We start from the raw sequence: 108,892 nt of genomic DNA on the forward strand, positions 1-108,892 counted from the left end.
ATATAGGACATTCCAAGGGATCCAGATCAGTTTTACCGTTGAATAAATGTTAATATCATCACGCAGTGTGTTGTTGCCCTGGACTGCAGAATTTCAAGCAGCTCCTCTGTGTGTCGAGATGGCGCGGTAATAACTAATTTCACAAAAAGAAAGGGTAGAAAAATAAGAAAACAGACGTCTAGCTATTTGATAAACAATCAGGCAGACATGAGACATTTTAGCTCACATTATTGTTTTTTTGTTTATTTATTTTTAGGAAATGACATCTCAAGAGAGGCCTACTGGTTCACTTTCTCATGAGCTTTTGCATTTGCTGTGTGTATGAATATTAGCTCTGGTCCATAGCCTTCTACTGCTTCGAGCAGGGCAGAATCGAAGCAGTAGAAGGCTATGGACCAGAGCTATATGAATATTAGGTTATACTTCTGTCCATAGTGACAGACAGAATTCACAAAACAATATTGTGCTTTGACTCTTTTTTTAAACTGTTTTTTTCTCACCCAATTTCACTAGAGTGCATCATCAATCCATCCAGAGTACGGATAAGAGTTGAGAAAATCAAGAAACACTCCCACATCCAATACACTTTCTCTCTCTGTAATTCTCTTACACACACACACACATTCGCTTAGAAACAGTCAAGCATGCGCGCGCGCACACACACACACACACACACACACACACACACACACACACACACACACACACACACACACACACACACACACACACACACAGTTTTGAATTTGAATTATTTTATTTGGATCTGCCCAAGAGGCACAATACAATAGATCCAAACACGGACCAGGAGAAGGTTACATTATACAACTGTCTGCTGCACATGCTTAACACACAGAGGAACAAAGATAGCACATTGATGACATAGGCCTACTACTACTCAACACACAGAGGAACACAGATAGCACATTGATGACATACTACTACTTGACACTACTAGACATATGTTTTTTTTAAAGCCACCAAAGGATAGATTAAACATCGCCTTCTCCAGATAGACAGACTGCCCATAATAGCTGAGACAGAACAGTATTTGGCCAACACACACACACGCACGCACACGCACACGCACACGCACACGCACACGCACACGCACACACACACACACACACACACACACACACACACACTCACACCAAAGCCCCTCCCTCAGTGTGTGTTTGCCATCATAGGCTTGGTTTGTTTTCCCATAGCCTATAGGTCCGGCTCAGAGCGGAAGCCGGTCTTTCCACACAGCAGCGTGCCATCAGGCCACCCACCCATGCCACCGGGGGCAGCGCAGGGCCCCAGCATTGTCTCCTAGACACCTGCACCTCTTGGAGGAGGGCCAAGAACCTTTTCAGCGCTTCTTTGCTTTCGCTCTCCTTTCCTCTGTCCTTTCTTCTCCCATGTTCGAAACCAATTGACACTCCATTATCTGTAGGGTTAACAACCCCCCCCGATCTTTCACTGAAAAGGGGTTCGTTTCCCTTGCACGCTGATACAGATCTAGGGTTGGGTCATTACAAGGAGAGTTTCTTGTACAGGTCTCAGGTTTCGACCTTTCCGCAATTCAAACTCTTGTCTTGTTTGGTTGACGTGACGACATGTGGCTTTCTACAGTTTGTTTTGTAAGCATTTGTGTTTGAGCGGGCGCTGTCCCCTCTCCAATGTCTGGTTTTCGGAAATTAGTCTATGGACTTTAAATGACGTAAAAAAAAAAACAGCACCCCACATGACGTCATGTGACAGCCAAGTCTATGGATATTTAATGTTTGTTTAGAGCACTTTAGAAAAACATGGATTCAATGTTGTTGACGTGCGACGCAGCGAGCCACCATTTGATGAGATTTAGCCTCTTGGACCCAATACTTAGAAATGTTGTTATCGTTAGATTAAGATTTTGTCCATAATGCTGTATAGATGTGTTACCATTGGAGAGATAGGCAAACGTATAGAGATCTACAATGGCGGAAGTGGCTCAGGGGTAGAGTGGCCGGTGGAGCAGCTGGAACTCTGGAAGGGAACCGTGAGGTTACCGGTTCGATTCCGGACTCCCTCGGAGTTAGTGTCGAAGTGTCCTTGAGCAAGACACTGAACCCATAATTGCTCCTGATGTGCAGGTTGGTGCCTTGCATGGGTTCCAACGCCATGTGTATGGCGTGTGAGTGTGTTAATGGGTGAATGTAATGCACATCTCCTTGGATAAAGGCACTATATAAATGCACCATTTACTCCCACGAGGACCACTGCTCGAAAACCAAGAAGGTTTATTTAAGTGGTTAATCCATTGTTTGTTTTCACCTACTCCCATTGGGAGCTGAATCTGTAGTATGAAGCACGACACACCTCTGTGTTGATAATCTTCACTGGAAATCTCAGAAGAAAAGGATCTTTCAGTTCAACTGCGATTATCCTACTTAAATAGCTCATTAGACCCTCTTGGCTGTTACTTGGTCAGTCTTAGTATAAAGCCTCTTTCGCTGTAATCGTGAGCTGACGCTGACGACCTCTCGGGTCAGCATGAGGGAGATCGCTTTCAGTGTTGTAAAGTATAACTAAGTACCTTTACTTAAGTACTGTACTTAACTTGAGTATTTTCAATTCCCAATATACTTTTACTTCTACTCCACTACGTCTCGGATCCAAATGATTGTACTTTTTTACATGTATTTTGAAAATGACATACCGGTAGATTACTTACCACTGGGGCGGCAGGGGATCAGGGGTAGTGGCCGGTAGAGTGGTTGGATTGGAACCGGCGTGAGGTTCCCGGTTCGATCCCGGGCTCGACCAGAGTTAGTGTGGAAGTGTCTTTGAGCAAGATGCTGAACCCCTAATTGCTGCAACTTGTTACGTCACGAAGCGTTGTGAGCTTGTAGATCAAAAGAGGTTAATGTATGCCTAGTAATATATAATGTAAGTAACTATAGTAACCTAAGTTATTGTAGTTAATTGTAGGCATAGCGGAGTAAAATGTACAATATTTGGTGATTATGGCAATATTGCCATCCCCTGTATAGACCACCCTCTGAGGCCTGTCCCCTGTATAAACCACCCTTGGGGGCCTGTCCCCTGTATAGACCACCCTCTGAGGCCTGTCCCCCTATAGACCACCCTCTGAGGCCTGTCCCCTGTATAAACCACCCTCTGAGGCCTGTCCCCTGTATAGACCACCCTCTGAGGCCTGTCCCCTGTATAAACCAGTAAAACCACCCTCTGAGGCCTGTCCCCTGTATAAACCACCCTCTGAGGCCTGTCCCCTGTATAAACCAGTAAAACCACCCTCTGAGGCCTGTCCCCTGTATAAACCACCCTCTGAGGCAAGTCCCCCTGTATAAACCACCCTCTGAGGCCTGTCCCCTGTATAGACCACCCTCTGAGGCCTGTCCCCTGTATAGACCACCCTCTGAGGCCTGTCCCCTGTATAAACCACCCTCTGAGGCCTGTCCCCTGTATAGACCACCCTCTGAGGCCTGTCCCCTGTATAAACCACCCTCTGAGGCCTGTCCCCTGTATACACCACCCTCTGAGGCCTGTCCCCTGTATAAACCACCCTCTGAGGCAAGTCCCCCTGTATAAACCATCCTCCGAGGCCTGTCCCCTGTATAGACCACCCTCTGAGGCCTGTCCCCCTGTATAAACCACCCTCTGAGGCCTGTCCCCTGTATAAACCACCCTCTGAGGCCTGTCCCCTGTATAGACCACCCTCTGAGGCCTGTCCCCCTGTATAAACCACCCTCTGAGGCCTGTCCCCTGTATAGACCACCCTCTGAGGCCTGTCCCCTGTATAGACCACCCTCTGAGGCCTGTCCCCTGTATAAACCACCCTCTGAGGCCTGTCCCCTGTATAGACCACCCTCTGAGGCCTGTCCCCCTGTATAAACCACCCTCTGAGGCTGTCCCCTGTATAGACCACCCTCTGAGGCCTGTCCCCTGTATAGACCACCCTCTGAGGCCTGTCCCCTGTATAAACCACCCTCTGAGGCCTGTCCCCTGTATAGACCACCCTCTGAGGCCTGTCCCCCTGTATAAACCACCCTCTGAGGCTGTCCCCTGTATAGACCACCCTCTGAGGCCTGTCCCCTGTATAGACCACCCTCTGAGGCTGTCCCCTGTATAAACCACCCTCCGAGGCCTGTACCCTGTATAAACCACCCTCTGAGGCCTGTACCCTGTATAGACCACCCTCTGAGGCCTGTCCCCTGTATAGACCACCCTCTGAGGCCTGTCCCCTGTATAGACCACCCTCTGAGGCTGTCCCCTGTATAGACCACCCTCTGAGGCCTGTCCCCTGTATAAACCACCCTCCGAGGCCTGTCCCCTGTATAAACCACCCTCCGAGGCCTGTCCCCTGTATAAACCACCCTCCGAGGCCTGTCCCCTGTATAGACCACCCTCTGAGGCCTGTCCCCTGTATAAACCACCCTCCGAGGCCTGTCCCCTGTATAGACCACCCTCTGAGGCCTGTCCCCCTGTATAAACCACCCTCTGAGGCCTGTCCCCTGTATAGACCACCCTCTGAGGCCTGTCCCCTGTATAAACCACCCTCCGAGGCCTGTCCCCCTGTATAAACCACCCTCTGAGGCCTGTCCCCTGTATAGACCACCCTCTGAGGCCTGTCCCCTGTATAGACCACCCTCTGAGGCTGTCCCCTGTATAAACCACCCTCCGAGGCCTGTACCCTGTATAAACCACCCTCTGAGGCCTGTACCCTGTATAAACCACCCTCTGAGGCCTGTACCCTGTATAAACCACCCTCCGAGGCCTGTCCCCTGTATAAACCACCCTCCGAGGCCTGTCCCCTGTATAAACCACCCTCCGAGGCCTGTCCCCTGTATAAACCACCCTCGGAGGTCGGCCTATTCCATGTGGGACCTGAGACGAGGGCATGGCTGCGCGCTACTGAGCTCTGATGATGACACACGAATGAAAATACTCCAGTACAGTAAAAGTATTTCAAATTGTACTACATGCAGCACTTGACTTGAACTTGTACTTAGTTACTTTCCACCACTGAGCATGGGTTGGGTGAGGGTCAACATTTGACCTGGCATCCTTGCTCAAGAAGATGAGCTGAGAAAGATCAAGCAAAGTAGACACCGCCATCTAGTGTCCAAAGTCTGGCTGGAGCAGATCTGCCATCTAAATAGAGTTTTAGTAGGCCTGGGGCCTGGGCATATGCAATAAATGTTGCCAAACTTGCAATACATACTATACAATACAATACAACAATACTATACACACACTCTGTGAGCATTTAACAGTGCCATGTTTTGTTCGATGACACTAACGTTCATCTCTGCAAGTTAAGAACTGAACGTCTCTCTTCTCTTGTTGGTCTATTTGTCACAAGGACACACAGAGCTAGCATTGCCTTTCTACAATCACTGATGTCCTTAGTCAATGGGCGACTATCTGACTAGAGAATGAGTGTCAGAGTCAAATCGATGTTTGCTTTATAGTTATATTTTAGAGTGGGATACCAACGTGGTTGTGATGTTCCTGTGTGGTGTTCTTCGTTGGGATTGGTTCTACAAACATAGTTAATTAATGTTAGATCCTCCCTCGTGCAGAATGCTCAATAGTCAGCTCAAGTTTAGCTGATGAACTTAATGGATATGCTATGTACAATGTTAACAAATACAAATGCATTACTTTATTTATTTATAATCATAATGTTTGTGTTTGATACATATCCATAAACAAGGATATGGTTATGGTACATAACAATTTATATTTCATTTTATCTTTTGCCTAGACATCCTGCAACAGTGGGGGAGGAACTCCATTATGGTTCAGGGAGAACCAGAGCTTCCACATATTAAAGAGGAGCATGAAGAGCTAATTATCACACAAGAGGGTTTAATACTACTAGCAGTGAAATCTGAAGATGATGTTGAAACTGTAGCCACTAGCCAGCACCTCAACTGAACACATGGAAGCACAAGGTGATTCAGAGGACTGCGGAAAATCACGACCAACTAGTGATGACCAGCTCCTCTCTTCACATGAAGACAGTGACGAGTGGGAGTTGAGCAGGGATGATCAGTCAGCTTTAAACAAACGGACATCACCCAAGACACAAAACAAAGGGTGTCACACTGGGCCTTACAGCCGAAAGGCCCTATATCTGTACCGCTTGTGGTACGGTGAAAGGTGAAAAGCCCTTTAGTTGTTCAGTGTGTGGTAAAGGCTTTCGTAAATACATGGAATCTAAAAACACACAAGGACTCACACACGGGAAAAACCCTTTGTGTGTACAGTTTGTGGAAAAGGCTGTAGACAATAATTTCATCTAATGTCAGTCACACACAAGAACTCAAAATTTGTGGCAAGGCTGTAGTCGCATGGAAAGTCTAAAAATGCACATGAGGGGAAAACCCTGGACCTCCTTTTAAAGATGACCCCTGGCCTATATGAAATAATGCAGCACCAATGTGAACTTCCTTTTGTTTTATTAGGGGGGAGGGGAAAAAAGGGTACAACATTTCAAAAACAATTAAAACATTTAATGAAATGGGGGGAGACTGATATATGTGACTATTTTACTTCGTATCGTGCAGCATTAGTTGGCTGTCCAATTAGTTAGTCTTATGTTTTTGCTACAAGAGAGACTTTTAGAGAGGCTTAAGTCAAGCATTTGATGTCTGTTTAAACCCACAGTAGTTGGCTCCATGTGACACATTTTGAATGTAGTAATATACAAAACTACACACAATATAATCATGTGAGAATCGTGATCTCAATTCTTGTGGAGGAAAATGGAAAATCACATTTGAGCAAGAATCGTGCAGCATGTACACTCAAGAGTCCATTTGGAAACCCCTATAGCAGTGGGTTTCAACACTTTATGTCAAGGTCCATTATTTATTCAGCATTTGAGGCTGCCTGCCTTTATGACGTTCTCCAGCTCCTTTGAGGTAACGCACCAGCTGGTTCTGGAACTCAGCCTCGGTCACCCCCTTGCAGCTCTCAACACATCTCAATGCCTCTGGGATGACAAAGAACAATAAGGTCAGAAATGTAACAAATGAACTGTACATTTACTGCATTTTAGTCCACATCATCAGTACTTACTATGCACAAGATCCTTAATTTTCAGCTCTTTGAAACCAGTTTTCTTGAAACCAGTCCAATTTAAGTCTTGCGCCACCGCATCGGTCATTAGCAAGGGCATCATGCGGTACACTGCATCTTTAACATCTTTCCCACCCGTGGTTGCTAGATGCAAGACCTACAATGAAAGATCTTTAAGACAAACATCCAACACCAAGCAGATTTAGCATTACGTTGTTTGCAAACAACTTACGATGCCTTCACCAACAGTGCCGTCGTCTTCAGCTAGCTGGCCCTCTAGCTGGGTCAGTGCACCCAGGCTGTTCAAGGGGAGCCCAATGTTTTCTGGTGGGGCCAAATGTGTGGCTGTAGAGACATTATGTGCCCGCAAGTGATGGACATCCTCTCTCAGATGACGGACATCCTCCACAATCTCATTCAGGTTTCCAACTACAGGGAAAGGGTTTAATGATGGGATGTTTTACCGTGTGTACTATGAAGCAGGACTTTAGGTTGAGGCAACTTCGGATTTAATGTTGAGTTTAACCCCTTTTGACCTGAGATCAGATTTAAAAAATGTCTTCTACATCCTGACAGTTTTCTGAAAAAGCTATGTTTCTATGTCAGTCGATCTTCGATGTTAGCTAAAGCATGACATGATGCTAACACCAACAGGGGTTCTTTCAGTTTATGGGGATTCACTTACTAGTGCTCTCCAATTGGCTGTGTACACAATCCTTCAGGCCCTTCATCTCCTGGCTTATAGTGGCTACGGTCCTCGTTAGTCTTTTTACATCCCGACTCAGGTGTTCATTCTGCTTCATTAACTGCTCATTCTGCAGCAGCACCTGCCTCAGGAAGGCACCTACACATATGGGCGAGGAAATGAGATAAATGCAGAGTTGCAGTGATTGTTTCAATACAATATACGCAGTGATTTGTACACTTCTGCCCACGGTATAGGCCTACAAATCTGGTCAGAAAAGAAAAAAAAACGAACCGATGTCAGAACTGTCCTCTCTGAAAGACGCAACTGGACGGAATGGTGAGCGACGGGATTGAGGCCGCCAGAAACCCTGTGAGGAGTCACATTCGCCGTCCCTTTGTTCTTCTGGGTCCGATTCCGCACAGCTTGCTTGCTCTTCAATGCTTGCTTGCTCCCTCAAATCAGTTGTGGCGTGGTTTATACGCTGGAATTCCTCACTTCCCGAGAGGACATCCTGGGGAACCCTCAGATCAGGTCGGAATTGAATTACACGCTGCAACTGCGGGCCATTGATGTCGTCGCGGTGTTCTGTCAGTCTGGCTCTGACCTGACGCATTTCACTGTACATCTCTGCTGTGGCTTTACGGATTCTTCTCCTTCTACTAGAATAGCTGACACCGGCAGCCATCTCTATTTAATGGCGTTTGTCGTGTTCTGGAAAAGAAAAACAGCAGAGTGTAAGTATATCGTATACACACACGAGAAGGAGGGGGGAAAAAGACAATCCTAATTGGAACTGATATTCTCACTCTGAGAACCACTGCCCAGGATGAATGAATTTACCTCTAGAAAACAGCTGTTTTTTCTGGAACTGGCTCGTCCTACTGGCTCCTGTAGCAGAAAGAATTGTGATTACATGTCTGGAAATACACATTAACACAAATCCATCCAATAAAACAAAAGAATTTGAAGATTGGGCACTAAGGAAGCGTAAATAACATAAATGTAACATTTGTCAAAGATATTAGTGTACGTGTACCGTATACACACCGGGATTGAAAGATTGGCAAGCTCACAATGCATCGTGAGCTTGCAGATCTGACATTTTGGTGAATAGTTCCATATAATAGGGATGCTGGGTTCAAGTGGTTAAAGGTCACAGTTATTTTCATGCAAATATGGCCCACGTTTGACCTTGTAGATTGGCTATTTTGTCTGTCACTTTTTGTGACATAGAATGATGAAGTAGAGTCAGTATAATTGTGAAATGTTCAATCATGTTCTAATCATGAATAGGCCTACTTGACACTTCAAAATATTATGTTTTAACATTTTTGGCCAAAAAGCCAATTTTAGGCAAAAGCCCACTCTTCGTAGTGCCCACTCTTCCTGTTCAATGTGATGACGTCAAACGCAAAAGATTAATTCGGGACTCGGGAGTGATGGCTGGCAGTTTACAACGAAAATGCTGTAGGCCTACTGACCAAAATACTGTAGCGTCTGAGTGGGACACGTTAAAGTAACAATTATTTATTTCACCCCCAAAACCTGTCTAAAACTAGCCTGGTGAAACCACTCCCCCTGCTGGACAACATTTGCATTCTGCCAGAAGGGTGACTTCAACCTAGCCCCTCTCGGAACCCTACATAAAGCTTTTCTGAAATTTTTATGAGTTTTATGTTGGGTCCCTGGTCATGACTATATTTTCGTATGGGAATTCCGGAACGTGGAAGTAAACATGCTCTCTAAGATTGAATCTGCGGCGTGTGACGGCATTTTTTAGCTTGAGTTATTCTGAATTCGGGAACTTTAAGTACCTATACATCCCGCTGCGAATATCTCCTGTGGCGCGGAAGCCGTTAAGTATTTTTATCTATCTTTGTTTGACCGATTTGGTCGCTTTATTTCTTCTTGTTTGTTTACCGTTTATTGTACCGCCTCCCGGTGTGCAGTTGGCTTGTGCGGCTACGTCCCTGCCTCTGATCTGCTCTGTCATAGCTATAGCGCCACTAGCTAGCCAGATAGGCGGTACAATGAGGTGTCAATAAACAAGGATGGAAGAGAAGAATCAAAGCGACCAAATCGGTCGTATTAAAAATACTTAACGGCTTCCGCGCCACAGGAGATATTCGCAGCGGCATGTATGGGTACTTATACTTCACATATTCAGAAACGCTCACACGAAAAAAAATCGTCAAAGAGCGCAGACAGGCGCTAAACATGTTGTTTATGTTTTATGAATGGCCGCGTACCAGGTGGCATGGTAGTGATGCAACAGGACCCAATGCACTGGGTCGAACAAATGTCAGAAACTTCAGTAGCATTGGGTTCTGCTTGGAGGGCTAACTTCAACCTTAACCTGACAGAGTCAGGTTAGTCTAAAACTCCATCTTTACAAATATAAAACATGTGAATGGTATTCCAGTACCCATGTCTGAAGTCGGCGCTATATGGACGAGGAGTCAACAAACTAGTAGCGATTTATTCCCAGCTAAGCGGGTGATACCAGAGCAAATTCATACAATTACAAAACAGCATACAAAAACTACAATGTCAAAACGTACCTTTTAGCCTCGGAAGCGTGGAACAGAATATTTCGAAACGAAGCTAGATGAGAAAGTTGGTTGTTGATCCTGCAGCATAGACTGTGAGGGAAAAGCAGACAAGTGTATACAAAAAAACAAGTTGAAACAACAATACCTGTGCTTGTAGTGATACAGGAAGTATAGGAACCTCATTGGTCAACTAACTCGGGTCATATCACAAGTCACGCCCACGTTACACACACGCACGCGCGCACGCACACACACACACACACACACACACACACACACACACACACACACACACACACACACACACTTCATTTGTGCTAATTTGAAGTCTCCTGTGAGGGCCAATGCAGACAGTAAGTATATCCCTGTTGTAATTCAGTTATCTAGCACTGCTACAGAGCAATCCATTGACATACGTGTGTGTGATACCTGCTCCTGTAAAGACTAACTTTGGTGAGCATGCCATACTCATGTGTTCTTCCAAACAATTAAGACTCCATCACTGTGCCACATGTGACTTATTGTGTGGTGGAAGTGTTAACAGTACAGTTATAGCTTCATGCTGTCAGGGGGATGTTAATTGGCCTGTGTGATGTAGGTTAACATGAAAGTGGTTTGGACTGTTGGGATAGTTTTAACATTAATATTTTGAACTGAATCAAGTCAACCAAGCTCATCCCTGGAACATTCTGGGAGCACAACAACTATTTGTGTAGTAGGTTCAAAGGCCAATGCAGACAGTAATTATACATGCATAGACAAAAATTAACTTGGAAATCCATTTTAAATGTTGCATTAATGAATGAATACCTTATTCTCAGTTTTCAGTCACAACTTCACAAGATACCTTTATAAACACACCTTGTTCTATTCTCCATGTTAAGTCAGTGCTTCTCTGTAGGCTACATCCAAGGAAGCTCTTAGAAGGAAGTGAAGTGGTCACGTGACTGGGCTGCGCCATGACACTTTCATGGACACTTTCATGGGAGCCAAACTCACACCGGTAGTGCAATGAATACATGGCAGTGAATGGAGCCGGCTGGACCAGCTCATAACAAACATTATACATGAACAATTGCGAGCTTTGTCATATAATTGGTTCAGGAATATGAAAGAAGACATAAGTGATATCACACGTTTTTTCCGAGTGGTTGTTTTTCGACTTAATAACTATTTATTTTTATTGAGGTATTTATAGAAGAGCACATAGTAAGTTTTCTGCCTGGGCTGCTCTCTAGTATGCACATCAAAAAATAAGACAGCCTAAAATAACGTGTTATATATATTATTTTATTTTCCAGAAGCGATCACTTTACAAAAGGTCTGTCATTCATAAATAATGTTTCTTCATGAGCTGGTCACTGAGCTCTCATTGACTCCAATGCATTCTGCCGAACTTCCGGGTGTAGTTTGGCTCCCGTGAAAGTGTCCATGAAAGTGTCATGGCGCAGCCCAGTCACGTGACCACTTCACTTCCTTCTAAGAGCTTCCTTGGCTACATCAAGGAAACTCAAGCTGTATGTATTTGGCCATTGCCACACATGAAAATACCTTGTGCCAGGTAGGCACAAGGTATCTTTCCCCATTAGATTAGATTTGTCCACCCATTGTCATTGTTTTTCTGTGGAAAAGAGTAGATCTACACACTCACACACTCACAATTGAACATGGTGTGAGCTCGTATATCAGCTGTTTTTGAATAGCGAATAAAAATATGGCTCAAGTCTATACACTGTTTCTCATTTCCCCTGGAACCCTGGACAGCTCACTTTGAGAACCAGTGGCCTATTTAACATTAAGGCTTGGTAATATTGTACAATTTAATATTTTTGATCTGCAGTTATACCAAACATAAATACATGCATCTTTATTTTTAAATAGAGCTGAAAAGTAAAGTAGTCAATTATCTAGTAGTTGCTTTGAGAATTATTTTGTTGCCTACTTGGTATGAGAAGGAGTGGATTTCTGTTAAGACTAGAGCTGGTACTTGAATGGTTAAGTGGGGGCACTTAAGCAAGTAAAGCAACCATTGTTCAGATTCTGTCTATTATTGGTCTGTACCCCCCCCCCCCCCACACACACACACACACACACATGCATACACCAACTCTTCTCTGATTGGACCATCATACACCCTCTGTGAGTATTTAACAGTGCTATGTTTTGTTCGATGTCACACATTGATCTCTGCAAGTTGTTAAGAACTGAACCTCTCTCTTCTCTTGTTGGTCTATTTGTCACAAGGACACACACAGAGCTAGCTTTGAGAAATGGCCTTTCTACAATCGCTGATGTCCTTGGTCAATGGGCGACTATCTGCAGCAGCTGAAGAGATATGTGTGACTGTTGGAAGAATTATATCAGAGTATGAGGACGAAGCTTTCTACCTGAGACAAGAAATCTACCGCAAAAGCAGACTACTGGATATGGCTTTGAAGGAGAACATCAACTCACACAGAGCAGGTTGGTAGTGAATGAGTGTCAGAGTCAAGTTTACATTGACTGTATTTTAGAGTAACCCTATCCCATTGTGGTTGTAATGTTCCATTCATGTGGTGTTTTTTGTTTATAGTTAATTAATAAATGTACCCTCCCTCGTGCAGAATGCTCAATAACCTTTTATAGTTTCTCCAAAGTATAGAAAGGACAAAATATTCACGGCTGACCGTTGTATTGTGATGTAAACAGCACAAAGTAGCTGATATGAACTACACTATAATACTTTATTTATCAAAATGTTTGTGTTTGATACATCCACAAACAAGTATGTTGTGTATATATATGGTAGGCCTACATAACAATATTTCAAGTATATTAATATTTTTCGTCCCATTTTATCTTTTGCCTAGACATCCTGCAAAAATGGGGGAGGAACTCCATTGTGGTTAAAGGAGAACCAGAGCCTCCACGTATTAAAGAGGAGCGAGGGGAGCAACTTCTCACACAAGAGGAGGGCTTGATAATACTAGCGGTGATAATTGGGGATGATGTTGAAAACAGAGAGACGGTAGCCAGCACGTCAACTGAACACATGACAGATTCAGAGGACTGCGGAAAATCACAACCAACTAGTGACGACCAGATTATCTCTTCGCATTGTTCTGAATCTGATACTGAAGACAGTTATGAGTGGGAGTTGAGCAGGGATGACCAGTCAGCTTTAAACAAACTGGCATCACCCAAACCCAAACAAAATGTGGAAGGACAGAGGGTGTCACACACGATTACTCATACATCAGAAAAGTCCTTTACTTGTTCATTGTGTGACAAAGGCTTTGTTAGAACATGTGATCTAAAAATACATATGAGGACTCACACAGGAGAAAAACCCTTTGAGTGTAAAGTTTGTGGAAAAGGCTGTAGTCAACGAGGTCATCTAATGTCACATATGAGGACTCATACAGGGGAAAGGCACTTTAGTTGTACAGTTTGTGGCAAAGGCTGTAGTCGCATGGCGGGTCTAAAAGTGCACATGAGAACCCATACAGGGGAAAAGCCATTTACTTGTACAGTTTGCAGCAAAGGCTTTGGTAAAATGGATTATCTAAAATCACACATGAGGACTCACACAGGGGAAAAGCCCTTTGTATGTACAGTTTGTGGAAAAGGCTGTAGTCAAAGAGGTCATCTAATGTCACACATGATGACTCACACAGGGGGACAAAACATTTAGTTGCAGTTATTGGCAAATGTTTTGATGTTCATAGATGTTCTGTAAACAGGCTAAATGTTTTCTTTCAATAAAGTTTTCAAATCTGTGATTCCCTTGTGTGTGCTATATAATTATTTTGTGTGTGTGTTAGACCAGTCGTAGTAGCCTATGTGAGAGGCAAAGAGAGATTAAAACAATGCAAAAACGCAGTGCTTGTTATATTATAATGTGTATTTTAAATGTTGCCACTGCTGCTGAGCAATCCATTGAATTGATATTGAATTGAATTGTTGATATCTCCAAGTTTTTGTGAGGGTACCTACCCTAGGGGACACGGGGAGAACATGCAAACTCCACACAGAAAGGCCTGTTCACTTGTGGTTGAAAAAAATATGTTACAGAATGACATGGCAATAACAAATCCAACAAATAAAATAATCATACGGCTGTAGCATATCAACATTAAAGGCTTGGATGTATGAGACTCCCAAAACCTTTTCACGGGTGAAACCACATTCCATCTGGTCACTCAGTCCAGGTAGAGTTCAATGCTATTCAAAATGGCTCAAAATGCAGTGCTAACTGAGGCATTAACATGTCAATATTGCCACCATGGAGGAGGAGCACAAGCAACTATTTGGATAGTAATGGAAAGCTTCAAATGCTAATTTGAAGTCTCATGTGAGGGCCAATGCAGAGTGCAGACAGTAAGAACTAGGCCTGTAACATTTACAATATGTTTTCAGCTTCTAGATCGGCTATTTTCATCATCTACAATACATTAAAATAGGGCTTGAGAGGATAAAGGATGAATTTATCCTATACAAAATAATACATCCCACCCATACGCTCAAAGCATGTCACAATTGCAACCTTTTAAATATGTGTATTAAAATTGTGCATTTTTTTAAGTATATTTCCATGCAAGATATGTATCTTTTGATGTCAAGCTGAAAAGGTTTGGGAAATCAGAAGTGGACAAACATGATCGGCCATTGAGTCAGTTAATGGACTCAGAAGTTTAACAGTCACAATATCACCATCAAATTCATATTAAATGTGTTATGTATGTCAAGTTAATTCAGAACGCTGAATGTCTTCAGAAATATAAAGAAAGTTCTTAAATCTTAACACTGGGTCGCTTGTGTGTCAAATAATGCAGTTTTAAATACTACTGTTGGTCTATAAAGCATGGTTTGGGGCATCTGATTGTGTGTTATATCATCAACTATTCATACCTCTATGGCCATGTGGGAAAGGTTTACTTTATGATCCTAGAAAAAAACATTGAGTGTTGGAGTTTGGAAGCGCTCGTTGGAATTCACTTAACCGTCCTGCGTACCACCTGTTTCTCAAGGCTCATACATAGTCTGGATTTCCGGTGGTTAGGTGACCACCGAACTACAACATGACGTCACGAGCCGTGGTGAAGAGCAAACCACAGCCACCGCTCCAGCCCTTCTCTGTTTTTACTCGCCACTGCGAAATGGTCAGCTCACCACCGAAAAACCAGACTATGAATAGGCCTTAAATGTCACATAATGCAGGAGGCAGCAAAATGTTGTGTTATTGAAAACAAGCAATTCCAAACTCTGACACTTATAAAAAATAAGCCAGAAAGTAGTTTTTTGCCACACAGTGGGCGTTCCCGCATAACTTCCAGGTACGATGATGTCATGTGCATACCCTCTATATCTGGAACAAACTCCCTGAAAACTGCAGCTCTGCATCAACTCTGTTATATAAAATAAAACAATAAAAAACATGCATGTTTGCTCCTGCCTTTCATTGAGAATTATTATTTTACACTGACAATGTATTTAATTTATTTAAATTATTTCATTCCGTTCAAATCCAGGGTGGAATAGGAAAGATACACAACGCAGCTGTAACATTATATTTTACTGAATCTGATTGCACTTTTATAATGTTTCATTTTCTTAATGTTTTATATAAAACACATTGCATTGCCTTGTTGTTGTGAGCAGTGATTGGCCCGTTTAGTTCTTGGTGTGTCCCGCCCCACTCACTCTGATTGGCCCACTGTTAGTATGTAACAAGAGCTTGGTCTGCTTTGTGTCACTTTAATCTCTGCTAGTTGTTAAGAGCTGAACTTCTCCTCTCTGCACTAGCTGAAGCATTTAGTCTTTGTTTTGGTTCTACTTTACTACATACTTTTATAATATTTTCGCTCTATTTAAACTTGGGCAAGTTTTGAGTTATGGCTTTACTACAAACATTGAAGTCCATGGTCAACCAGAGACTATCTGCTGCTGCTGAAGAGATATTTGGGGTCGTTGGAAGAATTCTAACAGAGTATGAGGATGAAGCTTTCCACATCAAGCAAGAAACTGACCGCCAACGCAGACTACTGGATATGGTTTTACAACCAATCGTCAAACTACACAGAGCCGGTTGGTAAAACCTTTGCTATGTTTAATCTAACCGTTAATGTTTGAACACAGTTGGAAGAGGAAATAGTTGAAACTTTGCATCGATCCATTCATGTTAGGGTTAAACACATTTTGTGACACTTCACACTGGAATCAAAACAACATTAGGACATACGGAACTAACAGCAGAAGTTTCATGTAATAATGTGTTTCTATTCTGTATCTTCTATCTAGACTCCATACACCCCCTGGTGTGTAAAGAGAAGGTATTTACTGAGCAGCAGCAGGAGAGAACCTCCAGTCCGGTCAAAGAGGAACCAGAGTCTCCACAGATTAAAGAGGAACATGAGGAGATAACCTCCAGTCTGGTCCAGGAGGAACCAGAGTCTCTACAGATTAAAGAGGAACATGATGAATTACTTCAAAGATCAGAGGAGCATGGTGGATCAACAGAGACATTACTGTCAGTGAAACATGAAGATGATGAAAACATACCAGGAGAACCTGTAGCCAGCACCTCATCTAAACACATGGAAACACAAGCTGGTGTAGAGGACTGTGGAACATCACAACCAACTAGTGATGATCAGCTCCTCTCTTCACACTATTCTGAATCTGACATCACTGCAGACAGTGATGAGTGGGATGAGACCAGGGATGACCAGTCAGGTTTAAACACACTGAAATCACACAATACACAACACATGGGAGGAAATAGTTTGTCTTTGAGCAACAAGCTGCTCCATGACCTCAAACCACCAAAACAAAGTCACTCCACGAGGAGTCACACAGGTAAGGAATATTTTAGTTGTGCAGATTGTGGCAAAATGTTTAATCGTAAGGGAAATCTGAAGATGCACAAAATGATTCATTCGGGGGGAAAGCCATTTGCTTGTACTGTGTGTGACAAAGGCTTTAGTCAAAGGGGTAGTCTAAAATTACACTTGTTGACTCACACAGGGGAAAAACCCTTTACGTGTACGGTTTGTGGCAAGGTCCTTCGTCACAGGGGTAGTATAAAATTACACATGATGACCCATACAGGGGAAAAACCTTTTATGTGTACCGTTTGTGGCAAGCGCTGTAGGCAAACGAGCGATCTAATGTCACATATGAGGACTCACACAGGGGAAAAACCCTTTACGTGTACAGTTTGTGGCAAGGTCCTTCGTCACAGGGGTAGTATAAAATTACACATGATGACCCATACAGGGGAAAAACCTTTTATGTGTACCGTTTGTGGCAAGCGCTGTAGGCAAACGAGTGATCTAATGTCACATATGAGGACTCATACAGGGGAAAGGCACTTTAGTTGTACAGTTTGTGGCAAAGGCTGTAGTCGCATGGCAGGTCTAAAAGTGCACATGAGAACCCATACAGGGGAAAAGCCATTTACTTGTACAGTTTGCAGCAAAGGCTTTGGTAAAATGGATTATCTAAAATCACACATGAGGACTCACACAGGGGAAAAGCCCTTTGTATGTACAGTTTGTGGAAAAGGCTGTAGTCAAAGAGTTCATCTAATGTCACACATGATGACTCACACAGGGGGACAAAACATTTAGTTGTAGTTATTGGCAAATGTTTTGATGTTCATAGATGTTCTGTAAATAGGCTAAATGTTTTTCTTTCAATAAAGTTTTCAAATATGTGATTCCCTTGTGTGTGCTATATAATTATTTTGTGTGTGTGTTAGACCAGTAGTAGTAGCCTATGTGAGAGGCAAAGAGAGATTAAAACAATGCAAAAATGCAGTGCTTGTTATATTATAATGTGTATTTTAAATGTTGCCACTGCTGCTGAGCAATCCATTGAATTGAATTGAATTGAATTGACCGACTGCAGCTGAACATGCTGTCAAGTGAGATATCAGGATTACGCCATGTTTTTGTGAGGGTACCTACCCTAGGGGACACGGGGAGAACATGCGAGGGTACCTACCCTAGGGGGACACGGGGAGAACATGCAAACTCCACATAGAAAGGCCTGTTCACCTGTGGTTGAAAAAAATATGTTACAGAATGACATGGCAATAACAAATCCAACAAATAAAATAATCATACGGCTGTAGCATATCAACATTAAAGGCTTGGATGTATACTCCCAAAACATTTTCACAGGTGAAACCACATTCCATGGTAATGAAGGTCACACCTGTACACAGTAGGCTACTTCACACACTCAGTCCAGGTAGAGTTCAATGCTATTCAAAATGCAGTGCTAACTGAGGCATTAACATGTCAACATTGCCACCATGGAGGAGGAGCACAAACATATTGGATAGTAAGGCTCATACATAGTCTGGATTTTCGGTGGTTGGGTGACCACCGAACTACAACATGACGTCACGAGCCGCTGTGAAGAGCAAACCACCACCACTCCAGCCCTTCTCTCTGTTTTTACTCACCACCGCTCAACGTTATTTCAGCTCTGGTGGTCAGCTCACCACCGGAGCGGTGGTCACCTCACCACCGAAAATCGAGACTATGAATAGGCCTTAATGGCAAGCTTCAAATGCTAATTTGAAGTCTCATGTGAGGGCCAATGAAGAGTACAAGAACTAGGCCTATATCTTTACTTTGTGTGTGTGTGTGTGTGTGTGTGTGTGTGTGTGTGTGTGTGTGTGAAAAACATGCGCACAGGGAACATTGGTACCGGTACTCGAGGTTAAATCAGGCTTAAATAAAAATGTAGATTTGTACATGGTTGTTTGATTCCTCAGTGAAAATGTTAGGTGCCTTTAGTTTATCAACTGTATCTTGGTTCTGATACTTTTTGAAATAAATACTGCAAAGGGGGTATAATCTACTACTTGTCGACCCAGCTAGACTCCATTTCCATTTCTACCAGCGCAGGGATAGCTTTTTTCGGAACCTCATCTCGGAGCTAAAGCGTAGCAGTGTAGATATAGAGGTTCCAAACGGATTCAACAATTAATAATCATATTGGCCGTTAAGGCATGGATGAAGACTCCCAAAACATTTTCTCTGGTTTAAACCACATTCCGTCTATGGTAATGAAGATCACACCTATAGTAGGCTACACACTGCTTCACACGTACACACTCAGTCGAGGTATAGAGTTCAATGCTATTCAAATGGTATCTTTAGGCTTAATTGCTGCTCATGAACCCTTTCAGTGCTAACTGAAACATTACCATGTCAATACTGCCACCATTGGTATTATTTTATTTTAAAAGTCTACAGGCCTGTAGTACACAGAAGCAGACATTTGCTACCACAGTAAAGAGATGTATGTTGCTGCATGATAGGAAAAATGTAAAGTTGCTGCATGATAGGAAAAATCACACTTGTGTGTGTGAACTTAAGTGAGTGCAGGCGCCCTGTAACGTTTTTTTTTTAAAGTGTACTAAACAAACATTACAAGTCCATAGACTTGGCTGCTCCATGAAGTCGCATTTAGTGCTCTAAACAAACATTTAAAAAGTCCAGACTTAATTGGCTGCCCTATGATGTAATTTCAAAAGCCAGATGTTGGAGTACTCTAAATACTATAAGCAGTCACTCAAGAGTGTTCAACATTCAAAAATAATAATCAAATAAGCAATAGACAAGCTGCAGCTTGTGTTGATTTAGTATTCAGGACTCCATGCACTAAAGATGGCGATCAGAAACACGACGATTGTTGTCACGTAGACAATGAAGAAGGCTTTGTTGATTCTGGTGGCCATTCGGGTCCAGTAACCAGGCCTGCTCCCATCTTCTTTACTCATAAAGAACACACGCAGGTTCTTCTCCAGATCTCTCAACTCATCCAGGATCACCTGGAAACCATGAGATTCCCCTTTGAGATTGTTGTCCTAGAAACACACATTAGATTGTTTATTAAGTGGATGGTGACTTGTCCAAGCGTGGTATATTTGACATTCAATTTTTGGACCAACAATTATGCTAATAAGGACACTTATATGTTTAGTTTTTTTTCAGATAAATATTGGGAAAATAGCCGATCTACCAGCTCGCTGCACCAGTTTTCAAAACTGTTGCCACTTTCTTATAGGCCTATCATTATTATTATACAACTTGGCCAATGTTTACAGTATAGATTGGTTACTTTTGATGCAGTAGGCTTTTTTATATATACAAAGGCCTTAACCCATTTTGGGTGTCATGCTTTAGCTATTGAAAAATCGAAGAACGACTGACATAGAAAGAGCTTTTTCAGCAAACCGTCAGGATGTAGAAGACATTTTTAGAATCTGATCTCAGGTCAGAATGGGTTAAATGACCATAAATTGTCACTTGTCAGACTGTTGAGAACCAGTGCACTAGAGACACATGTATAATGGTGACACGACTCTAACCTCTTCCATACTCTGTAGCTTGTGCGTTGTCTCTCTCTCATCACCACCATCAGGGACATCATTGTAAAACCATCTCTTCTCTGAAATGAGCAAATTACACATAATAATAATAATAATAATCTTAATTCATAGAGGACCTTTCAGAAGTGCTTAACATTCAGAAGTGCGAGTGTCCAATGCTATTTATTTTTATTTATTCATTTTTTACCAAAAATATACTTTCTTTGTGTATAATTATTCATATAAGACGATATCTGGAAACATATGTGATGTTTATCTATTGTCTTTGTGTGTTTTATTGAAAGAAAAAACACAAGTAAAGTAGTAGTGAAAATACAGCTCACAGTGTGGCACAAAGCGACGCGTTCTCTTCAATAGCTCACTTTTGGGTCGTGAGCTATTGAAGAGAAGACTTCCGCACACTATTTACTAATAACAGCAGGTGCGTCGGCGAAAAAGCAGCAGACTGCAGACACACATAGGAGAAAGAGGGAGACCCGCACACTGCTACCTGCTGGTTCAAGAGCTTTTTATATAACCCATTTTGGGCGGCCCGGGAACCCCTTTTGGTGTTAGTATTATGTTATGCTTTAGCTATTGAAAAATAGCAGATCTACAAGCTTGTGGAGTCGTGGCGCGCTACGAGCTTGTAGGTCTGCTATTTTTTTAAAATCGAAGAACGACTGACATAGAAACATAGCTTTTTCAGGAAACTGTCAAGATTTAAAAGACATTTTTAGAATCTGATCTCAGGTCAGAATGGGTTAATGTCCAAATAAATGCAACGTTTCGGTCCTTCGACCTTCCTCAGTCGTGAGCTAAAAAGTTTGGGAACCAGTTGAACCACTGTTGTAAACAATGTCTCACCTCTGCCTTTGGTCTTGTCCTCCTTCAGGTTGGGGTCTTTGTCCGTCTCCATCTTCTGGGAGTCTTTTTCCAGCAGATACGTCACTATCAGTGTCTCCAACAGACTCAGCAGCATCAGAGAAAAACTCCCAAAGCAGTACATCGCTGTGGGCAGGACACAAGTTGATTCATGTAACTATAACCGTGACATCTAAATAGATTATTATATTGTGTATACGACGAATGATCCAAAGATTAAAACATCTCATCCTGGGCTGGCTGACCCCAAAGGTTATGTTCCCTGCTGAACAAATGCTACAGTGGTACGATGATCGCTATAAGGATTGATTGAATGATTGATTGATTGACAGTTTGCAAAAAAGAGCACAGGAAAGTACAGTTCTGCTAAAAGGATGTATAACCCAAGAAAAATAACTATGGCTTGTTTCCATTGGGGTCCAATTCATGCTCAATTCATCTATAAGCACAAGAAGTCCATTGTGTATTATTTTCTTTTTTGAGTGGTGCAACCACTCCTACAACCAGCAATGACCGTGTACACCTATGTATGTATGTGGCATGTGGCATGTCCATGTTCACCTATGTGGCCATGAGCACGAGTATATGACTATAGGGTACCAGTAGGGGGCGCCAGAAACAGAGAGAGATAGTGCTGCAATGTTGCCTGCTAATGAGAGAGAGAGAGAGAGAGAGAGAGAGAGAGAGCTAGAGGTGTGTGTGGGGGGGGGGGGGGGGGGGGGGAACTGCACCACTCAGTTCACACGGGTGTGATTGTTTTACTACAGATGAGAGGCTGCTCTACCGGGAGGTGCACGCAACGGCTCAAAAGTAACATAACGCTATAACGCTATATGGAGCGGAGCTAAATGTTACCTATGATGGGCATTCTGTTGGACGTGGCGGGTAGGATGTCGTTGAGAACGAGTTGTAAAACGGTGACCGCCAGAAGCACGGTGACCTTGAAGCTCAGCTTCTCTCCACCGCTGTCCGAGATCAGGAAAGATGCCATGTCTAGACACAGGAAGCACAAGACGGGCAACAGGAAGTTGACAATGTAGAGGACGGCCTTCCTGTTCATGGTGACCTGCATGGAGGCGATATTAGAGGGTCAGCCTAGAGACGGTTCAGAAATTCAACTGTAGCAGCTTGCATTCAAATGTAGAAAACACCCTAGCCCGGGGGTCTTCAACAGGGGGCCCGGGACCCCTATGGAGTCCTCAGAGTTACTACAGGAGGTCTGCCAAATCTCTATGTGATAGGATATTCATATCTGTCTTTTACATTAACCACTTGAACCCTATTCCGAGGAGAACTTTAGCCAAAAAAAGCAAACAATGCCTTGCGCTGCAGGGCTTTGTGAACTTGTAGATCTGCTATTTTCGGCAAAGGCTTGCTGTAAAAAGAGTAAGGTCAGGTTTATTGCAAAAGTATTGAGGGTTAAAGTGGTTAAATGTCTGAAAATACACATTAGCATGAATCCAACATAGTGCTGTCAAACAGGTCTATGAAATGTGTGAAAAACTTAAATCTGCAACTTGCAACACAATAATTGTATACAATATGGGTGGGGGTCCCTGCTTCATCTATCTCTCAGCTAAGGGGTGTACTGGCCTGATGAGAAACGTTGAAGACCCCTGGCCTGGCCTGTACGAACAATACCTACAGTGTAGACAATGCGATTTGGCCTGAAGTTCGACGCGTTGATTTCGACGTAGGAAAAGTTCTGAAACATCCAATCATACTCGTTCCTAATCATCATCACGGAAAAATAACGGGTGAGAGCGAGGTCAAAGGCTGCTTTGAGCTGCAATTCATCAGCTGGTAAAGGAACGGGAGAGAAAGCACTGAGGTTATTCAGACGCCAAAACAATTAGGAGTCCACAAGAGGAGAGGACAAGACAGCTCCTGAGTGACAACAACACTGCAGCCACTTAATTTATCCCAGCTCACCTCCCTTTACAAATATTTGGAAGTCGTCTTGTGTCTCTTCAAAACTCCCGGTGTTTCCTTGGCTTCATGGCCAAATTAAACTCTGAATGAATGAGGACATACTGCTGTAGTGCCGAAACGATTTTGGCTCTCCCCGAACCTCGAATGACGTCACATTGTAGTCTCTACAGAACCAAACCGACTTATATTCGGCTCTAAAATAGCAGTATGAAATTCTCCCTAAAATGTTGGATTTCCACACAGGAGACCCGGGTTCGAATCCAGGGCGTTACATTGGTGCCGTGACCCTGTACGGGTATTTTGTTGACGAAATCGACAATATATGTAGTCTTAGTTTTAGTCATTGTAACTGTCACACAGATACACATACAGTACATTCAAACACAAACGGTGGGCTCCCTCACGATCATATATCCCGGAAACAAACGTGAGGTCGCAGGACTGAGTGTCGAAGGGGAACTTGTAGACGTTCATCATACAGGTGCTGACGACCACTTCTTTATTCAGAGCGAAGACTGTCCCGTTGCAGTGGACGCTCACGTAGGGGCTAGGAACAACCTTATCCATCTCTAACCTGGACATGCATACACACACACACACACACACACACACACACACACACACACACACACACACACACACACACACACACACACACACACACACACACACACACACACACACACACACACACACACACACACACACAATATATAGTTCTTATACGGTCTGCATTGGCCCTCACATGATACTTCAAATTAGCATTTGAAGCTTGCCATTACTATCCAAATAGTTGTTTGTGCTCCTCCATGGTGGCAATATTGACTCATGTTAATGCCTCAGTCAGCACTGCTGTGCTGGTATCCAAATACACATTATATTATGCATTCATAGCATGAAAACAACTGGTGCTGCATCATATCTCTCTATGTGTGTGTGTGTGTGTGTGTGTGTGTGTGTGTGTGTGTGTGTGTGTGTGTGTGTGTGTGTGTGTCCACACCTCTCTTCGATGATGAGGTCAGGCTTCCACAGCCATTCAGTGGGTATAGTAATTAATTCAATTCCACAGAACTCAGAGGGATCCCAGGATATGTGCTCATTCTCCCATGTCTACAGTGGAAGGAAAATTACAAACAACTCAAGTCTAATTATTTTACAGTCATATTATGGTCCTGATTCACTAATAAGCCGTTTGTAAATAGCGTGTAAATGACTGCTCTTTACTGTGGAACGCCCTTCCTTTGGCGATACAAATGCTGAGTCAGTTGACAGCTTAGTGAATCAGGATAGAATCACCAGGGTGTAGCTTTTTCCAATTAAAGTGTTTATATATATCTACTCATTTACTGGTATTTTCTAACAATAACCATTCCACCAACCTACCTCAAACCCTAACCTATAACAATAACCGCAAGCACAGAGCAGCGCATGTTCACCAACCTTAATCCGGTCGCCAACCTTAACACATGGTCGCCAACCTTAACGCATGGTCGCCAACCTTAACACATGGTCGCCAACCTTGACACATGGTCGCTAACCTTAACGCATGGTCGCCAACCTTAATCCGGTCGTTTTACGCATGTCGGAACGAATGGTCAGAAAAGTGTACGCATCCCCTGCTCCACACCAAAATGATGTTGTAAATGTAACATAAATGTATGTATTCATGTTGTATTCATGTATTCATTCATTGTACTTTCCACCCTACTAATCAGAACTCACCATTGAAATCCACATGTTTGAGATGAATTTCAGGTCTTTCTCAATCTATGAGTAAGCATACACAGACGACAATTACAACTCCTATCTGAAAATAGCAACAATTATGTTTGTAAAAAAAAAAAAAAAAGTGTCCCATTTTGGGGCATGTCATGATGTACATTTTTTATACCATACATTTAGTTATTTCTACGATATGGTATTGATACGTTTACTGAAGTAAAAAGAAAATGGTGGGTACTTTTTTATTGAAAAGACGACTTTTCGACTTACCACGTCTAAAATAGCATTGAGCGACACATCCATGGTAACCTCGGTGCTTTTGGTGTGGTCCAAAACGGGCCGTGTTGCAGTGTACAGCCTGTTGTCTGCCCTCAGGTCCAGGTGCACCACTACGTCATGGAAACTACACACATGTTTACCTGAAACTGAGTAGAACAAAAGATTCTTCATTTAGGAAGATAGTCCATTTTGATTGGAGCCACTAGATGGTATACCTGACTCCACCAGCTGGTGGCAGCAGTGAGTTCCCCCTCCTGCTCCCATCTGGTCCCTCTCGGGCAGAGACGATGCACTCGGAACCATTTCTGACCAGAGAGAAGGCCGCTAGAGGCGAGATCAACGCGATACTGATGACGTATTTGCTGCCACAGTGCAAATGTAAACACAAGCTAAAAGACTACAACTCAAAATTATTATGGACATAGCATCATTCTTTATAATGTTTTCAGTGGGTAGATCTTGTTGAGCGGGTCATTTTGAAAGTAGCTCCCAAGTCAAAAAGTGTGGGCACCCCCTGCATTACAGCAACATCTGGAGAGAACATCTGAACTCTCTACAGTAGTTTAATATTGCAACTGTTCCGCTTGCAAAACCGGGCCTGAATAGTGTTGTGGTAAATAAGTGTCATACATATTCTGAAGAAAATCTGGAGACTTGAAATTCTGTAATTGGGTCTTATGGTCAAAAAAACAACATTATAATGGTGTGTAAAAAAAGAAAACCAACGGTCAAGACCAAGTCTTTGACATGGACACATTTATGGACATATCAATGACCCCTGAATGAGTTTGGAATGCACAAGCCATTGTAGGACTACACATTCCTGTTGACTGTCATTTGAACACAATTCTACATACCTTTTCTTGCAGCTGAATCCTGGTCATCGGGTGGCTTCTGGGTTGGCATCAGGTCATCGGATGGCTTCTGGGTTGGCATCAGGTCATCGGATGGCTTCTGGTTTGGCATCAGGTCATCGGATGGGTTCTGGGTTGGCATCAGGTCATCGGATGGCTTCTGGGTTGGCATCAGGTCATCGGGTGGCTTCTGGGTTGGCATCACGTCATCGGATGGCTTCTGGGTTGGCATCACGTCATCGGATGGCTTCTGGGTTGGCATCAGGTCATCGGGTGGCTTCTGGGTTGGCATCAGGTCATCGGGTGGCTTCTGGGTTGGCATCACGTCATCGGATGGCTTCTGGGTTGGCATCACGTCATCGGATGGCTTCTGGGTTGGCATCACGTCATCGGATGGCTTCTGGGTTGGCATCACGTCATCGGATGGCTTCTGGGTTGGCATCACGTCATCGGATGGCTTCTGGGTTGGCATTACGGTTGGCATGGATGCTGCCGTTCCTGAATCTGCTGAGCCTGGCACCAGGAACATTTGGTTTAGTAGGTGGATAACTGGCTACAATGTAGCCTGCATACGTTGCATGCATCTTGACCAAAAGAGCCAAACATGAATGCTCAGAGTATGCGCACATATCTTGTATTGATTGAGTATTATGTATAGCTGCTTAATTTTGTTCCTGTGACCCCCAGAAGTAAAAAATGTTCGGTATATAAGATTTGCACAAATCATTATGAGCTTGTAGATCTGCTATTTTTGAACAGCCAAAGTATAACACAATGGTTAAAGTGCTTAAAATCTAAAGTGACACATGCTTTCCAGGTTTTAATGCATTTAAGGTCTAAGACTATAACCCACATTTTACTTAAGTTAGAGTTCCCCATGGATCTATATATTACCTGTCCTTTTCCCCTGTTTACACTGTGTTCCAGAGTCATGGGCCGGCCACTGGACTTGCATTGATTGATTGATTGATTGAAATATTTATTAACAGTTTGCATGCAGAATTACAGTACATTTCAAGCACAACTCAATACAAAGACTGTTAACTGTGAGTGGACGACCCAATGAAGCATTACACTTGTTTACAAGAGGGTCCACCTTGTTCAATTCATCAAAATGCAAATGAGCTTGAGGCACAATCCGGAGCAGCTGGTCACAAGAGCTGTTTTTGTGGAAACGTGTCCCGACTTGACCACAGTTCTCATTTGATATTAATTTGACTTCCGTATATAATGACGTCAAGATATGAGACTAGGCAGTCTTTCTGTTTGCCAAGAATTTGTGTATGACCAAAAACCCATGATGTATTCTCACTATCAATAGCCTTTGTGTATTATTTGCCTGAACTTGTAACCTATGAATGCTGCCATAAACTCTGACATTAGCCGCAGAATAGATTGATAGGCTTGAACTCTGCTGCTCTGGACTAGCGTTACCTGTCTTACATGATCACAAATAATATAACAAAGTAGCAGATCTACAAGCTCACTGTGCCTTGCGTTGGGAGTTGTTGTGAGCTTGTAGTTCTGCTATTTTCAGCAGGTCCCCACGCTTTGTAGATCTGCTATTTTCAGCAGGTCCCCAAGCTTTGTAGATCTGCTATTTTCAGCAGGTCCCCAAGCTTTGTAGATCTGCTATTTTCAGCAGGTCCCCAAGCTTTGTAGATCTGCTATTTTCAGCAGGTCCCCAAGCTTTGTAGATCTGCTATTTTCAGCAGGTCCCCAAGATTTGTAGATCGGCTATTTTCAGCAAAGAGATTTGGTGTATAGGGGGGGAAAAAATAACAATACCAGAAGGACAGAATATATGACCAGAAACACATACAGATGACCACAACAGGTCTGTAACTCTGAGAGTGTACAAATGGAATTGGTTCCATTTATACACTCTAAGAGTTAATATAAGGAGGTCCTTGCAAATGAAATATTTGAGAACCAGCTAGTACTAGTTGGACTCATATTGTGCCATAGTGTCGTAGTAAATCAGTGTCATACATATTATTCTGGACTCTTGACATTCAGTAATTGGGTATGATGATCAAATTAAGAACATTCTAAAGGTGTGTAAAACCAAAAATCTAAAAAGGTGCCTGACTACAAGACCAAGTCTTTGCCACGTCGGACACATTTGTTCGAGTATACGGTCATATTGATGACCCCTCAGTTAACCCATTGAGACCCGAGGACGGTTCTCCAAATTGTCTTCTAAATCATGACAGTTTTCTGAAAAACCCATGTTTTCTATACAAGTGGTTCTCAAACTATTTCATGTCAAGGAGCCCCAGAATTATCTGTAAATATGTTGTTCCAGGGAACCCCCCAGAGGCAAAGATTTGAGTTAAGAGAATGTATATTCAAAGATTTGCGCCACATTTTCACGATATTTCAAAAATAGCAGACCTACAAGCTCGTAGTGCGGCAGGGGCGGCACAATTGGTGCCGCGCTATGAGCTTGTACATCTATTTTTTCAATAGCTAAAGCTGCATTAGACATCGTCACATCACTACGTTTTGGAAATCATTTTAACGTGCATTAAAGCTAAATAGAAATAGAAAATGTAACAGGGCATGCATATATTATGTTCTAGTTTCTACATCAAATATATACAGGCTACTATTTGTCTTACCTGTGAAGATGAGCAGGAAAATGAAACGAACAAGCATTGTAGCTTGTGACAGTACGAGTGTGTGTGTGTGGAGTGATGAGTGTGTGTGCGTTTCTTTCTCCTCTAAGCCACATAACAACGATAAAACAAAGATACAGTCATGCAACTGTAACTGTGTGTGTTCATAAATCAACAGCATTAAGTCCCAGCCCTGGTGTCCTCAACAGAGGAGGGCCAGTGGTGTAATGTAACTGAGTACACTTACTCAAGTACTGTATTAAAGTACAAAGAGTATTTCCAATTGTCTATACGTTTACATAATACTCAGAGAGATCTCAGAGACAATATATCATACTTTAGTGTCTCTGTACCAGTATTAAAGTGCATTTTGTTACACATGTACGTGCGTTGCACGTCTGCCTGCTACGGGAGACATTTAGGTTCTCCCACTGTTAGTCACAGGCAAGGCATTGAGTGTTGATGTTGGAGATGGCTCAGGTCATGAAGTGGAACTTATACCACTAAAAATAGACCAAAAGATAAACAGTAGCTTAAAGCCCCCAAAATGGGCTGCATCGTGCTACAGAGGGAGATACAACACAGGAAATTACACACAGGGGGAAAAGTGTGTGTGTTTCTCTATAATATGCAGCCTTATAGCGGGTGGTCACTGGTATAGGCAGAAACCCGCCACCATCACAAGACAGACAGTTGTGTGATGCCCTCTCTCTGTTCGATACCCCCCCCCACTCTGTCCAGTCTCTCTCTCTCTCTCTCATGACATGAGTCAGATGGGGGGTGGAGGCAGCATGCTGAGTTAAAACAGAGACACAAGTATTACAACATAACAGGGCTGTGTGTGTGTGTGTGTGTGTGTGTGTGTGTGTGTGTGTGTGTGTGTGTGTGTGTGTGTGCGCGTGCATGTATTTGCATAGCCTAGCCTATAGTATACTCTATTCCTGTTATGTTAAAGATAATTTTCATCATTGTTTATGTTTTTTAACTCTAATTTTGCTGCACTTGCCTCTATTGTGTGCTTTCTCACAGTTAGTGTTTTTTCTTACCTGCACATTGTCTCATGTGAATGAATAGCACTTTTCTGTTATATCCTTTTGAGGGTTTTTTTCTCGAATATCCACTCCACAATTTGAATTTGCACATTACTGTCCGTCACTGGCAGACTCCATGGTTCAATTGCATCTGTTGTCCTTGTTTTTTTTAGCTGAGCTGTAGACACAAGATTTGTTATAACGACATCACACATGGCAGCAATGAGCCACCATAGGTACTGTAACTGATCCTGGTGGAGACAACGGCAACATTTCAGCCAATCTACCAAAGAATTGCATAAAATCCATGAGTATCGCTCGGCCTGACATGGTGACTGGGAGGTTCAAAATGATCAAGCATGAATTGAAATAGCCATGGTTCATGACTCTCGTATTTCATACGAGAGTCTTGGCGCAACTGCAGCCTGTTTTACGCGATCGCTACATTTACAATTCTAACGTATGTATATAAACATTCCGATTTCAAATATAAAGTACTCACAATTTGTCCCACAGGTGTTAGTTAGCATGCAGGTACAGTGAAACATTTAGGCCAAAAGGATAACACAAAAAGTCCTGGGGACTTGTTTCCATTGTGGTCCTATAATATCCAGATTAATAATTTTCATGATCTTTTGTGCCAAGATTATCCTATAGTGAAAATACATACCGAGTTGTTGATAGAAATCTCCCTGGCTGAGTCTGGAGAGTTCATCTGCACCTGCAGTCCAGACTGCACACACAGGTCTGAAATGAAGCAAGTGAATAAGGACTTTATTAAGTGGAGACCTAGTGGAGAATATTAGTAATAATATTTGCAGAAGGTAAAGGCAATACCTAAGTATTGTGTGCTGTATAAGATGATCTGATGAGATCATTATCCTGTAGTGTGTGATGCTATCAGATTTCAAATAGAAAAATAAAATAAAATAATATTCTCAACTTCAATAATAACAGACAAGGAAGAAGTAACTACAGGGCTGTTTATACTCCCTTTTCAGAATTAACATTAATATTATAGTTTTATTTTAATGCAGAATGACATCATATTGGTTAATATCGGTTATCGGCCAGTCTATTGGATATCAATATGGGCTAGAAGTTTCATATCGTCCAACCCTAGTGCATCAAGCAACAACCGTTGTATGTCACAATGAACAATTAACACCTTAAAGCTGGAAAAGAGAGAGACTTACCGAGGTCTGGCTGGTCTATAGGTTCCTCCTGTTTCACTGAAACAGGTCTGGCTGAGTCTGTAAAGAAACCATTAAAATCCCAGAGGACATAAGGAGTAACTTATTTTGTTAAGCACTTGTTAGTGCAAGTTACCTTTTCACAGAGCACTTTGATTTACGAATAATAACCTTTTTCACATCAAGCTGCCCAGTATAAAAATGCACAAATCTTTAAAAAATAAATAAATGGCAGATCTACAAGCTCACAGCGTGGCAAGAAGTCACACGCTATGAGCTTGTATATCCGCTATTTTGGAATAGCTAAGTGGTTAAGATGTAAAATGACACTTTCCTGGTATTAACAGGTTAATGAAAATACATAATTCAAACTGTTCAACTGTTCTGAAGCTTTGCAAATTTGGACACTTTGCTAAAACTATAAAAAGATATATAGTTCTAATGTGAGTTAAGCAATTGTGAGCCCAACATTCCTATTCTGGATATTTCATAGTGGGCAAACATTTATTAAAATGGTGAACAATGAACATCCATTGTTAGCTTGTAGGTCAGCATTTTTTGGTCAAGAGGGCAAATGGGTACAGACCCCGGGAATCATGGTCAACAAATTAGGCCTATATAGAGTTTAACTCCATTATTGCTCATTAGGTGGTAGCATAAGCACACCCCACCCTTCCTCTCTCACTCTACGATCCTCGTTTCATCATCAGTGAGGTGGGAGCTGTTGTTGTGAGGACATTGATCGTTAGCCGTAAGCTGATACCCCAATTAGCTCTTGTCATAAACAGTTACATGTCCGCAGCGATGTGTGACAAAGGCACAAATGATTTACGATCGTCGGGATGTGCGACAGCTCACCATGTGGTTTATACAGGCCACAATATCATCAGAAACGGAACACTGCAAGCAACTTTGGATTGGACTTGGCAGCAGGCTTACTCACAATGTATAACATACTCCCCAATGATAACAGAAGCAACAATGCAGTACAGTACTTTTTTATTATTATACTTCCCTCCAGATGTGCTCACTGATTAGTCTACAGTACGACAATAGTGTGCTATAAGGGCAGGCTATGAGATATTAAATGATTTTTCTGGTTTCTATGTAATTTTCCATGAAATGATAATTAGTTGCTCTCAAATAAACAGTGTCATTCAACTTTTTGGAATGTCAGGACTTGTCTCATAGAGGAAAGCAATATGAATGGAAACTTAATGCTGTCAGACCGATTCATATTCAGGTCATATAGCTATAAATGCCAGCCAAGGAGTTGTACATTAATAGAACACAGAAAAGCCATACCTTAAAGGGACACTTCACCCTTTTAGCAAAAAAATATATATCAATGACCTTTATAAGATTTAGAACACGTTCCTGGCGTTATTTTTTGTGTAATCTCTGGTTTTAGATATTTTAGATTATCCGATCTGCACTGACGTCAGAGCAAACTTTCCGTATTCTTTCCGGACTACATTTGTCCAAAACACTGCAGCTAGACCAGCCCCAATACACACTCGTCACGGACACTGTTCCACCTACCTACGTTGACTCCACCCCCACATGCGCTTTTGTTTGTTATTGTGTTTGTATCATGTCGCCGTCGCCGATCAGAGTAGCACCAGAGAGAATATACAAAGAAAAAACAACCTCAGAGGAGACGCTCGTCTTGCCACAAATCCCCCCCCCCCCCCCCAGGGCTGCCGAATCAATAATGTACCGGGTAACACCACAAGTTACAACGCAGCTGTGGACGCACATGACAGATGTCTGGAAACCTACTAAAAGTAACTGGGTGGTGTGGATGGAATGTCAGGCACGAGTAAGTACATACATTGTAGTATTGTAGCTATGTTGACAACTTCTAGGCTACTGTGTCTTTTGGGTACACGTATGCTAAAGTAACCAATCAGCAGCTAACGCTAATGTTGCCTTTTCTAATATAGATAATATAATACGAAAATAAAACGATACATTTGGACAACAGAAAGTCTGAGAAACTGTTTTAATTATAGTGCACTAAACCATTACGCACCAGGCCTCATACAGCTGTAGTAGCTTCTTATTTTGTTTTTGGTAAAAACCTTTTTTTATACTCTATCTGAGGCGCTTTCCTTTACAACGGTGGAAATGGCCTGGGTTCTATAGTCTATACTATCTACTCAGCTTATATGGTTATATACATGTAGAAAAAGTATCTGAAAGAAATAAACAATTCTAAATCTGACTATTGCAAAGAGTTATGCAAACAACAGTGCAACGTATTATGCAAACAAAGTAAATTAAATGGCACCAATTCACAGTACAGTAGCCTAGTGCATCCATGGGACCCCCTGCAGTTCCACGGATGGGTCCATTATCAATAATCAAAAAGTTAGTCAATCTGTAAATTAGCCTTGCTGAACAAAAAAAAAAAAAGTAAACACTTGAATATATAGGAGTCATACATTTATAGCTGCATAGAAAATATGTAATGAAAAATGTGCAAATGTTGCAGTATACATAGAATATTATTTTATTTGAATACAATCCTAGTTTCATATGAAAGACATTGCTAACAAGTTGTTTTTCTGTTTTTCATTCAGACCAGTGAATGTGGAGGCCGATGACGGGTGATGACAGCTCCTTCCTTGACAGACATACTGTATGGAGGTCATAGCCGGATGTCAGGGGAATGCCTGAAATCCACCTGCAATCAAGCTTTATCACTTCTATCTTCCTTCCTGTATAATACATTTTGTAACTGCAAATCATTTCACCTATTGTTCTCCTCTAAACTTACAAACTGACAATAACTAAACCAGATATTTTATACAAAGAAAGTGGCTATCATCACTGTTATACACTGATTTGGTAGAACATTGTGGCATTGTGGCATACACGCTTTATATTTGCTTACACATTACAATTTGAGGAACCAAAAGCATAGACAGAATGTTACTATTGTTTACGTCTAGGTGTGCCAATTGAAATGGAAATGAATGGAGATTTTTGCATACTCTCATTCTAATGCACTGCTTTTAGAGAACATATTCTTGTGGAAATGTGGAAGTAAAAAGAAAAAAACGTACTGCATTACTGTGTCCTTTTCCATTGTAAGATGCAACCAATGTTATTTGTCAACCCATGAAATTGATATTAGTGATAAATATTGAACTCCAGCTAGAAGCTTTGTAAGCATTCAATACAGCATACAGTATATAGCTGGACAGATTTTTATTCTTCACGTTTTCACTGATAACATGGACTAATATTTTTACACTGGTATCAGACATGGCCAAATGAATCCTGGGCCAAATGAGACTATTATCAGACCATTTCTAATGAAGATAACCCTTCACATTACAGTGTCAGTGCCACAGCTGAATGCTAGCAAATGTCAAACTGAAACAGTTGAATTACTGGTAAAGTAATAAATGTACAGTAGGCCTACTTATTATAGCCTATGCATACCTTCAATGAATTGAAACCAAAATGTGAAGCTCAGTTTTATTTACAGAAACAAAAGAAAAATATATTATTGCAGCTGGGATGTTATAGCTGCAAAGACTTCCTCGAATCCGAAGACGGTTTCCAGCACCAAATCTCCTTGCAGTCAGAAGTTCTCAGAACCCACTCGAGAAAGTGTCTGTAGGCAACCCAACCAAGCGATTTTGACTGAAAGATATAATTGACAATAAAAGTATAAAACAGACGTGATTATAGTTCGGTAAACTATAGCTAATATAGTTATAGTAACATATAGACCGGGATATTTCCGATATTCCACTAATATGACAGCTCGAAAAAGACAGCAGTGGAGTATAATTGACTCTTCAGTTACAGTAATATACACACCGCTACCTAAAGTAGCCTAATATTGACATGTACAACGAACACTTACACTGGGTTGAATATCAATTCGGACGCTATACAATTACAAGATAGCATATCAAGTCTCTAGATCAAACAAGCCTGTTTCATTCTTGCCTCTCTTACTTCAAGAACGGACGATTAAAGCATTACTCAAGCTGCTTACACTTTATTCACATAACATATAACATAGCATGTTTACAGTCTGGTTCATCTGTCACGACGTTCACTGCTGCCCTGGTGTCTAACATGCGTGCGGAAACACGTAGCCAACTAACAATCATAATTGTTACAAAGCCTGAGATTTATTCCGTCGTAGATGTATTTGTCGATTCTGACATGTCATAATCGATATCTACGAGAGTCTAAATCCTACTATCCTAGGCAACAAACCATTTAGCCCCGCTCGCAACCTACGTAAAGTTTCTGACATTGTCATCCAACTGTCAGAAACTTTACGTAGGGTTCCAAGCGGGGCTACAAACCAATGCACTCGGATAAGGACCACGGTTAGCTTGGTTTAGCATACACAAAAGACAACGTAAGAAGTTGACAACAGCTATACAATACTACATTTGTAGCAATATAGGCCTACTTACTCGTGACAGACAATATTCCATCGACACGGTTCTGGACCAAGCGTCCAAAGCAGTTGTTTTCTCTGTATACTCTCTCTTGTGCTGCGACATGAGTCAACGTAGGTAGGTGGAACAGTGTCCGTGACGAGTGTGTATTGGGGCTGGTCTAGCTGCAGTGTTTACAGAGACAAATGTAGTCCGGAAAGAATACGGAAAGTTTGCTCTGACGTCAGTGCAGATCGGATAATCTAAAATATCTAAACCCAGAGATTACACAAAAAATAACGCCAGGAAAGTGTTCTAAATCTTATAAAGGTCATTGATATATATTTTTTTGCTAAAAGGGTGAAGTGTCCCTTTAAAACTGTAAAAGTGCAGAAAAACTGTTCTACCTCATACATTTCATAATGGTTTACCTGGTAATTTATCGCAAAATATAACACCAAAATAATTTGCAAAAGGTCTACATATGACCCCCGCAATGGAATCCTCTAGCCAAAAATAAAGAAATCATCTCAAACCATCTCACTGCCAACATACAGCTGTTAAATGTGATCATCCGAGTGAGTCAACTTATATGTATTTTTCCACCTGTGGTGGGAATGCACTGACGTCTTTTCAGAGCACTTAACTGACTGAAACGTTTGTCACAGTGACAAGAGTTTTCTCCAGTGTGGACACTCTGATGTTTGTTCAGGTGACTTGATCGACTGATAAGTATTAACAGACTTAACATTGTGACAAGAGGTTTTCACCAGTGTGGACAAGCTGGTGTTTCTTCATGTAACGTGACTGACTGAAACTCATGTCACAATGTTTACACTGAAAAGGTTTTTCTCCAGTGTGGAGACGCTGGTGTTTCTTCAGAGTACTTGATTCAGTGAAACTCTTGTCACAATCTTTACACTGGAAAGGTTTTTCTCCAGTGTGGATACGCTGGTGCTTCTTCAGAGTACTTGAATCAGTGAAACTCTTGTCACAATGAGTACAGTGAAAAGGTTTTTCTCCGGTGTGGAGACGCTGGTGTTTCTTCAGATCACTTGACTGAATGAAACTCTTGTCACAGTCTTTACACTGAAAAGGTTTTTCTCCAGTATGGAGACGCTGGTGTGTCTTCAGATTACCTGAATGATTGAAACTCTTGTCACAATGAATACAGTGAAAAGGTTTTTCTCCGGTGTGGACAAGCTGGTGTTTCTTCATGTAACGTGACTGACTGAAACTCTTGTCACAATGTTTACAGTGAAAAGGTTTTTCTCCAGTGTGGATTACCTGGTGTCTCTTCCGACTACTTGAATCAGTGAAACTCTTGTCACAATGAGTACAGTGAAAAGGTTTTTCTCCGGTGTGGAGACGCTGGTGTGTCTTCATAACACTTGAATGAATGAAACTCTTGTCACAATCTTTACACTGGAAAGGTTTTTCTCCAGTGTGGAGACGCTGGTGTTTCTTCAGAGTACTTGATTCAGTGAAACTCTTGTCACAATCTTTACACTGGAAAGGTTTTTCTCCAGTGTGGATACGCTGGTGCTTCTTCAGAGTACTTGAATCAGTGAAACTCTTGTCACAATGAGTACAGTGAAAAGGTTTTTCTCCGGTGTGGAGACGCTGGTGTTTCTTCAGATCACTTGACTGAATGAAACTCTTGTCACAATCTTTACACTGAAAAGGTTTTTCTCCAGTATGGAGACGCTGGTGTGTCTTCAGATTACCTGAATGATTGAAACTCTTGTCACAATGAATACAGTGAAAAGGTTTTTCTCCGGTGTGGACAAGCTGGTGTTTCTTCATGTACCGTGACTGACTGAAACTCTTGTCACAATGTTTACAGTGAAAAGGTTTTTCTCCAGTGTGGATTACCTGGTGTCTCTTCCGACTACTTGAATCAGTGAAACTCTTGTCACAATGAGTACAGTGAAAAGGTTTTTCTCTGGTGTGGAGACGCTGGTGTGTCTTCAGAACACTTGAATGAATGAAACTCTTGTCACAATCTTTACACTGGAAAGGTTTTTCTCCAGTGTGGAGACGCTGGTGTTTCTTCAGAGTACTTGATTCAGTGAAACTCTTGTCACAATCTTTACACTGGAAAGGTTTTTCTCCAGTGTGGATACGCTGGTGCTTCTTCAGAGTACTTGAATCAGTGAAACTCTTGTCACAATGAGTACAGTGAAAAGGTTTTTCTCCGGTGTGGAGACGCTGGTGTTTCTTCAGATCACTTGACTGAATGAAACTCTTGTCACAATCTTTACACTGAAAAGGTTTTTCTCCAGTATGGAGACGCTGGTGTGTCTTCAGATTACCTGAATGATTGAAACTCTTGTCACAATGAATACAGTGAAAAGGTTTTTCTCCGGTGTGGACAAGCTGGTGTTTCTTCATGTAACGTGATACACTGAAACTCTTGTCACAATGTTTACAGTGAAAAGGTTTTTCTCCAGTGTGGATTACCTGGTGTCTCTTCCGACTACTTGAATCAGTGAAACTCTTGTCACAATGAGTACAGTGAAAAGGTTTTTCTCCGGTGTGGAAACGCTGGTGTGTCTTCAGAACACTTGAATGAATGAAACTCTTGTCACAATCTTTACACTGGAAAGGTTTTTCTCCAGTGTGGATACGCTGGTGCTTCTTCAGAGTACTTGAATCAGTGAAACTCTTGTCACAATGAGTACAGTGAAAAGGTTTTTCTCCGGTGTGGAGACGCTGGTGTTTCTTCAGATCACTTGACTGAATGAAACTCTTGTCACAATCTTTACACTGAAAAGGTTTTTCTCCAGTATGGAGACGCTGGTGTGTCTTCAGATTACCTGACTGATTGAAACTCTTGTCACAATGAGTACAGTGAAAAGGTTTTTCTCCGGTGTGGACAAGCTGGTGTTTCTTCATGTAACGTGACAGACTGAAACTCTTGTCACAATGTTTACAGTGGAAAGGTTTTTCTCCAGTGTGGAGACGCTGGTGCGTCTTCAGATTACCCAACAGAGTGAAACCCTTGTCACAATGTTTACAGTGGAAAGGTTTTTCTCCGGTGCTTGTCTCCCCCCAATCATCACTGTCTTCAGTGACTTCAGTGTCAGAATCAAGTTCAAGTTCAACTTCAGAAAAGTGTGAAGAGATGTCTTCATCAACTTCACTTTTCACTGCTAGTAATGTCAACATTGACCCAACAGGTTCATCTGGTCTTTGAAGTTCATCTTTAATGTGTGAAGGCTCCAGTTGGTCCTGTAGCAGACTGGGGCTCCTCTCCTGTTCAGGAGAAACTTCCTCTTTACACACAACCATGTGCAGGATGTCTACGAGAAGAAACAAATAGCATGATAGTCAACACTGGATTCCTAAAATGTAAAACAAAACCAGGTTTCAAAGATTTAGAAAGATTTTAGCAAAACTATTCATTTTAAATGGTAACCCTAATTATATATGTTATATTACCAACTCAATGCTTACAATTCTCAAACAGCGTACACATTAATTTTATTAATTAATTGATTTAAAGTTTCCGATCCTAACACTTTGTGCTGCACACTGCAACAAGGCAGGGACGAATCAAGTAAGGCTGTTTTACTGTTTTTAGGATTCGAGCTTCAGCAGGGATTTTCGAGCGGACGTCCGAACTATATATCTTTTTCTTTTTCATCAGAGTGCTTTTAACCAAGCTGCAATTCATTAAAGATCCTATTGGGGGCTACATTGCATAGTCTATCGGTGAAAAAAAAGGCTCTGCTCTGTCTTGGAAACAGTTGATTTGAAAGCTCACAGCATGTCGTAGTAGATGATGAAAACGAAACTGTACAGCGCAAAAACAGTTAATGAAGCTTATGGCGAATTATAATATATATATCCCATGCCTACAGTTATTTGGGGGATAACGTCTTCAGAGCCCAAAGAAAAGCAAGTATCATGCTGGATCATGTACAGTGTTGGGGAAGTTACTTTTAAAAAGTAAGGAATTATAGTTATCGTTACTTATCTAACAAAGTAATTTGTTACTTAATAACTTAAATTATGAAAGTAACTACTTTACTTTACTTAAAAAACAAATATATATAAAAAACGATTTAAAAGAAGGTTTTTTGTGATGAATTAATCTCAATTAATCGCATATCAATAGGCCTATTTGACCTGATCATCAGTGAGCTTTTTTTCGAATGGATTTGGATAAGAGTGAATCAATGAATAGTGACTACATAAGCATAGGCAATTAAAAAAGTAGTAATAATAATAGTGATATTATTATTTATATAATGCTTCTCTGAGTACTTAAAGACGCTTTTCAAGGGGAACATGAGAAAACAAATAAAAACTACTTTATTAGAGAAAAACTATTAAGACTATGGAATAAAATAAATGAAAGTGGAATGAGATAGCTGGGGAAAGAAATATTCTAGAGGTGTGTTTGAACTTATAGGTGGTGGCTGGCATGTCTTGTGAGTTTTGGGAAGTGCTTAGTTTTGACAGGTCTGCCTGCTGTGGACAGTGAAACCCTGACCATTAAACACGGGCAGACGCAACGATACAGTCTAACTATCATTAATTGTGAAGCCAGCAACATGTTGATGCAAACAGACGTGTACAGTAGCTGCTCGGCCTGCTCCAAATGATATTCCCATTCGTCTGTGTCTGCCCGTGTAAAGGCAGCATGAGTGTGAGGGTTGGGGAACGGATGGAAAGTACCAGTGTTATTAAGGAGGACTCCTTGGCTTCTAACGATATGGACCAGAGTTAAACTAATGTTAGCTCCCATGCTAACTAGTTGCTACTTGCTACCCTCGTCAGAAACAACACCACCATCCAGATCGGGTGGAAGCTGCTATCACTTTGCTTGTGCCCGTGGATGGGAAATGAGATTTAAAAGGCTATAGAAGCAAGGATGAAAGCACAGACACAGTTGTGTCGTGACTCGTATTTGCGTGTGTGTATTCCGTCTGACGACGAGTGGTTTATGCTGCTAGTGCGTTGTCGTTGCTGGCTGCTGAGTGCTGATCCATATTTAAGAGCGTCATAAGCATGCGCCCGTCCTGCGCTGGGAGTAGCAGATCTACAAGTTATCTACCGGTCACAATGCACAGCGCTTTGGGCTTGTACATCTGTGTTTTCCCCGCAGTTAGTTGAGAGGCAGAGCACAAACGAAACTGTCAACACAGAGAGCGGCGCGCTCTCTAGTCTCTGCACTGCAATCAGCAGCATCAGAGACGCCTGTATGATACTCACGGACGGAGCTGCGAGACTTTTCACTGATCACATAAGTTGACATAACGCCATAACGCGGGTAACGCTCGCACAATAACTATAAGGCCGTTATGGAATGGGGAAATGTAAAGCGTTAGGTTACAAGTTACTGCAAATAGTAGTTACGTTATGTAACGTAACGCGATGTAAGGGCGTTAGTCACAACACTGATCATGTAAAGTGGATTTTGAAAGCTTTGAGAGCATGTAGACTATAGCTGCACAAAGTTTTGACATCAACTGCTTAATGTGCGCGCACATTCACGTGCGTTCAATGTGCTGTTTTCAATGGCTTGTAACTCCAAATCAGTGCCAGAAATGTAGTTTCTGGATAGGCATATCACATTCTGATAGCCTATATATTTGAGTAAAAATATATATATTTATTATTAATTAAGATTCGAGTGGATATCATAACAAGCGATTGTTGAAGTGTATGTTACTCCATTGGCTATTTAACACATCTTTTGGAAACATTTAATGTACTGTTTATAACATAATTAATAATGCACCATTCGACCATCCTCTTTGTTCAGGATAAACAGTGTGGCACTGCCCTCTGGTATCTAGCAGACGCTAACGAGTCACAGCTGTGTGAAAGACTAATTGATAAGTGCTTAACATAATGTTAAAATTGGTTTGAATTTCTGTTCCGAGATTGAGAATTTGGTGCAGATTTTATTTTTTATTGCATATTCAATAATTGATTGAATACTCAAACAATGTAAATAGCACACAGGTACGGTGGAATATTTAGGCCAAAAGGATAACACAAAAAAGTCCTGAGGACTTCCATTTTGGTATAATTTTCATTATATATATATATATATATATATATATAGTTTTACCAAGATTATCCTATAGTGAAAATACCTACTGAGTTGTGGGTGGTCTTCAGGTTCCTCCTGTTTGATAGAAATGTCCCTGGCTGAGTCTGGAGAGTTCATCTGCACCTGCAGTCTGGACTCCACACACTGGTCTGAAATGAAGCAAGTGAATAAGGACTTTAATAACTGGATACCTAGTGGAGAATATTAATAACGGTAATATTTGCACACGGTAAAGGCAATACCTAAGCCCAACTTATGAACCAGGGATGCAAAGATAAGGAAATAAGAAATAAGAAATAAGAAAACGCCGGGACAACGCTCCACACGTCCCAAACTCTTCTCCCTTCTGGATCCAAAACTGTGGAATGCACTTCCCATTGCAGTCAGAACTGCAGCATCACTCCCAATCTTCCACCGTAGCCTGAAAACCCACCTTTTCAGACTCCATCATGGCCCATAGCACTTACCCTAACCCCTTAGATAGCATTTATGTTGGCTTAGATAGCATTTGACACAGACTTATAGCATGTTATGTAGACAGCACTATAATTGTATTGTATATAGTCATAGCACGCCATGGTACATATGTATAGCATAGTAGTGAATATGTATAGTTTATTATGTATAGTTTCATCATATAGATATTCCACTGTTACCTTCTTAGCTTACGCATGTTTCATGATAAATGCTTTTATGTGATGTATTCCCATGCTTTTGTTCTTGCTTAAATGTAAGTCGCTCTGGATTAAGAGCGTCTGCTAAATGCCTAAATTGTAAATTGTAAATTGAAATTGATATGTTATGGTACAAATCAGTGAGCCCACCTGGGGAGCCAGCCAGAGCCCCTGGTTGTCCCAGGTACGATTCCAGGCCAGAAATGTGTCGTTGTGTGTCCCTGAGCAAGACTCTAAACCCCTAATTGCTCCCAGAGCACTACACAATGGCTGCTCCCTGCTCCTAGTTGTTATAGACGAACCCAGGAACGGGTCTCATGGTCGCAGCTTATGTATTTCCTGTAGGCGGACTCGACGTAGCTGTGGGGGTTAAAACCCTCACCAGGCGCACCTCTTATACTATAGTGAACGGCAGAGTGCCTCAAACGTTACTCTTTTACCTGCTTTTTACTAACAAAGATGCCCAGAACATCGGGATGAACCTGTGTAGTTTATGGCTGCTCCAACAGTAGTGGCAACATTAAAAATAAATAAAAACGGAATGTCAAAATATCCACCGCGGTGGCTGAGACCAGAGCCATTGAGTAATGGTTGAGACGAAGCAGTGAAAGGTCCTGAAAGATACATAACGTCAGTCTTACCTAATACCCAATCTTTCTGTTTTATGTACACAAGGCTGCTGTATTTTATACCAAAAACTGTTATTGCAAAACTGGAAAAATCGAGGGGGCTACCGGTATGCGCTCATGCAAAACACTGTTTAAATGGCTTAAGCATGACTTGTAGCATTGTTTTTAATTGTGCGATTTTAATAAGCTTGCACACTTGGAAATATGATAATATCCTACCAATTTCATATGACATGCTTTTACAAAAAAAGAAAAAATCACATGTAGGCTATTATTAGTTTTAAACATTTTAGGAGTGAAAACATATGTTTAGATGCCTGTGACAGCCTCTCAGCTGGTCAAACAATGCTGCTCCGCTGTTCTACGACAGAAAAACAGGTGAGGACAAAGCGTACGACAGCTCCCGACCAGACGTGAGTTTTGAACTTTGTCAAGTTCAATTTCAAGCTTTGGCGGAAATGGTAAATGCGGTAATTTCGACGTGGACCCATATTTTGGCGTATGCACGGTTGATAATTGAGGGCCTATGACTGTCTGTCTGTCTGTCTAGGGTACCAACAGGGGGCACTGTTGCACCACTCACTTCAGACAGGTACATTATTTGTTGTTGATGCTATTGAATTGTCAAGTATGTATGTGCACACACACACACACACACACACACACACACACACACACACACACACACACACACACACACACACACACACACACACACACACACACACACACACACACACACACACACACACACACACAATTTTGAATCGCTGGTGAAAACAAGCCCAGGCCCCAAACTGTATTTTGGTCTATAAACAGTGGCAACTCAACTGTCATTGCATCTCTGTATGTAGGCGATTTATCATTTTATTTTACCAACAACACGGGTGGCCCGGCACAGTACTCACCAGAGAGCTATTTGACAATTACGTGCCAATATATTGACGAGCCGAGTGGAACGTTAATTCAGCCGTCTGATTGACATGGAGTCTGAGTCAGTGTCTGTGCCTGACAGACGACCTCCCAGGTAAACTCAATGATGCGGTGGAGGCTTAGGGGACTTACTGGGAAAGTATGTGCATGTCTTCACGATAACGCACGCCAATTCCCCTGCCCGAGTGGACTGGGACTCGGTTCCGTGTTTCACACATACAGTACACCGCAATTGGCAGCGACGGATTTGTAAATAGCCATTCTATTATGGGAAAAATCAGGATTGATAAAAAGGACGGAGATTATTGATATCAAAACCAATCGCATCACTCCACAGGCTGGGAGCGTCTGTTGCGCAACATTCAATGGGAGAGTTTTGGCTACATCAAGCTACTTCAGCTACATCCGGGATAGCAACTGGTCCGTCGCTAAATGTGCTCCGCTGCTATAAATCGATAGGCGCTGTGATTTAAGGGATTAAATAATCCCGGACGATTAAAGTGTTAACAGCTAAAAATTGGTTATTCTATTTAATATATATTTTTAATTGAGATATTATTATTATTATTATTATATTAATATAATCTTGCCTCAAGCAAATTAGCCGTTTCAGTTCATACGACGTATGAGACCGTCATAAGGATCCCGACATATTAGTACCATCGACGTGTGAGGACGTCCTAGCGACGTCCTAGAGATGCGGGGCGAGATAAGAATATTAAGAATTTTTCCTTTTTTTTTTTTGGCTTTTCGCTTTCCGTAGGCTAACACTATGTGCAACTATTAGCTTGTCATTGACTCCCATGTTAGCGCAGCAGAAAGAATGACTCGTATCTCCTAATCCAAGGCGCTCTCCGTGGTGATGAATGGATCGATATGCTGGCGCTTCATTTCTGCTCCTCATCCGTCTCTCCCGCAAAATATGAACGCTTTTTGGAGCGTAAAAAAATTAATTAAGATGATCGGGGATGTGAGGTCTCTTTGTAAAGTCAACTTTTTTTAGGAAAGTGTTTCCGGTTCATGGCTTTCAGAGTAAAAGCGATCAGACAACTCTGGCACCCAGAGCTTCTATTTTGAAGGCACTTCCGGCACTAAATGTGTTTTAAGTAATGCCACGGTTGATTTGTGGAGCTGTCACACTGTTTAGCGCACCAGTGCTGGTCAGTGGTCACCTGCATTGACCAGACAGTGGCCTTGTGGTTAGAGTGTCCGCTCTGAAACTGGGAGGTCGGGGTTCGATCCCCGGCCGGGTCATACCAAAGACTGTAAAAATGGGACCCAATGCCTCCCTGCTTGGCACTCCGCATCAAGGGTTGGATTGGGGGGGTCAAATCTACTAATCAAATGATTCCAGAGCGCGGCACGGCAGCAGCTCACCGCTCCAAGAGATGGGTCAAATGCGGAGAAAGAATGTCACTGCGGTAACGTGTGTGACAAATCGTACGACTTTGTATGTATGCCTGCCTGCCTAGCATCCTTCACTTCCCAGTACAGACAGGCTCCATTTTTTAAACGAGCTCCTCGCCACTCTCCCTGCCTACACACTTCCACTCGGTTTGAGCATAGATATATAAATAATAGACACAAGCACCGGTTGGGAGGGGAATTCCGGTGCCGTCTCTATTATTTATATATCTATCTATGCTCAAACCGAGTGGAAGTGTGTAGGGCGAGTGGCGAGGAGCTTGATCGTTTCAAAAAGGGAGTTTTTCTACAAGCAATAATAAAAATCACACCCGTGTGAACTGAGAGGTGCAGGCTGCTCAACAACGCTGCTGGCTGGCTGCAGACCTGCTTAGCTGGCTGCAGAACCGCTTATTGTGCATATTGCATATAGTCTTACTTATTGCTGCATTCCTTGGCCCCTCTTATTGCTGCTTGCAGTTTTTACAAATTTCTTCACATACAAAATGACAGATGTGTTCCACTTCCACATGAGTCAAGGCACAAGTCCCATGGCTTTTGGCAATGAGAATGCCCTGGGGCCTGTTTCAACAAAACTAGGATTAGGGATTAAACCGGGATTTAACAGATATCCTGGTTTAATATAGCCTGGATCAACAATTAACCGGTTTCATGAAAGCCGGGTTAATCTTGCCAGATTAATTTAGCCAGTTAATCTGGATATGTTGAGGCTTGATTCGGTTTCATGAAAGCAATGCCACACTAGTTACCATGGAAACAAATGCTGTGGATTTAGCCTGCTCCGGACCAGGCTAACAGCCAGGTTTAACCTAATCCTGATGTCTTTACTATTCATTAAGCCGTATATACAAAATCAAAGAACCAAAATATATAGGCTGCACAACCTTATCATGACAGCTTGTGAGCTTGTAGATCAGCTACTTTTGGTGAATGTTCCCCCAGATTGGCTTGCTGTGGTGCAAGTTGTTAAGAAGAATCAGAATTAACATTAAAATTATCCAATATTCTATTGGATATCGATACCGGCTAGAAGTTTCATATCGTCCACCAACCATAGTGCATCAAGCAACAACCGTCACAATGAACAACACCTTGTAGCTGGAAAAGAGAGAGACTTACTGAGGTCTGGCTGGTCTTCAGGTTCCTCCTGTTTCACTGAAACAGGTCTGTCTGTGTCTGTAGAATTCATCTGAGCCTGCTGCCTGGACTCCACTGAGTCTGTAAAGAAACCATTAAGATCCCAGAGGAGTTCAGGATTAATTAAGACCAGAAACTCCTCTTATTCTCAACTTCAATAACAACAGACAAGGAAGAAGTAACTACAGGGCTGTTTATACTCCCTTTTCAGAATTAACATTATTATTATAGTTTTATTTTAATGCAGAATGACATCATATCGGTTTATATCGGTTATCGGCCAGTCTATTGGATATCGATATCGGCTAGAAGTTTCATATCGTCCAACCCTAGTGCATCAAGCAACAACCGTTGTATGTCACAATGAACAACACCTTGAAGCTGGAAAAGAGAGAGACTTACTGAGGTCTGGCTGGTCTTCAGGTTCCTCCTGTTTCACTGAAACAGGTCTGGCTGTGTCTGTAGAATTCATCTGAGCCTGCTGCCTGGACTCCACTGAGTCTGTAAAGAAACCATTAAGATCCCAGAGGAGTTCAGGATTAATTTAGACCAGAAACTCCTCTTATTCTCAGCTTCAATAACAACAGACAAGGAAGAAGTAACTTACTTATCATATTTTCTCTAATAAGGTTATTTTTGCAGTCAGTTTGTATTGGGGGTGGGGAGGGGGGGGGGGGGGGGGGGTGCCGGTTTGCGAGACATGGCCAAAGCATTTCCGGGGGTCCCCAGCCAAAAAGGTTGAGAACCCCTGCTCTAATCAATGCAATATCGCACAGTAGGCTTACCTGTATGAATACTTGACTTTACTGTTGAACTCTCTAATTCTGGACTCTTTAATGTTGAACTCTCCTCCTCGCTCTCTCTCATAACATCCTCAACCCCAGGGTCATAATCTTTATCATCATCATCATCATCCTCAACCATACAGCTCTCTGTGGACAGCGCTTCATTCACATGACTGGCTGGGTCTGGACACGGTTGGCTGTCATCGGTTGGTCCCGGATGAGGTTGGCCATCATTGGCTGGTTCTGGATGAAGTCGGCAGTCATTGGTTGGTTGTGAATGAGGTTGGCCGTCATTGGTTGGTTGTAAATTAGGTTGACAGTCATTGGTTGGTTCTGGATGAGGTTGACAGTCATTGGTTGTTTTTGTGTGGCTGTGATGAGGCTGTAAGTCTAGAGAGAGAGAGAGAGAGAGAGAGAGAGAGAGAGGATTTGAATAAAATATATTTGTCTCTTACTCAAATGTTCAATGTGTAAATAAAATGAGGAAAATGACCGTTTAATGTGTTAATGTTTTTGTTTCTTTTCTTTTTTGAGGGGCGCTCCTTGACAATGAATGAATAATCCCTCCTCACTTCACACAGGTGTGATTTTTCTTTTAATACAAGTAGGAGGACTTGTAGAAAACAGCCCCACCACCAAAAATAGAAACAACTTGATGCATTGCACAACAAGTAGGCCATGTATGGCCTACTTGTTGGCACCACTGCTGGTACGACTGCTGGTCCGAAAAGCTCTGTGCTGGTTGTCTAGGTTTGTACAGTGGTCAGTGGTTTCTCATTGGCTGGTGGAATGTACCGACATACATACCCAGCTGATCGCTGTTCTTGGTCCCCGATTGGCCGAGCGACGCCACCGACATACATAGGCCCAATCCCAATCCACTCCCTTGCTGACTCAATGAGCCCTCACTGACTTAGCTGCGCGTTCACGTGAAGTCTGCGAGGGCTTGAGGGAGGTCCCATTTGAAATCGGTAAGTCAGTGAGGGCTCAGCCCCGCCCCTTTATGTGCCCTTTGCCAAAGTCAGCGTCGATGCTGACTTTGGCAAAGAAATTACCCACAGTTCATAGCGTTACCAGTGGACGCAATTGGTGTGACAAGTGGTTACTGAAATTAAACCCAGATAAATGTAAACAGCTGCACATTGGTAAAAAAACGGACACCTTGGCTAATTATACAGTTGGAGATCTAGTGATTCATCAAGTAGAGGAAGAAAAAGATATAGGGGTGGTGGTTGATAATTCACTAGAATTTGAAATGCACATCTCTGAAAAAGTAAAAAAGGTAAACTCCATGTTGGCGATAATAAGAAGAACCTTTTTAAATTTACGAAAATAACTATTTATTCCGTTATTCAAATCCTTGGTGAGATCACAACTTGAATTTGCAAGCTCAGTCTGGTGCCCCTACAAAATCAAATACATAGAGAAAATAGAGAAGGTTCAGAGAAGAGCTACTAAACTAATACCAGGGTTGAAAGAAAGGTCTTATGAAGAAAGGTTAAGACACTTACAGTTACCAACGTTAGTCTATAGGAGGCACAGAGGGGATATGATCGAGGTATATAAACTTGTTCACCAGATATATGACTTTACAGCCGAGCCTGTTGTCCATTCTTGGGACAGCAGGTATGAGTTGAGAGGGAATTCTCTTAAACTCTTACCACTAAATTGTCAGTCAGAAAAGAGAAAGAATTTCTTTACACTCAGAGCTGTCAGAGCATGGAATAAACTTCCGGAGGAAGTGGTCCAGGCTCCTTCAGTTAATACTTTTAAGAATAGGCTTGACAGATTTTGGTCAACAAAAGGTTTTTTGTATAACTATAGGGCTGGCTTGTAAGGTCATAGACTGGTAAATACGGGACTTTAAAGTGTATTATGTATAAGATATAAGAAAAAACCAAAGAGGGCGGGTCCACATGAACTTGGTTTGTTTTAAAGTGTAAAAAAAAATGTATTTATGTATGTATGTACTTGTGAATTTTAATATGTATTTATGTCTGTTGTGAGTCTGGCGTAGAGGATTTCATCCTGTGCTGGAAATCTTTTCAATAAATTTCAATAAATAAATTTCAATAAATTTCAATAAATTTCAATAAATTTCAATAAATGAGGGGGATCCTCCGAACGTCAATCATTTAGGTATGCAAATTAGTTATGTATCTCGATTAGAATGTCAACAAACACAATAGTGCTTTCTCACTGTTCTCAAGAGGAGACGGAATGGAAGGATATAGGGCTAGGCTATATATTAAATAACAACAATAATAATAATAATAATAATAAGGGAAACATGATGAGAAATGACTAATGAGCAAAGTAAAAGAATATGGAAATGAAATGTATATTGTATAATGAATATTATATATGAATATTACAACTCATATCACACAGGAAAGTGTATTTATTAAACTAATAATAAAACGATCAGCTTAAATACTAAAATAGACATGATAGACATGTATAAATAGGCTGTGAATAAGGACACTTTTTATAAAGTGATGCAAAGTGTCATGAATGGCAGACTCATCTTCAAAGTGCTGTCCCATTTCTTTCGCAACAATTTGGAGCCCTTGCAGCCTCTCACCCTCAAGCACTTACAGCTGACGTCATTAAAGTCAATGAGGGTCCAGGGCTCAGGGCTTGAGGGAGGCAATTGGGATTGGGCCATAGATACATACATCACAGTCATCACTGTTACCTGTATCTCTGTTCAGTTTGACGTGTGGGTTCAGGGTGTCCAACAGCGCCCTCTGGCGGCCCAGAGTATCTTCCAAGTCGTGCACGGTGAGATGGAACAGTTCCAGGACGTCTTCAGCCGCTTCCATCAGAACCTTCAGCACCACACGATCCACTCTTTCTCCTCTTCCTCTCTTATTCTTCATCACGACGTCAACATCTCGAGCGGCACGCTGCATCCTCTTCCTCACATCCACATCCACATGAAGCCAGATCTCACAAGACATTTTTACTATTTGTAAAATTCTCTCTGGCTGAATTTTAAAACATATGTTTTTATGATGCGTTGCCTCTGGTTAATGTCTTACAATGTAAAGCTAATTTAATTACCATGTTGCTGAACTGTATTTTACAAATACTTCTCCTCGTCACTGACTGCTTTCTTCTCTGCGGGCTGCCACGCGAACGAAAACAAAAACAACGTAAGCAACTTCATGTTCCGGGTCAACAACGCCTGGATTCCAGAATAAAGAGTAAAGACGCGTGAAGGAGAAGACAATCACACCGCCCCCTGCTGGAGCTGGAGGGAAAGATAAACTCAAACGTTTGAAATGACCAGGGACTCAGGGAGCCAGTTGCACCACTGTTATAGCTTATGCATTACTGTATGCATAATGCATATGCATAGTCATGTAAGCTATGCCAGGCTCTGAACTAAGCTAAGTTTGAACTTAGTGTGAGGTGGTGGTGCAACTGCCGACAGGAGCCATTGCCAGTTGCACGGTTGCACCACAAGTTGTGGTCCACAAGTTAACCACCTTCTTGGCTCATAGTCACACTAAATTCAACTTAGCCTTAGTTATAGCTTAAAATGCTTTTAACTAAGTCAATCTTGGAAACCATTTGCAAAACAAAGGAAAAACAATCGAGAGACTACTAAAATACATTTTAAGCTGTAGCCTATATATGTTAATAGGTAAGTAATAACTAAATGTGTACACAACACATGTCTTTTGGCAGCACTAAGTCCTAGCAGGGAGTGGCCTAACTATTAACATGGCAGGTCGCATTGATTTGATCGAATTAATTCAATATAACATGACGTTATATATTATATATTTTATTGCGAAGGTTGCGCTTACTATGAAAACGTGCATCTCCCGTCCGCAGGTTAGTTAGTCACCCACGTCTCCATATATGGTATCGTGCCACGTGACATCTCATGACATCATGGAGACACTTAGATCTCCATATATGGATCTGACATTGTGACATCATGGAGACCCTTAGATCTCCATATATGGTTGTCAGTCCATCATATGTCAGTCTGACATCATCAAACCCTCTGCATTCAAGACACGCTATATATGGCCATGGAACCCTGGCCATGGCCATGGAACTACCTGTTTTTCATGTTTTGGTCAAAGTTGATCCCATGCCAAAGCGACAGCACTCGCCCAGCAGTCTGCAGTCACCCAGGGAGATGCGTGCACGCGCCGATCTGCCCCAGCAGCGCCACCTTGACATCATCAGGGATCTCCATATGGGCATATATATGTAGTCATCGCTAGGGGCGCTTCCCCATATATGGGCAGACTCCATGGTTCAATTGCATCTGTTGTCCTTTTTATTTTTAGCTTAGCTGTAGACGCAAGTTCTTTGTTATAACGACATCACACATGGCAGCAATGAGCCACCATAGGTAACTGATCCTGGTGGAGACAACGACGACATTTCAGCCAAGAGAGTCCAGATGACAGCACCTAAAACACAGGTTAGTAGCATGCCGAATTTACAGTATTGAGGGCCCCTGGGCTAGTAATTTTGAGGGTACCCATCCCCCCTGTTTTAAACATAATACAACTAAATATACAATAACTAAAACAGAAATCTCAACTTTTTTTGTTGTTTTTAATTTCAGATGTATTTATCTACTTATGTTAACATTATGAACTTAAATACATTGGACATAAAAAAGACAATACAAATATTAAATATTATAATTAAGCTACTATATAGACTGAAGTAATTAAAGCCGGTCATGTTTGCATTGTAACAACTGAAATCATTCAATAATAAAGTAGTATTCCGATTTAACCTGCGGGCCGTATTAGGTGAAAGTGGGGGCCGCATGTGGCCCTTGGGCCACCAGTTGCCCATGTATGTGTTACAGTACGTTTTAACAGTTAACAGTTTAACAGATAGAAATCTCCTAGTAGGCGTTCCTACTGTCATTACCGTATGTCCTCGCTTTGAAGCGCATGTAAAACTAGAAAGGTCGCAATCGCATACATATGCCCCTCCCACTAATATTGCCAGCCAATTACAATGTAACGTCACCCCTGTGATCATGCGCAAGTAATTTTGGGGATTTAACCCCCAAAAATAGACCCTTATAGATCTTTAACTCTTGAGAGGAAAATTAAACTCAAAATGTTACACTCTGAAGAGTTAGATTAGTGTTAAACATCTGCATGTTACTAACTTTACAAGAAGTCTACACAATTAGAGAATGTAGAAGAATTGTTAATTTGATCGTTTGCCTGTTATCTCTCCATGGTACCACATCAATACAGCATGGAAATTTGGAATATTACATTCTGACAAGCTCAAACAAGAGGACAGGAGAGAGTAATTAAGACATCAAAGAGCACCAATCACAAACATTCAATCAAGAACTGACCAATCTAAACAAGGCAGTTAAAAGAGTACTCTGCTGCACATAATTACCATGAGATCAAACACTGCTGCATAGAATAGGCACAATCAAGCAATTAAGGTCATCATAATTATTCATAACCAAAGTGATGTTAAAAACAAACTATATTTGACCCAAGATACTTTGATACTTTATGTAAACTATACAGATATACCACATGCACATAACAGACATCAACCTGTCCACCACTATTTGGTTTGTATATCATTGCTGTTGGGCAGGGACCGTATCTACATATTTAATCAGCTATTGTTGCTATTGTTGAGTAAATTACAATAGTTTTGAAGTTTTGCCCATATGGGTTGAAAGTAGTTAAGTATGTTTTTATAGATATTTAACCAATGAAAATCAGTTTTCTGAAAAAACTTGTGTTGCTATATCAGTGGTTCTCAATATGTATTTATGTCAAGGACCCCCTAATTATATTTTGTATTTGGTTGCAGACCCCAAACGATTAAAAAAAAAATATATAATCAAAGATTTGCACAAATCTTCACAATCTTAAAAAAAAAAAAGCAAATCTTGTGAGACAAAGGCACAAATGATTTACGATCGTCGGGATGTGCGACAGCTCACCATGTGGTTTATACAGGCCACAATATCATCAGAAACGGAACACTGCAAGCAACTTTGGATTGGACTTGGCAGCAGTCTTACTCACAATGTATAACATACTCCCCAATGATAACAGAAGCAACAATGCAGTACAGTACTTTTTTATTATTATACTTCCCTCCAGATGTGCTCACTGATTAGGCTACAGTACGACAATAGTGTGCTATAAGGGCAGGCTATGAGATATTAAACGATTGTTCTGGTTTCTATGTAATTTTCCATGAAATGATAATTAGTTGCTCTCAAATAAACAGTGTCATTCAACTTTTTGGAATGTCAGGACTTGTCTCATAGAGGAAAGCAATATGAATGGAAACTTAATGCTCTGTCAGACCGATTAATATTCAGGTCATATAGCTATAAATGCCAGGCAAGGAGTTGTACATTAATAGAACACAGAAAAGCCATAACATAAAACTGTAAAAGTGCAGAAAAACAGTTCTACCTCATACATTTCATAATGGTTTACCTGGTAATTTATAGCAAAATATAACACCAAAATAATTTGCAAAAGGTCTACATATGACCCCCGCAATGGAATCCTCTAGCCAAAAATCACCAAAAATGGTTAACACTTAAAACTGATTTTTGCTTTCTTCTTTAGAAAACCTTACTTTCTTACCTTACAACAGAGTTGGAAAGTCTCTGAAGACCAACTCCTAATGGAGGCATCTTATGACAAGACCTGTAGAAATATCCATAATTATTTTTTGCCTGTATATCCATCTCACTGCCAACATACAGCTGTTAAATGCGATCATCAGAGTGAGTCAATTTATATGTATTTTTCCACCTGTGGTGGGAATGCACTGACGTCTTTTAACTGACTGAAACGTTTGTCACAGTGATAACCTTGTGACATGAGTTTTCTCCAGTGTGGACAAGCTGGTGTTTCTTCAGAATACTTGACTGATTGAAACTCTTGTCACAATGTTTGCAGTGAAAAGGTTTTTCTCCAGTGTGGATATGCTGGTGTCTCTTCAGATTACTTGAAACTGTGAAACTCTTGTCACAATGAGTACAGTGAAAAGGTTTTTCTCCGGTGTGGAGACGCTGGTGTGTCTTCAGAACACTTGACTGATTGAAACTCTTGTCACAATCTTTACACTGGAAAGGTTTTTCTCCAGTGTGGAGACGCTGGTGTGTCTTCAGATCACTTGACTGAATGAAACTCTTGTCACAATCTTTACACCGGAAAGGTTTTTCTCCAGTGTGGAGACGCTGGTGTGTCTTGAGACTATATGAACGGTTGAAACTCTTGTTACACAGTTTACACTGGAAAGGCTTTTCTCCTGTATGGATACGCTGGTGTTTCTTCATGTAACGTGACTGACTGAAACTCTTGTCACAATCTTTACACTGAAAAGGTTTTTCTCCAGTGTGGAGACGCTGGTGTTTCTTCAGAGTACTTGACTGATTGAAACTCTTGTCACAATCTTTACACTGAAAAGGTTTTTCTCCAGTGTGGAGACGCTGGTGTGTCTTCAGATTACTTGAATCAGTGAAACTCTTATCACAATCTTTACACTGGAAAGGTTTTTCTCCAGTGTGGAGGCGCTGGTGTGTCTTCAGAGCACTTGAATCAGTGAAACTCTTATCACAATCTTTACACTGAAAAGGTTTTACTCCAGTGTGGAGACGCTGGTGTGTCTTGAGACTATATGAACGATTGAAACTCTTGTTACACAGTTTACACTGGAAAGGCTTTTCTCCTGTATGGATACGCTGGTGTTTGTTCATGTAACGTGACTGACTGAAACTCTTGTCACAATCTTTACACTGAAAAGGTTTTTCTCCAGTGTGGAGACGCTGGTGTGTCTTCAGATTACTTGAATCAGTGAAACTCTTATCACAATCTTTACACTGGAAAGGTTTTTCTCCAGTGTGGAGGCGCTGGTGTGTCTTCAGAGCACTTGAATCAGTGAAACTCTTATCACAATCTTTGCACTGAAAAGGTTTTACTCCAGTGTGGATATGCTGGTGTTTCTTCAGATTACTTGAATCAGTGAAACTCTTGTCACAATGAGTACAGTGAAAAGGTTTTTCTCCGGTGTGGAGACGCTGGTGTTTCTTCAGATCACTTGACTGAATGAAACTCTTGTCACAATCTTTACACTGGAAAGGTTTTTCTCCAGTGTGGAGACGCTGGTGTTTCTTCAGAGTACTTGACTGATTGAAACTCTTGTCACAATCTTTACACTGGAAAGGTTTTTCTCCAGTGTGGAGACGCTGGTGTGTCTTCAGATTACTTGACTGATTGAAACTCTTGTCACAATGAGTACAGTGAAAAGGTTTTTCTCCGGTGTGGAGACGCTGGTGTGTCTTCAGATCACTTGACTGAATGAAACTCTTGCCACAATCTTTACACTGGAAAGGCTTTTCTCCAGTGTGGAGACGCTGGTGTTTCTTGAGAGTACTTGAATCAGTGAAACTCTTATCACGATCTTTACACTGAAAAGGTTTTTCTCCAGTGTGGAGACGCTGGTGCGTCTTCAGATTACCCAACAGAGTGAAACCCTTGTCACAATGTTTACAGTGGAAAGGTTTTTCTCCAGTGTGGAGACGCTGGTGTTTCTTCAGAGTACTTGACTGATTGAAACTCTTGTCACAATCTTTACACTGAAAAGGTTTTTCTCCAGTGTGGAGACGTTGATGTGTCTTCAGATTACTTGAATCAGTGAAACTCTTATCACAATCTTTACACTGGAAAGGTTTTTCTCCAGTGTGGAGACGCTGGTGTGTCTTCAGATCACTTGACTGAATGAAACTCTTGTCACAATCTTTACACTGGAAAGGCTTTTCTCCAGTGTGGAGACGCTGGTGTGTCTTCAGAGTACTTGACTGACTGAAACTCTTGTCACAATGAGTACAGTGAAAAGGTTTTTCTCCAGTGTGGATATGCTGGTGTCTCTTCAGATGATTTGACTGATTGAAACTCTTGTCACAATGTTTAAAGTGAAAAGGTTTTTCTCCGGTGTGGAGACGCTGGTGTTTCTTCATGTAACGTGACTGACTGAAACTCTTGTCACAATGAGTACAGTGAAAAGGTTTTTCTCCTATGTGGAGACGCTGGTGTGTCTTCAGAACACTTGACTGAATGAAACTCTTGTCACAATCTTTACACTGGAAAGGCTTTTCTCCAGTGTGGAGACGCTGGTGTTTCTTGAGAGTACTTGAATCAGTGAAACTCTTATCACAATCTTTACACTGAAAAGGTTTTTCTCCAGTGTGGAGACGCTGGTGCGTCTTCAGATTACCCAACAGAGTGAAACCCTTGTCACAATGTTTACAGTGGAAAGGTTTTTCTCCAGTGTGGAGACGCTGGTGCGTCTTCAGATTACCCAACAGATTGAAACCCTTGTCACAATGTTTACAGTGGAAAGGTTTTTCTCCGGTGCTTGTCTCCCCCCAATCATCACTGTCTTCAGTGACTTCAGTGTCAGAATCAAGTTCAAGTTCAACTTCAGAACAGTGTGAAGAGATGTCTTCATCAACTTCACTTTTCACTGCTAGTAATGTCAACATTGACCCAACAGGTTCATCTGGTCTTTGAAGTTCATCTTTAATGTGTGAAGGCTCCAGTTGGTCCTGTAGCAGACTGGGGCTCCTCTCCTGTTCAGGAGAAACTTCCTCTTTACACACAACCATGTGCAGGATGTCTACGAGAAGAAACAAATAGCATGATAGTCAACACTGGATTCCTAAAATCTAAAACAAAACCAGGTTTCAAAGATTTAGAAAGATTTTAGCAAAACTATTCATTTTAAATGGTAACCCTAATTAGTTATATTACCAACTCAATGCTTACAATTCTCAAACAGCGTACACATGTGATTTAAAGTTTGCAATCCTAACACTTTGTGCTGCACACTGCAACAAGGCAGGGCCAAATCAAGTAAGGCTGTTTGACTGTTTTTAGGATTCGAGCTTCAGCAGGGATTTTTTATAATATATATATCCCATGCCTACAGTTATTTGGGGATAACGTCTTCAGAGCCCAAAGAAAAGCAAGGTAGACAATACAAGTAATTACTTACAGCTGCTGGATCATGTAAAGTGGATTTTGAGAGCTTTGAGAGCATGTAGGCTATAGCTGCGCAAAGTTTTGACATCAACTGCTTAATGTGCGCGCACATTCACGTGCGTTCAATGTGCTGTTTTCAATGGCTTGTAACTCCAAATCGGTGCCAGGAATGTAGTTTCTTGATAGGCATATCACATTCTGATAGCAGATAGCCTATATATTTGAGTAAAAAAAATATATTTATTATTAATTAAGATTCGAGTGGATATCATAACGAGCGATTGTTCAAGTGTATGCTACTGCATTGGCTATTTAACACATCAAATGTTTTTGGAAACATTTAATGTACTATTTATAACATAATTAATAATGCACCATTCGACCATCCTCTTTGTTCAGGATAAACAGTGTGGCACTGCCCTCTGGTATCTAGCAGACGATAACGAGTCACAGCTGTGTGAAAGACTACTTGATAAGTGCTTAACATAATGTTAAAATTGGTTTGGATTTCTGTTCTGAGATTGAGAATTTGGTGCAGATTTTATTTTTTATTGCATATTCAATTGATTGATTGAATACTCAAACAATGTAAATAGCACACAGGTACGGTGGAATATTTAGGCCAAAAGGATAACACAAAAAGTCCTGGGGACTTCCATTTTGGTATATTTTTATATTATATATATATATATATAATGAAAAGCACCTGACGAAGCTCACAGCGAAACGTGTCGTGCTAATAAATAAGTTTGATGCAGTAAGTTGTCCGTCTCTGTTCCCTGGAGTGTGCAGTCCCTTCCTTGGAAGGTTTTTTTCTTTTTTGAGAGATATATATATATATATATATATATATATATATATATATATATAGTTTTACCAAGATTGAGTTGTGGGTGGTCTTCAGGTTCCTCCTGTTTGATAGAAATGTCCATCGCTGAGTCGGGAGAGTTCTTCTGCAGTCTGGACTCCACACACTGGTCTGAAATGAAGCAAGTGAATAAGGACTTTAATAACTGGAGACCTAGTGGAGAATATTAATAATGGTAATATTTGCACAAGGTAAAGGCAATACCTAAGCCCAACATATGAACCAGGGATGCAAAGATAAGGAAATTGATATGTTATGGTACAAATCAGTGAGCCCACCTGGGGAGCCAGCCAGAGCCCCTGGTTGTCCCAGGTACGATTCCAGGCCAGAAATGTGTCGATGTGTGTCCCTGAGCAAGACTCTAAACCCCTAATTGCTCCCAGAGCACTACACAATGGCTGCTCCCTGCTCCTAGTTGTTATAGACGAACCCAGGAACGGGTCTCATGATCGCAGCTTATGTATTTCCTGTAGGCGGACTCGACGTAGCTGTGGGGGTTAAAACCCTCACCAGGCACACCTCTTATACTATAGTGAACGGCAGAGTGCCTCAAACGTTACTCTTTTACCTGCTTTTTACTAACAAAGATGCCCAGAACATCGGGATGAACCTGTGTAGTTTATGGCTGCTCCAACAGTAGTGGCAACATTAAAAATAAATAAAAACGGAATGTCAAAATATCCACCGCGGTGGCTGAGACCAGAGCCATTGAGTAATGGTTGAGACGAAGCAGTGAAAGGTCCTGAAAGATACATAACGTCAGTCTTACCCAATACCCAATCCTTCTGTTTTATGTACACAAGGCTGCTGGATTTTATACCAAAAACTGTTATTGCAAAACTGGAAACATGAAGAAGCACCTTGCCTTCAAGATTGGAAAACACAAATGAAATATTACTTGAGTATTGAGAGAACCAGCTCAGTGACCTTGTGGTTAGAGTGTCCGCCCTGAGACTGGGAGGTTTGGGTTCAATCCCCGGCCGGGTCATACCAAAGACTCTAAAAATGGGACCCAGTGCCTCCCTGCTTGACACTCAGCATCAAGGGTTGGATTGGGGGTAAGTCCCTGCGACATACTAGCGTCATGTCCAGGGGGTGTACTTGTACATCAAGCTGCCTCACGCTACAGAAACAGGAGATAGGCTCCTGCCCTATGGGCCTCATGGCTCGGCAAGGCTACTTACTTACTATTGAGAGAACAATGGCAGAGGTTCCGGTCAGGAAACTTCCTTGTCAGGTGAAAAGAAGCAGCTTGGATAGAAGGAAGCATGAGGTCAGTCGACTGCCCTCCCCAGGTTGGCAGAGGAAGTGTAGCGCCAAGTATTAATTAGATAATTGACACTGGGTGAAAAAATGGGTTGCAAAATAGTGGGATAGAAATTTAGATTTATAAAACAATGGCAGAGGACTGTAATAAAGAAAACCAATTTAACGATCTGAGTGCTGTAGGATGTGGAAGCACATAGTCAACCAGCGCTATAAACCCTAAGGAACCTGGGGTGTGTGTGTGTGTGTGTGTGTGTGTGCTCACTCATGTGTGCGTGAGTTAGAGTCTGAGTAAGTAGGCTATGAGGAAATAAAGTTAAAAACAACACTACTGACATATGTAATGTAATGAGAAACCATTCCCTTGTTCCTCCTTGATTTCATTTTTGAGTGGTGCAACCATAGGGTGCAGCACTCCTATGCCCAGCTTTGTCCGTCCCTCCCTCCCTATGGCCCTCATTTACCAATTGAGTGTAAAATCTGCCACAGATTCGAGTGTAGGTACACCCACGTCGCCACGACATTTATAAAGTGATCGCAAACAGCTGATCCTTCCTTAATTTCGTTCCGACATTAATAAATGTGACGGCAGTCTATCTATCTGGCACGCCCTATGAAATCAAGCCTCGCCCATATACATGAGTCAAGTCAAGCCTTCCTTGCCTTGCTGACCGCCTCACACACACACACAGACGCACGCACATGCAACTTGCAAGCAACTGTCACTGAGTGTTAGTTGTATATGCAATTATTAAAATGTTTAATTTAATATACAACAACATTAGTGAACGAAAACCTGAACCTGTGATTATGTGAAACGTTAATTAAATAACATTGCTCACATCATTAGAATGAGTTTGGACACGCACAGCCCGTGACAAATGCTGTTTTGCAACTCTGCATCTCCTCCTCCGCTCCTGTTCTGTCTGTCTCTGTCACTGTCGTGACCTGCATGCACGTTTATGACATTACTGTATATTAGACTGCATGCCTCGCAGCCTAAACCTTATGTGGTACTGGTGGTAGGCTGTAGTGGTGGAGGTCCGTGAATTAAGTTAGCACCCCGTGATTTTCCATATGACGAAAAAAAAAAGATGCAGTCCCCACTTTGCTGCCTCGGCACTGTCGACATGTGACATGCTTTTACAAAATATATATTTTTCACATGTAGTCTATTATTAGTTTTAAACATTTTAGGGGTGAAAACATATGTTTAGATGCCTGTGACAGCCTCTCAGCTGGTCAAACAATGCTGCTCCGCTGTTCTACGACAGAAAAACAGGTGAGGACAAAGCGCACGACAGCTCCCGACCAGACGTGAGTTTTGTCAAGTTCAATTTCAAGCTTTGGCGGAAATGGCGTGCACCCATATTTTGGCGTACGCACGGTTGATAAATGAGGGCATATGACTGTCTGTCTGTCTGTCTGTTTAGGGTACCAACAGGGGGCACTGTTGCACCACTCACTTCAGACAGGTAATTTTTTGTTGTTGTTGATTATGCTATTGAATTGTCACACACACACACACACACACACACACACACACACACACACACTTCATTTTGAATCGCTGGTGAAAACAAGCCCAGGCCCCAAACTGTATTTTGGTCTATAAACAGTGGCGCACTGTACGGTAGTTGTGAATGTACCTGCCACTATTGGGAACAGAGCAGCAGCAGCTCAGAGCAGTCGGGGGAGCTCACTGTACCCTCGCCTCTTCCAAATTCCTCCACGTTAGCCTACGTGTGTGATAGTAGCAGCCACCACCACTCCGCCAGATTGTGGTCAACTCAACTGTCATTGCATCTCTGTATGTAGGCGATTTATCATTTTATTTTACCAACGGCACGGGTGGCCCGCCACAGTACTCACCAGAGAGCTATTTGACAATTACGTGCCAATATATTGACGAGCCGAGTGGAACGTTAATTCAGCCGTCTGATTGACACGGAGTCTGAGTCAGTGTCTGTGCCTGACAGACACTGCAGACACCCTCCCAGGTAAACTCAATGATGCGGTGGAGGCTTAGGGGACTTACTGGGAAAGTATGTGCATGTCTTCACGATAACGCACGCCAATTCCCCTGCCCGAGTGGACTGGGACTCGGTTCCGTGTTTCACACATACAGTACACGCAATTGGCAGCGACGGATTTGTAAATAGCCATTCTATTATGGGAAAAATCAGGACGGAGATTATTGATATCAAAACCAATCGCATCAGTCCACAGGCTGGGAGCGTCTGTTGAGCAACATTCAATGGGAGTGTTTTGGCTACATCAAGCTACTTCAGCTACATCCGGGATAGCACCTGGTCCGTCGCTAAATGTGCTCTGCTGCTATAAATCGATGGGCGCTCTGATTTAAGGGATTAAATAATCCCGGACGATTAGAGTGTTAACAGCTAAGAATTGGTTATTCTATTTAATATATATTTTTAATTGAGACATTATTATTATATTATATATTTTTTATTACACATTTACATCTTAATATAATCTTGCCTCAAGCAAATTAAGTAATGCCACAGTTGATTTGTGGAGCTGTCACACTGTTTAGCGCAGCAGTGCTGGTCAGTGGTCACCTGCATTGACCAGACAGTGGCCTTGTGGTTAGAGTGTCCGCTCTGAAACTGGGAGGTCGGGGTTCGATCCCCGGCCGGGTCATACCAAAGACTGTAAAAATGAGACCCAATGCCTCCCTGCTTGGCACTCCGCATCAAGGGTTGGATTGGGGGGTCAAATCTACTAATCAAATGATTCCCGAGCGCGGCATGGCAGCAGCTCACCGCTCCAAGAGATGGGTCAAATGCGGAGAAAGAATGTCACTGCGGTAACATGTGTGACAAATCGTACAACGTTGTATGTATGCCTGCCTGCCTAGTACAGAGTACTTCACTTGCACTTCCCAGTACAGAGTACAGACAGGCTCCATTTTTGAAACGAGCTCCTCGCCACTCTCCCTGCCTACACACTTCCACTCGGTTTGAGCATAGATATATAAATAACAGACACAAGCCGGTTGGGAGGGGAATTCCGGTGCCGTCTCTATTATTTATATATCTATCTATGCTCAAACCGAGTGGAAGTGTGTAGGGCGAGTGGCGAGGAGCTCGATCGTTTCAAAAAGGGAGTTTTGCGACAAGCAATAAGAAAAATCACACCTGTGTGAACTGAGAGGTGCAGGCTGCTCAACAACGCTGCTGGCTGGCTGCAGACCCGCTTAGCTGGCTGCAGAACCACTTATTGTGCATATTGCATATAGTCTTACTTATTGCTGCATTCCTTGGCCCCTCTTATTGCCCTTATCCCTTCTGGCTCCAAAACTGTGGAATGCACTTCCCATTGCAGTCAGAACTGCAGCATCACTCCCAATCTTCTGCCGTAGTCTGAAAACCCACCTTTTCAGACTCCATCATGGCCTGTAGCACTTACCCTACCCCCTTAGATAGCATTTCTGTAGACTTAGATAGCATTTGATACAGACTTATAGCATGTTATGTAGACAGCACTATAATTGCATTGTATGTAGTCATAGCACGTCATAGTACATATGTATAGCATAGTAGAATATATGTATAGTTTATATGTATAGTTTCATTATATAGATATTCCACTGTTACTTTCTTAGCTTACACATGTTTCATGATAAATGCTTTTTATGTGATGTATTCCCATGCTTTTTTGTTCTTGCTTAATGTAAATCGCTCTGGATTAAGAGCGTCTGCTAAATGCCTAAATTGTAAATTGCTGCTTGCAGTTTTTACAAATTTCTTCACATACAAAATGACAGATGTGTTCCACTTCCACATGAGTTTAGGCACAAGTTCCATGGCTTTTGGCAATGAGATTGCCCTGGGGCCTGTTTCAACAAAACTAGGATTAGGGATTAAACCGGGATTTAACAGATATCCTGGTTTAACCCATTTAGGCCTGGAAAAAAAGGTCTTCTAAATCCTGACAGTTTTCTGAAATACCTATGTTTCTCTAGGCCTATAATATCACTCAATATTTCATGTCAAGGACCCCAACAATGATGTGATATTGGCCTCCGACCCCCATCTGAAAATATGTTGTTCCAGGGACCCCCCCAGAAGCAAACATTTGAGTTAAAAACGTTCCAAATTTGAGGCACATTTTCACGAGTTTTTTTAAAATAGCAGATCTGATATTTTTCAATAGCTAAATTATAACATAATGTTTAAAACACCAAAAGGGGTTCCCGCCCAAAATGGGTTAATATATCCTGGATCAACGATTAACCGGTTTCATGAAAACCGGGTTAATCTTGCCAGATTAATTTAGCCAGTTAATCTGAATATGTTGAGACTTGATTCGGTTTCATGAAAGCAATGCCACACTAGTTACCATGGAAACAAATGCTGTGGATTTAGCCTGCTCCGGACCAGGCTAACAGCCAGGTTTAACCTAATCCTGATGTCTTTACTATTCATTAAGCAGTCAATCTGATCACAAACCAATGGTTTTTTCCACACTGGGTTTAATTTATGTTGCCTTATTTTTATTAGTCTGCATTAAAACATCATATACTGTAGTGTAGGTACACATTGCCATTAAAGGACTAATCTAAGCCGTATATACAAAATCAAAGAACCAAAATATATAGGCTGCACAACCTTATCATGACAGCTTGTGAGCTTGTAGATCAGCTACTTTTGGTGAATGTTCCCCCAGATTGGCTTGCTGTGGTGCAAGTTGTTAAGAAGATTTAGAATTAACATTAAAATTATCCAATATTCTATTGGATATCGATACCGGCTAGAAGTTTCATATCGTCCACCAACCATAGTGCATCAAGCAACAACCGTCACAATGAACAACACCTTGTAGCTGGAAAAGAGAGAGACTTACTGAGGTCTGGCTGGTCTTCAGGTTCCTCCTGTTTCACTGAAACAGGTCTGTCTGTGTCTGTAGAATTCATCTGAGCCTGCTGCCTGGACTCCACTGAGTCTGTAAAGAAACCATTAAGATCCCAGAGGAGTTCAGGATTAATTAAGACCAGAAACTCCTCTTATTCTCAACTTCAATAATAACAGACAAGGAAGAAGTAACTACAGGGCTGTTTATACTCCCTTTTCAGAATTAACATTAATATTATAGTTTTATTTTAATGCAGAATGACATCATATCGGTTTATATCGGCCAGTCTATTGGATATCGATATGGGCTAGAAGTTTCATATCGTCCAACCCTAGTGCATCAAGCAACAACCGTTGTATGTCACAATGAACAACACCTTGAAGCTGGAAAAGAGAGAGACTTACTGATGTCTGGCTGGTCTTCAGGTTCCTCCTGTTTCAATGAAACAGGTCTGGCTGTGTCTGGAGAATTCATCTGAGCCTGCTGCCTGGACTCCACTGAGTCTGTAAAGAAACCATTAAGATCCCAGAGGAGTTCAGGATTAATTAAGAACAGAGAGGATTTGAATAAAATATATTTGTCTCTTACTCAAATGTTTTGTGTAAATAAAATGAGGAAAATGACCGTTTAATGTGATAATGTTTTTGTTTCTTTTCTTTTTTGAGGGGTGCTCCTTGACAATGAATGAATAATCCCTCCTCACTTCACACAGGTGTGATTTTTCTTTTAATACAAGTAGGAGGACTTGTAAAAAAAAGCCCCACCACCAAAAATAGAAACAACTTGATGCATTGCACAACAAGTAGGCCATGTATGGCTCACCACTGCTGGTACAACTGCTGGTCCGAAAAGCTCTGTGCTGGTTGTCTAGGTTTGTACAGTGGTCAGTGGTTTCTCATTGTCTGGTGGAATGTACCGACATACATACCCAGCTGATCGCTGTTCTTGGTCCCTGATTGGCCGAGCGACGCCACCGACATACATAGGCCCAATCCCAATCCACTCCCTTGCTGACTCAATGAGACCTCACTGACTTAGCTGCGCGTTCACGTTAAGTCTGCGAGGGCTTGAGGGATGTCCCATTTGAAATCGGTAAGTCAGTGAGGGCTCAGCCCCACCCCTTTATGTGCCCTTTGCCAAAGTCAGCGTCGATGCTGACTTTGGCAAAGAAATGACCCACAGTTCATAGCGTTACCAGTGGAATGAGGGGGATCCTCCGAACGTCAATCATTTAGGTATGCAAATGAGTTATGTATCGCGATTAGAATGTCAACAAACACAATAGTGCTTTCTCACTGTTCTCAAGAGGAGACGGAATGGAAGGATATAGGGCTAGGCTATATATTTAATAACAATAATAATAATAATAATAATAATAATAAGGGAAACATGATGAGAAATGACTAATGAGCAAAGTAAAATAATATGGAAATGAAATGTATAATGAATATTATTAATATTACAACTCATATCACACAGGAAAGTGTATTTATTAAACTAATAATAAAATGATCAGCTTAAATACTAAAATAGACATGATAGACATGGAGGCATGTATAAATAGGCCAAGCATGTAGGTAGGCACTGGCTGTGAATAAGGACACTTTTTATAAAGTGATGCAAAGTGTCATGAATGGCAGACTCATCTTCAAAGTGCTGTCCCATTTCTTTCGCAACAATTTGGAGCCCTTGCAGCCTCTCACCCTCAAGCACTTAAAGCTGACGTCATTAAAGTCAATGAGGGTCCAGGGCTCAGGGCTTGAGGGAGGCAATTGGGATTGGGCCATAGATACATACATCACAGTCATCACTGTTACTAGCCCTCCAAGCAGAACCCAAATGCTACTGAAGTTTCTGACATTTGTTCGACCCAGTGCATTGGGTCCTGTTCCACATCGTCCATGCCACCTGATTAAAACATTTACTGGCTCATGTTTACATGTTTACCGCCTCCCCGCGCTCTTTGACGATATTCTTCAGTATGAGGCTTTCTGAATATGTAAAGTATAAGTACCCATACATGCCGCTGCGAATATCTCCTGTGGCGCGGAAGCCGTTAAGTATTTTTAATATATGTTTGCCCGATTTGGAAGCTTGGATTCTTCTTTTCCTTCCTTGTTTATTGACACCTCATTGTACCGCCTATCTGGCTAGCTAGTGGCGCTATAGCTATGACACAGCAGATCAGAGGCAGGGACGTAGCCTCACAAGCCAACCGCACACCGGGAGGCGGTACAATAAACGGTAAACAAACAAGAAGAAATAAAGCGACCAAATCGGTCAAACAAAGATTAAAAATACTTAACGGCTTCCGCGCCACAGGAGATATTCGCAGCTGGATGTATAGCTACTTAAAGTTACCGAATTCAGAATAACTCAAGGAAAATAATGGCGTCACATGCCGCGGGTCCTATTTTAGAGAGAATCTCCACTTCCGCATATAGGAATTTCCATACGAAAATACAGTAGTGAGCAGGGACCCAACGTAAAACTCAACAAAATATCAGAAAAGTTTTACGTAGGGTCCCGAAAGGGGCTACACTGTTACCTGTATCTCTGTTCAGTTTGACGTGTGGGTTCAGGGTGTCCAACAGCGCCCTCTGGCGGTCCAGAGTATCTTCCAAGTCGTGCACGGTGAGATGGAACAGTTCCAGGACGTCTTCAGCCGCTTCCATCAGAACCTTCAGCACCACACGATCCACTCTTTCTCCTCTTCCTCTCTTCTTCTTCATCACGACGTCAACATCTCGAGCGGCACGCTGCATCCTCTTCCTCACATCCACATCCACATGAAGCCAGATCTCACAAGACATTTTTACTATTTGTAAAATTCTCTCTGGCTGAATTTTAAAACATATATGTTTTTATGATGCGTTGCCTCTGGTTAATGTCTTACAATGTAAAGCTAATTTAATTGCCATGTTGCTGAACTGTATTTTACAAATACTTCTCCTCGTCACTGACTGCTTTCTTCTCTGCGGACTGCGACGCGAACGAAAACAAAAACGTGAGCAACTTCATGTTCCGGGTCAACAACGCCTGGATTCCAGAATAAAGAGTAAAGACGCGTGAAGGAGAAGACAATCACACCGCCCCCTGCTGGAGCTGGAGGGAAAGATAAACTCAAACGTTTGAAATGACCAGGGACTCATGGAGCCAGTTGCACCACTGTTATAGCTTATGCATTACTGTATGCATAATGCATATGCATAGTCATGTAAGCTATGCCAGGCTCTGAACTAAGCTAAGTTTGAACTTAGTGTGAGGTGGTGGTGCAACTGCCGACAGGAGCCATTGCCAGTTGCACGGTTGCACCACAAGTTGTGGTCCACAAGTTAACCACCTTCTTGGCTCACAGTCACACTACATTCAACTTAGCCTTAGTTATAGCTTAAAATGCTTTTAACTAAGTCAATCTTGGAAACCATTTGCAAAACAAAGGAAAAACAATCGAGAGACTACTAAAATACATTTTAAGCTGTAGCCTATATATGTTAATAGGTAAGTAATAACTAAATGTGTACACAACACATGTCTTTTGGCAGCACTAAGTCCTAGCAGGGAGTGGCCTAACTATTAACATGGCAGGTCGCATTGATTTGATCGAATTAATTCAATATAACATGACGTTATATATTATATATTTTATTGCGAAGGTTGCGCTTACTATGAAAACGTGCATCTCCCGTCCGCTAGTTTGTTAGTCACCCACGTCTCCATATATGGTATCGCGCCACGTGACATCATGGAGACACTTAGATCTCCATATATGGATCTGACATCATGACATCATGGAGACCCTTAGACCTCCATATATGGTTGTCAGTCCATCATATGTCAGTCTGACATCATCAAACCCTCTGCATTCAAGACACGCTATATATGGCCATGAACCCTGGCCATGGACCCTGGAAGTACCTGTTTTTCATGTTTTGGTCAGAGTTGATCCCATGCCAAAGCGACAGCACTGGCCCAGCAGTCTGCAGTCACACAGGAAGATGCGTGCACGCGCCGATCTGCCCCAGCAGCGCCACCTTGACATCATCATGGATCTCCATATGGGCAATTGGGCATATATTATATATGTAGTCATCGCTAGGGCCGCTTCCCCATATATGGGAATGTCAATATATGGCCATATCACGTCTCCATACATGGTCACACCTCATAACATCATGCCTCCATATATGCACATAATGGAGACACTTAGATCTTGTGCATGTTTTGGTCAAAGACATCTGACCTCAAACCCTTAGATCTCCATATATGGAGCTGACCTGCTCTGACATTCCTGTTGACCTGTTGATCCCTCCCCACCTGTCCTTCCTGTTTTGACTTTCCTAATGTTGATCTGACCTCATCAAACCCTGTACACTCAAGTCACGCTCCATATATGGCCAGTACAGAATGAATCATCACAATGAATCAAGGTTTTAAAGACAACGTACCATGACATGTTTTTGTCATTGTATAAATGTTTTAATTATTTTTTAAATTGATGATCAAGTAGGGAATGCTTCTATAGGGCTTCTACTGGTTCTACCAAATGAAGACCCTCGCTTGTCTTCCACCCAACATTTTGAATTCCAAACTTTTACTTGCAAATGAGTAGTTCTACATTGCATTTGCAGTATTGAGTAATTTTCCCACCACTGCATCTAAAACTGTAAAAACAGCACAGACAGTGAGTGAAACAAACTCAATCAAAACATGTCATTTGATAAATTCAGCAGCTTTACAGGTCAGGTCACTCAGGTGTATGAAGTATACAATTTAGGCATTTAGCAGACGCTCTTAATCCAGAGCGACTTACATTAAGCAAGAACAAAGGTATGTATGTTTTTACTTTTAAAGTTACAGTTGTATGAAGTCCGTATTCAGCGCTTCATGTCGCTGGCTGTTGGTCGACACGGCAGAGTCTTTGGTGACATTCGGAGCCACGTGAACCTTCACGTGGTGGATCACATTTTGACCCGTGTGAACCTTCATGTGCGATTCCATGGATCGCTTCTCCTGGTACTTCTTCCCACAGACAGCGCAGCCGTAGGGCTTCTCTCCGGTGTGTGTCAGCATGTGACGTTTCAGGTCGACCTTCTGAACGAAGCCTTTATCGCACAGCTGACAGCCAAACGGCTTCTCCTTCTTGTGGAACCTCTCGTGTATCTCCAGCGACACCTATAGCAAACAAGACCAATCACAATGAATATTAATTTAGCAGTGGTTCAGAACTTCAGAGCATACCTATCGATGACGTCACTGGCTTCAAAACATAATGATAATTGAACGTGTATTGATGTAGTTTTGTTCGCTCCCAACACGCCGTGACCCTTTGCGAGCTTGTAGATCAGCCATTTCCACAATTTTTCAAATCTTTCGAAAGTGAGAGTAAATTAATCTATTGAATAATAAAATAAATAAATAAACAATGACCTTTTGTCGGAAGCGTTTACCACACAGGCTACAAATGAAGGGCTTCTCTCCAGTGTGAATCCTCATGTGCGAGTCCAGGTTTCCGACCTGTCGGAATGTTTTACCGCACACCGTACAGCTGTAGGGGAAAGATAACGTAACGTTTATTTATAAAACAAAATGTTACAAAGGAACAGGCATATAACAAGTTTATAGGCATATAACAATAAAAACAACAACAATAAAAAGTTATTCGACTTCAAAATCATTTGAACGATAAATTAGATGTTTTCTGAGGACCCAAACTTTCTCCAAAGAAGTGCTCTTTGGTATAACTCGGTGACAGAATTGATTAATTGATGAAGAAGAGACAAAGGCACTCTTGTAGAAAAAAGTAAAAAAGCCTTTAATAAAGTGGCTAATGCATAATATGCAAGGATTAAAATTATGCAGCTACGCATTGTAAATAAACAACTGCCTTCATCAGAGTGACTCAGTTCAAACTTTACCTGTAGGGTTTCTCTCCGGTGTGGATCCTCTTGTGCACGTCCAGGTGTTGACTCATGGCGAACTTCTTCCCGCAGACGTCGCAGGAGTAAATCCTGGCCTTCTCTCCGCTGTGGCTCTTGAGGTGTCGCCGCAGCACACCGTTCTCCAGGAACGTTTTCCCGCAGAACTCGCAGACGTACGGCCGCTCAGCGCCGTGCAGCTTCGCGTGTCGCTCCAGCGACCCTGCCAATGGGAAATGTATGAACGATTCCTTCACATTCTGTCATGATGTCATCTCAATGAAGTTATTATGCAAGAATTACACAACACACCTTTTCGTGGGAAGTCTTTGCCGCATTCTTTGCAGCTGTAGGGTTTGAGGCCGGTGTGAACTCTCATGTGCAGATCCATGTCACGCACGGTGACACCACACACGTCACATATCGTCTGCATCTCCCTACACATAGACAGACAGACATTTATTGATGTTGGGGGATGTTAAGCCACCAGAAACAGTACAGCAGTTAAAGTACACATACACACAAAAAATGGGGAAAGAAAGTGCTCCTCAGAGCACAAGTCTCCGCCAGGTCAGGTAGGTAATGTGAAAAATGTGAGGCAGAGGTTCTGCTCTGTCATCCAGGGATTGTGTGTGCAGTTTCACAATGACCAACAGCGTCAGTATTAGCAGTAGTAACCCTACAGCATCACTCTTACTGATGGCTACAAAGCACAGGTTACCTGTGAGACTGCAGGTGATCTTTCAGGTCGACTGCAGAGTCCAAGTGTTCGCCGCACACCCCGCACATCCCCGCCGGTTCATTTAAATGGCTCTCTGCGTGTCTGATGAAGTTGCCCTTGTTGTGAAAGGCTCCTCCACACACTTTACAGCAGTGAGCGGCAACGGGGTCCTGCTTCCTGCGGTTGGTTTTGACCGCGGCGGCGCCTCTGTGCGTCCGCACGTGTCTCTTGAGCTCGGCGTTCTTAACGAAGCCCTGACCGCAAACCCTGCAGCTGAAAGGCGTCTGACTGGCGTGAGACTTCATGTGCCTCTCCAGGGAGCGGGCGTAGCTGAAGTCTTTACCGCAGACGCCGCATTCGTATTTCTCGCATTTCTCCGCGGTGTGGGTCCTCCTCATGTGTGTCGTCATGTTGCCCTTCTGGTTGAAACCCTTACCGCACACGTGGCAGCTGAAGGGCTTCTCTCCGGTGTGCAGTCGCCGGTGCGTCTCCTGGGCGCGGACGGAAGGGAACTTCTTGCCGCAAACGTCACACGTTCGGCTGACGTCTCTGTGAGCCTGACGCGTGGATTAAAGCGAAATATATAGTATAGAGTTACTTCTCTGAAACAAGAATTACAAGGTTCTATAAATTAATTGTGACTCTTACTTGAGTAACATTTTGACTAAGCAAATTTTTACTTCATTGAGACACTTCGGCTCAGGATTAAGCATTTACCATTTTATTGCAATGCTATTGCATTTAATTTGGCGCTGTGGCTCTGCTCATGTGACATTACTGATTACCTTTGCAACATACACAATCTGAGATCAGACCGACTGATTAGTGCAGGGTTCCCCAATTAATTTTCCTCAAGGGCCATATTTTGACTAGCGTACCAGGCTGGGGGCCGAGTCCGCACGCGCAAGGTCGAGGTCTTGCGCTGAAAATTCATTCAAGACCCCATTTGAAAAGGATGCCCAGTTTGACATACATAGGCTACTGAGTACTGACCCCCATGTAATGCGACTTATATCTGGGACCCCTCCAGCGCCACAAAGGGGCGCTCGGGGGTCTGGGGAGAGATAATTAAATGTAGCCTCCTGACTTCTGTGGCTCCATGAACTCAACGCTGGGCAAGCCCTACGCTGTAAAGTGCATAAAGACTTACGCTGTAGAGTGCATTGACCTACGCTGTAGAGTGCATTGCTGGAATTTGGCGGAAGTAGCGGGATTTTGGCGGAAGTACCGCTCAAGGAAATTACATTGACGCTTTACAAATCTGTTTACATTCTCCGTGTATGAAACAAGTGTTGTGATTGGTCAAAACATATCGTATATGGGGGAAATACATCTGACGGATGTTCCGGGCCGACATTTCCGGCTGTGCAATCTCTGCCTTAAATTGGGACCAGGCTTTTCTCTCCGGAGATAAGGCGGGGCCCGATGGTGGCTACCATGAACTATCGCTTCTGCGCTGGATTTGTAGTGGAGTAAATTTGACCAATCGTGTTTTACTCAAGTAAAGTGGGGTCGAGTACTCTGTCCCTGAAGGTGTACCTGGAGGTGACGTCTCAGCTCGTCTGTGGTGTCCAGTCGGTCGCCACACAGACCGCACACTCGCTCTGTGTCTGTGTCGATGTGCTGGTCGATGTGTTTGATCAGGATACCTTTCCGGCCAAAGCCTTTTCCACACACCCTGCAGCGGTGAGAGCCTCCCTCCTCCTCTGGCTTGCTGCCGGCCTGAGGAATTCAGTGGTGGAACAAATCAATACTGCAATGCAGAAACACTCTGGTACAAGTAAGTAAGTAAGTAAATAAAGTCAGTCAGTCAGGTAATCAAAACGTACTTGAGTAAAAATAGTTTTGTAATAATAATCCAAATCTACAAAGCAACTAGCAACAAGTACAATATCTGTCTTTGATATGTAGTGTAGAGTAGAAATAAAAGTACTAGTAAAAAAATTATTTTAGTAAATATTCTTAGTTTCTTTCTACAACTGATGAATTGAGTACAATGGACCACAATGGCACCGTTATAGCCATCCCATGTTAAGCAAAGGCAAGCATGGGATCAATCAATCAATCAAACCTCATTCTCATCCTCCTCTGCCTTGCTGTCAACCTCATCTTCTGGGTCAGCATCGTTGACGGTGACGGTGACGCTGGCCGGAGGGGGAGCCGTTTCCTCAGCTCTGCTCTGAGCGGTGTCGGTGCTGATGGGTGAGAGATCTGCAGGGAACCAATCACAGGTTGGCATCTTCCAAACCACAATACCACATACATCCTCTCGTGTCAGTAACGATAATGAGATGAAATGAATCAATTTGGCAGTAAACTCAAACGCAGTGCCTTTTCCTTTATTTTTTTGCTGGCTGCCTGGCTTGCCGATTACACTTTGTATTATGTTTTGTAAGAATGCTGATTTTTATCTCATTTTAACAAAGCAAATGGCTTCCCCAACACTGCTTGTAGTGTAGTTAGTTACTAATAATTGGTTTATTGTATCCATCAATGTACACCCACACTAAAAAATAAATAATAATACCTCGCATGGATGCACCTGGGACGTATCCTCAGTGATGTATCCCAAGGTCATCTGTGTTTTGGGTCTCCCAACATCATACCCCTCACTCAGGTGACCCAGCCGGGGTGATCAAGTCCCGACTTACGTCCCAGTAGCTATACCCTCGATCAGTCCCATTAGGGAAAAACCAGGGCCACACAATCCGTTCCTCCTGAACTACTCTGCCGGGACTGGGAGGTACCATTCTGGCGCGTGGAAGGACTAGGCTCTGTGGGTTGACTCCTGTCCGGGCCCCTCCTACGTCTCACCAGGTCCACTCCTGCTCTCACCAGGTCCACTCCTGCTCTCACCAGGTCCACTCCTGCTCTCACCAGGTCCACTCCTGCTCTCACCAGGTCCAGCCCCTGTGCGAAAAATGTAGCTGCACTAAACTTGTCCTGCCCAGGAGGTGTCGCTGGTGTGTTACATGTGGATTCAATCTCAGCGGAGCTGTCCTTTCTGGGTATTTTGATGAAGTTGAACCTGTATGTAATTGTTCTTTCTGTGTATTTAAATGAACTATACCTCGAGTAGTTGTAGTCGTAGGTCTACGAATTGTAGTTGTTCTTTCCAACGTGATGAAGATGTGAGTGACGGCGTCCATCAGTCTGTCCGTCACCAGCACACGGAGGACAGACAGACCTTTGTCTTTATCTGAATCTAAACGTTTGGATTTAAATAGAACTATAATGTCTTCTGCTGCAGAAACCAGCTGCTGCTTGATCACCGAGTCTACCGAGGACGACATGGTTACAACAACGCCTTACTTTATCAATAATAACAACTTCACTTCATACTTTACTTTTTTAGTTATAGGGCTGGGCGATATGGACACACAATCAGATAGCCTTTTGGTATTCTTATATAATACGGTCCATCTCGATATTGTGGGGATGACAAATATTTTCCCAAAGATATGTTTGGTCTCAAGACCATCCGTAATGTTTACATTATAAAAAATAGCAATAACAACTAAAGTGAAAGTGTATAAGGTTACGACCAGAACATAAATTACAGTAAAATACAACAAAAAATACAAATCCTCGATATCCTGTTAAAATCCCAGACCATTTCTGTAGTCGTCTCATATGACAATAATATCGACATATTGCCCTGAAGCCCTAGTTCATATTAGTTTATTTGAGTCATTGTTTGGTTCTGTTAGAAATCAAAACAAAGAGCGGGTGAATGATTGTAAACCTTAGAGATGTAAACGCACACACACACACACGCACACGCAGCACTGCTCTCACTTCCGGGTTACGTCAAGGAGAATTTAGAAGAAGGATAGGACAACAACAAAAAAACGTTACTCTTTGCAAAACGTGACGCGTGTTGACCGCTCCTTTTTTATGGGGATTTCAGTGAGCTTTATTTTCCAACAAAAACATTCTGCAAACTGCTCCAAACAACTGCAGCCTCACTGAAGAAAAATAAGTCAAATTGACAATTTAAAGTGTCAATGCATTTGTTGTAATTTTCCGTAAACATCCCTGCTGAAACCACATGAATTATTTTAATAAGTTAGAAACAAAATAAACCCCAATTTGAGGAGCCATTTATCATACACCCCAAAGCCTTTACTTTGGGATTTTAAGATTGGTCAGCTGACTTCATTATTGATCATTATTATCTTACATTGTCAAAGCAAAAGTGTCACAATACAGTAAACACTGTTGAAAATGGGGATTGATTGATTGATTGAAATAACAGTTTGCAGAATTCCAGTACATTTCAAGCACAAACTCAATACAAAGACTGTTAACTGTGAGGGTCCACATTGTTCAATTCATCAAAACATTTAGATACATACAAATAGACATTTCCTAGAGAACAGAACAGGAATTCATCATATAGGAAGCAAAAAGGGAAAAGATACTATACAGTGAGGGGAAATGGGGGGGGGGATTCAGATTTTACAGAGGCCAGGGGAAAGTATATACTGTACAATTGGAGCATTAAGTAATCAAGTTTTTAATACAAAACAAGAAAAACAAACAACAATACAACATCAGATCCAGGGGGGATTATATTACTAACAGAAAACATTAAAGAGTGAACACACAAAAGCAACAGTAAAGTTCAACTCATTGAACGCGGTGACGGGTTTATCGCCGCGACGATCAGGCCACGCCCCACCTCCTCTCCCTGGCGCGACGACGTTATCGGGGCGCGCCATTCCAGCAGCAGTACAGTAACGTGGTAAACAAACGGTCGGTAGTGCTAGTCTTTCTCTCTCTCTCGTCAACAAAGCGTGGAGAAAAAAAAAACGGATCCGTTGTCATGGAAACGTTAACCAGTTAAATTTGGGTCGTTGTCGCCAAGGTTACCGGAGGGCTCGTGACGTTTTAAGGTAAATAAATTAACGTTTTGAATTTAATCTCGTCATGCCCGGGGGCCGGCGGTCTGGCATGATGATGTCGTCACGGCCATTTTTTCCACGAGGAGGAAAGGACTCTGTTAGTTAGTTTTAACATTACATAAGTGAAATAATAACCTATAATAAACCTACCCACAGTACTTCTAACTACTATTACTACTGCTAATACAATACAACAATATGTAATAATACTACTTATATACCACCAGTACTATTGATAATACTACTACTACTACCCTATGTACCTAACCAGCAACCATCTGATGAATTGAAAATGGAGGACCTTGATGTAAACAAGTCTCAGTGCTTTTTCTGGTTTCATCCTCTTAGCAGTTTACTTGTATGTACCTTTGCTTGAACTGTCTGTACCCATTCTACTAACTGTGAATACAATTATCAATCAAACCACCATCAGATATTACTAGGTAATAGTAAAACAGTAGTCATTGCTAGTAGTGGGGTGTTTGGAGTTGAGGTGTGTGTGTGTGTGGGGGGGGGGGGGGGGTAGGGAACAAAGGACTGAGGGAACAGAGGTCTGGTTCACTTTCTACTCTAGCCGCAAACAATTCAATTCAAAGGAGCTTTATTGACATGAGAAAACATGTTTACATTGCCAAAGCAAGTGTCAAAACACAATAAAAACAGTTGAAAATGGGGAAAGTATTGTATACAGTTGGAGGGGGTACAACATTTTGTAAACAGAACAGATGCTATCTCACATTGCATGATCGTTAATATATACATGTTTACAGGGTATAAAGCTTTTTTTGCAGTCACTTTGGGACAAATAGCAGCATTTTTTGCAGTCACTTTGGGACAAATAGCAGCATTTTTGCAGTCACTTAGGGACAAATAGCAGCATTTTTTGCAGTCACTTAGGGACAAATAGCAGCATTTTTTGCAGTCACTTTGGGACAAATAGCAGCATTTTTTGCAGTTTTGAAAAAAAGATACTTCAGTTGAAACACCCCCCCCCCCTCTCCATTGACTTAACGGGTTATACTAGTAGTTTCACCAGCAGAGCTGCAGTCCTGGCTGCTGTTAATTTGGAACCCTTCTTCAAAGTTCCCATACCACCTACTACTACCACTACTCGGAGTCTTATTAGTACTACCACAATTAGTAATGTAATAATAGCATACTACTAATTAATTCCAGATAATAATAATGCTACTACTGATACTGATGATTTCTCTGTACGTCTTTAAATGTTCTGATGAATTTAAAATGGAGAACCCTGATGTAAACAAACAAGTCTAGTGCTTTTCGGTATCGTCCTCAAAGTAGCAGCTTTTGTATTGACTAGTGCTTTTGTTTGAAATGTACCCATTCTACAAACTGTGAAATACATTTATCAGTCAATCAACGACTTGTTTTTGTGATTTGTTTTGATGTCGGTGTGTTTAGTTTGGTTTATCGGTGTCTTCCAAGGAAAGGAAAGATAATAGAGTCGCACACTGTTGCTGCTTTGCTAATTGTTTGTCTCAATTTTCTTTTCAGGGTTACAAAGAGGGACGTTTTGGAGCCCATGCTGTCCTTCAGACTCTTCAGACAGTGTCTTCAAACAACAAACAAGTAATTAAATTGAATGTGTTTAGTTTGGCGGGACAGTGTGACGCTCTGCAGGAGAGCACACTAAGGCCGTCCCCGAACCTTCGGGGGTTCGAACAATCGCCTGTTAGGGTTGGCACTCCAATCATAATTAATGAGCTCGAACCATTCGTTTTGTTTTGTTTTTTTACTTGAAAATATATCTCGGCGAGAATGCGATAATGCATAATAAGGGTACTGTGTTCATGTTGGGTTTACAATAATTTGAAAGTACTGCATGACAGCAGGAGACGAGGCAAATACACTGGACTGTGGACTGCGCGCCATCACGCACACAATGACACAGCCAATAATGAAGAGATTTGAAGCGATCATGGCGGCAGCAACAACAAGTGGGAAGAAATCACCCGTCTGGAAGTACTACATATTGACGGAGGATAAAACAAAGGCTGTGTGTCAAGTATGCGACAAGCCCATAGCATACTGCGGCGGCACGACAAATCTGGGCGCTCATTTAACAAATGTAAGTATGGCTGGCCTGGCGCTAATTAGAAGTATCGGGGCGGCGGTGGCTCAGGGGTAGAGTGGCCGGATGGTAAACCGCAAGGTTGCCAGTTCGAACCCGGGCTCCCCCAGAGTTAGTGTCGAAGTGTCATTGAGCAAGACTCTGAACCCCTAATTGCTCCTGATGTGCTGGTTGGTGCCTTGCATGGTTTCTGGCTGCCGCCATCAGTGTATGAATGTGAATGTGAATGGGTGAATGTAATGCACATGTAAAGCGCCTTGGATAAAGACGCTATATAAATACACCATTTTATTTACCATGTATCGCCTTGTGTGTAATAAGAGCAAATGATATAGGCTTATTAGGCTAATAATAATATCATATTAATTATTTTAGGTACACAAGCTGGATCTGGACGATGGGTCCAACAACTCAACAACAACGCAGACGCGGCTGGAATTCGACAAGCACACATTAACTGAGAAGAAAAAGAATAAGTTGACGGAGAGCATTGTTGAGTTCATTGCTTTAGACTCGATGCCCATAAATATAGTGGAGGGTGAGGGCTTCAGGAGGATGCTTACATTGATGGTCCCGGGTTACACCGTGCCCAAAAGATCCACTGTTTCCAATCACCTAACCAGGAGGCACACGGCCGTGCACGAGTTGGTCTCGTCACATATCGATGATGCCACCGCCGTAGCATTCACAACAGACACTTGGACGTCAATTGCGATGGAGGCATACATGGCTGTCACCGGTCATTTCATTTCCGACGAGTGGAAACTGCAGGGATACGTCTTGGAAACAAAGGAACTGAGTGTGGAGCACACTGGAGCTGACATAGCACGATGCCTCAGTGAAGTGGCCGACGCGTATTGCATACCAAACTACAAGAGAGCCGCTGTTGTACATGACAACGCCAGTAACATGAAGCTGTGTGACGAAGTGTTGAAACGGGACCCAGAGAATTGGGGCAAAGTCCAGGGGGTCTACTGTTCGGGACACACATTGCAGCTGTGTATAAACTCCTCCCTAAAGGTAAATGCCACACTGCAGCACACTGTCACAGCGGCCAGGAATCTCGTGTCGCATTTCAGAAAAAGTGCAAAAGCTACAGCTGCATTGAAAGCTAAACAAGTCAAGTCGCGGGAGGACATCCGAGACCATGAACTAATCCCTGACATTGCCACTTGTTGGAATTCTACATTGATGATGCTGGATCGCTTGGTGGAACAACGATGGCGCATATCAGCTGTGTTGCGCGACCTCGCCGTCTCCAAAAAGGATGATTGCTCACTGGACCTCACAGGAGAACAGTGGACCTCACTGGACCTCACAGCAGAACAGTGGACCCTGGCAAAAGATGCCGCCGATGTGCTCCACCCTCTACTGACACTCACGGAACTGCTTTCCCAAGAGATCAATGTGTCATTGTCGGCGACCGTACCCATGTTAAGCAACCTGAAGAAGTGCTACTTGTCCCCAAACGAGGGAGACAGCCCTGCTATTAGAGAGCTGAAAAAGACCCTCATCACCGAAGTAGACACCAGATGGGAGCTGAAGGAGCTGGAGCCTAGCAGTATCTATCTGCTTTCTGTGGCCCTAGACCCGCGCTTCAAACATCTGAAATTCCTCGACGCTGAGCTGAAGGAAAACGTTCACACCCAGGTTAGACTAATATATTCAATTATTTAAATATGAAAGACACTATAGCCTGCCGCTAAACCCCTTATCCCTAAACTTCTTTGCCTTTTTCTTGAATAGTTAAAATGGCCAGTCTACAAGCTCACAACGTGTCAATGTAGATTGGCTAGTTGAACTATTCAAACATTCAAAATAGTAAAAAAAAAAGGCAAAGAAGTTTAGGGATAAGGGGTTTGTCTCCATCTGAGACCCATATTTACCCATTTAGACCTGAGGACAATTCTACAAATGCCTTCTAAATTGTGACATGAAAAACCTATGTTTCTATGTAATTCGTTCTCAAACATTTTCATGTCAAGGACCCCCAAAAAATATGTATTTGGCTGCCGACCCCCCATCTGAAAATATGATGTCCCAGGCACTACCCCAGAGGCAAAGATTTGAGTTAAAACGTCAATATATATATTCAAAGATTTGTGCAACATTTTCACCATCTTAAAAATAGCAGATGTTCGAGTGCCGCGCCACAAGCTTGTAGATCTGCTATTTTAAAATAGCTAAAGTATATCATAATGCTTAAAACACCAAAAGGGGTTCACGTCATAAATGGGTTTAATGTCTTCACAAATTCTATTCACAACTATCTTAATATGCCACATTGTAGCCTGCGTTACCCTTTTCCCATTTAAATGATGAATAATTAAAGGCTAATTTGATTTCCAGGTCATTCTCCTCGCTGATCACTTACACCAGCGCGACACAACCGAGGAAGACCAAGCCAGCGATGAAGAGGAGGAGGCGGCGCCCGCGGCGGCGGGACCGCCGGCCAAAAAAAAGAAACGGCGCGAGATCGAAATGTTGCTCCAGTCGTCGGAGGATGAAGACGAGGTGAAGGAGGATGGTAGCGACGGAGATGCCAAAAAGGAGATGGAGCATTACCTCCAGGACAAGTCCAAGGCCAAGTCCGGGCCGCTGGCGTGGTGGAAGGCAAACCAGTCCCGCTACCCGAAACTCGCGAGGGCGGCGAAGCAGTGTCTTTGCGTCCCGGCCACTTCCGTGCCGTCGGAACGAATATTTTCCACCGCGGGATATATTGTTAAAAAGAGAAGGAGCGGCCTTCTCCCCGAGAATGTGAACACGCTGGTCTGCCTGGCACACAATATGAAGAGCGTAGGGCTGTATGGAGTAAGCAATTAGGCAGGCCTGCAGAGGTGGGGGCCGACTCCAGCCAGTTATTTTTCTTATTTTTCTTTTTATATAGAGTCAAGACTCAAGAGTGACGAGACAAGCTATTTCGTTTTTGTTTAATGATACATGTTTCAAGCTGAAGCTGCTATATTTGTTTTAAAAGTTGTTTAATATAGCCAGCCTATACAGTAGGCCCGTGGCCTACAGTACAGTAGCCCCGTGCAGAATACAGGTCTGTATTTTATACTCGTATAGCGTGGCTCTACAGGGCTGCCGGTTATTGGCCAGAGAGAGGGCGCTTTGTCTGCCGATGGTGGTTTATTCACATTGTGGTACAGTGGTTTCATTGGTTTTGTGCCTATTTTTATTTGTATTATTTTACAGTTTGCAACCAAACAAAAATATGCCTATTAGTATTTAGGCCTATTCATTCAACACTGTTCACTGTTTCACGGAGGCTATCTGCATTCATTTCGGCATTGTACTTGTATTTCTTTGTAAGAAACGACTTGTGAAATAAATTCTACTTTTGGAAATACCTCGTGTTATTATTAATACTATTTTGGATTTATATAGTTCTCAACGATGCTTTAGATGTTATTAATAATGGTGCTTAAATCCTTTGTGGGGACCATAGACTGTAAAAAATATGGACAAAGCGTTCCCCGGGTCTAACATGAACGTAAAATGAAGCCTGAAATCCCTTGCATTCTAATGCACTGTAAATCGCCATCTTTCTAGATCCGTTTTGGACCAGCTGGCCATTGGCTGGCTCCGTTTGGGTCCAGCTGGCCATTGGCTGCCCAGACAACGAGGCGGGACTTCCCCCCTTCTTCTCCGTTGGTTTTTATTTTGACTCGAGTGGGAGGAGAAGACTCTTGAGTGGGAGGGGAATCCCGATCATAGACGGTAACGGTAGCCACGCCTCTCGGAACATACGCGACTTTATGGTCATTATTTTAATTAATGGGACCATAATTTTCCAAAAAGAATATTATGACATTAGAAATGAGACTTTAAACTAGTGACTGGAAGAAGAAAGTATTCATGACCATGTTTATTAAGGTAATACAGTCTAGGTGAAGTTGGGCCAAAATACATGGGCCTCTATGGAGCTATGGGGCCATTATATGAACTACCGATTTCAAATGAGGCTTCACGAAATATCTGGCTGACTGCCCCCCTGGTGGGGACGCGTTGTGGAACTTAACCCTTAATTCACTGATAGTCTATGCCAGCGGTCCCCAAAACCTTTTTGACCGTGCACCAACTGTTAACTCCTGGCCTAGCTGACACACCCCCGATGCTCAGTCTCGTTTGCATATGGACGAAAATGTACAATTTTTTAATTTTAATATGATTATGGCAAATAATCATAGATTGTCACTGCACTGCAGACATGCAAGCTGCTGTATACTCACTCACTCCCACAGCTGCTCTATACATCTCCGTGCTTTATGGGATTTTGCCGTTTTGTGTTAAAGGACCACTTCACCACTTTTCAACCTATCTTCATATAATAGGTCCTCACTAATAATCATGAAAAAATGGCTCAATTTGTTTCTACTCAGTCTGTGTCTCATAGGAGGGCTGTGGGCAGTTCAGAAACCGTCTTCCAGTGACATCATCGATGGGGAATCCAAGCTAATAGAAACTGCAGGCTTTCTAGTCCTGAAAAGTTGCAATGCGAAAATGGAAGCCATCGTTCTCACAATAATGAAAATCTAAACATCTTTGTAAAAAAATCTTGTTTAAAAAAATATCTGCCTAATGATGATGTCACTGGAAGACGGTTTCTAAACTGCCCACAGCCCTCCTATGAGACACAGACTGAGTAGGAAAAAAAAGTGCCATTTTATCATGATTATTAGTGACGACCTATTATATGAAGATAGGTTGAAAAGTGGTGAAGTGGTCCTTTAAATATAAATGACACTGTAAAACCACCATTACCCTTTTCATGTCACGCAGCACCCCCTAGAGGGCATTCGCGTGCCACAGTTTGGGAACCCCCAATGTCACCACCCATAGCGACCTTGAGTGCCCTGAAAGGCGCCTTAATATATAATAAAATGTATTATTATTATAGGATATCGCAGGCCAGAGCCGATTTCAAGGTGCTCGTTCTGACATTTAAAGCTCTAAGTCTAAATGGACTTGCTCCACACTATATGTCCAGTTCTGGGCGGGAACCCCTTTTGGTGTTGGCATTACGCTATGCTTTAGCTATTGAAAAATAGCAGATCTACAAGCTCATAGCGCGCCACCGAGTGGCGCGCTATGAGCTTGCAGGTCTGCTATTTTAGAAAAATCGAAGAACGACTGACATAGAAACATAGCTTTTTCAGAGAACTGTCAGGATGTAGAAGAACATTTTTAGAATCTGATCTCAGGTCAGAATGGGTTAATAAAAGCATACGACCACTACGCTCCCACTCCCAAACTCACATAAACCACAATAAAATAACGGTTGGGGGCAAAAATAGCAGACCTACAAGCTCGTAGCGCGCCACTCGGTGACGCGCTATGAGCTTGTAGATCTGCTATTTTTGCCCCCCCTGTCTCTGGAATGCTCTCCCACAAGCTGTTCGGAGATGCCAACTCACTAGACATTTTAAAATCTAGATTAAAAACTCATCTTTTCTCCCTGCACTATGGTTCCCCCTGTGGTTTCAAAACTTTAAAACCCTAGACAGTATGTTGTATTTTCTGAATTGTGTGTGTGTGTGTGTGTGTGTGTGTGACTATAAATAAAAATAAACTGAACTATTTATGAATTGCAGTCTGGGTCAAAGCAGCAGGTTCGGAGCTCAAAGGTTTTCTTTTTTCTTTTTAATTATTTAGAAACGATGGTCGAATACATAACAATTTTGACAGAAACCTCGAAAACTGTCAGGATTTAAAAGACAACTTGTGGAATCATTCTGGGTCTCATGTCTCTTTCAGCGCCACCTGGTGGTCACCAGTTTAGGCTTTGAGTGCCAATTCTCCCATTATGAAGAAAGAAAGAATTTGTAATTCTATTATGCATGTAATGTGCATGTCCTCACCTGTACACCAGATTAGAGGAATTTTTTATTTTTTATTCCCAAGGGAAGACGTCTTGTCGTCCGTGGCATCCGGTACTTAATTGGCAATTAGACGTCTAGACGTTTATGGCTACCAAACAGTTTTAATGGGTTTAATGTTAATGTTCTTTCAGGCGTAGTTTGCTGAGTCGGCGTCTCGGAGCGACGACGGGCGAGAAGGAGATGTTCTCCAAGAACAAGAAGAGCGGCGGCGTCCCAGACCGATGGCTGGACTACCGGGCGGTCGGGGAGAGGATCCCCAGGACGCGCTTCATCGCCTTCAAGGTCCCCCTGAGGGCGGCGCTGACCCGGCTGCTGCCCCGGGACCAGGCCTTCGGACCCTGGGAGCTCCTGGACACTCTGCAGGGGAGCGGCCAGGAGCTGGGGCTGATCGTAGACCTGACCTTCACCACGCGCTACTACAAGGTCCACGACCTGCCCACGTCCCTGCTTTTTATCAAGGTTGTTATTACACATTTGTTAAAATCATTATTCGTTTTAATTTGTATTAATATTTAGTTTTGACTTTTTTCTTCTTTTTTTAAACTTCAGTTTAGTTTTCATTTAGTAGTAGCGATTATCAAACGTATTTGCAATGCCATACGTTGAAAGATCTGTTTGCCCGTGGACAAGGCACCCTGCCTCCGCAAGTTAGAGATTATCGGCATAGATGTTTGTCCGTATGTGATTAAGGATTGGACCAAGTTGCATCGGCAGCCATAGAAAATTCTTACCCCGGGCTAAAACCGGATGTGATGTTTATGGGTGTTCCTGTCTAGCGTGGTGTCAGTCTATGGAGCGTCGCAGTCCCGCCCCCTACCAGGGCCCAGGAAATGATTCCCCGTTCATTTTCCTCATAGACATTTCAAAAAGTATTTATTTAAAGACCTTTTTAAGCCTCGTACAAAGCCTACTCGAGTTGTGACAAATCATGACAACAAACACAATCTTTCGGGCCGAACAAATAATTACAAAGAATAAGAAAACGGCAGGTTACAACGCTTTCTTTTGTTGTTTTTCTTCTTTGTAATTATTTGTTTCTCTTACATGTCACAGATCTTCACAGAGGGCCACCAGGTCCCCAGTGATCAGACCATCCTCAGTTTCAAACGGGCCGTGCGGCACTTCCTACGAGAGAATCCCCACAACGACACGCTGGTCGGCGTCCACTGTACGCACGGACTGAACCGCACCGGATACCTGGTCTGTCGATACCTCATAGGTACCGTGTTTACTTATTTATTGTTTTAATAAAGATACCTGGTCTGTAGATACCTCATAGGTACCGTGTTTACTTATTTATTGTTTTAATAAAGATACCTGGGGCTGTATTTTGCGTGTCTTAAGTACCAGGTCTTATTCCCTAACTTGAGTAAACTAAAGACCTGGAGGCGTGATCAATGCCATTTGGCTATTCTGAGTGGCCAAAGAGCATTGACCACGCCTCCAGGTCTTTAGTTTACTCAAGTTAGGGAATAAGACCTGGTACTTAAGACACGCAAAATACAGCCCCTGGTCTGTAGATACCTCATAGGTACCGTGTTTACTTATTTATTGTTTTAATAAAGATACCTGGTCTGTAGATACCTCATAGGTACCGTGTTTACTTATTTATTGTTTTAATAAAGATACCTGGTCTGTCGATACCTCATAGGTACCGTGTTTACTTATTTATTGTTTTAATAAAGTCCTCACGGGGCGTCATTGATGTAATGATGTAGTGAAGTACTGATGTAGTAAAGTATCAATTCAATACCCCTATTGTAGAAATAGTCTGTTACAAGTCTGGTATTTAAAAAAAAAAAACTAAAGTATAGGCATTGAAATATTAAATTACAAAAGTTTTAAGTACCGTACTCATTATGCAGAAGGTCCCATTCAAAGGTTCCAAATGGGTCCTTATGGGTCCATTTGTACACTCTTCAGAGTTCTGGTGGTCCTCAATGTATTGTAGGATCCGGTTCCTCAATGTATTGTAGGATCCGGTTCCTCAATGTATTGTAGGATCCGGTTCCTCAATGTATTGTAGGATCCGGTTCCTCAATGTATTGTTGGATCCGGTTCCAGGATCTGGTTCCTCAATGTATTGTAGGATCCGGTTCCTCAATGTATTGTTGGATCCGGTTCCAGGATCTGGTTCCTCAATGTATTGTAGGATCCGGTTCCTGCGGTTCAGGATCCCAACCACTATTTACTTCTTGGTAACTGTTCTAACCAAACGTCACTAGCCGTGGTTGACTCAACTACGGTTGTCACCAATATTACATATAATATAATAATTGGAGACACGCTTACAAGGTGTCATTTTGTGATGCCTTCTAAGCATGTAGATCAGCTATTTCCACTATGTTTACCTATTTATACAATTTATCAAAATGCCAATAATTTATCTGTATATTTCAGTTATATGTTATATCCGCCATCTGCACTTAAAAAACAAAAAACTAGCCTAAAAGGCTGTTTGACAGGATCAATTTGCCTCAGCTGCATTAAGTGCATTTGCATCCTTTGTAGTGCGAATATTGCACCCGTTTGCATTGCCATGTTGATGCTGAAGAAAGCATTATAATGTAGTACTGACCTGTACAATCTCATCTGTCTGTCTGTCTGTCTGTCATACAGATGTGGATGGGTTTGACCCAGGGGAGGCGGTGCAGTTGTTCAACGCGTCCAGAGGCCATCCAATAGAGAGAAAGAACTATTTGGACGACCTCCAATCGGGGCCCAGGAGGAGCAACGAGGGGATGGACCAGTCCGAACAGGACCCAATGAGAGGCCTGGCTGTGACCCGCCCACCGCCCCTTCCTATTGGACAGGACGGACAGCAGTGGTCGCACGAGGACGGACAGCAGTGGTCGCACGAGGACGGACAGCAGTGGTCGCACGAGGCCGTCCGTCAAAGAGCGGCGCCCAGTCAGAGCTGGGGGCGAGGGGCGAACCACCAGTCACATCCCAGAGGAGGCGGGACTAACTGGTCTCACCATGGAGAAGAGCACCACCAATCGCGGCGAGGCGAGACGAACCAATCGCATCCGAGAGGGGGATCTAACCAGTCTCATTGGAGAAGAGAAGGATCTGACCAATCGCATCCGAGAGGGGGATGTAACCAGTCTCATCCGAGAAGAGAAGGATCTGACCAATCGCATCCGAGAGGGGGATCTAACCAGTCTCATCCGAGAAGAGAAGGATCTGACCAATCGCATCCGAGAGGGGGATCTAACCAGTCTCATCCGAGAAGAGAAGGATCTGACCAATCGCATTGGAGAGGGGGATCTAACCAGTCTCATCCGAGAAGAGAAGGATCTGACCAATCGCATTGGAGAGGGGGATCTAACCAGTCTCATCCGAGAAGAGAAGGATCTGACCAATCGCATCCGAGAGGGGGATTTAACCAATCACATCCGAGAGGGGAATCTAACCACTCACAAACGAGAGGAGGATCCAAGAACTCACATCCCCGGCCTCCCCGAGACCAGGGCTTCCCCACTGCCCGCCCGCTCGATGGACTCCTCGCCCCTCCCCCGCAGTGGATACACCCGTCCCGCGTCCCGAAGAGGCCCAGGGACCGCCCCCAGCCCGAGTGGAGTTCCCCCCACAGCCACGCCCCCTCCTCGTCCTTCCAACGGGGGAAGAAGAGCAGAGAGCACCGCCCGCCCGGCCCCCCGCACCCATCGCACCTCCCCCGCTACGCTCCCCCCGCCTTCCCCCCGGACCACGAATGAAGACGCATCGCAGCGCCATCTCACCGCCCACCGCCCCCACGTGTCTTTTTTTCCCCAAGTCGACCCCCTCAGTAAAGACGACAGTCGAGGCACTGAGCTCCGTCGCGTGAAGGTCGGACGCATACTCCATTTTTAGGACCTCCGCGTTGGTTGAGATAATTACAACATGACATCATTGAGCCGCGGCGATAAGCGACTCAAATGGATCTTTAACTCTTGAGAGCATAAAATGAAACCAAGACAGAGGTCTACACAATTAGAGAATGTAGAATAATTGTTATTTTTCATTCATCATTATCATCGTTATCTCTCCTAATGGTACCAACATCAATACAGCATGGGAATTGTGGACACAATCTCATCCAACGACAACAAAATATTCTTTTAGTTTTGGGTCTGCAAGGCTAAATGTCATCAATTGGTGGTTCCGTGGCTCAAATGCAGAATAAATAATGGGCCTTGACATGAAAAGGGTTGAAAACCACTGATCTAGAAGCTATCCCCCTCCCCCCGGAATAGGGAATGCTGTGGTTCAAGTTGTTTAAACCCCTTCTGGTGTTAGCATTATGTTATGCTTTAGCTATTGAAAAATAGCAGATCTACAAGCTCATAGCGCACCACCGAGTGGCGCGCTACGAGCTTGTAGGTCTGCTATTTTTTTAAAGTTGAAGAACGACTGACATAGAAACACAGCTTTTTCAGAAAACCGTCAGGATGTAGAAGACATTTTTAGAATCTGATCTCAGGTCAGAATGGGTTAACGAGGCGCTACGCAACGTAGGAAAGCAACGCCGTCACGCTACGGAGCTCGCTGCCATGACTGCCACTTTTTTCTTTTTTTATCGCGGAACTCAAAATGGGCACACCATAGAGTATTAAAAGGATAGAGACTAAACTGGCGCGAAGCTCCGCCCCCTCCGCTATTCATGTCAGTGGAAGTTGCTCAGTGGCGTTTTGAAGCACCCGGAAGGCTGCCGGAAGTACCGTCTATTTCCGCATTTTTTCGCTGATTCAGCATTTGGGCACCAAATTTTGGTGCCCAAATGCGGAAGTGCAGCTGGGCTTTAACATTGAGCGCTCGGTTGCACAGGGTTTCCTCGTCAAGAATCCACGGGTCCGCCTGCAGTCCTTCCGCTTACCACTAGGGCATAGCGCTTCAACATTGGAGTGCCTAGCTGGCCCCTTGGGGCACACGCGCTGGAAATACATGACTCTATATGTGTTCTCATCTTTATAAGTAACACTCCATCCTGACTGAGATACAGCCACACGAGCCAAGTGAGGAAAAAGTCATTCAGAGACGTGTGTTTCAATCAATATATCCACTGGGCTCTGCCTCGATTTGAGCGAGTTTTGGTAATCGTGTCCTCCTCCCACCTCGTTTCTTTTTAGCGGTGGAGCTGCTTTTCATCTGTTCCTGGAAGGCAGCTCTTTGAGATGTTCACACATTTTCTCTTAATGTGTGTTTAAGGAAATTGGACATTCAAATTGCACAGTGGACGACCTGAGCGTCTATCCCACTTTGCTCAGCAGCACACACATGTTTATAGTTCAAAACCGCCATCAAATGGTAGGTAGGGTGAACCCCTTATCTAGTGGTTATTTTCTACTGAAGTGTGTTTGTGTATGTGCGTGTGTGTGTGTGTGTGTGTGTGTGTGTGTGTGTGCTCGCGCCGTACGTTGCTTGAGAAAAGCGGAGAGAGGCCTCTCCTCTCAGCCGTTCTATCCATTAGTTTGTTTATCATTCATTAGATCGTAGTAAATTTCATTGGTTCGGGCTATGTCGCAAAAACACCATGGCTGACGTTACATGTCGGGACCGTTTCGCACAATTTTGTTTGCCAGATCACTTGCTATCTCTGGCTGTCAGGATGGGGTGTGAGACAGGATGGGGTGTGAGACAGGGTCGGGTGTGAGACAGGATGGGGTGTGAGACAGTGTCGGGTGTGAGACAGGATGGGAGTGTAAGACAGGGAGTGTTAGTTTCTGTCGGGCAGAAACCCCCCAAAACATTCCTTTGTTATTGTCATTTAAAAAGATCTTTATATTTTTCTCTGCTTTTTGTGTGACACTCCTGTATGACGACGAAGTAGGCCATTCATCTGTTTGGGAATGGAGATGTGAGGTTTCTGCCCGACAGCGGGGGGGCTGGGGTCCCCCAGGTGCTTACGAGGGGTTCTAGGGGGGCCTGGGGTCCCCCAGGTGCCTACAAGGGGGGGTTTCGGGGGGGTCCTCCAGCTAAAACATCATTGATAGCGAGGAATCAAATGGCACCTTTTCGGTTCTGTAAGTCTCAGAGTTAAACTGACTGGATTTAGACGGTGTAGAATGGGATGAGATGATTATGTTATGATGAGAAGGGGGAGGGTCTGTCACTCTGTCCTGTCGTGCATATGAAACTCGTGGGTCCTGGTGTTTGAAGCTGTGATGTTTTGGTTGTAGGACTCTCTCTCTTATGTGACTACATGTGTTTATTGTGTTAAAATAGTCCCGTGTGAGTTAAAAGACCACTTCACCCATTTTCATTGTATATTCATATACTTGCGCCAATGATACCATTGTCGTTCATTAGGTCTGGCGCCTTGTTGGTAGGTGGACAGTTCAGAAACATGTCTACCAGTGACATCATCGGTAGGCAGTTTGGTCGTTTTAAACAACTTCAACAAACTTCTTATTTGTATTAATGCGAGAACGATGGCTTCTGTTTCAGCATGCTAACTTTCCAGGAAGAGAAACGGTGTAGGTTATTTTAGCTTGGAATCCCAATCGATGATGTCACTGGTAGGCCAAGTTTCGGAACTGTCCCACAACCCTTCTTCCTCTGAGACACAGAGTGAATCAAAATGGTGCCATATTATAATGAGCATTAGTGAGGACCAATTATATGAAGACGAGGTTGAACATGGTTCAAGTTGCGTCTTTAAGACGAAGTCAAAACTAAAGTGATTGTAGCTCAGGTTTCGTTTGTATGCTTAATCCTGTCCTATTTATTGTGAGGACATTAACGCGATTCACATTAGAGATTTGTCAAAGACCCTTTAATGGAGTGAACACTGAAAACACAACACTGCCGTGAAGTTAATCCAACTAACTGTCTTCTAATTTAAATATTCTTTTAAATGATCAAGCTCTCAATTTCTTTGCCATTTCCACGTTACACCGTAGTACAACTTATTATAAAATGAGGCTTGAATGGCTATAATCAGACATTGATGTAGCCGATTATAAAAATCTATAAAAATATAATAATTGAAAATGTAAAAGGTGAAAAAAGCATGTTTCTCCATTATTTGATTTAATTAATCAATAGAATAAACACTTAAGAAGATGAAAGATAAAGTCAGAAGTAGGCTGCAAAGGTTTTTACCATAAGAAACAGTTTGTGTGGAAGTGTGTGGGTTTGTTAACTAGTATCAATCTGAGAGCCCATGGTCAAAACAAAGGGGAAACGGCGCCCTCATTGACGGTCAACAGTCTGTCTTGAGAGAATAGTTGACTATGAACACAGAAACGGACATGTATCGTCATTTATTGGACTTTGATGTTGTATCAATGAACCACAAGCTTGATGTGATTCTACTACTAAACAAGGGATCTGAGACATAGTATGACAATGTTTCTATAGCAAAGTCTCTTATGTACTTAAAACATATCAGGGAAGGAAAGTACTAATTGTCCTGTCTAATAATTCACCAAATAATTACACAGAAACCTACAAAATGGTGTCTGACAACAAGAGGTATTCGTCACAATTATAGATTTTAATTTTGGTTGAACGAGTCACGGGCAGAGAGAATGTCGGTATAGTTCTGTCACAATTTGTTCCCATGTATCGTTTTATCATCCTTTGTTCTGCACTTGATTGAGATTCTTTGAGCAGAAACAATTGTAAAAGTTTAATTCCTGTGGAACACCAAAAACGACCGTGAGGTTTCGACATTGCTAAAGGTCTTTGTTTTCTGTGTGATTTTAAGAGGAGCTCTGCCTGCTAATTCAGCTCAGGGGCTACAACAGTGTTGACGTTTTTTTATTTATCATAAGTGCAGAAAATAAAACAATAAAGAATGGATGCTACAAGTGGAATGACTCGTCGGTTACATTGTTTCGGTTAAAACAAAAATGTTTAAGTAAAAAAGCTCTATATTGCGATAGTATTATTGATTGTTCGGCAATGGCAGCTCAGAAAATACATTTTCAGGTGGGTTGCCAATTTCATCCAATTAGGAGAAAGTTAAGCCATGTATCAGTTTAAAATGTTATAGTGTTCCAGTTTAAATATGTTATAATTTAGCTATTGAAAAATAGCAGATATACAAGCTCATAGCGCGCCGCTACGAGCTTGTAGGTCTGCTTATTTTATTAATTATTTATACCAGTGGTTCTCAAACTTCAAGGAAATGCATTTGGCAGAGGAACTGAACTTACTCTTCATATGACCACCGCGCTCTGACTATAGGTGCCCTACCCGTTCAAAACATATCTAAATAACGGCCTTCATCAGTGTTGACACTGACGAAGGCTGGATAGCCGAAACGTTTGTCCTTATTTGTTCAAATATGAAATAAAGTATTTGTAGATCAAAATAACGGTAAGTGTGTCACACACACCAAGACTTCAGTTCAGAGGACTGAAAACAATGTGTCAGGGACATAGATGTGTTAACTTCAAAAAAAAAAGCCACATTTGACCCCTTTCTTAATAACCAATGTATATAATATAGGGTTAAAGAGATGATTTTGATGCTATGTTAAACATTGTTTTAACTTCACTTTGAAAACCACTGGTTTATACACGATACTCATGAATATGGTTCCACTGGTTTATATACATGTATGTACATACAGAGACAGTCATATTTTTATATCCATTTATTACACAGCTTTGTGGAACACTCACTTCTGGTTGGTCAATGAAAACATGTGGTCTGCTATCTCTGCCCAACAGACCACTGTTCCCATGGATAGATAGATACTAATTGTACAATCTAACAGACTTGTTATTAAAGCCAATAATACAATACAGGTCTTGTTTCTAAGAAGTGGATCGGCAGTGTTTGGCAAACGTTCCCCTAAGAATAGGGAGGCTATAGGGACCCCCAAATTGACATTTTATCAGCCTGCGGACCCCCATCTAGCAGCGATTTTCTTGACATGCATTAAGCTACGGACTCCCATTTAACGGCATTTCTATCTCTGGGACCCCAATTTATATTGTAAAAACTAAAAACCCCTCGGAGAATGTACAAATGGAACCATTTGTACACTTTCAGAGTTACAGTCCCGTAAGGGTCCATTTGGTTCCTAGCTATAATTTCCCCCTCAAGGACCCAACTTTACTGGATACTATACCTTTCTAGCAAGGAAAAAGTACGTTATGAATTAACCACTTAAGACCTATTTCAGAATACAGTGAAAATAGTTCATTTTTTTACATATTGATAACATAATTGATAACAAAAATATACCGTCGCTGTCCGGCAGAAACCACTAGCTAAACTATTTAATAAAGCAATGCTATTAGAACACACTGTGTTGGTCAAAAAAATGTGTTTTACTTGTAACTGATAACTTTTACTTAAGTAAAACAAAATGAGTACTTTGTCCCCACCAATGTGAAGTATACATACTGTACAATCATCACTAGCCGTTAACAGTCCGTTAGTATGTGACAGATATTTTGGTTCTAATGCAACAATCAAACGACATCTAATTTATTGATGACCCACATTTCAGAGACAACAGGGAACTGCCGTTGACCAAAGTGCCGACAGAACATAATGGACAACAAGACATTACAACACGTTAAGGCACAAAGAGACAATCTGTAAAAAACAAAAAATGCAAGCCATTATTTAATACAGTGGAATTCAACCTGTGCATGGGCCGGGCCCCATTGGTGTATGTGGTCTCTAGGCTGTGAGGATGTTGCAAGTGCAGGGTCCCCCAAAAAATAATTGCCTGAAACACTTTATTAATAACATAAAAAAAAAAAAAAAATCATTGTGATACTTCTAAATGAAAAGTTAAACATAGAAACATAGAAAACTGTCTAGAAGATGGATCAGACTGAGAGCCACTGATTTAAAACGACACAAATAAACCATATCACGGGGGAGTGTAGTCCTTGTGATTAAAGACAGTCTTGAGCCTGGACTTATTAAAAGGTCTGCACTTCAAATAATGCTAAGTGACTCAGTGACAAGACAAATGACTCTAAATGTATGTGAAGAATAAGAATAAAGCACACAACACCCCCCTCTAGTGGCGAGAGAAAACGAAAACACCTAAAGTCAGCCAATCCAAAGCACAGAGCAACGTTTTTCACGTCAACAAGGCCTTAGCTGAGAGAGAGAGATGAAGAGGTACACCCCCCCCCCCCACACACACACACACTACATATCTACACATTCTACCCATAAACTTTTTTGACAAAACTATCATGTGTTGTTGGATTCATGTTAATGTTAGTCTCGATTTGCCAGACTGTTGCCTCTCGCAACGTTCAAATGCTTCCATCATACAGTCTGGACTCTGGAGCAACGGAAGGAAGCTCCGATCATGAGTAAAATATAGTGGAAGTGGAGACTCCTCACCTCTTCCGTTTCGTCTTTACAGTCGCACAAATTTAATTTATCCTAATATACAGTAAATCAAAATCATCTTAAGCATATATAGCTTGATGCTTAGCAGAAATGGAAATACAAAAATAAAATGTAAAGATATTTTAAGATATATTTTCGTGAACGGAAATGGCATATGCCTCCTTACTCGGATTTCGGGAGGTGTAGTTCCAGACTCTATAAGCATTCGGAGATTGTGCATAGCGAGTTGTTACATGTTAATGTGTATTGTCAGACATTTAACCACTTAAAACCTCAATACTTGGTAAACTTGATCTACAAGCTAAGAACGCCGATGTGAGCTTGTGAGTAGAGTATCTATTTTCGGCTATTGTTCCCGTCAGAATAGGGATGGTATAGGGTTCAAGTGGTCAAAGTAAAAAGAAAATATGATCGTATCAAACAAATATTTGACCCAAACTAGTGAAAGTAGCAGATCTAAAAGCTCACAACACGTCGCTTCGTGCAGCGTCATGAGCTTGTAGATCGGCTATTTTCACTACGTCTTGTTAAATGTATGGAATTTATTTTATTTGTATTTCTTCATGGAATAACTGGGAAGAAAAATAATCATTGAATTTGTTTGGATTCATGAAAAAAAAGTTTTGAAATAAAACAAAATGTGCAACAACAAATAAAGGGACACATACAAATGTGTCCGTGATCCACAAATGACTCCCGACCCAGCCCCGGCGTTCTCAAACAAACATGAGGAATTGCATCTGAGCCAGTCTTGCATCTTATATTTTGGAGTGCTGCTTTTTTCCCACATAGTTGTTTTATGAGTAAAGTTAATTTCAAAGCTGAGCCTTAATTAACCCAGGGCACTTTCCAGAGGAAACACACCTGTAGGTCAGTGTCTTATGTGACATTCACTGGAAGTGAGTTTACACTGCTGTGGTTCTCAACAAGGGTTGTCGCGTTTTGAACAATTCCTGTTCCCTCTTAACGGTCTCTTAACGGGGTCTCTTGAGGAACCTTACAGGGGCATAGGCGCCGGAGGGGGGAGGGGGAGGGGGTCCCCGCACTATTGGGGGAAGACCGGTCTAATTATTTATTCCCCGCCCGGTGCGGGTGGTCAAACACCGGTCCCATTTTGCTGTGCTGCATAAAGTGCAGTAACTGCAGTTTAGTTTGCTCTCAGTTTCAACTCGATCAAGGTGTCGAGACAAGCTAATACGCAAACCACGTTGAGTCATGCCGAAAATAATCTCCCCGTACTTTATTCATGTCCTGACGGCGCCTCTGTACAGAGGTACTGGTTACGGTCCCGGGGCCAGTGTACATGGGTACTGGTATGGAGCCTCTGTACAGAGGTACTGGTTACACAGCCTCTGTACAGGGGTACTGGTACAGAGCCTCTGTACATGGGTACTGGTTACTGGTACGGAGCCTCTGTACATGGGTACTGGTTACTGGTACGGAGCCTCTGTACATGGGTACTGGTTACTGGTTACTGGTACGGAGCCAGAGCCAGGGGGATCTCACTGGTTGTGGCCCAGCAGCATTCGGGACACGTTCTCGTAGACCAGGAAGGTGATGCAGCAGGAAGGCAGAACCCGGACCAGGTTAGGAACCATGCCTTTATAGAACCCACACACACCCTCATTACTGTGCACGCACGCACGCACACACACACACATACACACACACACACACACACAAACACGTTAGGGATGTCCCGATCACGTTCATTTGATTTTGAGTTTCTGCCAATGCCGACACTTATGACACATCACGATAGTACAATATCCAAAAAACACAGACAATATACAGGGGGGGGGGGGGGGGGGGGGGTACCTCCAGGTGCGTGCGATGACCTCACTCATGCACACGTAGGTGTTGTGGTTGTCCTGGAGGCGGGCTCTCACCACCTGGTACGGGTAGGTGGTCGCCACGGCGAAGATCTTGGACACTGCTGCCATGACCACGTATTCCCACGGCGACTGGGTGATACAAAACATCATGCTGCTGTTAATATGTTGGACACGCCATACACGCGAGTGTGTGTGTGTATTACTATACTTGTGAGGACCAAATGTCCCCACAAGTATAGTAGAATTTGAGTAACAGACAAGAGTCGGTCGTTAAAAAAAAGAAAAAAACATTGTTGAGAGATAAAATTAGAAAAAGTAAAGTGTGTGTGTGTGTGTGTGTGTGTGTGTGCGCGCGCGCGCGCGTGTGCGTACCAGCAGTGCGTCAGCCGGCATGTTGTTGTATTTATTGGTCTCTCTCTTCAGAGCTTCGTACATCATGAACTGAAGAGCAGCCTGAGATGTTCCAATGAGACCGGGAACAAAGCCCTGCGTAACACAGCACAATACACACTGTTAAGGCAAACTGTTACACACCCACAATGAACCACTACACAATACACCAACACAACGTACACAATAATGTTAGGCACAACTTTCTATTTTATTTTGAACACACTGGTTCTGCCCTCCTCTTCACGTCGGCCGGTGGTTAATCACCCTGTCAGTGATGTATAAACTCAGCAACAAAAGTTCGGAAACGTAACTTTGGTTCAATATTTCTCCACTTTATAATACCAATTGGTATCGTATTTTTGTATCATTTGAATCGTTGATTAGTCACCTTTACAAATGAGCAACACAGCTAAGCGTGTGGGTATAGCGCCTCCAAAAGATGTGCCAAAAATGACAAATGGTTGGTATTCATACCCATAACTGAGTTGCTTAGTGAATCGGATGATAGCAACTTGTGTTGCTGAGTTTGTATCAACAATGACCACCTAGCCATGCATTATCCCTTACTTAGTTTATATCAACAATGACCACCTAGCCATGCATTATCCCTTAGTTATAATGCATGGCTACTGTAACTGTAAACTCCTACAGTTTGTAGGAGTTTATGTGAGAGTACATACACCCTTTGTAGCGCTTCAATCTGTTTCTTATTTAATACTTTATTATTGTCAGGCCTCGCCCCGACTGGCACCCCAGCAACCAATTTAAATGGTGCCGTTTCAGACCGCCACAGTGTGCGTGCGTGCGACGTGCGTGCGTGCGCGTACCCTGTAGAGTCCAGGTATTCCTTCATACTTGTAGATCTGGTACAGAGCGTCCATCATTCCTCTGTACTGCTTGCTGTCGGAGTACTGGAGCACCAAGCGAGTCTTGGTCACCCACACCGGGTTAGTGAGACACAGAGTCAAGATACCTGCCGGCCACACACACACAGAGGATGTGCACATGTTAACCCATTCTGAGCTGAGATCAGATTCTAAAAAATGTCTTCTACATCCTGACAGTTTTCTGACTATGCTAAAGCTATGTTTCTATTTTCTATGTCAGTCGTTCTTCGATTTAAAAAAAGAAATAGCAGACCTACAAGCTCGTAGCGCGCCACTCGGTGGCTCGCTATGAGCTTGTAGATCTGCTAAGGTTAAGCCCTTGACAGTCAAACGGGCCAATGAAATAAACAGTAATATAGCACCCTGGCCCAAGGAAATGACGTTGATCTTTACAAATCGGTTTACATTCTCCGTGAATGAAACAAGTGATTGGTCAGGAAAATATCTTATCCGGGGGAAATACATTTGATGGATGTTCCGGAGGATACATCCACCGATAGCCTCTCTGCCTTACGTTGTGACCAGGCTTTTCTTTTTGCAGATAAGTAAGCCTGGGACCGAGGCTAGTAATATAGTGACAGCACACTATGAGCCCCTCCCCCTATATCATAAAACTACAGCTGTGGGTGGCGGCTTCAGTTCAGCTGGATCACCACCCATCAGGCAAACCAGGCATACTTAATGAACTGGTCAGAGCACGGAAATGATGAACTCTGAACAGTGAATATTAACTCAGCCAGAAGAGGGCAGTAATGTTCCACCTCTCTGTTCTGTCTGTCCTGTCTGCCCAACAGACAGACAGACCTAGAAAAAGGTTTAAAAATAAGAGGGATGGAAGCGCTGCAGGGATCAGTTAGTGGCTCTTAGATGGGTGGGTGCTCTTTGGTGATACAGGTAAACCCATATAGACAAAAGGTATCTTTCCTCCTAGTTGTACTGCTTGTCAAAGGTGTAAGTTGCAGGCTTGAAAAGAAAAAAAGGGAATCGAAAAATTCAAATAATCTATTGAAGAGCAGTACAACTTGGAGGAAAGATACCTTTTGTTGACATAGAAAAAGGTATTGCAAGATATCGATGGGTGTGTGCGGATGTGCGTGCGTACATGCGTGCGATGTGTGTATGTGTGTGTGCGTGCGTGCAATGTGTGTGTGTGTGTGTGTGTGTGTGTGTGTGTGTGTGTGTGTGTGTGTGACTGACCAGCCTGTCCTGCAGACTTTAGGTGCTCCAGAGCGCTGAGCTCTGTTAGACGACCCTCCTGTTTGTACGACTTCAATGCATTATAACTGGACAGAAGACAGACAGACAGACAGACAGACAGACAGACAGACAGACAGACAGACAGACAGACAGACAGACAGACAGACAGTATCATTGTCAAATGCAGTGTATAATTCCAACATGAAATTCACACCAGTAGCAGGTATAAAGAGTAAACAAATGTCAAATATCAAATGAGCACAGTGTGTTCCACAGAGTACGCTTCTGCAAATAAAGACATATCAAATAGCAGCAGATATGAAATATGCATACAGATATGAAATATGCATACACAGTGTGTGTGTGCAAGAAATATGACACCGCGTCCTCGCCGTCAGTGACTGACAGTCACTTCAACTCACAGCCCCTTGATTCCTGATTCCTGAGGTGATTCACCTGCAACTGGCCCGTCCTGAACCTAATCTGGTTAATGGGCTCTATGGCTTAGAGTATATATTAATAGAGACGGCACCGGATTTCTCCTCCCATCCACTTGCATTAACCCATTTAGGCCCGACGTCAAAAAAAAGAAAAAAGTATTCTGAAAGAATATATATTTAAAGATTTGTGCCGCATTTTCACGATTTTTCGACAGACAGACAGACAGACAATGCAATCTCTTGGCAGAGATTATAATTATCCTCATTGTGTTAAAAGCAGAACTGAAACAACATGGCTCTAATAATCCACCCGTAAGCTGCTGTGTTGGTTTTGCAGGAGTGTTGAGCAAGTTTAACATTGCACCACGACTAGAAGTAAACGGGTGCTATGACAACGAACGGATATAACGGGTATTGCATACTAGGGTGGGGTATGCATTCCGCATTGTCATCGTTCCCAAGCATGCCGGTGCCCAACAGTGTGTGTGTGTGTGTGTGTGTGTGTGTGTGTGTGTGTGTGTGTGTGTGTGTGTGTGTACGTGCATGTTCCCCATATCCAGAGGAAGTATTATAACTGCGTTTCCTCAGTGCCCGTGCAGTTTGAGGAAGTGGTCACAGTGTGGTTTGTTTGTCTTTGTAGGACAGACAAACAGACAGACAGACAGACAGACAGACAGACAGACAGACAGACAGACACTCTCGTACTATACTCACAACAGGAAGTAGAGCCCCCAGTTGGCCCCGGCCCCCCAGACGTTGGGCGTGACGCCCTGGTAGAGCCCCCTCACCCCCTCCATCCTCCAGATGGTCCTGATGCAGTGCAGCATGTTGTCGTACTGAGGCCGCACGCTCAGACCGTCGCTCACTGGAAGGAACGCAAAACAACAACAACACCAGACATGCTGTATAAGAACTAAACATAACATCTATCTTCCATCTATCTATAAATGCACCAAGTCTCTGTGTGTATACGTATATGTGTACGTCTGTAATCCACGTCACTCGAGAACCGTTCGCCCCGCCGACTTCAAATTCGACACACGCGTTCCACACCATGCACCGCAGGGGGGAGTGCAGTGCCCGGTGTCGAGTCGGCCGGACCCACGCACCCACGGTTGTCCAGAACCGCCCCAAAAGGCCTCTGCCCAGGCTCTGGACAGGGCTCCATATATGGAGCTGGCCTGTTCTGACATCACAAATCTGTTCTCTGACATCTGCATAGACTCCATATTTGGGCATAAAAGGGAGTATTTCCAACTGGGCATCGTTGCAAGTATAGGCCAGTGCCCAACGGGCACCGCTCTAGTTACTGTTAATTCCCTCTACGCTGGAACCAACCAAGCGTCACTTAACCCATTCTGACCTGAGATCAGATTCTCAATATGTCTTCTACATCCTGAGAGTTTCCTGAAAAAGCTATGTTTCTATGTCAGTGATTCTTCGATTTTTCTAAAATAGCAGACCTACAAGCTCGCTATGAGCTTGTAGATCTGCTATTTTTCAATAGCTAAAGCATAACATGATGTTAACACCAAAAGGGGTGCCCGCCCAAAATGGGTTAAACCAGTGGTTCTTTACATATTCAAGCCACGAGCCCCCTTAAAGCAATCATATTTAAACTGGGGGACCACGACATTGACGACAAGCACAGAAATATTGTGAAAATAGAAGATCTACAAGGCTCACGTCGACTCGCTTTGCAGGGCTTTATTTTTGAGCGGTGATTAACCGCTCTAACGTGTGGCTTCCTGTTCAGTTTAGAAGCTTTGTGTCGTGTGCTCCTCAGCGGCACATTTCTGAACATGTACACTGGCAACAGCCCAGCTAGAGCCCTGAGGTCAGCTAATCAGCTGCTCCTGACTGTACAAAGAAAAAATAAACTGAGGTGAGCAAGCCTATACGAGTCTGAGCCAGCTCTCCCCGGTCTCTGGAATAGACTGCCTCCTAATACAGAGTGGTCGTTCTCAAAGTGGGGTCCGCGGACCCACGGACCCCTGAGGGATCCTTGAGGAGGGGGCTTCCCAGCAAAATGTGTTAATACAGGCTAGCATCACATTTTAACCACTTTATCCAAAATACGTTGGCTGTTCAAACATGACAGTGAGCTCACAGCTCACTTCAAGTTTGAAAAAGAAAGGAGAAAGAAAAAGGAAAAGATGAAGAATTCTTCTTTAAAAATAAATAATTATGAATAAATTGCCATGTTGCACACATGCCAACAATTGCTGATATCTGCACCGCCCTCACTGAAAACAATGTTTAAAACTCCACCTTGTCACTCTCCAGACTCCAGTGCTGCATGAACAGCGCTCGAGTGCTGTTTTCTACCCTCTCAATGACACCACTCTCCTAGTCTACAACACTATGGTGTTTACATAGTCATTGAACAAACTATTCTGTGGGTCTTGTGGGTCAAAAAACGCTGGCATTGGCTGCAGACTGTTCTAATCTAGACAGAGTAACCCTGGCAGTAAATATGGGTGAACCCGTCACTATTGGCGGCTGATGGGTAAACAAATCTAAATTCACTGTAAACATAACATACTGTAAACATAGCAGTTGTACTTGCGATCACATGTTGAGTCATGATGATCATTTGATCATCTCTATGCAATCACTTAATACATCAATCCTATATTATGAAACATGGCACAAAAACCTCAGTATGTAAAACATGCTGGTTTAAATCTGTTAATTTAATTTATATATAACTTCACTATTTAACTGATGAACAGTTTTTATTTTGTAACTTTATTGTTTTACTCTCGTGTGTCGATGAGATTTCGATGGTGGTGTGTCAGCAGAAATTGGCCAAACTCATATCCTCCGGGGGCGGGCGGGCAGACGGTCGCAGACAGACACACACACACACACACACACACACACACACACAGTCACACACACACACACAGACAGACAGACACACAGACACACACACACACACACACACACACACACACACACACACACACACACACACACACATACACCCTCCTATACTACGCCTGCCACAGTGTTTGCATGCTTGGCTGTCAGTAGAGGTCTGAACAAGTTATGACGTCCATAAACTTTAACATGTTTACACAAAAACTATGTGTGCGTGTGCAGTGTGCACACTGCACGCTCATGCTGCACACACACACACACACACAGTGTCACACACACACACACCGTGTCACACACACAGTGTCACACACACACACACACACACACACACACAGTGTCACACACACACACACACACACACCGTGTCACACACACAGTGTCTCACACACACACACACACACACACACACACACACACACACACACACAGTCACACACACACACAGTGTCACACACACACACACACACACACACACAAACCGTGTCACACACACACACACACACACACACACACACACACACACACACACACACACACACACACACACACACACACACACACACAGGGGGTGGTTTTAAGATGGCTGCCGTCTCTCACTCTGTAACAGTATATTCAGCTCCAGCAGACCTGAATACTGTTTGTAATGGACTCAGTGTCTTTTTAAAGCATTGAATGCTTTAAATAAAATACTGCTGTTGGTTTATAAAGCATTGCATAGTTTGTTTAGAACAGATGATCTTCTGCGATGCCATGGACCATCCAGTCCTCTCAGGTCTGCTTTCTGTCCCCACAATCTAAACTAAACGTGGAGAAGTACTTTAGTGTTCCGTTGTTTATGCTCCACATATCTGGAACAAACACCTTGAAAACTGCAGCACTGCTGCAACTCTTAAATTTACCTTCCATGTCTTTTGTCGGGTGAAACCTGACTGATGAAAGCTCATGAAATGTAGACGACCTAGTCATAGTCACTGGCACCTAGTCATACTGAATGCCTAGTCCTGATTGGTTGCCACACACGCTGCCTAAGCCACACATGCCTCCTAACCTATGCCACGCGCATCGCGAAAGGGCTGGTTTCCGCACCGCAGCGAGCAAGCTTTACCACCAGCAGCCTCGAAGCGACAACAGCTACTAATGTTATGAGCTGGACAGCAGGAAGGCCACAACAAACCACAGTCATTGAACCACGCACAGAACGTCGGAAACGAAGAAAGCCTGGAAAGGGGAGAACAGTGGGCGAAATACTGTAAATCTGGCAGTCAATCATGAAACAACACTGTGTCTGTCAGATCCATGGTATGTACAGTACATGAATACTGACAGTAATGACACACATTTAGTAGAATCATAACTCATGGGTGAGTGGTTCTGTCAGCACGGTGGTATTCAACCTGTGGGTTCTGTCAGCACAGTGGTATTCAACCAACATGGTTTTGAGGGTGGGGCGGGGCGGGCCGGTCCACAGATGAAGTTCAAATATGATTATTCTGGAGGGCTGAAAACTAGGCCTACTGTATAGACTACGAGCCAGGCATAACAATCAACTGTGACCCCTAAGCCCCGCCCTGCTCTGTAATGTCCTGCATGTTTAAAGTAGGCGAGAATGCAGGATAGAATGTCAATAAGCATGACACAAATACACACATGCACTACATACACAGCCACACACACACACACACACACACACACACACACACACAGTCTAGTCTAAAAGCTAAATCCTAACCTGAATCTTTTCCTCACTGTAAGCCTACATGGCCGTTCACACTGAGCACTATAACTATATTGTCTCCCTCTCAGAATTGTACTACTTATTTTTAGCCCTGAATCGCTATCCTCGCATTCAGGGGTCCGGTGACAATGTCTTGGTTGTCTCTGCTGCACTGAGAAGGCTTTCAGACCGAATAATGGACTGAAACCAAATCAAAATGGAGGCAGACCCATCTGAGCCATTTTCAGATTTTGAAGTTGATTATATTTGCCCATAAATGAAGAAGGTTCCCCTTCATGACTTTCTCTAAATATTCGATTCAAATCATCTCTTTTTTTTCCTCCATCTGAAACATTTTCTAAATATGATTTTAGTCATACTATCTCTGCCTATTCACACCTCCAGACAGCCCATTGTTCAAGTTAACCCATTTTGGGCAGGAACCCCTTTTGGTAACATTGGTAACATAAGCATAACATAATGTTATGCTTTAGCTATTGAAAAATAGCAGATCTACAAGCTCATAGCGCTACGAGCTTGTAGGTCTGCTATTTTTGAAAAATCGAAGAACGACTGAAACAAATCTTTATCAGAAAACTGTCATTTTCAAACAGACATTCTTTTAATCGTTCTCGGGCCGAAATGGGTTAAGACAATGGCTCTACCCCGCAAGATCAGCTTGTGTGGTGGTAGGTGGATTTACTTCAGTCATGAGAGTGCTAGGGACATTTGGCCCTCAGAAGTATAGAAATATTAGTACACACACACATGCGCACGCACGCACACGCACACACACACACACACACACACACACACACACACACACACACACACACACACACACACACACACACACACACACACACACACACACACACACACACACACACACACACACACACACACACACACACACACACACACACACACCTGCAAAGCGGATCTTGACCAGGTCCAGAGGGTGGAGCACCAGGGTGGAGATCACTCCGCCCGTCAGGCCGGCCGCCAGGTTCTCATAGCGGACGTGGGTCAGCACGCTCCTGAGGGACGCGCTGGCACTCCAGCCTGCCGGGGCCACCGCCGAGGCCCCTCCTGGCCCCCTGGGGCCCGCCGGGGCCACCGCCGAGGCCCCTCCTGGCCCCGACAGCGTCCCCCCGGGGCCCGCCACTGGCCCCCCAGGGCCCTCGCCACGTGGCAGTAGTGGCCCCTGGGCTTCCCCGCCGCGGAGCATTGGGTCAGGCTCTTCTGGCTCCTGCCTAGTGGACATGTCCTCGTGGTTCCTCTTCCTCCAGTCTGTCACGACAATAAATAATAAAACCACCAGAATCAGAGTCTGTGCATGTGATTAAAGCATGCCTGACGAAGGCCACAGAGGCCCAAACGTCGTGTGAGAGCGAGAGATTAGATATATACTAGATTTGCATTTGTAGTGAGTTGGCGCTATTATCATCGTACATCATCATGACATAACGTAGCAATGTCTATTTGCTCTAATTGTGTATTGCTTCATTGTTAATGGGAATGTAATCTTTGTGTAGGAGAGCCTATTTGCTCGTCTACATATGATGTAAATTCTCCATTCATTGTCAATGTCATTTAATGTTTGTTTTGGGTCAAAATCTACACTATAGTGGAATATAGGAAAAATAAAATAGGTTCAAATCGTGTTTGAAATGACAAAATCCGCCTTACTGATGATGTCATTGGTGGGCAGGTTTCTAAAATGTCCAGTCCACCATTGAGACACAGGGGATTCTCTCTTTCTTTGGCGGGCGTGGTTATATGCCTATAGCTTAGACAGACATTATAAATGGCCCGCTGGTCCGGAAGTACCATTTTCAGACCGTCCCTCTGGGCCAGTATAACACACCTTCCTCTTGCCCACTTGGGACAGTACAATTAAAGCCATTACAAAAGCCCTAACCCTAACACCTAAGTTCACATCATTTCCCTGGTGTTTTATAATAGTCTTGTGAAATTGTCTGGTTACAACATGGCGTTCTGCGAGCCCATCCTTATGAGGGTCAATTCTTGATGAGAATGTATCCTCCTGACTCCTGTATGAGTTTCTCTCTGCTGATTGGGTGAAATTTGTATCCTGACTTGAACATGTATTTTCAGTTCACTAAAGAGCTGGATAGATGGACAGACTCCTAAACACTCAAAGAGAAAAGACGCACCATAGAGGTCTTGGGCACCTCAATGTTAAATTGGTAAAAAACATAAAATCCAAAATGTTAAATAAATGAATGAATGGTTTATTTTGATCTTTTTCAGTTAGACATTACAAAAATATTTTTTAGGCAGAAGCTTATAGCTTTAATGCCTATCCTTATTACATAATAACAACAAAGAACATGTAAAGAACCTACAAAACAATGTAAAACAAACACAGCCTATGCTTTTAAAATAATGTAAAAGTACACTTATTATGCATACTTAATTATGCCTACAACATGATTTGAGGCCTATTTCAACAATTGCTACTGCTACACAATAAAGCTAGCCAGTCATTTGAGGCATAAACAATATAAATGTATATGACAATGTTGTACCACTAGTACCACTAGGCCACTACCACGCATGTTAAAATCATGCATAGGCTACGATGTTGTTCCCCAAAGCTGCAAAGCATAGCCTATAGATAGCGTACATTACAATTTCACATAAAAAAAACATGACTTGACAATTTCACATTGAGGTGGCCAGACATCGCAGCACCAAAACACACAATATCACTTTACACACATCGTTAAATTAATTAATTCGTTAATTAGGCTATTAATCCATTAATTCCTCCTACAATAAACAACACAGTCATCATAACATAAGTTACATAACATGTGCTTGCCTGTCCACTGCAGGGCTCCGGGGCGTGGGGGGGGGCGGGGAGGGGGGAGTCCAGTCCACTCCAGGCTGTGGTGGTCTGCTGCAGGACTAAAGGGGGGTCCCCGGGGCGGGGGGTGCGGTTCTGGCCTGGGGGTCCAGGTTTAGAGCTCCAGGTTCGGGGGACAACGGTCACGACAGCATCGGGGCTCCAGTGGCGATGCGGATAAATCGGCCGACTAGCCTGACCTGTTTCCCGGGCCGCATATCAGTCAGTGGTCGGTCCAGAGGCAGAGCAGACATGACCTCCACCACTCTCCTCCACCAGCACCAGTCTGTACCACCAGCACGCAAACACACACACAAAAAAAACATTACTGTGGCGAGCGTCAAGAGCACGTGCTCTCTCAGGGCAGCGCAGATCTCCACATCATCACCCAGCGTCCACGACGGCGAGCCGAGAGAGGCGATGATGTGTAGATCTGGCGCTCGCGCTCAGCGCGCTATTTTTACATGGACACAAACAATCCCATGATGCTCTCTGGCACCGTGCACGCGCGCCCACCCCACTTTTGTTGTTTACAAGTTTAGACAAGGAACTGCATGTCACTGTGCTGAGTGTGCTCCCTCCGTTCCTTTTCTATTATAAATACATACAACCAGGTCCTAACTAATACTGTCTAATCCATGTCTGAGAGCTTTAATAGCCTAGAAATACTAAAGAATACCGTCCGTTCCTACAACCAGTACTGATATATTAATGTTGCTGTGCTTGTGCTAACATTGTAATAGGCTAAAACATCCTAAAACAAATAGGCTTACTAACAACCACTATCTACTCAATCACAAGGGAAAATTGCCAATACCTAAAAAGAATAGCTGTAGTGTAGGCCTATCATTCTGATTGGGTGGGCATCTTTTTAGAACCAAATGAACACCCACTGCAAAAGTAGTGTCTACCTTTTTTTGTTTTGTTATACAGGCATGGCCAATACTTTGTATAATAACTAATATTATCCCTCACGCGCATTAGATTGGAGGGATAGACAAATCAGTCACCATGCAGTGACTTGTTTTCAATGAGTCTTAACTAACATTCATTAGAAGGACAATATCACTATATCAATCATCATAAGCAGGGCAGGGACATGTGTTTTCGATGTGTTAGAAGGGTGCGGGGGGTATCAGATAAGCCTGCGTAAGCAGCACACCATATTATTACCCCAGGACAGGACTGAGTCATGGTCATACCAATACCATGTATAAAGCCATTAGCCTCCATCTGCAGTTGGGATGTGGTCTCCTGGTGACACCTACTGGTTGAAAAGTACATCTGCATATTGGTCAGTGCTAAACCAAACCCCTTATCCCTAAACGTTTTTCTTTTTACTATTTAAAAACTAGCCAATCTACATCAATACATTGTGAGCTTGTAGATCAGCTATTTGAAATATTCAAAAATGTTTTTCAAAATACCGGTAGTAAAAAAGGCAAATTAAGACGTTTAGGAATAGGGGTTAATTAGCAGCACTGATGAAAATAGGGCCAACCTTGGTAGGAAAATAGTGTGATTTGGTTTAAAAAATAAACACACACAACCCAGGAGACAGGGATTCGAACCGCAGGCAGCATATACAAGATAAAAGCACCTTTAAGATGCTGTCCGACTTCAATCGTATCACTTCATATCGTACACCTGGGCAAAACCAAAACCTGAATCCATTCTCTTTGGATGACATAGTAAGCAGCAAGGCTGATGACGGCCTCTCAGTTAAAGTGGGTGACAATATATTTTCACACAACATAAAGATGTAAAATTATACCTATAGCTTCCATCCTGGCTGGAGATAAATCTTTCCTGTGATAAAATGGCTACCATGCAATGTACCGTAACAAAACAAAAGTCAACCAAAGAACAAGATTCATGTACAGGATCTCCTCACTGGTCAACAAAAACACCTGAAGACCCTAAACAGGAGCCCTCGTACAAGGTTTCTTCGACATGCACCTCTTGGTATACCACAGCACCACAAAGGCCCTTAAAACAAGGCTCCAGACTTCCCAAAACAAACTGGTCAGGCTACTATAGGCCTATACTTGGCCTTACTCCCAGAACACACCTCACCCCTTCCAATTTTGATAGGCTGGAATGGCTCAGGGTTGACAACAGAGTATACAGCCACTTACAATGGGCCTGGTCTACAAGATTCGCTACACCACCAAGATATGTACCTGTCTAAATACTTCCTTAATGTCAACAAAGTCCACAATCACGAGTTTCAACAAACCACGTGCAACACAGATTCGGCTAAAACAAGTGTTTAAATTAATTTCGCTCCTATGCCACTAACTCCTTCAAAACCTCTCTCAAAGAGCACCTACGGGTGGCTGCAATTCAAAACTGCCCCTGTACAAAAAAAAGTCCAGTCTTCTCCATTTATGGCTAGCCAGGGTTTGATGAGGTCAGTGTCGTGATCTTCATATATGGAGACGGCCATATATGGTGACATGACGTGTCACGAGGCGTGATGTCACGAGGTGTGACCATATA

General features: G+C 42.7%; 5 protein-coding genes and 1 long non-coding RNA gene across 14 annotated transcripts; 2 read left to right on the plus strand and 4 right to left on the minus strand.

The window, feature by feature from the left end:
* Positions 1–19,520: 19,520 nt before the first annotated feature.
* On the minus strand, positions 19,521–27,156 carry LOC310860584 (5-hydroxytryptamine receptor 3A-like). Of its 2 annotated transcripts, none has more exons than XM_083767581.1 (10): positions 26,362–27,156; positions 25,496–25,650; positions 25,226–25,270; positions 24,504–24,613; positions 23,908–24,077; positions 23,217–23,371; positions 22,427–22,637; positions 21,554–21,697; positions 20,687–20,766; positions 19,521–20,182 (listed from the first exon to the last, which is right to left on the minus strand). In XM_083767581.1, exons 1-10 carry the CDS (start codon positions 26,885–26,887, stop codon positions 19,955–19,957), a joined length of 1,824 nt encoding a protein of 607 aa, XP_083623707.1. In that variant the 5' UTR covers positions 26,888–27,156; the 3' UTR covers positions 19,521–19,954. The 2 variants fall into 2 exon arrangements, with proteins under 2 accessions (XP_083623707.1, XP_083623708.1); XM_083767582.1 differs by lacking the exon at positions 26,362–27,156 and adding an exon at positions 25,720–25,809.
* A 3,023-nt stretch (positions 27,157–30,179) lies between these two features.
* On the minus strand, positions 30,180–67,284 carry LOC310859537 (uncharacterized protein; the record flags this gene model as incomplete). Its single annotated transcript, XM_083766129.1, has 10 exons — positions 66,866–67,284; positions 64,722–64,820; positions 64,309–64,407; positions 46,889–46,987; positions 46,469–46,567; positions 41,736–41,837; positions 38,438–38,923; positions 31,207–31,263; positions 30,681–30,757; positions 30,180–30,188 (listed from the first exon to the last, which is right to left on the minus strand). The coding sequence occupies exons 1-10, from the start codon at positions 67,128–67,130 to the stop codon at positions 30,180–30,182; spliced, it is 1,392 nt and encodes a 463-aa protein (XP_083622255.1). The 5' UTR covers positions 67,131–67,284.
* A 1,501-nt stretch (positions 67,285–68,785) lies between these two features.
* LOC310857442 (uncharacterized protein) lies at positions 68,786–74,713 on the minus strand. Of its 2 annotated transcripts, none has more exons than XM_083763123.1 (8): positions 74,027–74,713; positions 73,028–73,167; positions 72,496–72,678; positions 70,957–71,513; positions 70,548–70,672; positions 70,236–70,458; positions 69,748–69,865; positions 68,786–69,492 (listed from the first exon to the last, which is right to left on the minus strand). In XM_083763123.1, the coding sequence occupies exons 1-8, from the start codon at positions 74,247–74,249 to the stop codon at positions 69,172–69,174; spliced, it is 1,890 nt and encodes a 629-aa protein (XP_083619249.1). In that variant the 5' UTR covers positions 74,250–74,713; the 3' UTR covers positions 68,786–69,171. The 2 variants fall into 2 exon arrangements, with proteins under 2 accessions (XP_083619249.1, XP_083619250.1); XM_083763124.1 differs by lacking the exon at positions 74,027–74,713 and adding an exon at positions 73,484–73,608.
* A 988-nt stretch (positions 74,714–75,701) lies between these two features.
* LOC310861990 (E3 SUMO-protein ligase ZBED1-like) lies at positions 75,702–87,684 on the plus strand. 4 transcript variants are annotated; one of them, XM_083769728.1, is made up of 6 exons: positions 75,837–75,854; positions 77,382–77,456; positions 77,717–77,955; positions 83,975–84,302; positions 84,897–85,062; positions 86,463–87,684. In XM_083769728.1, coding segments are annotated over exons 3-6 (1,596 nt in total). In that variant the 5' UTR covers positions 75,837–75,854; positions 77,382–77,456; positions 77,717–77,953; the 3' UTR covers positions 87,563–87,684. The 4 variants fall into 4 exon arrangements, with proteins under 4 accessions (XP_083625853.1, XP_083625854.1, XP_083625852.1 ...); XM_083769727.1 differs by lacking the exon at positions 77,717–77,955 and having other exon boundaries at positions 75,702–75,854; XM_083769726.1 differs by lacking the exons at positions 83,975–84,302; positions 84,897–85,062; positions 86,463–87,684 and adding exons at positions 78,334–79,608; positions 80,308–81,308.
* Positions 87,685–88,666: 982 nt separating this feature from the next.
* On the plus strand, positions 88,667–91,027 carry LOC310862667. Its single transcript, XR_014569594.1, has 2 exons — positions 88,667–89,472; positions 89,518–91,027. It is a non-coding gene; the product is annotated as an uncharacterized lncRNA (long non-coding RNA).
* A 2,229-nt stretch (positions 91,028–93,256) lies between these two features.
* LOC310872031 (solute carrier family 25 member 32-like) lies at positions 93,257–106,674 on the minus strand. 4 transcript variants are annotated; one of them, XR_014570334.1, is made up of 9 exons: positions 106,367–106,674; positions 104,446–104,808; positions 99,630–99,780; positions 98,476–98,561; positions 97,219–97,364; positions 96,371–96,484; positions 95,982–96,127; positions 95,583–95,792; positions 93,257–95,528 (listed from the first exon to the last, which is right to left on the minus strand). XR_014570334.1 is itself a non-coding variant. In XM_083783704.1 (9 exons), the coding sequence occupies exons 2-8, from the start codon at positions 104,780–104,782 to the stop codon at positions 95,666–95,668; spliced, it is 1,107 nt and encodes a 368-aa protein (XP_083639830.1). In that variant the 5' UTR covers positions 104,783–104,808; positions 106,367–106,674; the 3' UTR covers positions 93,257–95,562; positions 95,617–95,665. The 4 variants fall into 4 exon arrangements, 2 of the variants coding, with proteins under 2 accessions (XP_083639830.1, XP_083639829.1); XM_083783704.1 differs by having other exon boundaries at positions 93,257–95,562; positions 95,617–95,792; XR_014570335.1 differs by having other exon boundaries at positions 95,448–95,485; positions 95,609–95,792.
* Positions 106,675–108,892: the final 2,218 nt, after the last annotated feature.

Source organism: Protomyctophum parallelum (assembly GCF_964188405.1).
Source record: "Protomyctophum parallelum genome assembly, chromosome: 1".
NCBI lineage: Eukaryota > Metazoa > Chordata > Actinopteri > Myctophiformes > Myctophidae > Protomyctophum > Protomyctophum parallelum.

Coding starts and splice junctions, on each gene's coding strand:
- LOC310860584 (XM_083767581.1), bottom strand. CDS start 26,887: ATGTTCCTGGTGCCAGGCTCAGCAGATTCAGGAACGGCAGCATCCATG. Junction 23,372..23,907: donor TGTTTCCGGGATATATGATC/GTGAGGGAGCCC, acceptor TTCCTTTACCAG/CTGATGAATTGCAGCTCAAA. Junction 20,767..21,553: donor GGACAAGACCAAAGGCAGAG/GTGAGACATTGT, acceptor TGCTCATTTCAG/AGAAGAGATGGTTTTACAAT.
- LOC310872031 (XM_083783704.1), bottom strand. CDS start 104,782: ATGTCCACTAGGCAGGAGCCAGAAGAGCCTGACCCAATGCTCCGCGGC. Junction 98,562..99,629: donor TGGGGGCTCTACTTCCTGTT/GTGAGTATAGTA, acceptor TCTTCTGTCCAG/TTATAATGCATTGAAGTCGT. Junction 97,365..98,475: donor AAAGTCTGCAGGACAGGCTG/GTCAGTCACACA, acceptor TGTGGCCGGCAG/GTATCTTGACTCTGTGTCTC.
- LOC310857442 (XM_083763123.1), bottom strand. CDS start 74,249: ATGTCGTCCTCGGTAGACTCGGTGATCAAGCAGCAGCTGGTTTCTGCA. Junction 70,673..70,956: donor GATCACCTGCAGTCTCACAG/GTAACCTGTGCT, acceptor GTCTATGTGTAG/GGAGATGCAGACGATATGTG. Junction 69,493..69,747: donor GTAAACGCTTCCGACAAAAG/GTCATTGTTTAT, acceptor TGTTTGCTATAG/GTGTCGCTGGAGATACACGA.
- LOC310861990 (XM_083769725.1), top strand. CDS start 77,710: ATGACAGCAGGAGACGAGGCAAATACACTGGACTGTGGACTGCGCGCC. Junction 77,956..78,333: donor TGGGCGCTCATTTAACAAAT/GTAAGTATGGCT, acceptor TAATTATTTTAG/GTACACAAGCTGGATCTGGA. Junction 79,609..80,307: donor AGGAAAACGTTCACACCCAG/GTTAGACTAATA, acceptor TTTGATTTCCAG/GTCATTCTCCTCGCTGATCA.